Source organism: Scomber scombrus, chromosome 4 (assembly GCF_963691925.1).
Source record: "Scomber scombrus chromosome 4, fScoSco1.1, whole genome shotgun sequence".
In the NCBI taxonomy this organism is placed as follows: domain Eukaryota; kingdom Metazoa; phylum Chordata; class Actinopteri; order Scombriformes; family Scombridae; genus Scomber; species Scomber scombrus.
Window position 1 is genome coordinate 19541368 of NC_084973.1, and position 144179 is coordinate 19685546.

The 144179-nt window shown below is 40.0% G+C and overlaps 2 protein-coding genes across 3 annotated transcripts in view; one reads left to right on the forward strand and one right to left on the reverse strand.

Annotated features, from left to right (window-relative positions):
* rab3c (RAB3C, member RAS oncogene family) overlaps positions 1–2391 on the forward strand; it is a 15115-nt gene extending 12724 nt beyond the window's left edge. The window contains exons 4-5 of the mRNA XM_062417066.1: positions 1787–1911; positions 2201–2391. Coding sequence (XP_062273050.1) covers positions 1787–1911; positions 2201–2391 — 316 coding nt within the window. The remainder of the gene's footprint in view (positions 1–1786; positions 1912–2200) is intronic.
* Positions 2392–12775: 10384 nt separating this feature from the next.
* On the reverse strand, positions 12776–111275 carry pde4d (phosphodiesterase 4D, cAMP-specific). 2 transcript variants are annotated; one of them, XM_062417838.1, is made up of 15 exons: positions 111004–111275; positions 36500–36691; positions 34591–34627; positions 34411–34487; positions 33911–33960; positions 29468–29580; positions 21698–21791; positions 20412–20587; positions 20118–20216; positions 19851–20015; positions 19420–19519; positions 17268–17422; positions 16843–16965; positions 16352–16534; positions 12776–16261 (listed from the first exon to the last, which is right to left on the reverse strand). In XM_062417838.1, the coding sequence occupies exons 1-15, from the start codon at positions 111264–111266 to the stop codon at positions 15761–15763; spliced, it is 2328 nt and encodes a 775-aa protein (XP_062273822.1). In that variant the 5' UTR covers positions 111267–111275; the 3' UTR covers positions 12776–15760. The 2 variants fall into 2 exon arrangements, with proteins under 2 accessions (XP_062273822.1, XP_062273824.1); XM_062417840.1 differs by lacking the exon at positions 111004–111275 and adding an exon at positions 45145–45758.
* Positions 111276–144179: the final 32904 nt, after the last annotated feature.

The following is a 144179-nucleotide window of genomic DNA, read 5'->3' on the forward strand; positions in this document are numbered from 1 at the left end:
CTATGAAAAATTGTACTGGAAATGAATAAATAAATAAAAAGGTCTGGTAGGGGGGGTGTCGGTTTAATAAGCAGCAACACAAAGCTGTCAGGACGCTTTGCTCTCACATGCGCTGCATTGATAGTCACATAAACACACACACATGCAGTCACTCTCTACAGCGCAGTCTTGCTCCCTCACTCCAGATTCCGGGAGATTGTGTCTCATTTGCATTAAGTAAACAGTATGACCTAAATAATGATATCATTGTAGACCAAAAGTGTCTCATTTGCTCTACAGAAATTGAACATACCTCTGGCACCATCACATCAATGATGAAGTCAACATTCCTCAAGACTGTGTAGTCCAAAAACAAGGCTGACTTAATCAAATTGATTAGGTCATTCAGCTAATTTGTAATACTCATTAACTGATCCAGACAACAGACAGACCACAAGGAACACAGGACAGACCACTGAGGAGCTGCTCCGGACCACGGACCACTGGACATGACCAGTATCTTTAGCGCCCCTAGTGGTAGGGACCACTGGTCCGTGCCAGACCACTGATTTGGCTACAACCCCATCTCCATTTGCGCCCTACTCTGTCTTTGGTTTTGCCTCTAATTGCAGCCACTCTTTGGCAGGGAGACAGAGAGAGAGAGAAGCGCCTGTTCGGGTGAAAACCGCTTCAGTGAGATCTGAAGAAGTAACGCCGCATTTTTTTTGGCAGTAACGGTAACAGCGTTGTAACGGGGGGAACAGTAATTAATTTGATTACTCGTTACTGAAAAAAAGTAACGCCGTTTATTTATAACGCCCTTATTCCCATCACTGATTATATCTAGACTGCCGTAGGTAGTTAGTAACAGTCAGAAGTTGGCAGAAGTAGCTAAAAACAAATATAAAGAAAGGGATTAAAAGTAGTCTGTACTGTATGTTTGCAGGACAAAGTCCTTGTACATATGAAAAACATAATATAGCAGCAAAATATCAAATAATACTCTACATCTAAGTGACATACAGACAGGTGACAAATTGAAGTAAAAACCAACATGAATTGTCCGTCTTAGTAAGGTGTTGGGCCACCATGTTCTGCCAGTACAGCTTCAGTACACCTTGTTATTGATTGTACCATCTCTGAACTCTACTGTAAGGATGAACACCATTTTTCTAGAAGGCCAGAGCATTTGATTCACATCATTTTCATACTCATCAAACCATTCAGTGACCCCTCGTGCCCTATGGATGGGGGCATTGTCATCCTGGAAGAGACCTCTCCCATCAGGATAGAAATGTTTCATCATAGCATAAAGGTGATCACTCAGAACAACTTTGTATTGCTTGGCAGTGACATTTCCCTCTATGGGCACAAATTGACTCAAACTATACCAGCAAAATGCCCCCCACAGTATAACAGAGCCACCAGATCCCCTCTCTGTAGGGGTCAAGCATTCAGACCTATGCCGGTTTTTCCTTTAATTTATCCCCATCTGTAGATCACATGTTTTCGGTACACTGCAGCAGTTGACCCACTTTTCAAATGCTACCATCAGTGACTCAAATATTACATGAATATCAAGCAAATGTATGATTATGTAATCACTGTTGATAACTGGTCCAGTTGGCAAACAAACTTTACAACATGTCCATGTCTCTGCCATCTTTCATGTCAATGTGTAAAGGATCCTATCCAACAAAAAGTGGCACAAAATTAATCTGTTTTTTTAAAATAAAATGCAGCAATAGTATTTATTTGAGCATGATGATTTTTATGTGTGTGTGTATTTGTTTCTGTTTACATGCAGGTCGACTCAAATAAAAACGTACTCATGGGATAACGCACAGGTGGTGCTGGCTGGGAATAAGTGTGACATGGAAGAGGAGAGAGTGGTCTCAGTGGATAGTGGCAGACTGCTGGCAGAACAGTTGGGTAAGAAACATTCACCACATAATGTATGTATTTTAAATTGGGTGGCACTATTACTATATTAACGTCATTACATACAAACATGACAGGTACATTTCCCTGTTCTTACAGTATTTTTTCTTTTTTAATTTTAGCAGATATTCTGCTACATAGAAGTCGCTTTGTTTTCTAAATCTGTTCAGTAACAGCAATAAATGTCAATGTTTTTGAAAAAGAAAGACAAAACATATTTATCTTGTGACCTTTACCTTTCTTCTTGTGTTTTCATGTGCTTTTTTTCCTCTTGCCAAAGGATTTGAATTCTTTGAGACCAGCGCCAAAGACAACATCAATGTGAAGCAGACCTTTGAACGTCTCGTTGACCTAATTTGCGATAAGATGTCCGAGAGCTTGGACACTGATCCAGCTGTCACCACAGGAGCTCCCACTGCCAAACTCACAGACAGTGCACCACCCCTCCAGCAGCCCGGGTGTAACTGTTAGTGACCAGGGTCAGGGAAGGGCAGCGCAGCGCAGATCTTGTAAGGTGATAGTGTGCAGAGTTTTGTTCTCCCTCAGCATAATCACTCCTGCTAGTGCTGCTTTCTCTGGACTACAAAATCAAACCTTGTTTAGTAGTAGAATTACAAAATGCTGTTGTATTATCTCTCAACCTCCACCTTATATCAAGAGCAAATAACCAGACAAACAGACAGAAAATGTGATCACTTACAGGATATCAAGGATATACTCTTAGAGACACCATAATCTCATTCTTTGACTAGTTAATAAGGTTATGAACCAAGTATGTTTGATAATGCTGAAAGTAGTCCATAGTCAGGCTGTACAATTAATCCTAAAGACCTTTAAAATCTTTTAAGACCTAGAATAATTATACAATGGGAGATAGAGTCAGTGAGTGCTTTAATGATAATTTTGTTTTAATTTTTTGTACAGTATGTATTTTCCTTTTATAGATTTATTTTATCTCGTAAAGCTGCCAAATCTTTGAATTAGGGCACTCTAGGATGTAGCAGCTTTTTTTTTGTTGTTGTTTGTTTTTATTGTTGTTTTTGTGCAGTGTGTCTGTCTATGAATGTGTGGCTGTTGTGTGAATGTATAGTGTAGTAAGCGTGGGTTTGCATGAGTGTGAGTATTATGTTTGAGTCACAAATGACTGCAACTTTGTCATCTAAAAATCATCTACCTTGGATAAAAAAGTGGCCTTTTAGCATCTCCAACATGGCCTCTGTAAGTTCCTCTGTCATGCCTATTTTTGGATTGAATCCAGTATGTGTATTGTTGATGTGAGTACTATTCCACATTCATTTTGTTGTCTGTAGATGTGACTCCTCTGATAAGTATCTTAAAAAAATCTTAAAACCTAATATTTCTATGTGCTTAGCCTCTAAGAAGACCCTTTATAGTTTAATGTGATGAGCATGCTGCCAAAAAGTCAATCATATGTGCTGTTTTATCTGAAGATAGGCCTTACCCAAATCTAACAATCCCCACCTCCATATGATAGCAAGGATCCAGCATTTCCATTAAATAAAATCTCCCATTTAAAAGGCACAGTACAGTGTATGATATACAACTGTTGGTCAACTGGTCGGCATGGAATAAACAGCCATATATATACACACAAAAAAGTAAGGTTTAATTTTTCAGTCAGCATGCTTAAAGTTCATGTTTGTGCTATAAAATGTAGTCGCTCTTTGAAAAAAAAAAAAATCTCAGCAAGCTGCTTAAGAAGCAACCCCTAGCAGTCATATACAGTGCTGTTGTGGTCTTATTGATAACATAAGTCCATATAGTAAAAGTTGTATCTTATGTTAAAATCCAGAAAGCCTTTTGGTTCTGTAGAACACATGCAACCCATAAAATAAGTGTGCCAAACATTACTATTCCTTAAGCATTGTCAGTTGTTTGTTGCATAGTTGAATAAAAGCTCCAAAAAATTGCATGAAGTCAGTCCTGACTTATCTATGTAGATTTATATTCTAAGATAGTGTATATATCACTCTATGTTACAGATTTAGGAGCATTGTCATAGCACTTGCTGTGAGATGCAATGGGCCAATAAGTGCAATATTTTATTAATTAAACCCTGTACATAGTTTATCCTGTCCTTGAGTACAGTGACTCTATCTGCAGTATGTGAGTGACAGTTTGGTTAGGATGGCTCTGAAACTGATGTACAATCTCTAAAAAAAAGAGTGTGTGCTTCAATCAATAACTGCAGCCACTGAATGTGTGACTCGAGGTGTATGTATGTGTGTGTGTGTGTGTGTGCGTGTGTGTGTGTGTGTGTGTGTGTGTGTGCGTGCGTGTGTGTGTGCGTGCGTGTGTGTGTGTCTGTGTGTGTGTATGTGTGTGTGTGCGTGCGTGTGTACATGCCATATTGAAGAGACAAATTACATAATATAGTGTATTGTTTGTGTATACCTTTTGTACAAATGTATTCACGTACTATATGCTGTTCCTGCTATCGGTTGTATTATCATGTCAAAATGCAGTGTTGTTGTGAAAAATAGTCAGGGAGTTAACTTAGTCCATGCCATTATGCCATACTGTTGTAATTCCAAGTAAAGGGATACACTTAAACTATTTCAAAGACCTTTGTGTATATGTGTACACGTGCTCTGCACGTGTGTATCTGTGTATGTGTGTGATACTATAATTTTATGCTAATAGCCATGAAATAAATTATTGTAATGATCTCAAGTCAAGATCCATTTAATAGAGGAATAGGTACTGTGGCTGTTCTAATGCCCACACTCTGGTCAAATCTCATTTTAGAACTCTATGAATTTACATATAACTGAATATAATTGTTTCTTGGAGTGCAAGAAAAGTAAGAAGTATGTTTTTGCGATCATAGGAAATAAAATAAATTCTATCTATGGGTTTCTGTGGTCTCATTCGGTCTCTGCTGACTATAGGGAAGAACTACATGGAATTTACTGGTTGCTGGTCTCCAACACAGACCTGCAGCTACAAGCCTTCTTCCATTTCTAGGGGATGTACACCACCTACTGTTGAAGTGCTGTGACTGCACATAGTATGTGATTTAGGTATGTAAAACATTTGGCATTATACTGTATTTATTTACATTTCTGGTGAGTCAAATCCAGGAGTGGAAAATAGAGTCACTCAAGTATGGTATTTAAGTAACAAAAAGGCTAGAATTATAATCGCAGAGACAAAAAATAAATTTTGCTCCTGTAGTCATGGGATTTTATGTACATAACTTTTGATCATTCCAAAAAGACTATGATGCATTGATGCATGTTACGATCTCATAACAAGTTCATTCAAACCCTTTGCAAAAATGACAACGGGCAAAGGATACTGAAACACTTAGACACTAACTAGATAATAAAGGCTCACTATGTCTACAGAATCAAACACAAATCAATACTAAATTCCCTGGCTAAACACAAAACAGGAGAAAAAGGAGAGCTAAAAATGGCATACATACCCCTAAAAGGCTTTCTCAACATTATATCAAAGTTACTCTAAAGCTAAACAGCTGAATGAAGGTGCTATCAAAGACAAAGAATATGGTCAATAACAGAGAGCTATGGCAAATGGCAAGGAGAGGTAGTACTGGGTGTTGCTACACAGCTCCACTAATGATCAAATTAAGTTCAAGTGTGGTTGATCCAGACAATCAGAGAGGGCCAGCAGACCTGATTTTTCAAACAAAACATTTGATCTGCTCATAAAATATAATGCCATTATACAGTAAATTAAACGGCAGTCGTGACAGTAATGAAGTATGAAAAAACTATGTACACAATACTGCACTTGTATTAATAATCCAACAATACAAGGGACAACTTTGCAATATATTTAAAAGTTCTGTACACAGGAAGGCTAAACATACATATAACTGCAGATATTCACCCACTACACTCAGAGTTTTAGCTGCTCCTATCTCGCAATCGATTCAGGGTCCCAAGGTCGAGCTGGAATATATACAATAATTCTTGTATACCCCATGTCATACGGGCATTTCACTAACAAAGACCACGCCAACTGAGATATGAGTTTAAGTATTTATTGTGTGAATTAGAAAAAGGGTTGAGGGATAGGGAAGGAAGGATGGGGGGTGAGGGTTGAGGGGTAGGGATGAGGGGTGAGGGTCGAAGGGTAGGGATGGGGGGTGAGGGTAGGTGGGTAGGGATGAGGGGGTAAGGGTCGAAAGGGATGAAGGTCGAAAGGTTGAAGAGGTGGGATGAGGGGTGAGGGTCGGTTGGATGTATTGGGGTTAGGGTCGTGGGGATGTAGGGGTTAGGGTCGAGGGGTCGTAGGGTATGGAGGGAGAAGTGAGGGTCGTGGGGATGGGGGAAGGGATGGGATGTAGGGGAGGGGGAGAAGAAAAGAATAGAGGTTTAGGATGTAGTGTGGGTGCGAGTTGGAGCCGGTTGCCAGGTTGGTGAGGAGGCGCAGGATGCTGTACCCGTCTCCTAGGTGCGTGTAGTAAGGGAACCGGGGAATGATGAGACTCTGGGTGGGGGAGCTGTCTCTGCTTCTGGTCTGGAGTGCAGATCCCCAGTTCCTGTAATAAACAAAAAGAGAGAACATTAGAAAGAGGGTGGGGGGGAGGGGTATTCGGATTTGAGACGAAGGGGGATAGCTGATAGGGTGTGACTTAAGTACTGCTTGAGAGGAAATTGAGAGGGTATGGGGCGTGGTCTCTGTTCCTGAACTTTGTTATAAAACTCCATTTCACTAACAAAGACCACGCCAACTGAGATATGAGTTTAAGTATTTATTGTGTGAATTAGAAAAAGGGTTGAGGGATAGGGAAGGAAGGATGGGGGGTGAGGTTTGAGGGGTAGGGATGAGGGGTGAGGGTCGAAGGGTAGGGATGGGGGGTGAGGGTAGGTGGGTAGGGATGAGGGGGTAAGGGTCGAAAGGGATGAAGGTCGAAAGGTTGAAGAGGTGGGATGAGGGGTGAGGGTCGGTTGGATGTATTGGGGTTAGGGTCGTGGGGATGTAGGGGTTAGGGTCGAGGGGTCGTAGGGTATGGAGGGAGAAGTGAGGGTCGTGGGGATGGGGGAAGGGATGGGATGTAGGGGAGGGGGAGAAGAAAAGAATAGAGGTTTAGGATGTAGTGTGGGTGCGAGTTGGAGCCGGTTGCCAGGTTGGTGAGGAAGCGCAGGATGCTGTACCCGTCTCCTAGGTGCGTGTAGTAAGGGAACCGGGGAATGATGAGACTCTGGGTGGGGGAGCTGTCTCTGCTTCTGGTCTGGAGTGCAGATCCCCAAAGAGACTCCCAGAGGACAAGAGCAGATGAGCATTTCTGATGTCAGTTGTGCTGTGGCGGATGTATGTTCGGTACGCAGGTGATGACCAACGTCCGAGGATTTTAATTATATGGTCCGGGATACCTTGACGTGCAGCGGAGGAGGCTGCGCCGATGCGAAATGAATGACCAGAGTATGATTCTGGGGGTATGGCGGATTTTATTAAGATGTGTCGCAGGTGGAAGTGGAACCAAAACCGTGTGGTTACTGTACCTGTTTCAGTAATAAATAGTGGATCGAGTGGGGAGGAGCGGCTGGTCTGTCTTAATTGAATGTAGGCATGGATGGGTTCGTATGGGCTCAGGAATGAATGAGAACGAAAAAGAAACACGGGTTGAGGCTGGCCGGATTGATTGTTTTTGCTTTTTCTGAGGTGGAATATGAGTGTGTCGGAAGAGTGGATTGATATATCGGATATGGTGGCGTGTTGTGATGGGTCGTAGTGGGAAGAGGAAGTGGTGAATTCTGAACAGCGGAGAAAACCGAAGAATGCTAATAGGAACATGGACTCTAAAACCTTATCTATATACGGGGATATGTAGCCGGTACGGAGGGTTCTGATACAGCTGGTGAGTAGATCTGAGGTGAGAGGTGAACGTTTTGCTGTGGGATGAGTTTCGGCTTTACGGAGTCCTTTAATTAACATACGGATGTGAGAGTGGGAAAAGCTGGGACATGGAGCTCCGGATGACAGTTTAATAATAAAGTTGATTCCGCTGAGGTATGTTTGGATAGTGGTTGTTTTTATCTTGAGAATGGAGTGGGCGTACGAAATGAAACTAGAAATGGTAAGGACGTCGAGTGATGGAAACGGGAGACGGTGTGTAGTATGAAAGGTTTTAAAACAGTTCCACCCTGTCAGGTAGGATGACAGGGTTCGGGGTGCAAGGCTGTCGAGGATGGCGTCCTGTGATGTCCGTATGAGGTGTTCCAGTCGAGGATTTATGGGAAGATTGTGGCTGAAAACCGTGGGACCTGCGTCGGGAGTTGATCGGCTGCTGGTGATAAGAGTCTGAATTTCTGGAACGAAAAACGAGAGAGTGAATCAGCGATAGTGTTTTTGTAGCCGGGTATGTGGTGTGCTTGCATGGTGAACTGGTGTTGAGCTGACACAAGGGTGAGTTTACGCATGAAGGGCATGATGTCTATGGTACGTGAACGTCCTTTATTAATGATGTCTACGACTGCAGTGTTATCAGTATGTATGGCTATATTCAGTGTTGACCACTCGTGCCCCCAAAGGATAGCAGCGACGATGATCGGGTACATTTCGTATAGAGCGGATGAAGGTGTCAGGGATGAAAACTCGGGAGGCCATGCGGCGGAAAACCATCTGCCTCCAAAGTAGCCGCCAAAGCCGATGGACGGGGCTGCATCCGTGTACAAGTCTATGTCTCCGGGCCTGGAGACATAGTCCTTATAAAAGAAAGAAACGCCGTTCCAATCAAACAGGAAATGATGCCACAGTTGTAACTCCATCCGACAACCGTCATCCAAGGTGATATGGTCGTGGAGGGATGGGATGGTGGCGGATACTGATAGGAGATGCGACAGGAAGGCCCGGCCTTGGGGAATGATACGGATGGCGTAGTTAAGGTGGCCCAGCAGGGAAAGCAGCTGCTGTTTCGTACACTGGGGGGCCAGGAGGAAGTTGGAGATGAGGAGACAAATCCTGTGGAGTTTGTCTGTAGGTAGGGATGCTTGGAGTAAAACTGTATCTAAATTTATGCCGAGGAATTCGAGGGAAGTGCTTGGACCCTGCGTTTTCTCTGGAGAGAGAGGGACCCCGAGGTCGCAGAATGCTGCGGTCAGGGTAGTGAGGCCGTGGGCGGGGGGAGAGAACGGAGGTGTGACGGTGAGGAAGTCGTCGAGTAGGTGAACGACGTACGGGAGTTTACAATTATTAATCAGGATCCAGCACAGAGCCTCGGACAAGGAGTCGAAAATTTTTGGGCTGCTTTTACACCCGAAAGTCAGGCGGACTGCGAAATAATAAGCACCCTTCCAGGACACACCAAATAGATGCCAGTAGTCGGGGTGGATGGGGAGGACTTTGAATGCGCTTGTAATGTCTGCTTTGGACAGCCACGCGCCTTGACCTGCGAGCCGGATCAGGGAAATTGCGTGGTCGATTGTGGCGTACTGCATAGAAAAGTCCGGACTGGGGATGAGGCTATTAATGCTTGGGACGGTGGAGCCGTGAGGGGAAGAGAGGTCGATGACGAGTCTCTTTTTACCGGAGTATTTTCTTGTAGCTATACCTATTGGGTTGATCCTAACTAAGGGGAAAGGTGGGCTGGAGAAGGGGCCGATCATAAACCTATTATGTACTTCGTCGGTCAGAAGCGCTTCGACCGAGTCCGGTTCTGACGTGGCTGACTGGAGATTTTTACAGTGGTAAGAAGAGACGGGCATGACCTGTAAACCGGGATGAAAACCATATGTAAAACCGTGGATGAGGTAATCCACAAACCTGCGGTCTGGGTGGTTATATAAACTACTAGCCAGGGCGGGGATGTTAATGGGAGTGTCCAAGTACTCACAAGATGGCTGCTTCGTGGGGTTATGGGGACATGTTATTCTGGCGTGAGCCCCGCCGCAGAAGGAGCAGGTGTGGAGGAAACGACAGGCCGATGCGTTGCAGCCAAGGTCATTAAAATTATTGCACACCATCCGACCGCCCTGGAACAGCGTAGGTCTTCCCCTTCTGTCCAGGCCTTTGGAAAATGGGCCGGGGGCGGTCGAACGGCTATCGGCTGGTTTAGGAGGGATGGAAAGCGGAGGGGCTACGGAAGGCAAGCTGAAGGTGGCGGGTTTTGGTCTCTGAACTGTCAGAGGTTTAGGCAAAGGGGCGGCGAGTGTGCATGCCGTGGCCGGGTGGGATGGGGCGCCGCATATTTCACAATTAAGGGAAGAGCGGGCCGCGAAGACACGGCAGTACAACTCGCTATCCAGTGTACCCCAGTATGTCCCCTGATTAAACTGGCTAAGTCTGCCTGCTGCTTGGGATGCAAAGAGGAGATGGTAGGTGTAAAACCCGTTACCTCCGAACCGCAGTGAAAGTTCAAGGATGGACGACAAATATTCGTCCAGCTCTGACCTGCGGTCAGGGAAAGATGTGCATAGAACGTCACGATATAGTGAAAACGTGAACGCAAATTCTATAGGAGTGAGCTCCTTAGAGCGGGAAGGAGGTTGCTTTATTTCTACGGGGCCTATGGAAGTTTGCAGCTCCCTGGGGAGGTGGGAGGTGCTCGTGGAGGGGAGAAGGAGAAGTGCAAGGTCAACATAATTACCAGCCAGGATCTGTTGCCTAAGTGCGGTGGGAACGGGGGAAGGTTGGGCGGGTGTGGCTGCGCGGGCTGGAGGCAAGGCAGTGGCAAGGGTATAGCTATGAGGTGGAAGAATGTAACCAGGAACTGTACCGTAACCTGCTGTAGAGGGAAGAAGTGGGTTAGTGGCAACCTGAGAAAAATAAGGCACTTGTGGGATATGGGGAAGGGGGGGGTAAGGGTAGGGGTAGGGGTAGGGAAAGGAAGAAAGAGCAGGAAATACGGGTGGTTGACCAGAAACACCCCCGGGGCCGTGAGCCGCCAGTGTGGGAGCCGTCGGGGCTGAGGTGGAAGCCGGGGGTGGAGCCGTGGAGGCCGCTGGAGGAGGGACAGAATATGTAGGAACCTGAGGAGAAAAGAGAGGGGGATGAAGGGATGCGTGTGCACGGGGTGGCAGTGAATATTGCTGGTGAGTGGAGGAATGAAACGGCTCTGGTTCGGTGAGAGCAGGCGTGGGTTGCGAAGTGCACAGGCTCATAAGGGGAGCAGCTGTGGCAGGCTGCCGTGCGATGACGTCGTTGACGTCACCGCGTGCATGACGCCGGGATCCCGGAAGTGGCTGGGGATTGTGGTGAGTGAGGCCGGTGTGCTGCTGCGAGTCGGTGAAGAGTTTGAAAAGTGCCGACTTGCGGTCCGAGTTGCTAAAACGGATGTTCATGCGTTTGAGCTCCTGCTTCAGGCGGACGACTGTCCAGGCAGAAGCAGTGGGAGCCGGGAGACGGTCGGGAAGCTGGCAGCGGAGTGGTGGCTGGTCGCGGTGACTTCTCCGACGGCCCGGGCTCCGGGACCTCGAGCGGGGTGGAGAGGTGCGGCGGTGGGGAACGGCGTCCCTAGAACACCGTCGGCGGGATCGTCCCCTGGAGTCGCTGCTAGGTGTATCCCATATGACTGAAGCGGTGGTCGTGGAAGAGGGACTTGAGCCCCTGGGACGGTTTGAGCCCCGTGGACCTGGGACAGCTGCGCGCTGCCGAGGTCGCCGAAATGACTGGACTCCAGGTGATGGGATCCGGACCGGGAGAGCCGACTGGGCGGTGAGTAAGTCGTCGTCGTCGGAGGCATGCAAGCTGATCTCTGAATCCATGGTACGCTAAGGTAAGACGGTATTCGGATTTGAGACGAAGGGGGATAGCTGATAGGGTGTGACTTAAGTACTGCTTGAGAGGAAATTGAGAGGGTATGGGGCGTGGTCTCTGTTCCTGAACTTTGTTATAAAACTCCATTAAACACAAAATGACTGCATCAAGGATCACTTATTTCATAAGATTTTCTCTTTAATGTTATTTATATAACACATCTGCTGCTACCTGCCCTTTTCCCACTACTGAATGTTGTATATTTTGTGTGCTTTTAATGGTGTTGTGCCATGTGTAGTGTACATACTTTGCTATACTTTGGGAGAGGCCAAAGACAAATTTCCACTGAGGTGAACAATTCAAGTCAGTCAGTCACTTTGGTGATAGAAAGAGAATCCAAAATAGGTCAGGCATACTGCTTAATTATATGTTTTATAATACATTCATATTCATATATGAATTAATTATAACGAAATGCTGATATACACTATATAAAGACACTTGTGGTACATATAGCTTTGTTAAACTGAACAACATTAGGAACAAAACAAAAAGATACACCCACCTGGTATAAGTGGTAAACCAATCTCTGGCGGTCACTAAAATGCCAAATATAGATGTGAATTCAGAAAGGACTGCCATCTTTTTCATTATCAAGAAAGTAAATGTTCTGTCCATACATCCCACACTTGACCGCATATTGCCCTCTGCAACAATGAAAGAACAAGAAACCAGGGTAGGCAGAATCAACCCATGCTTTTATTTAATCCATTGCATATAAAAACTTTTTTTTTCATTCTTTTTATTTGTTTTTTACATAAAGTTGTATGATCTACAGTGCTATCCAATAGACTGCAATTGACAAGGAATCCATTAAAATAACATTTTAATTGTCCTGTGAAACTTCCAGACAAGTTGGCATTCTAAAGACATAACCCAAAAAATAATTGTCCTGAAGACCTTTCTTTTAAGTTACAGTTTGTGTTTTTCCTTTCATACCATAAAAAAATAGAACACATAATGAGAAAAGAACGCACTGTTTCCATTGGTCCAGGGCTGTTTAAAATCTACAGTATGTGTCAAAACAAGAGTCCCTGTTTTGGGACAATGATGCACTCCCCCCAACCCCTCATCCTACCCTCCCAAATCCCCCACCCCCTTCACTACAGAAATGTACTGAACACTCCTCCCTCCACCTGTCCACGCACAAAGATGTCTGGTTTTGGATATTGCAAGTAATGTGAGTGGAAGTGTGGGCCGAGCATAGATAAGCAACACACTGTCAGTGTTTCAGCCGTAATTAATGCAGCAGTGGCTGAACATGCAGATGTGTCTCGAAGCCTGTGTGCTTCGTAGGCCGTGGTCGAGCAGCAACTACACACTCCTGTTGCACCCCATTCAGTGTTTGTAGCTGTAATACAACCAGACGAATATAGAGGACGCTGCAGTAACACAGAGCTACTCCAGTAGCTTTTACATCCAACAGGTTGAATCACATCTTTGAGTGTAGTGGCTGGGCCTGAGGAAGGTGCGAGTGGTTCAGACCAGGTCTACAGCAAATATGACTCTTGGACATCCGGCTATAGGCCACACACCACTCAAATAGTAAATCTATGACTTGTGGTTGACCTGAATCTCAACATGCTTTTGCACTGACAACATATTTTTTATGCAGTGCCACATTTTTGATAGAGCAATTTGTGTTTGGCTGTAAAAGTAAAAAGGCAACTCTTTCAAATTCTCAACAGGAGATCAGGACAACCCAAGCCAAAAGATTCACTAATGCAGCAAAGGAAAACTAGAACATAAAAGAGGGAAAAAAAGGCTAAAGTAAATGACGTGTGTTGAATTTAAGGCACAGCCCATGGGCCAAGGAACAGTTTCTTTTTAAAAAACAATTTGGCTTTCCCCCTCTCTTCACTGAGCTAGTTCTCAGATAAGCAACATGTCGATGGATCATTTTTTACACTGAAGCTCATGTGTAATAAACATTCTCTCAACAAGAGGTACGTAATACAGCCACACCATCACCAAAAGGGATGATCAGAATCAACCATTTACAACAAACGGCATTATGATAGTAATAACATTAATAATTATATATTATATACAGCACAATAAATATATGTTTGTAAACAGCAATAAAACCAGAACATTTATTACAGGTAAGGGCATCGGGTGAGGATGAAAAAACAGAAGAAGAGGAAAAAATAAAATCTTGGCACAAACTGAAAGATTAAATTAAAAGTTCTGAAATGACACACAATTAAAGCAAGCACTCTTTAAAAAAAGCTGTGTGCAGTATTCAAGTGTTTTTTTTTTTCCTTTTTTGTACATTTGTTGATTTTTTTATATTTTATGTACACAGAGAAGAGAAAAAAAGTATATTTGGGCATTTTAACTGGCAAGCCTGTGGTCTATGCTACAGTGAAATATTTACTGTACCACCTTTATATTGCAAAATGACTCCAACAAATAAAAACAGATACCAATAAATAATAGCATTAGGTATAGAATAAAAAAAATGATAGAAACTTGGAAAAAGAAAGAGACTCTTGGCCATGGTGCAAGACAGCATTGTTCAAGCCAAAGCCTGCATCAGTGAGTGTTTTGGCGAATTAAACATGAAAAATAAAGTGGTGATCTATGGATATATCAGTGCATTAGATTATCTCTGTAGAGGATAGTCTCATCTGATGACTACGCAATGGAGCTGATTGTCTTGTCAAAAAAAAGACAGCGACAGGGTTTTATGATGCAATGGCAAAATGATTTAGTATTCTGATAAAACAATTAATTGATGTAGCATAACCCAAAATGAACTGGCATGACTGACGACTGTTGGTGATGTTCACCAAACAAAAATGGGAATTGTTTTGAATTTAAAAAAAAGGACAATAAAAGCTTTCATCACATTGGTATAAAATCACCCCAGTCATTTTTAACACCAGTTCTATTTCTGTATACTCGGAGCACTAATCAAGCTTCTAAAAAAAGGTGCTTTTTGTATCAACTACAAAGCATTGCATTGTCTTCAGGATGTGTTCAAAAGAACTGCAGGCAACAATAATAAAATGTAAAGGCTTCATCCACGTCACAAACAAATTCAATGAGAGCAAAGATGTAAGGTGTCTGCATTCTCTAAAGTGAACACTTGCAAATTATCAAAACAATATTATTATGAATAAATTCTGATTTCAACTCACAGGACTAAGTATGAGCATAGTGGCATGGGAATAGTAGTATAAATGCTATTGGAGCAAGTGCAAACACCTCAGGACACTCTCCATGTAATCCAGCTGTGAAGATACCCTTTTCAAACACTGGAAATCTGCGACACATTTTTACCCATTGGTTTCCACAAGTTCTCGTCGCCTTTGCTAACAAAAGAAAACCTAGGATTGCAAAAGTAAAATCTAGAAAACATCTGAATCTTACATACAGTACGATACAAAAATTAAAGAGGTCTAGGACAGCATCTTTGCTGTTTAGATTTGAGCTTTGTGTCAGTCAGGTTTTGAAGGAAGACTTCCACGTCAGAAATGCGTCTCAAAAGACTCCCCAGTGTTGATGCAGCTTTCATCTCTGCGGCGTGCTGTCAGGTTTTCAGTGGAAAGGCAGCATACTGTAGTATGCCTCTTAATTCGTAATGGGGAAGAAATTACCTAACCAAGAGGGAGATTCTCCTTGAACACACTGATAACCGTCTCTGTGGAATATGGGCACTTGATAAAACACAGAAACACTGCTAAACTTTCAGGCAAGGCTGAGACGAAGCGGAGGGAAGGAAAATGTGATATTACCTGTTGTTATGAACAGCACTGAGCAGACTGTGAGCTGCTCGTCCATGTCCTAAAATTAAGCTTGTAAAGGAGAGCTTGTAAAAGAAAGAAATAAAGACACACCGCGTCAGTACAAACGGGAATGGAAAGGAGTTTTCCTGAGTGCAAAAAAACTTGAAGAAGTACCGGTGGGCGTGTCTGAACAAAGCTGACAGGAGGAGTGGCCAAGGTGGAGAGCAGCGCACGCTTTGGAACCATAAACATAGATGTATAAAAAACACAGAGACACTCCACAAAACCCAAAAAATATTCTATAAATAATCATCTGTCATTACTAAGAAGAACAGTTAGATGCTGTCCATGAACTGCTATGTTTCAGGGGATTTCTCTTTCTCCTCTTCCTCCTCCGCTACATCTTCCTCCACAACACAAGGTTGTGAGCAGGGAGTCTCCCCTTCTTCTGCTACCTCGTCATCATCATCAACATCATCCTCCCCCACCTGTTCGTCCAAGGGAATCTCTGTCGATTCAGAGTCCTGCGTACAGAGTGTTTTTGAGTCAGTACAGCTGTTTTCTTCCTCTTCCTCCTCTTCCTCATCTTCCTCCTCCTCTGGTTGGCTGCCACTGTCCTTCTCTGTGTCTGACTCCCCGTCCTCCTCCAGGGTGAGCTCAAACTGGAACTTGTCCCCTCCTGGGGGCCGACTGCCGTCCTCAGGCTCATCCAAGGCAGGGGACGGGCTTTGAGGAATGGTGCTTTGGTACCACTCCCTGTTATCTTCCAACGTATCCAGGATGTCCTGGGCATCTGGGTGGACCAGGTCAGCCCACGTCTCCCACAAAGGGTGAACGATGTAGTCTATGAAGCCGACCTACAGGATACATGGGGAGAAAGAAATGGTGATTTAGTGTCTATGTATGGTATGCATGTGTTTGTATATTTGTGTGAGTGAGTGCGTTACCTGGCTCTTTTCTACTGAGGCGTTGTGTTTGTCACACATGGGGCTGATCTCCATGCCCCTCTCCCTCTCTCGGTCACCCTGGCTGAAAAACTCCTCCATGATGCGGTCTGTCCACTGCCGGTACAGCTGCAGAGGCTTGGTGGGGTTGCTCAGGTCTGCACAGTGCACCATATTCTGGAGAACCTGAATATGACAAAAAACAAGCAATATGTGAAATGAAAGAATCGGAGGGTCCTAAACAAAGCAAGCTATCATATCAGCTGTGTTGCTCGATCCATAAGAAATCAGTATGTCACCAAGCTTTCAGTACAACTGTGACAGATGCTGGATTAGCCTGGCATAAATGTAACCATTTTCTGCTGTTTTCCAATGTAAGTGTAAAAAAAGTAGAAGTGTTGCAGAATAACCAAGCGTATTGTATTCTTTATTTAATGCATAAGAATCAACAAAATACAGTAAAATTGGATCTTTGTGTGCAGCTTGAGTCTGACCTGTATCCTGTCTGAGTAGTTGTCCAGCAGCAAGACACCAGAGCTGGTCACCTTTTTGGTTTCCACCATGGTTTTCAAATCGGCCAGTAGATTCATGTGTTTGGACATGTCTGTCGCTAGCACCTTGAAACACCCAGAATAAACAGTATATATATATATATATATATATATATATTATGTACAATACATATTATATATCATTATTATAGTGGAATACTCAGCCGAAAAACAGTGTACAGGTAGCAGTGACTACTAATATTATTATTGCTATATTAAATGGAAATATTATAAAACTGCTTTTAAATGTACAGTATATAATGTATGATATAGAGAATATTCCATACATTTTTTATTATTACTTCTCCACTCAATAAGTTATGACGTATTGACATCATCTAAGAGAGATAAATAATCTATTAACTCACAATGTCAATGACCATCTTTCGCAGTGATTGTCGTTGTTTTTTGGTCAAGTTTTGGAAGATGTCACAGTTCTCCTCTTGGAGGAGTTTGAAACCCACTGCCAGATGGTGGTTCTCCAACACTGATGAGTCATTGTACATCAGTGCAAGCTCTGAATCTGCATGGAAGAAAAAATTTACAATTTCAGTTTGAGATTTCAGGCTTGTCAGGCTGTGAAAAAAAAGGGATCCTAAAGTATTTAATGACAAAATATGATGAAAACCAAACTTGAAAAGGATGATCATTAGTAAACATTTAAAAAAAATAGACATTAACAGCATTTATTTAAGAAATATTTATTTATATATAATTATAATTAACTAACTAGAGCAACTTGTCCATCCAAACTGTTACATATACAAATATATTATATGGGTCTTTTTCACTGAGCAGCAGAAGAAAGCACCAACATGTTTTCCACAGAGAGGTTTCCATACTCTGGGTCATTTGAAGGTCCTCTTGCTGTATTTAGATTTTCCATTAAGATGCATTAGTCTTGGCCACAGTGGAACAGAGCAGCAAAAAGGAGAAAGGGGATCCTGCTCTGCTGCACTGTGGCTGACAGAGGATCAGTCTGGTGGCTCGTAACTAGGATGACTCACACTGCCTTTACTGCAGGGATTCCCCATTTGGGCTTATGGGAAGCACAACACATTTTGTGTGTAAAGTGTTTGAGACTGCAGAGTGTGTTTTGTCTGATAAGGTATTTATGCAACAGCCACATTTGTAATGGTCTCTAAAAAGGGTTGTTTGAGGCAATACCCAGAGGATATAAACCCTGATTGTGTTTTCCTCTAAATTGCCAAATGAGGGCGATGTTTGTGGCACCAGCTATGAGCAATTGAGTCCGTTAAAGCAGAGAGACAGGGGTTCAGTGACTTACTTATAAACCAAACATAACCAAACACAAAACCCTGTTAATCTGGTTAAAGGGTGACTTCACCCAAATTATAAATACTAATTACATATATCCATCTCATATTTCTATCTCAATTATGATACAAAAGAGGTGAATGCTTACAACAATAAAAAACAAAAACAAAAAAATCAACAGTAACATCTCTTTCCAGAGTCCCCATTAGTCTGGACGGTTCACGGGGCACACTTTCAGAAGTTTTGATAAGGACTATTTCGTCTGTAGAAAATGGGATACCGATGTAGAGATGTTGCAGACTAAAAGTTTTTCTTTTTTCAATGCAGTGAAAACCTCAGACGAAATTTGCCTCCAATGCATTGTACCTTGATCCCAGTGATTTTTTCCAGCAATTCAAATAGCTCTGATGTCGTGCTCACTAGTGGAACATGAAGTGTGGATGAGATTGATGCAGCTATACAAGCTTTTGTTAAGTTAATTGCAGAAATAAAAAAATGTTTTATATGGACATATTTCTTTGATTGGCATGACATTCTAGCAACCGTTGCTGTGTTTGTGTCAACTGAAAATTATTCCTCAGTCACCACTAATTGGTTAGGGCAGAGTAACTTCTTTTAAAATGGCTAAAATTTACAAGCTAACTTCAAGTGGCTGAGAAACCCATGTGAACTCTCTGACCCATGGAGGGAGTGTGGCTACTACATCTGCAGGTATGTTTTTTTAGGTGGATGGTTGTTTTTTTCCCCTCAGAAAACATGTTAGCCTGAGAAGTGAATTATGTGTTCCAGGGAAAAGGCACTATTGATCTCCTCTTTGAACTCCTCTGCCTTGAAATCACGTGTCAAAACCATTGCACAAAACACAAATGCTGGTGAAGATGTGCACATACGCTTGAACATCATGTTAATATGTGTGCGCATGTGTTCTGTTATGAACATTTTTGCCTTCTAAACATGCATCCTAGTTTGGTTTACACTTTAAATTTCACTGATGAGATAAAGGTTAATTGCTAGTGTGTGCATACTAGTGAGGCAGAAGCTACAGTATGCATGTTTCCACCTGGGTATCAGACTGTGAGTGTGTGTGTGTGTGTGTGTGTGTGTGTGTGTGTGTGTGTGTGTGTGTGTGTGTGTGTGTGTGTGTGTGTGTGTGTAAACACACACATTCATGTGTGTTTGCACATTAATGAAACTGCTGAGCCACTGACATAACTGCTAAGACAGCGCTGTATTTAGACTCACTGGTGTTGATGAGGAACTGGTTGGAGACTCCAGGATGGTCTACGTCGTGAATAGCACTGGCAAAGATGGCAGCTAGGACCTCAAGGTCTGTGAACACAGCCTGGAAGAAAGAACCAAGCACAGAGGGGAGGAGAGCATTGATGAGAGACTCAAATCGTTGGACAAAAATGTCCTTGCAAGTAAAAGCCATTGATTGGACTTTGAACTAGAGTTTGATTGAAGCTGATTGTGGTAGTGTGCACTGTGTGGTTGAGCATATGTGTATATGTCTGTGCATGTGTGTGAGCATGTTCATTTGGTTAGTGTGTGTGTGCGTGTGTTTGTGTTTGTGTTTGTGTGTGTGTGTGTGTGTGTGTGTGTGTGTGTGTGTGTGTGTGTGTGTGTGTGTGTGTGTGTGTGTGTGTGTGTGTGTGTGTGTGCATATGCTTCACCTCGAGGGCGGGGGTGGATAGTAGCACGTGAGTTGACTGGGTGACGTCAGCAGCATGGATGTTGTTATGGTAGGCCACATCACCATGATAATGGTCTTCTAAGGTCATCAGGTATGTTATAAAGGTGTCAAGTGGAATTTTAAAAGTTTTTAACATGTCTCTCTCCTACAAACCAGAAATCACAGAAAGTGGTTTACCATCAAAACGAACACTTCTTCAGCAGTGAAAAACCAATTCAACACAAAAAGAAAAAGTGACGGTTGTTACCTGGAATATTGTATACATCATGACTGTCAGTGGCCGATTCCCAGAGAACTCTGAGATTTTAAAAACGTTAAGGCCCCATTTATTCACATGCTCCAGCTCCTGATGAAGAAATGAAAGAAACATTCAGAAAAAAACAAAACATATGTAATCTTTTCTTTCTTGTGTTCCTTATTCTAACACCATCTCCTTCTCCATCGATCTTTTCCTTCATCGTTATGCTAAATATATTTCTGCAAGAGTGTATTTATGTGAATGTGAGAAACAGCACAGTGTAAGACAGAAACACAAAGGCACCTTAGCGAGTTCATCCTCGGTCTCAGTCTTGACCCCGAAGCGTGGGATATTTGAATTTGTGAGGCTGGAGGAGTGTTGCAGCTTTTTCACCCCGCTGATCTGAGACATGGGCTTGTTCTTCTTCTCCTTCTCTTTCTGCGTCTGAGGGGTTGGCATCTCCACTTCATGCTGCTTGTCTGAAACATACATAGATATGTTACATGAAGATGTACAAAGTCTTAATTGAAATATCCTTTTGGGTTCATGTTGGAGGGATTCAATCAGATAAAATTAGAAATACCACCTCACAGTTGTACACCTCTACCAAGCAGTCAAGTTGCAGTTTACATCCATGTCTGTCCAGATTCATATAATATTTGTAGTGAAGACTTTGAAGGATTTTGATAAAAGGTATTAAGTGTATTTTCCTTGTATGTGTCCACATGCTTTGTCAATAAAGCAGATTCTGATAGAGCACAAAATTGTAGCCGTGACAGTAAATGATGCTTCAGATATGGATGTTGCTGCAAAGAAACTATAAATTTTACAAATGTTTCATGCACATCTTCAACACGGGAGCGAAGAATATCTGTATGATCACCAGTTTCAAGGTGGGCGCCCACGAGTAGTGTCACCAATTCAGTATTTGACCAAATATGATATATGGTCACAATTTCCCCTTCTGTTCCTGACTCATGGTGTTGAATAATGGCCCGAAAAGTGTCTTTGCAGAACATTATGATGTAATGGAGAAGTTGACCTTTTGGATATAAAATTTCATCACCTTATTATTTTTTCCTATCAGACATTTGTGTAAAACTTCAGAAAATGTTATGATTAGTTATGATAATTAAGTGAATTATGGCCAAAAATGTTTTTTGTGAGGTCACAGTGACCTTGACCTTAGACCACCAAAATCTAATCACTTCTTCCTCGAGTCCATGTGGACCATGTGTTTGTGCCAAATTTCAAGAAATTTCTGTGTTCCTGAGATATTGGGTTAACGAGAATGGGATGGACAGACGAACAATCCGAAAATTTACTTGCTGGCACAGAGGCATAAAAATATTTTTTTTAAGAAAGAGTGTGCAGATTTCATATGATGATACTTCTATATTTTGGTGTAGGTAGAAACTGGTTTATCTCGTTTACGTGAGTATAAACACCATGAACACTGCTTGACTGTAGCTATGTACAACAAGGGACACAACAGACTAATTTCGAAGCTTTAACCATATTAATTCTCACTGTTCAGGATGGATTTTTATTCCAGACCAGTGAGTTTATCTTCCTGTGTCATCACTCACCTAGGAAGGTGCTGGAGATGAACTCAGACACCTGGTTCCCAGAGCGGCTCATCTCTGATAGGTGAGTCAGCTCCCTGTTTAACATCCTTTTGAACTGAAACACACACACACACACACATAAAGGGATAAGGAGTTTGACAATGAGTAATGGGTAGAAAGAAAATAGTCATAGTACATTTTTAGCAGAGACCAATAAACTGTTAATTCGACTTCACAAATTATTAAAATATGATAAGGCAAAACGTTCTCTGTAATGAAAATACATTTTCATGATATCAGTGAAAAAAAATCTAATTTTGTCAGCTGAATTTGACTAGAAAAAGAATTGAAATTTCCATTCACATCACAGAATCACAGAAGCTGTACCCAGGATTGTCACCATTTCTTGTGTAACATACGAACACTTACACACATGTATTAGACCACGATGACTTCTGGGGCCATTACATAGACTAACATTCATTTCCTGGAGACTTACCCAAACCCTAACCATTGGCCCAAAAATCAACTTTTTGCCAATTGGGGAACAATTGGACGAGCTGTCCCCAATTAACGGGTCTTTAGTCTGAAATGTGTCCCTAAAGGTAGCCTGACACACACACACACACACACACACACACACACACACACACACAGAGCAGGTCAGCGAGCTACTGATAGGGATGTACATAATGAGTAACCCATTTTCACAGTTTTTCCTCTTTCAATTTCAGTTTTTTCCTCTGTCACACTGCCTGCCTCTCCCTCTCTCCCTCACATCATTCTCTCTTCCTCTCCTGTGCCTAATTGGAGTGGCAGACCTAAATTTAGCCTTGGATTTTGATTTGAAGACCAAACTGATTGATGTGGAGGAGAATGCTTGAAATCAGGGACTTTCCAAAGTAGATGCAAAACAACGGAGTTACACAACAACTCGCAAAACAAAACCTCTCGAATGAAGCCTCTGCATTGTGTGAATTATTCTTGATTTGGTCTAAATGCATACTGTACAGTACATATACTGATTAATTATATAAATCAATACTGACCACTTAAAATAGACCAAAACAACACTGCAGAGTGCTTACTGCGCAATTGTGTATTGACATCCTATTGACATGTCATATAAAGCTCTATTCAGATCAAACAAATAAATTGAATGCTAGAGATTACTTTTTAAACCAGAGTTGTTGCTAACCTAAAAAAAATCCCTCCTAACTACCCAGAGGATTGCTGACCTACAATAGTCTTCACAAAGCTCTTAGAGTTAATGTTTTAATCCACATCAGTTTGCACTTATGCCATGAAAAAAGCATTAAATAACTGAATGATGATTATAAGGTGTATAAATACATCAAAAAGCCTGTTATTTTAATGCTCACTTCAAAATGTAATTACGTATGTTTTCCTGTGCACCATCAACTATCCATCAAAATGGATAATGAGCAAGAAATGTCACACCTATGAAGCATCGTTCCATGGGCGACATGTTGGCAAGCTATATACAGTATGTACTTTCTAATTACAGCATCCAAATCTGTGTCAAGGATAAATCTCAGTTATACAATTACCTCCATTCTCTAGAAATTAATTTCAACAATCACATTAAAATAGGTGTAGGGAAAAATAAAAGCACACCGAATTGTTTAAAATAAACTAATTTGAGACCACATCTTACCTTTATATATCCCCAGGACACAGAGAGCAAATAATTTGCTTCAGGCATTTTGACAAATCAACAAAAAAAGATCAAGAAACAGAAAGGTATGGGTTTATAGCCCAAAATACAGTTCTGGTGATGAAAGCAGCTAGCAAAATGAAAACAGTGCGCAGCCTCGGTCAATAAAAAATTCTCAACCTAAAGAGCCTTCAGAGCTCCGTTCGGTGTAAATCAGCTGTACAAAATCCATAAGTAAAGCATCAAGTTCATATCCTGCAAATATCCACAGAAAGGATCCCATGTTCCAGGATGCAGAGAGGAAAAGCAGATTTTGAGAAAGGAGTGGATGGAAGGTGGCTCCCCAAAGATCCGATGAGAGCATGACGTGACCACACACACTGAGATACACACTGACATGTGCACGCGCTCACACACACATACGCTTGGTTACAGGGACGCACTGCTGAAGTCGTGAATAATTGATGATGGTGCGGATGCTTGGTAGATGCCAAAGCACCAGGACAGCAAAAATGTTCAGTCAACAGCTCCCAAACAGGGCTGGCTGCCTGACTGCCTGCTTTAGTGAGTATGACACAAGCTCCCATGTGAAGAGCGCAGGCTGCTTCTCTCACGGTGTCACACAGCGGCAGCAAATCAGGGCCCAGATATGAAAGAAGTGTGAGCTCATCATCACCTTTGATTGGCTTGGATTGGAATAGACTTGAGGTCACCTGCTGTGTGATTGGCTGGGACTGAAGTCAGAGTGGAAAATTTACCCCTTCCCTTTTCCTTCAACTCTTGCAGTGCAGGGGGATGTGGTTTTGTGCATGTTTCACATGTGAGTATGTGCTTGTTTGTGTGTATGCAAGGCATATTCATATAATATTCAACAGTACATGCGTATGTGTTTGTGTGGTGACCTAACCCTCTGTACAATATGATGTTCAAGTACAGATTACCTCACGCAATATGATACAATATTGAAAGACTGAGGTCAGCTTTCAATCTAGTACTGTCTTCATGGGAGGTGAGTCACAGTAACATCACTGATGAGGTGATGTCAAAACATGAAAACCCATTAATTTTGAAAAAAGAATGATCGTCACAGTTATCTGAAGTGGGTTGAGACTGAAAGCAACATGTCCAAACAGGCAGTTGTGGGTGTCACAGAGGTCAAAAGGTTGCAGCTTTAATTGAAAATGGGTCAAATCTTATTGAAGCCCATCATTAGTACAAACTGTCCCTTACAAAATAAACTGTAATTAAAACTCAGCTATATAAATGTGAATACTTCATGAACATAATTAATGTCTCTGGAGGCCATCTATTGCTATTGTTCAATAGCATAGAAGGCAATAATCAATAATCAGTTGTTATTTTGATTTAATCATGTAGTCTCATAGAAACCAAGATCTACTTTTCAAGAGAGACTTGAGAACAAAAAACATGTTAGTGTCTGATCTAACATTCAAATACACAATTAGCACTCAAAACCATGGCCATGGTTAAGAAACAGGGAATTAAATAATCTAGTTTTAGAGCTCTTTGCAGTCAATTAAATTTAAAGGGCACAGTACCTGAATTCTTCCGTACATATGCAATGTTTAATTATTGTCCTGTAGTTTTCAGTGGGGACAGGTATCAAACCTCTAAACTTTTCTGGTACCAATCAAATGCGTCTTAATCGATGAGTATCAAATGCTGTTGGGTTCTGATAGATGGCATCAAAGGCCTAGTTTCATAATCTTGTTTACTCATTCTATGATCAGATAATTCCTCATGTACAGTATATCAACATTTTGCCAGTTTTAGACTACTTTTGTTAGGCACAGTTCTTGTGTTGCTGCTCAACATTTTATGACTTTGGATTATTTTGTCAAATAAAAAAGGGATTTCCAAAGTGTTGAAAGTCAGGAATTGTAGCAGCACTGGTAGCAAAATATTTCAAATAATTAAATGAGAGAACACTGAGGGGAGTTTGGATTTTTTCTTTCTAAATATCACATGGATTTTAACATTCATATCATGAGATGATTATCCTTTCTAGTCAGTACAGCAGCCGAGGCTGATGGGGCAGCATGACAATACACAACATAGAATAGGTACAGGTATAAAAATTGACTGAAAAACAGACATCCTTTAAGTCTACAAAGAAAATATGGTTTCATCTTGAATCTTGTTGATGACAAGCAACCTCTATAGTTTATTTTTTGACAAGAGGATGTCTGTTCTGTCTTTGTGTGTGTGTGTGTGTGTGTGTGTGTGTGTGTGTGTGTGTGTGTGTGTGTGTGTGTGTGTGTGTGTGTGTGTGTGTGTGTGTGTGTGTGTGTGTGTGTGTGTGTGTGTGTGCACATGTATGTCTGTGATGGTCCAGTGGTTACATGGATTGAAAAGGGACCAAACCTGTCTCTGCCTACTTTACACCCCACTGCTACAGCCAACCTGGCACTGTGAGTAATTTACAGCTACGCTGGAGCAGATGAGACCACTGGCTAACTGAGATCCAGCAGCTTTGATTGACTCTGTTCCAAGCAGGCCAGCACAGGCCCCCTCCCACCCCCCCACCCCTTCACACAAACTTACACACACCCAAACCAACACACTAACAGTTAACTCCCTATTAAAGCATATACACAAATACACACCGACATACACACATCCCATCCACACAGACTCCCTTTCTCTGTCACACAAATGCACGCACGTATTGATAGCTTAGCCATGAGGTGTGAACACAAACTATTGGGTAAAAATTGGAAAGTGTCACACCAAGCTCAGCTGTGACTTGTGTGTAATTTGTTCTTCGACAGAGTGACCAAAATATCCACTCCCTGCTGTATACAGCCCATGACACCTGCAGATCTCTGTTGCATTTGTTTCTTTTCTCACATACCATATTTATTCTGGGGGCAGACGCTTCCTCTCTCCAGAACACAGAGATAGAAGAAACACTATAATTGCCGCCACTGTTTTCAATGAAGGTACCACTGACTGTGAGAAGTAAATCTACTGTCCATTTTTGAACTAAACAAAATGTACTGATGGAAACAATTATGTAAGCAGTTATCATTCTAAACCCCTAATGAACACTATGATAAAATGAATAACAGACAGAGACCAAAGAGGTCGAGAGACACGACATATACGGATACACGGATACGATCAGTCTGAGAATAGCCAAAGAGTTATTCTCGTGCGTGTGGTAAAGCACTGGAATACAGCCCAACGAGACACCTCCTTAGCCCAAAAATGAAGAGACTTACTGGGAGAGCGTGAAAGCCATTCTCCAACAAATGAAACACACAAATTTGGATTCTTAGCCATCCTGTTGTGTGCCCAACAAATGAGCTGCTATGACACAATGTTTGCTGGAAATGTGGAAACATCAAGGACAGACATTTCAGAAATAAAAGCACTGCTCCAGTCAGCTAAGGTGATCTCATCTTACTCTGCCATGTGATGCCTCATTGTACTGCATCGGAACATTGCTGTCAAATTAAATAGAGAATGGTTTGCTTAACTTCAATAGCAGCTTAAGAAAGATTGGAATGGCTGATAATAGTATTTGTATTTGTATGGATGTCTGTGCATATTTCTTACTCATGTCTTTTTTAATACAACGGAGGATTCCTCAGGTGAAAAGGCAGATGCATTGAGCAAGCTGCTTGTACCTGACAAGTTATAGAAAAGGAAATGAACAAGTTTTGACAATGGATGTCCTGAATGACTCACGAGTGGATCTAATGCAAATTAGACATTGAACAGCAAAATATTTACTGTTATGTCCTTAAGGGACCTAATCAAACTCAAATTCAGTCCATACAATTGTAAGAGATGTCTGTGTGTTGTGTGGATACAGAGTTTTTGTATCAAAAAATTAAAAAAGTGTGACACAGTCAATATCAAGCAGATATGTCACATTTTCAAAAATATGAAAAGGTAACACATCTCAATTTTCCTAGTCAACAAGAACAAAATACTAACATTTCGCTTGTTTATTTGGCTCACAATCACAATAGAAGAACGTGTTTAGGTACAGAGGCTTCTTCAGAGTGTTTGAAGTATACAGGTTCAATTTGGCCATATATACAAAGGCAGAGTTAATACACAGCTGGGAGTTGAACCCAATTATTTTCGAAATCCTAGCTGCGTATTAACTCTGCCCTTGTATATATGACCAAATTGAACCTGTATACTTCAAACACTCTGAAGAAGGCTCTGTACCGAAACATGTAAGTGTTTTTTTTTTTTTTAAATTATGATGCAATCCAAATAATACAGTTAAATCTTGGGTTTAACACTCTGAGAAACCCATCTCTGAGACGCACAATCTCCTTCTCCAATTCAGGTATGTCACCTTGTTTGACCTACAGTTGCAGCAGGCCCTGGGCTTAGTAGAGTAACACTGAGAATGCTGAAATTCAGAGGTGGCTTGTGTTATTTTCCTAGGTTATGTCAAAATCTGATTGGGGCCATTAATGTGGGGTGGGGGAAGCAACAGTAGTGACTGCACAAATACAACACAATTATTTAACAGCTACTATACAAGATGACTGCTTAATGACATTACTAAAGCACTAAAGTGAATGATTTTCACAGGAATGTCACAGGACACAGGGAATGGATGTGAATGCTTTGCTGTAATTTTAATTCACTTTACTTGAAGGGAATTCCATTGTATTGTTTCCTTTTAAGCTTAGGCTTCCCTTCATTGATGAATTAGACTTATGTAGAGTAATGATAAATGAAAATCTGCAGGATGTAGACACACAGTAATGGCTATGTGTGGGAGATGTAGTGACTGTATTACCTATGATGTGTGTGTGTTGCTGGAGTAAGATAACAGGCTGGTGAGGCCCATGGCTGTTGCCATGACAACCGTAGATGGCTGTTCTGGTGAGCATTGGTGAGGCGATACACGTTACAGGTTTGAAAAAAAATCTTTTTACTTTTAAATGAGCTAGATGTCCCGGTCATGTGTGTGATCATGGTAACATCAGCACTGAGTATTTGTGTAATTCCTTTGTCTGTCCGTCCTCCCTGCCTCTCCTCTTGGTCCATCCCATCTCGTGTGACATCACAGTGTGTGACATCACCAGGGCCCAAAGCTGATCAGCATTCAGAGCGGGGCAGCAGCCTTCCTCCACACACACACACACACACACACACACACACACACACACACACACACACACACACACACACACACACACACACAGGAGGCGAATGAGCATGCTCAAAGCACAACTCCCTGTCTGCATGACAATGCAATCACTAACACTCATAGACAATACAATACAAACAGTTCAATGTGCACTTTGATGGCTGTATGTTGGAAAAGCATTAAAGCAAGCAATATATATATATATATATATATATATATATATATATAAGGTTGCCATATAACCCTTTAACAACCAAGCAAGGATTGTACAAGTCCTCAAGTCAGCATGATAACTACTATGTGTTGATAAACGTGACAAACGAAAAAAGGAAAAGCTTGGTGGCAAAGGAACAAACCAGACACAGAAGAAGTAATGTTTAGTTAAGATTACACCAAAAATGATTAAAATAAAACAACAACCTGTAATGTGCTGGATCAAGCAGCACCTGGTAAGATCAACTACAGTCGTGTTGCATATCTGCCTGGCCTGTCATTGTACAATAAATAGCGCCTCACTGCTGCTGAATGACTATCCTCTGTATAGTACATCAGACTTCCTCTTATGTAGAATGTAGAATTATGTTGATTAAAAAGTCTGTTGAAATTGTTCATTCATTATAAAAGCCTTCCATTATCAGAAATGAACCTTCATTAATATCAGATGTATGACCTTACACCACAAAAAAGTCTGTTACCTGTGGTAAACACTGTGGTATATATGATATAAGTAGTATTATAATTTCGGATTAGACTTATATAGCAACAAATATACCTATTTCACACTCAAATCCAAGTTTAATAGCACATCACGTCCACACCAAAGTGCATCCTGGGTAGCAGCTTCTACACATGTTGCATTTACATATGTAAAAGTTTAAGTCTGTTTCAGTACTTCCATCAGAGAGAAACTGATATCAGATGAAAGCACTGTTTCGACAAGTTGGTGTAAACATATTTATATTCTTACCTTGTTGGAGGCCATCTCGCTGACTGAGTGTCTTGTCTGCAGCGTTTCCAGCTGGTCCAGGCACCAGTCCAGCTCCTCCAGGGTCTCAGTGGCCAGTTTCTGGTAGGCCTCCTCTGCAGGGGCAAGACAGGAGGGCAAGGGGTCAGTAAGCACCCGCTTCAGAGGGCTAGGGGACGGTCCAGGCCCGGGGTCTCCCACCCCACATACAGCTAAGCTGGGATACCCCGAGTAGACACTTGGGTGACTCTTCATACTGGACAGGTGAGCCAGCAGTGGGGCCTGGGAGTAGGTCCTGTATCCTAACCCACAGATGAGCAGTCACAGGTCAGCTGTAGAAAAGCACACTGATTCCCCTTGGAGAAAAGAAACCTCCAGCACAGTCCTAAACTTCAAATCCCGTTTTATTCCTCGTATGAGCAAGTCAGATATAATTCCAAGGAGTACAGTGGCAGTTGATGAATGGCAAAAAGTCACCCGAGTCAGTTATGGGTGTCCAAATGAATGTTAACAGCAAGAAAATCACAGCCAAGAATCAATTTGACCCACAAAGCAAATGTAGCAACAGCAGAAAACAGAAATCACACAAACACGCACATACATACACACACACACACATACACAGACAGACTCACTCACTATCTCCCATACACAGCACACATATCACACTCCATGATCTAGGTGTATAAGGTAAGGTATTCTATCATTCATAAGAGAGGTGTAATTCCAGTCATGTAGCAGGATGAAGAGCAGTCTGCTTAGCAGGCCCATGTCTGCCATAGGAGGGATGGAGGGATGACAGGGACGATGGAAAAGAAGATCCAGAGAGAGGCTCAGAACCAGGTTAGATCCATGTCAATGCTGTCCAGCATGGAACAAACACAGGATTGTTCATAGCATCCTGACATGGTTAACAAATACAAAGATATCTCACACACACAAACACACACAGATGCAAACAGACACATACACATGCATACACATACACACACACACACACTCACACCAGACGAAATGCTAACCATAACACATCATGATTTTGTCTCCTTAGCCTGTCTGCCAATAAAAACATCCATGATATCCCGGAAAGCAAAGGGTATAATCCGGTGCTGTGTATGTGCTGGATAGTGTTCCCTATAGATGCTGTGTGTATAGGGGGTGTGCTGCTGTTGCTTCAGCGTCCCTGGTAGCCAAACGTGCTGCTCTCCCCAAGCTGTACCTAAAGCCTGAGAGGACTGCACTGTGGATGGGGAAGGGTGAGTTACAGAACATGGACTGGAGTGATAGAGGAGTGGAGCCAGAGCTGGGAGCTCCCTGTGATGTGTTCAGCATAAAAATACACCAAAACAGAGAGGTAAACAAATAGATGGATGACATGATGGCAAAGGTAGTAAGATGTTGGAGCTATAATCCCTACATTTAAGTATCCTTCACTATCTTTTAATTTAAAATTGAAGACATGTCTCTCTCAAAGTCAGCCTATGTTAACAGAAAATGTCACCTTGTTGGAAGCCAATTAATATTGATGCCATGACTAATTTGGGAAAGCAGAGGCTTTTATTGCTATGTGATCAGGGAGGGGGAGGGGGGGGGGTCACTTTAGCTGTAATTCATTTACACAGACAGAGAAAACAGTGGCAGATTAAACACAGGAGAAACAAATTGAATCACAGGATGCCATTCATTTCAGTTAGTTTTAGTTTTAAGCCTTATATTGTGTTGTCTTCATTTGGGCTACAATGATAAAAAATACTGCATTTTCAATTTATTTTAAAGGTGCAATTTACAGCTCTGGATTGCATGCTTAGATGTTTAGCCCCTGAATATGTCTATGGGCTATTATGGATTTTAATAATGAATTATAATGTAATATTACACCCTGTTTTTGTGAATGCAGGTCTTTAGTGAACAATACAAGCATTACCACTGACCATCTCTAAACCTCTTTTGTCACCTCCTGTTCTCTACAACATCCCCCCTTTCCTGCTTCACTGTCTTTGACAAATCTCTCTCTCCCTCCTTCCATTAGTCTCCTTCCTCTCCCACACTCTTCGTTTCCTCCGCTGATCTCTGAACATCCTTCCTCCTCCCTCCTTTGTCTTCTCTCTGTGTCTCTCTCCTCTTCCTTTCTCTCGGTATCCCTTTCTCTCTCTGTCTCTCTCCCTGGTGTGGTGTCAGTGGCTGGGGTGCTACTCTTTCTGACAGCAACTGCACTGACGTCAATGACATTCTTCTCATGCTTAGTGCGACATCAGACACCGGCGCTCGGAGAGGCCACTCTGCTGCACAGACGCAGGGCTGCAGCCAAACTATGTACCGGAACAGCTCGACAGTGAAGTCGGACTGTGAGAAGGAGAGGGTGAGAGAGGAGGAGGAGATGGAAGGGGAAAAGGGGAAAAATCCTGAGACAAGGAGAGAGGAGAGCCTGGCAAAATATTAATCTTTAGTAACTCCACTTTACTCCATATCCCCAAAGGAAGAACTGTTCATATTCTTATACCCTTCTTTGTACATTTTAGGATGGCTGAGGCACTTAAATCCAACATCCCATGTAATAGGGACTTTATATAGAACCTTATGTTTCCATATTATAAGATGCAATATCGAAGAGAGGAACAAGGGTCAAGTTATTTAGAGGAGTGGCTTCTTCTGGAAAAAGAAGTACCTTATAGCCAAAAAAATAAGCAAAAGTTTCAATCATTCTCAAAACATGATGGATTGAGGATATGGGACATTAAATATGAAGGAAATAATGTAAATTAATTTAGGGTGTAACATGAGTTGATACCCCATTCACTCTGTTAGGGCTCATACTGAATGTTAATGGATTAGTATCTCTCTCTTTAGCTTACAGACATCTATTCTCATCTAAAATGGATAAAAGGTCACTGTACTTGTATATCTTAAATTATTCTAAAAAAACATTTTTCTTATCTCCACAGTAAGGCAATGACAGATGACAGAAAAATGTGTCACAAGCAGGGAAGAGGCATAGGGCACTAAGGATGATGGATAGAGAAACTAAGGACAAGCAAAGAAACCCAAATGTAATCATTCTTTAATTCACCAGTATCCTCACTCTGATTGATTTACTAAGTTAACTTTAATTACGCCTCCTTTATTACCTTTCTCTCTGCAAGATGACTTAGCCGCCGCCTCAGCGAGCCTTTGCATTACAAATAGTCAATACTCTCAAACAATCATGACCATGACTCACAATCTGTCACCAGTTTATGGCAAGGCCCATAATGGCTGAGCACCAGTATGATTGTGTTCTAAATATAGCACAATGTCACCAGTTCCTCATATACTGTATAAGCAGGTTATATATCAGGCATGTGATTTCTGGCAGGAATGTCTGGATGGAATGGATACCACTCAAGGTCAAAGAGAGAAAATTTGGCTCCCCATAACATTAGGTATTTTCACCATTTTTATACTTGTAAAAAAGCATACATTCAGCGTCTTCTGCGAGGACCCCTCTTTATCGTGTGCATGAATGTGTGTGTTTGTGTCATTTTATGGGTGTCTGTGCATAAGCCTTGGCATCATTTTGCTGAACAAAACACAGAAATTATTTATTAATGGTGGAAGTTATAGGGTATCTCCTGCAAACACTAGCCAGGTTACAGGCAGTGATACAGCTAAAAAATCAAATTGACTGTCAAGGACAAGTCTATTCTAGCTGTCCCAGACTGTCTGCACAATATCTTCACAACAAAAACTCTTAAAGTAGGTCAGACAGGCCATGCAGTAGATGTCGACAGTCTAGCTGTTAAAGATATCATCAGGTATGACTACATATAGAGTTTATCACATAATTAAATAAGTATTGATAAGTGCTGGTTGTGGATGAAGTGCTGAGATATGACAGTCTCAGCTTCATCAGACACCAGGCATGACTGAAATGGACCCTGATATTTCATACTAGGTGACAGTTCAGTTTTACCCGGTTTTAACCACTAAAACTTAACAACTGAACATCTTGAAAGATTTTTTAGCCTGTCTCTGTACAGAGATCATATACAACAGAATATGGAGGTGGGTAACATCCACTACAAAAGGACTTTGTGCAATATAGACAGGGCTCACTAACTGTCACTTTTAGTCACAACACATCATTGATGTTTTAAAAGTATCAAATGAAAGCAAACAATTAGAAAAATCACTATAACAACATCCCTTCTGTAGGTTAAAATTAATTTTGTCTCCTTCCAGTTCTAAGTAAAACAGCACATACTACTTACTACATATTGATACTACCAATACTTAAAATACTATAAATAATAGTAGTTAAGGGTACTTTTTTCTATGAGACAATCCATTCCTACAGACACACACACACACACACACACACACACACAGAGACACACACACACACACACACACACACACACACACACGCTGAGGACACATATCATCATGCTATTCAGGCTGTCCACATACCTGTAAAGGTGGTCTTGGTGATGGGTGGTGGGTTACACATGGGTGATCTCCTGTTGTGGTGAAACAAAATCACAAACTGACACATTTCCATCCCAGAAATTGAGATTCAGCAGTAAACTACAATTAATTTTACTCAGAACTCTGTATATGACTGTTAGCAGTTAGCATTCCCCTTCTGTTATTGCATTGGTTACCATGTAATGAAACATGATGGGAGAGGGCACCTTTACAAATTATTGTTGCTGTTGTTGTAGTACCAATAATGACCAGAAGATGGCGAACTAAGCCAGAATGTGAATGAACACTTCATGGAGCACAAGCAGGTGCAGCAAAAAGAATGCTAACCTTAAATCACGTCACATCTTAGACATTATATCACTGTAATCAAATATTGTGATATTATGACCACAGTCGATCATTGTTCCTTCTTATGTAATCACTCCTCCCACAAAAACAGATTTCATTCTGTTTCATAAAAACAGAACAGCTTGGCAACTTACTTATTGGATGCTCTGTCTTGCTGTAGATTGGTTAATGCACCAAAGTTGTTCCGTACAGTTCTCAAGCTGGCAAGAACCTGAAGGTAAGAGAGTAGATTAGGACTGACTCATATGGTGTTCATCAATTTGTGGTAATATAAAACATGAAGACAACCGAACAGCATTGGCAAAAGCTCTCACCTGTGCAAATGGCGTTACAATCATATCGTCACCATGGCTGGAAGACACAAAGAGAGCGGCTTTAATGTTAAATGTACGACTGCAATATGTATTGACATTCAACAATAGAGAAGTATGTTCATGTTCTGTTCTGAAAAGGTCAAGGGGGGGGGGTCATCACATCAGATTAGTTTCAGCGTCTGTGATGCACTCAATCAAAGTGACATGTTAACTCTACACATCAGCTACGAGCTGAGGCCCTACATCACAACATGTAATAGTCTCAGGATAGTTTCAGTGAGATGACTGAGGGGCTTCAATGTCCCTGTGCTGAACACATACAAGTAAAAAAAACATCCTCACATGAAGAACACTGCAAAATTGCAAGCCGACTTTGCACTTGCTGTACAGAAAATGTCACTATTTCTTCATATCTTCTCCCTCTCTTTCAATACTCTCCCTTTAAATATACAATCCTTATTTCATCCCATTCATTTTTATTAATTCAGGGAAATGCCAGGTAAGCATATTTGGAATTTTGTGAATATGTGGACTACTGAAGTAGATCAAGAGTTGAAAGCCTTGTTCAAGGTTATATCAGCAGGTATTGTTGAGGGAGCACTCACTCAATTCCTGCAAAAGGAATTTTAACCAGTAATCTTTGAGTCAGAATGCTGCTGACCTCCAAGCCCTGCTATGACTGTGAACACTTTCAACATTTGTTCAGAAGACAGAAGTGGTGTTGGTGTCACAGAGCGCTCAGCTGACTGCTCAGTTCTATGATATCACAGTCATGTCACGCACACACCCACTGCCACGTGAGCTGACATGCTTGGCATGAAAGTCAAAGGAGTTGCATGCTTGACATCTACTCCTATTGCAGGACAAATAGAAGGTATTCAGAGTAAAGATGACCAGCTACATATTCTCTAAAGAAGAGATGGACAGATAAGGGGATAAGAGAGATAATGAGATGGGCAAGCTAAGGGGTTGGGTAATGGCTGGGCATCTACATTGGAGGCGCTCAGGTACAGTGTGGAGCATAGGTCACCCCTGTTTTGGAAGCGCTCAGAGCCTAATAAACAATGACTGTAGTTCAGCACAAAAGAAAGCTGTGAAAGAATGAACCAAAAATGGATTAATAAAAACTTTTAATAAAGGTTTTTAACTTGGTAACTGGATAGTGTGTGGAGGTCGAAGCAGGGTCACTGGTTTAATACTACGGAGTAAAAAGCAGCAGTAGGGAGGAAGTGTAAGGTTACTGCAGGACATTATTTTTCATCCTTTTGTCTATTTGTCTTTTCTTCAGGCTGGATCGAAATGCTAAGTTTTCAGTCAATATTAATATTTCCTGTACGGTAGCACTGAGTGTACAGTACATGTAACTGGATAGCTACCATTGTGTGGGAAATGAGGAAAATGCTATCAACATATACACTGAGCAACAAGATACCAGCTTGTTTGTGTGTGTTATCATCATGTATGGAATGTGTTCTTTTATAGCTGTAAAGCAACGGGGAGCTAGTAATATAAAAGACAAATGACCAAGGCATTTGGGATGTAAACTGGCTAAATACAGTGAAAAAATCCCTTCCATTATCCCCATTATAAGTTCTACAGACATAATGAACAACTTGGCAAAATAGTCACATTAACTACGGTTGTGGATACTTAGTTACTGACCACCTTGTTTATGTTACGAGATATGTCTAAGAATAGATGTGACACCACACAATCAGCTGTTGGGCATGCACACTTCCTACCGGTGTGGCAGCTTTAAGACCTGATCTCATACACATCTAGCCATGACACAGATTTACAGAGGCAGCAGAAATAAAGGCAGAGATAAACACATTCACACGCACAATAGGGAACACTGAGATACATTTTAGGAGGGTTTGAGTGTAATCAAAAGACAGGATGCACTCACATGTCACTGGCAATGGAGGAGTTTCGGGACATAGACTTAGGTGAGAGGTCGTAGTCACTGTCAGAGCGGTAGAGAAACGACTCTCTCCGTTGGCTGTGGACAAAATTGGCCTGCAGGATGAGGCCTGAGCCCGGACTGGCCATCGGGTCCAGTGGGCTGCGACCTGATGACGTGCCATTGTCCACATCGAAACTGTACATGGAGAGAGAGAGAGAGAGAAAAGGGATATTTATTAAAACGTGAAAAAGATAGTAATTGGCATTGGAAAGAGAAATAAATGTGGTGCAGAATCTAAACAATATTTGATGAAAGTTGACAGTATTTGTGATTGTGTTAAAGTTTCCAGGAACATTTCAAGATAACAAATAGGAATATAATAAAAATGCAGAACCATGGGACAGCATGTCCAATGGCCAAAGTCAGCCTGAAACAATGCAACTTACCAAGACTTTTCACAACCATTTCATGCACAATTCTAAAAAAGCACCATGTGCAACAGATTGTACTTCATGATGTAATTGAGCTATCCATGTCTAAATAAATCACATGATTTATGCAAACATTACTCAGATATTGACTAACCCACATGAATAATTTTTTACCATTGCGATAGGTTTTGCCTACTCCTGCATATGCTGTAAATTGTGGACTATTTACAGTGCATGTGGGCTCAATGCAAGGCTCTGCACTTGATGTTCAACCAATTAAAAATTATAATCAGCCAGTAACTCATCATCAGGCTGATTATTGGATGATTATGAACAGCGTCAGACTTAACACAGCCATGAGGGATATGCTTTGTTAAAACTAAGAGAAAGGGCTACAGGTAATACCTCTCCTCTAACAATGCCACTGACTCACAGTTTAAAGGCGTCTCTAAACCAGTGACACCGTTTCCCACTGCAGTATCACAATGAGCTCCTTAGTCTCCTAGGTGATTGTTTACCCAGGGGATGACTTACGCCTGTCACCAGGGATATCTGTTTCTTCGCTAGGGTTACCAAGCAATCCCATAATCCTGTCTACAATAGATGCTAAGGGCAGGTGGGACTCCCCTCGGCACGATGCGTAATATGCATAGGGCTGACGTCCCATTTGTCATCATCATTATCCTTCACTATGGAAACGGCCTTGCCATTAATCCAAAATGATCAGCATTTTTCCAGTATGATCTGCACTCTAGCCAGTATGGGGCACCCTGCTCAGGTTGGTGCTCCTCGTTATTTATGCATGCATGTGAATGATGAGAGGATGGATAGAGTGAATAGTGCAAGTGTGCATACTTGCAGGTTTTTGTTGTTTGTATCAGGTGTAGGGACCAGACCAGAAAACTCTCCCATGACATCCAGCAAACAACTAAAGCATTGCTTGTCATTACATGATGTGAAATAACTAACATTGTTATCAGTACACTTTTCCTTCGACCACAAGCTTGTACAATTTTTTTTCAGGGTATTTCATGTCCTCAACAATAGACGATTCACTGACCTAACGTGGTCAAGTTGATCTCACACTGAACTGTGTTTTGCAAGCTTGATTGCAGGTTGTAAAAAGAGAGCAGATGACTTGTAGCCATGGTTTATGAATGTTTTGTAAAAGAGATTTTGAGAGGAAGAAGTCATTACGCTGACTGTTCCTCCCCAGGGCCATATCGCTGACACAGCCCAAGGATCAGTCTTACACACCCAAAGCTACAGATATATATAATGGATGGGTGCTATAGTAGCTCCCATCCATGTGTTACAGTCAATATGTCAATGATATGCAAAGTTCAGCTAGCATTATGCAAGAAACAGGAAAAAACTTATGTCAATGACTTTACAGCAAGTACTTTCTTACGCAAGTGCCTGAAAGAAAGAGTCATTTTTTATTTTTTATTTTACTTGTTCCTGGAAAACTTTCTAGTGTGTAGCTACCTTCAGCTCTGAAACAAAAGCTTATCTCTGCGTATCTCAAAAGCTCAACACAGCCACAATGATAGGCAGGACATACCAGGCATATTTTCCACAACAACTAAATGGCTAAACACTGAGCTATCTCTCCGTGATCTCGCTGAGTAGCAGGAGTTAAGTGAGAGTGAGCTTTGGTTGCGGAAGAAGATAGTTTGGCCGTCTGCCTGATCACTGAGGAAAGGGCAAACGTATTGTCCTCGTCCCCCATCTCTAACTATCTCTAAGACAGACAGAGAGAGATAATATGTGAGGTGCATTGACTCCAGCAACGTTTCCCCATAGTTATGTTTGTCTAATCCTACACGCATCACCTCAGTCTCTGTCCCCGAGTCCTCTTACCCTCTCTACTAGTATTAGTATTAGTATTACAACCATGTCAGTCTAAACCTGTACTAGCTTAGATGTGATCCTCCCACATACACAAATAACCTAACATCTTAACACACTTAACTGTTTTCTTTAATGCAGGTCTGAAACCACAGACTAATAAATGGCTTCTAGGTTGTTGTAGGTACAGGTCAGTCCGTTCTCCAGCTGTTCTGGATACACTGTATTCTGAGATAAGTGTGTATGGGTGAGTGTATCAAGTGTGCAGACAAGACAAATATGAGAGATGGAGAGATAGTGCAAGTGCCGAAACATAACACCCAGCATATGTTTAACAAGTGATTCATTATAACACTTTGACGTCACAAGCCACAAAGGTTCACATCCAAACCTCTGACACGCAACTGTGTGTGTGTATATAGTGTGACTCTACTGGCACACCCTCTTTGGGAATGACTGAACGTATTACACCAGCATTGACATCATAGTGGGAATGTCTCATATTTTTCCCCCTACTCTGACACAAAGCAGTTGCCTATGACAAGTACAAGTCAAAAAAGAAAAAAGAAAAGAAAAAAAGAAAGAAAAAGAATAATGTCAACACCCTTATGACTGTGTTGTGAAGATAAACAAAAAGCACAAGTACAACTCACAGGAGGATTACTGTGGAGAAAGGAAGCAAATCCAGCAATACACAGAGGATGGGACAATAGGAAACTACAGTTTACCCAAAAAGGGAGTGATCCAGAAAACAGACCTAATTGGTTAGGAAGGAAATGTTTGATGCACGAAGGCTGGACAGATGACAGAGAGCCATTTCAAGCTGTTCCAGATATCCCATCTGCTCAACATCACTGCTAACATTTGCCCTCATTGTCTTGACTGTCATCAAAAAGCTTATATTTACGCTGCTTCATTTCTCTATCTTCTGTCTTTCATCCAGTGCCTCACTTTTCCACATAGTAAACTATACAGCACTGCACACATTTTTCATTGTTTAATGTCTCTTATTACAACCAGTGCTCAAAACTAACTTTTTAGATCCCAACAAGTTACAAGCCGCTTCCACTACATTTTGACTGACATGTTTTAAATGGCATTTGATTATTGCCTGCATTTATTTATTTTATTATATTTATCAGTAACAACAAAACAACAACAACAATATAACAAATCTATAACATTTCATTTTAGGTTTATGTACATAAACTGCAAAGCAAACTGCATCAAGAGACTGGACCAATGAAATTACTGACCTTATACAGTAAGATTTTGATTATAATAATGCTTTGGCAATAATTTAACATCTAAACAAGAATAAATCTAATCTGATACCATTGTAGCCTATCACGATTGATTTTCTCCTGTGATTGCCATGATAGGGATATTTAATTTCAAGTGTAATTTCAAGGGTTCAAGAATAAAAGGTGTTGATTTCTTATGATATCTGATGACTGTGTGTGTTGATGACTTTCATATGACTATCGAAATTCCTGAACATGACGGGGCATCCATGCATTTATCATTTATGCAACAAACCTGGCAGACAATAACATTCTGGAAGTGGTATGCCTGATTGCTTATCTTTGTTGAAATTTGGCTACAATAGCCCATAGCTACACAAGTAGAAATCAAGGCAGCCTATAGGAACAACATTTTCCACATGGGTAAAGTTAAATGCTTGAATTTGGGTTACAGGAAATAAAATGTTGCTGTTTGTTGCCAGAAAAACTTTAACAATGTAAAGGAATGTTGGTAGGTTAAAGCACAAGACACATAGTAAAAGCGCTGAGGTATTTGAGTTGTTAATTTTGTACTGTATGACACTGCTGGGTCACATGTATGCTTTAGGACACTGCACAGGAGCACCTTCTTTGGCGCACCATCACTTCTGTCTCAGTCTACTCTCCTTATCTGTGTCTCTCCCTCTCTTGCAAACACAAAATGCCATAGATCAATGACTCATTCATTTTCAGCCCTGGGTTACTTGAGCAATTATAAACACCACAGGAGACGATGTGACAGAGCTGTGAAGAGACACATTGGAGAAACAGGTCAGGGCATAAGTGTCTTTGATAAATATTCAGCTGAGGGGAGGATAGTGAGTCTCTGTTCTCCAACAATCATTCAGTGTTGGTCAGCCAACAATGATATACATAATACATACATTATGTTGTTGTCTCTTCCCAAAGTGCAAATAAGTGCACAAAGTGACATAGAGAATTCATTTTTCTATGCAATATCTAAAAGAACACTATGACTATGACTATGACTAAAACTGAAACAGAATATCCAAAAAATGGGGAAACCTGCAGCTAGATGTGTTAGGAAAGTGTGAAGTGGTGTTGGTCAGAACAGATCTGTGTGTTGAAGTAGACAGAGGGAAGATGACACTGGATTTATTTTAGAAATCTGTGAGGACACAAAGGCAGTGGAGGAAGGACAAGGAGAGACATGTCAGTGCTCTCTCTGTGTGTGTGTGTGTGTGTGTGTGCGTGTGTGTGTGTGTGTGTGTGTGTGTGTGTTTGTGTGTGTGTGTGTGTGTTTGTGTAAGCATTTGTGAGGAGTGTGTTCCCATGGACACATACAGGAGTGTCAGTATGTGATCCTGAACATGCGTGTCGTAACCTTGACTGTGTTCTAAATGCAATACAGAAACTCATGACACAGGAAAAGAATCAGCAGCAAAAGGTGACACGGACAGACGGGCGAACAGGTACAGATGACACATTTGATGGCACGTAACGGATATGCTATTTTGGTTTGTCAATGTTGTAGTGCCAACACCTCTGTTTGCTTTACAAGTTTACATCCCTGATAACTTCATACGTATACTGTAACAATACCACGTACATGATTCTTACTCATGTGATATTATTAAACAACAGATATTATTATGTTATGAAGAGAGTGAGCAGTGTTGGAATACTGAATCCAATATTTTTGACACGTGACATTATTTTGAGGCTACTAGTACAGATATTTACACATATAATGTTTTGATTAATTATTTATAATAGTAAGAAAATAGTCAAATCTATGATGACCATGCAGGCATCTTTCAAGTATTGCAACTAGGTGTTTCGTCAGATTATTTGTCTTATTTTATGATTGGATATTCCCTGATCTAAATCATACCTTCTACTGAGGCTGAAGTTATTGTACAGCTACTTGTGTTAAGACAGAATTTAACACTGATGCATTGCAAAGTTTGGGATGTTTTGGTTATAAAGACAATTATTATTATTATTATTTTAGTTCAAAAACATGATTACATTAGTTGAAGCTTATTTAGCAAAATTCCTGTTTCTTCCTCTCCTTTGCAAGCTCCTGAAGGGGTCCATTGTTGTCCAGGTGATACAGCGGTTTCCCTATAAGCTTCCTCACAACGCAGTCAGCAAGCGGAAGAACTAAAAGACTGAAAGACTGGTTTTACATCAGCACTAATATCATAACATCTCAAATTATATCAAGCATATACTTACATTTTGTATATATATATATACAAATATATATATATACAAATATATATATATATATATACATATATATATATATATACATTAGTTGAAGCTTATTTAGCTTATATATATATATTCATATATACTTACATTCTGGCCCAAAAAAAACCCAACCTATTTGCACCCAAAAAAACTCAGCACTGCCTTCATCACCTTAAAAGAGGCCAGAACTGACAGCACGGTAAGGTTAAGCAGATAAGTGACTGCCCACTCACTGATAACCCGTCCTCATACGCACCCCTTCTTCAGTCGCACATGAGCGGAAGCAAACTGAAATTAACACTGACTAGTCGCTAACAGATAAATGACAATATACTAAGTAGGCCATTTTGGCTGGGTAAGTGCAGCTTCTAATTAACGTACTTGACTTTGTATAGAAAGCAGCACTGAAAAAATGTTTTGCATGAAAGTTAAAGTACATTATCTTGTTTTTCTGCTAAAAATGTCCACTGAAGATTGTCTGGAGAGTCTCTTTTTTTTTCTTTCTTTCTTTCCTCCTGGTTGTTATTGCCCCGTCAGGTTGAAGCAAAGTACAGCAAGTCTTTTACTTAAGTCGTGACACTGCTTCAGTGCTTGCTGTCACTGCGTCATTCAGAAAAATTAGTCAATCATGAGAGACATACAAAGAAGTCACCATAGCAATGCAGCGTCGTCTTAGTTCACATGGTTTAAAGCAAAGCAAAGCAGTTCTGCTCTAACATACATAGAGGTCGCATTAACTATGAACCTATTTTCAGACCTATTCATCATCTCTGATCTGGATTACTAAAGGTCAAATCTGGAAAATATGTTAGATAACTTGCACGTTGTAGGGCCCTATGAGAGGCCAGATAACACGTAACCTTCAACATTTATAGCTTGTCTCAGATGCCCAACTGGGGACTGACAAAGGCCAGATGCAAACACTTAAGTTCAAAGTCACACGTTCCACACACCTGTATGCTTTATCACAGGACACCATAATATCACTCCTGCCTTAAATACTCATCCTCCACCTCTCTCAAACTCAAGCCACGTTTGCTGAGCTAACACACTGATGGATACTCAGTCTGCACAGAAAGGCCTGCATTTACATGCCTGGGTGGAGCGAGGTCTGTTGGAGTTTGGACAGGCCAGGGGGCACGCCAAACACCTGAAGCGCGTCAGTGTCTTAGATACACACACACACACACACACGCAAGGAGTTAAATACACTTGAGTACACAAACACTCCTATGCAAGCATGCAGAGACACAAACATACAGCTAAGAAACACATCTAAATACTCTACTCATTTCGGGAGATAACACTGGACTTTCTGCATCACACATGCGTAACACTGCACGTATACATCTGCCCTTTCTATTACAGAAAGCCGATTTTTCACTTACACAAACACAAGTGCACAAATCTACTGTAAATAATATTAAGCAAAGTTATAACAAATGTAAAAGACACATCAATTATGACAGACAGTAAAAGAAACCTTGATAAAACAGTGAATAACAGAAGAAAGGGGGGTAGGACAGATGGAGGGGATGGTATGATTTGTCCAGCTGAGTACTGCTTTTGGTAGCCATTCAAAAAGATGGTTCATAGGAACCTAATGCTGCCAGATTCTCAGCTTTTAACATGACAAAAAGCCACATTCCACAGTAATCTCTCACATTAATATAACTTTAATGAGACAACGACTTTAACATCTTCTTGTATGGAGCTCCGCATGAAACCGCACCTCGTGCTGTCTGTCATATGCACTGCTTTGGGAACCACTACTTTCAAAGACCTTATTATTATGTCCTCATGTCACACAAGCATCATTTCCTGCTGGGGAGGTTGTAGAGCAGATTAATAAACTGACAATGTGAGAACACTGTAAATGCTGCAGGGATGTCCAACAGACTTCAAAAACACGCAGCTGCTGGACAACCTTCCCACCCCACATACACACACAAACCAGACACTGTATTTTGTCCAGGGTTGCTCTGATCCATTTACAGCTCTGCCTGAGACTACCACAATGGAAAAGAATGAATATTAACTTCCAATGTTAAAGCTACAGGGCAGTTTCTTTGTAGGAAATAAGTGCTGACAGGCGAGGACAAGTTGAGACAAGAGGAGGGGAGGAGACATGAGGGGGAGGGGAGGTAATGTTGTGCCCCTGGCATTGCGCTCTGCATCCTGCATTTATTTGGAGCCATGTGCAGTTAGGAGAACCTATAGACTGCTGGAGCACCAACACAAATTCCTTCATGAATGATGTGCTGTTTTTTTTAACCTTGTGTGTGTGTGTGTGTGTGTGTGTGTGTGTGTGTGTGTGTGTGTGTGTGTGTGTGTGTGTGTGTGTGTGTGTGTGTGTGTGTGTGTGTGTGTGTGTGTGTGTTTAAATAGCTTAATTGGCTGAATAGACAGTGAGTTCTACCAAAAGTACACTGAGGGTAAGATACACCAGGGTCATGACAACTGCAGCAGGTGCTGTACTGTTATTAGGTCAGTCTGATAAAAGCGAAACATACAGTACAGCAGAGTTAAGGACAGAACTTATCTAATCAGACCAGAAAACTGTCCCCAAAATAAACCCTGCACTGACTGACATACACAGGGTACAGATAGTTTTTGCGGTAAACTGAGAAAGAAGCGGAGAAGTTTTGATTGACAAGAAGCCTGACACTGGAATATCCCCACAGAGAACAGCAAACACAAACAGACAAAAACTGAAAAGGAAGGAATTGCGTCTAAGCTGGTGAGGCAGAGCCAAAGTATTTCGGAAAGCAATGAACAAGCGGATGGAGAACAATAGAGCAAGACACACAAACACAACAGGATTAACTTGTGCTAGTATGACAAAAAATTCCAGTCTATTTACCATATTCCCTCTGTGTTCTTCAGAGAGCTGGTAGAGCGCGACCGTGGCTTAAGAATGATACTCATGGTCTGACTTTTCCTTCCACATCTGAACACACACACACACACACACACACACACACACACATAAAGCTACATACACACACACCCTCTGGGCCACCAGGAGCTCTCTGATCAGACCTCCGCTGTGGTTTGACCACAGTCCTCACTGGTCTGAAGAGATCAAGTCCTTCCAGAGTCCAGTGGAGCTGGTTGAAGCCAAAGCCGAGTTCAGTCAGATCAAACCTTGCGTCCAACAGTATTCCACACTGCTGCTGCTGCTCCGTCTCGAGCTCTGATCGTTTGACAGTAGGTGATTCTTTACCCTGTTCTCTCTCTCATTTATCGCACTTATCTTTCTTGCCAGATCAGCGTGTGATCTTCCTCTTTCCTAATCCAGGCATGCACTCACTCTGTCTTTTTCTCACTTTGCTTCTCCCTTTCCTGCCACTGGGTTTTTTCCCCCTGAATAGTGGAAATAAGATCCCCTCTCACTTGCTCCCCCCTTACTTTTGTCTCTCTCGCGCTCGCTTTTTACGACTCTGTCCCTATCTTTGAGTTACATGACTCTCCTATTCTCTCTTTGCCTCTCTCTCCCTCTCTGTCTCCCTGAGCTGCAGCTCGGGTATGTCTGGAGTGGGAGGGGTTGTTTTGGTAGTAGTAATTCCTTCAAGGGCGGGACTTGTATCCCCCAGCAATCTAACAAGCGTCTTATGTGTCAATCACTCAGCTGCCTGAGTAACCTAAGACTAACAGCTAATACACGCCATTGATGAAGGTAGGCTTGGCTGAGTGATCATTCATGTGATTGCAATATATGAGGCAACAAACTGAGAAAACAATGAATTTACTCAGTAGCTCATGCTCTTGTTGGCTAGAGTCAGAACTAAGGCTAACAGGTTATGAAAGCACTGGCAGATGTTAACATTTTTAAAATTGAGAAATAAATGAGTGGGAGTGAAATAGAAAGAAGTGTGAAGCACAACAATAATTTTACTATTAATCAGAGCAAGTTATTTTTTAATAATGATACAATATGACTTTTGATATAATTATGACTTCTGTATAGTCAAATGCAAAATATTTTAACTGATTATTTTACTCAAGTGAATGGTAAACATAAGAAGAGCAATTACCAAAGCTACATGAATTGTTTTAACATTTCATTTGTCAGTTAAAATTATTGGTTTTATTTTTCACTTTAAAAATGCTGCACACCAACTATACCAATACAGGGTAAGTTATTAAAGTATGTATGTGCTTATTTTCACACAATGTCAGCAGCACCTTGCTGTCTATAAACTGGAATCAGCAGTGTATTGCAGTGTAAAATAAGTTTGACTACAGCGCTCAGAAGACATCGTCTGCCGTGAGACTTGTGGGCCATGAAGCTAACATTAGCATTCCACCAGTCAGGCAGGTCGGTGTGTCAACTCACTGGCATGTCAATCACACATGAATGAAGCATATCAAGATAGTATGGTTTTGTATGCACTGTCATATGTGTAGCTTGTATCTAGAATATGTGCTTGTATAACTATGTAAATAAATCATAAATCAATCAAGTAATCAGGCAGCAGGAAACACAAAAAGAAGAGCAATAAGAAGTAGGGTAAGATACTAAAGTGAACATATATGTGGCATGTTTGCACTATTTTAGTCTAATTATAAATGGTCATATGAATGCACAGGTGACAAGTTTTCACAGTTGCATTATTGCATAAGCTGGCTTTCAAAGCACTGTTCTGCATCTAGTTGGCACTAGTATTGCAGACAAATACTTCTGAATTGTATGTACAGTACATATCTCTCTGCTGCAGTCATCTATTGGAGATGAAGTAAACACACAGCACTAGATAGGCAAACACAATTAAAAAGTAGTGCACAGCAATTCCTACATCCCCAGAAGCTCCAACAAGTAAAAACAAACCTTCAACAACAATAGCAGAAAAAAATACAACAAATGTAACCAGACACACAGGAGAATCTGCATACACATTATTCCTGCCCTCTCATTTTGAAAGCAGTGAGAATATTTCCATGTTACCATCATGGTAGCTGGCCAGAAACGCAAGTAACAAGAGAGTGACATCAATCAGAGGAAGCTTCTCTTTTGTTCAGGAGAGGTATGGGGTAAAGAGACAGGAAGCGTCAGAAAAGGAAATGCACCCATCACCAGCTTTCATGAAGGAACAATAAATTGCTCATTGACTGATAATACTATGGTCATCCACTTCATAGCTACTGATGCTTCAGAGCAAATTACGTAAACATGCTTTTATGTCACGGAAGAAAACAGGCGGACCTGAGGAGAGAGCAAGACGGATGTCATGTGCTAATTTTCTTGTATATACGCACATGCAGATTAGTTTACATGCAGAAATGTTCACACATGACATATCAGCAAACTAATTTGCACTAGCAAGTTAACCTGGGAATTTGTTGTTACTGTAGCTCAATACCCACATACAGTACAACCTCACAATAACATTAAGAATTAAGTAAGTTTGACCATTTAATGGATGGGTTCCTTCCATATTACCATGTGTCCATCTGTTTCAAATTTCATGTCAGCTAAGTAGTGAATTCTAATCAATGAAAGACATGTTTGAAGCCTTCCAGTAGTGAGTGTGAAGCAGATTTGATGCTGCATGCATGGATGGTTGACATCTCTTACGTTACACAGCTAAAATTGTGGCCATTTATGGAGTGCTTTAAGTGAGTTACGGTGAGTTGAAGAGGCACATCTAATGCTTTCAGTGTAGCATGGCAGAATTATGTAGTTTATAGCTTGGTCAATGTGGTGAAACTAATCCTATTACCACAGTCTGCACATTCCATGTGGTCAAGGAAAGAACAACTAAAGAGTCTAGTTTCTTAGAAAACTGGGACAGTCTTACTGCTACCATGAAACCACACAAATCTTAAATGAAAACAGAACAGACAACACAATGACAACAGTTATACTAACATACTCTACCACTGTTACAATGCCACCCCTCTGAGTTTAATATTTAACAAAGTTGAACACATTTAGACTTGATTAATTTACTTTTAATTCACAGAGGTAGATGTGTTCACTTACAAAACCAATCTGCACCTCACATCATTTCATTAGCAAACAAAGATTAGAAGTTGGATTATGGGTTCTGTTGAGCAGGAAAATTATTTTTACACAAATCCATTCTCTCTCACTCTCCACTATTGTCCTGTTCTCTCTGTTTTGTATAACATAAACAGCTACACATAATGAGCGTTTACTTTTAGCTTCACTACTGCCACCCCCTGGATACAGAGGTATAAGACACCAACAAAAATAATCACCTAGTCCAGCTCAGCAGTTAGTTACACTTGCATAAAGCAGGCATGTTGCTGCTGCCTCGACTCCTGCTCCTGCTAAATCTGATGCAACTCCTTGAATACCATAAAGGATCTGTACCTTTTCTCGTCAACATTAATATTATGTTGGTGTGAATGTATCATAAAAAAACCTTACCAAAAACTTAAAGCAAATGTAGTAACAATTATGTTTACATTATACATTTTTATTAATTTCAGAAACATACTTAATGTTATCCTATATATTTCCTCAATAATGTATTTGCCTTTTCAACACACACATTTGTATATAGCAGTTTTTTTCAATCCTGGTCCTGGGCCAGCCCTACGCTGTTTTAGATGTTTTCCTTATTCAAATAAACTGATTTCTACCAGGCTTCTGCACAGCTTGATGATGGGCCAGTCATTTGAATCAGGTGTGTTAGAAGAGGGAAACATCTACAACATCCAAGGCAGGGCTGACCTAGGACCAGGACTGAAAAAACACTGATATATAGTATAAAAAGAGCATGTGTAATGCAAAACTGTCTTGACTGGCAAGCAAATCAGCAATTTAATGATTTCTAATGATTTTGTGACTATTTTATCAGTTCAGTTTCAAGTTTTAGAAATCTAGAAAAATAACACCAAATGGATAAATAATTAAATACACGAGTAAAGAACTGAATATATTATCTTTTTTACACTGACATGAAAACAAAACCTAAATCCATGTAATAGAATGTAACTTATTATGTTAATCGTAACTTATTTTGTCAGTTGTGGCAAACATCTAATTAACACCACATCTAATTAACACCAGTACTGAGAGTGTGAAACCTGTTCTGTGCAACCCTATGAAACTGAGACACAACTGCCATCTAGTGGTTAAATGACATTATAACTTGTGTCATTAAAAAAAACATCTGCATAGATTAAGTGACCACAATAATTGACAAAATGATTGATTTTGTGTCAAAAAAAGACACTTCCATGAACCAAGTACAGTATATGGTGCAGAAAAACACACTCAGTAAATGCTGATATAAATGGCACTTAACTAAGGAGCAGGCAGTGAGCACAGATGGTTGGTCCACAATATTGACAAGGCTCTATCCATATCTATATGTCTACAAACACCAGCCATTAACTTAGGTTTATATTTAAATGTTATACCAAAGGCTCAAACACACACAAATACACAAGTGAACTTCATGTTCATGATCACACAAATACACACAACCAGAAAACAAGGCACAGGAATACATACATCAGATGATAGCACATCTTTGTTTTTTTCTGGGGTCGCTGAGTGCATGTTAGTCAGAGAAATGCAGTATGAAAATGGGCCTAACAAGGTCTTAATTTCTATGCGAGCTGTAATGGACAGAGAGTGCTCTGATTATTAGCTTACTCACTGCTCTGGTTAGTGAACAGGCCTGTGCTCCTGAACACCTTGATGCTTTCAATGATGACTGGATGGAACCTGCTTATTTTTCATTTACCTTGCTCTTAACTGTGTTTTATAAAAGCAAAATAGCAGCTTGCTAGTGTGGCACAGAGGCACCAACACACAAAGACACACACTCTCTGACACTGTAGGTTCAGAAGAGTAAACAGCACGACTAAGTAACGCTTCGACAAAGCTCTAACAACACAAGCAGCCACCAAGCAACAAGCATTTACACAATGCTTGGTTGTGAGCACAGCTCCAGTTAGCTATGTTGTCCAGGTGGAGCTATTCATCAGCTAATGTTCTGATAAGAGAGAACACACACACACTTTGTGTACACTCATGTAACTCATATAAATACATAAAAGCACACACATGCACATTGCATAGACACTGTTCACACATACAAAGGAATAAAAAAACAAAGATTTTAGCTCCTAGACTCTTCCTCCTGAGCTGTCATAGAACTTCTCACTAATTTACTCCATCTCAACTTATTATATACAAGAAAATGTTTGATCTTTCCTATATTGAACATAACCTTAGGTTTACCTTATTCAAGAAGCTGTCAACATTCAATAATGCCGGTATAAAATAGTTTCACATGAAAACAAATCCCGCAATGCTCAGTACAATGCTTCAGATTTAGGTTGATGTATACGCCCTCCCCCTGCCCTTTCACACAAGGTTTCAGTTCCAGAGAGCAGGCATACCCTCTCCTGCCACGAGGTTTGATGTCGATGGGCTTGTTCGTGGCGTAGGGTGAGCCATTGTAGCAGGCGTGGCGGTAGCGGGCTATCCTCTCCAGAGACAGATAATCTGAGTTCACAGGCAAACTCATTTTGGCGAGGTCCCTTCACACTACCAGGCACACTACTTGTGTCAAGTCAGATGAAGAAAGAGAAAGAGGGAGGATAGATGGAGTGATAAGTCTGATAAAGGGGTGTGTGAGATGAGGTGGTAAGGAGAGGAGAGGGCTCAGGGTGGGTGTGACTTGATGGGGGAAAAGATGGAAAGTGAGAGAGAGAGAGATGCAGGAGAAGGAGGAGCAAAGTGCAGGCACAGAGCAAACTAATTGATCTCTTTTCTCAAATAACTATCAAGAGTCAGTATTGACAAGAAAAACAGAAGACATATAATGACAAGAATAGAATGCTTTCAGTGAGTTGCTGCATAGTAACATAATCATGCTATATGTGCAGTAACACTTCAGGTAAAGCTTTGTTGTACTGCCTTACTTACATGTCAAACGTGAAGTTGTGCCAGAACACCAGCTCAATTACTGTACACTAGCCAGCATAAACTGATTTATATTTGGACTGAATATATCTGGGAATGCGTGTTCTTTACCTGACAGGGCTGAGGAATGTTACGGTACAGTGGAGAAGAGTAATTTCTCTTTAGGTAACAGCAAATCTTCATATTCTCTGAAAGGTCTTCGTTATCCCTTAGATCCTTGGTGTCAAAACAGGCTACCATAAAACAGTCCTATGCACTTGAAAAAAAGTCAGCTAGGTCCTGTGTCTATGTTTCAAAACTATATGCAGCCTCTGTGAATGATAGGCTGTCACCTGAATGTAGTTTAAGCTACAGGAGTAAGTTTAAAGTCTAATTTAACATGACTTGGCCACACAAAAACATACTGACTTTTAAAAAATAGTATTAGCAATCTTAGTTTAAAAAACAAACAAAACAAAAGACAAAAACTGCTCTATGTAGCTGGACTAACTGTGGAATACAATGGAATAATTACATAGTCAAGCAAGCATATTGTATATGGTGTGCATTATGAAATAAATAAATAAATAACAACAGGGAGCACTGATGACCACAAGAGCAAGAGGATTAAGTAACCTCATGTCAGGGCATTCATTTTGACAGAAAATCTAATTTTATGTAAGGAAATCAAATGAGACCAGTCAGACACAAAATCACCAGCCCAATCCTGGTGATTCCTAATTTCCACCACTAGAGGGAAATAGAGCATCACAATAAGCAATTTTGAACTAACAGCGTGACACTTTGAGTCATGGATACATGTCAAACGATCAACACTAAATGAGCATTTGAACCAATACATTTGCAGTGATTACTAGGGCACATATATCATTTATAAAATCAAACATACATCTGTGTTGTTTCACAGGGTGTTGTTATAGTTTAAACTAAGAGAAAAGAGCAGGATCAATTGGGCATGAAGATTTATAGTGGCTGAATCAAGATTAATGTCATTTGATATTATGTTCTCTTCCTTTTCGGACACCTTCACAATATCAAGATTAAATCTCTATTACTCCAACTGCTCTATCTCTTAACTGTTCTCATCTGCCAGCAGGGGTCAGTCTTCTCTACAGGGAAATTGCAGGTACAAGAGCACGACTATCAGCAGCACAGAGCACACAGAGCTGTGAATCTCTGCAGAGTTACGGCTTCTACTCAGCACTGACAGAAGCAACCAGCATGTGACAACAGCTCCTGGGTGGACAGGGAGGCTGTCACAGTCACAGACAGAAAAGGCTTCTCAACGCATACTGAACATCTGAACACCATCATATGAACACGAACACACACATGTACTGGCAGGGTGCAACACTACAGTACGAACACACAAACCACAACATGTAAAGACAGATGAAACACACACAGATCAATACAGACGCACAAGACCTCCGTTTTCTCTTGCTCCCTCATTTGAATACACAACCTGTAACTCGAGCATATGTTTGTCTAGGTGCAGAGTCGCCACACACTGTCAGTGCCAGCGATGAGCTGTGACAGAGCGCCAGGTGACCGTGCGACTGTCGTCACTCAGTGTCCCTGAGGCTTGCTGCCATGAAACCAGAACCACTGTATCTGAATGTTGAAACATGCACATACAAATTACATCACCTTTTTTAATACAAAGTGCAAAGTGGGTGAACACAGTTGAAGTGGGTCCTTGTTGTATGGAATTTTTTTTATATTCAGCATTTTAAATATCAAAAAGGTTTAAAGACAGCAAAACAAAGTGTTTTTCTTGTTGCATAGAAATATATACAGCTTTTTACAAACTTGACAGAGAAACCAGTAATCATAGCTCATAGCTACAAAGATGAACTAGTGATAGAAATGAGCAGATAGAGATGCAGGCTCTCCAGGTTAAGTACAAAATTGCATAAACAGCTAATTGACCAGCGGGGTGCCACAGAGATGGGTAGGCTTTGTGAAATGCTTGACACTCATGACTGGCAGGGTCAGTTACCTCATCAGGGGCTTAGGGACGATGTAGCCTGACAGACTGAGACTAGGACAGAGGAGAGAGGGATGGTGGAAAGATGAGCTCTAGCTAATTTAAAGACATAGACATATGAGAAGCAGGCTGACGTTTCATTACTAGTGCGTCTAATACGATACCTGAGTGTTTAATCCTACTACCAATGCACTGCATGTTTCGATATCTTATTAACATACCTTTATGTTTTAAAATGTTATATGCACTCTGAACTAGGGATTTATGCAGTATCAGTGATGATGTGACCCATTCACATGAATGATGTGTGATGTGATTAATTTCTCTACATTCTCTACATTAATTCAGTCATAGCCAACTCAGTTTTAGGGTCACAGTATGTCTAGTCTCATATTACCTTACATAAAAATGATTCAAAAGAGTTCCACACTGTGAGATTTATAGATTTTAATTTTTTAAATAGAAGAGAGCACTGGCATAATATTAGTATCTGGTGTGCAGAAGGCTGGTATCAAGCTGAGATATTGGAATTGAAAGAAAAGGTTGGATTGGTGCATTATCAAGTTTTAACACAACCAGCTGTGCAAGACAGTTTTGATGCCAGCTTTTAGTGCTTGACAGTTTTCGATACTTGGTGTTACAGACGCATTTTGGTCAGAACAAAAAAGCATTTTGACAGCCCACTGAATTAGTCAGTTGAGATTCACCCCTATTGCATGTTAGAAACTAGTACTTCGGGACATATCAGAATTACTCCTGAGCTTCTACATGTAGGGTTTCTCTAACATTTTAATAACAGTTTCACAACTAGCATGAATACAGTCAGACTTAAATAGATGGCATCCATAAAGTAATATCTGTTTTTATACTGCTTCCCTCTGAAGAAATGGACTTAAGGAATTAAGAGATGACACAAATGACAATAGTATCTTATGCAGTTGGCCCTCTGTTTCAAAGCTCTGTCCAGAGACAAACACATTCAATATACAGAGCGGACAGATAAGGGAGGGATCTGCTACCCGTCTGTCTGGTTCAACAGCTGATTGATCCATCAAAAAATCAGCTGATTGAGAGCAAATCGAACTATATAAGGAAGCAACAGACAATGGTGTGTTATAACATGGTGAAAAATAAGCTATAACATTCTCTGTGGCTCAAAGCTCCTGTTACTGCCATGGCAACTGCACCTCCACTACCGCTGTAAGAAAATTTAATCTGATTACAATTATTGGATATTTGTTTTCAAGTACGAAAATTAGCCAATGTAACAAATTAAGAAACAACAATAGAATGGCAACTGAGATTCTTGTGGCACTGTGTTTGCGTAAATGGAACGGCTTTCAGCCAGTCACGTTGCTTGAAAACAGCTGTTGTTATGTGTGTCAAGGAGCAATTCCTTCGACTCACTTCCTGCCTGCCTTTACAGTCCCCTTCTAGATTCATGTTTATAATGTGGTTGCCATGGTGACCAGGCAGAATTCAAAATGGACAGGTAGGGCCTGACAACCAATCAGCCATCAGTTGCTAGGGACACAAAGGCAGATTGTGTAATGAGAAAATTATAGTGACAGCGGGCTTATCAGAGGGTCAAAGATGGAAAGCGGCACAATGATCAACACTGATTTAGAGTTTTTGTGATTTACATGTTAAAAAACTGTCAAGAATATTCAACCTAAACATTTGATCATAGGATGTGACTATGGTTCATGTCAGGAAATTATCTGTTCACAGTAGCCACTCAATATTTCACTGCATACATGCATGACTTACCTGTATTCTATTTATACATGCAGCTGACTCATACACCAGAAACAGAATTGCCAAACTATTTTTTGTCTCGCACACTCACTAGAGCACAACAGATAACAGGGAGAACCTCCACCACCAGAAAGAAAGAGAAAAAAAGAAGAAGAAAAGAAATCTGGGGATGTGTGACCTCTCAAGATAAGACCAACAAAAAAGTTACTGTGTCCATCTTGCTGCTTCCACAGAAATCCTGAATATGTTGTGATGTGCAAAGGCCAAAGTGATGCTGGACTGTATGAATGTGACAACCGCATACTGAGACCAGCATGTAGAAATGTGTTTCAGCGGCAAAGAAAACATTTGTGTCAGCAGAGCTCTGCAGCCTGTCCGTCAGCAATAACTGGAACAAATAGTGTACAACACATCAACGAGAGAAACCTGGCAAAGCAGCACACCACTATTATCTAGTGCAGCAACATAGAATTATTTTCATCACTGACTTATCCATCAATTATTTGTTTTATTTTATTCATCAATTAATTGTATAGTCGAAGAGACTATGATGATGTCTTCAAATGGGTTATAAATACATCTTCTATTTAGTAACTTTAAATAAAAACCTGTTTGAAAGCTGTTGTGGTGGCTCACAGTGACGTCATGATGCATCTCAGAACTGCTGAAACTAGATGACCTGTGGTGATGGGCACAGAAACAGAGAGTCTGTGGGGGATTTTGTTGTCTCAAAAATGTGTCTGGGACAGGCATATTATGGCAGATGTTGTGTCGTCTACACTAGGCTTTACTAATCTTTCTGACTGCTACTGAAATGTTCCCGAAAATTGAAAAATTGTAAAGAAAAAAGAAATAAGGGCGACAATTTCCTAGAGTGGAAGATAATGTCTTCAAGTTGATTGCTTTTGTCCGAACTTCGGTCCAAACCCCAATATAATCAGATTTTAAGTCACTTACAATGTTGTAAAATTAAAGTAAAGCAAAAGTAAAAGTACATCTGTTCACTCTCATCATGTGCTTTTAATACACCAAAGTATGTCTTAACAAACTAATCATTCTTACACCATGTAAATAATAATGCAGGTGAAAAGAAAAACAACATTGTTTAACTGATGCTTCCAGTAATGCGGCTGCCCTGAGTGTTAGCAGTCTGACAAATTGTCACAATCAGTCAACTGCAGCACACAAACAAAATCACCAAACCATGGGCTCAAACACCAAGAGAAGGTCTGTTTACAATCCAGGCTGATGGTTTCTGGTCTGGAAAAAAAAAGCAGTATAAGAAGCGTGATCTTGTATGAGCCAAACATGATCACAGTGTAAGCCATTAACTGCAAATGAGATTTAATAAATTGAAGATGTGGTGCCAAGTAGGGCACAGAACAGCATAACAAAAGCTTCACATGAAATGTCTTTTTGCTGTCCTTTTATGTGCCTGTGTGTGCTTGTGAATCTCTAGGCTACATCCAAGTGTGTCATACTACAAGTAGAGTAATAATATCATGATGTGAGTGTTAAACTGCTTTTCATTATCAGGGCTGCTGTCTAGTCCTGCTAAGCTCTTTGAAGATCTGTTTTTAACTCAACACCACATTGAGTTATGGACTTCATAGCAGACAGTGTCTTGGCCAGCAAACTGAGACAAAGTTTTTGTTTTTGATGGACGCATTGTTGTAGAAATGAATGGATGCATGATAGCTGGATGCAGACACCCGAGGACAGCACAATTTTTCAATAGGCTCTTAAATATCACACATGGACACACACAGTTCAAGCTGTAGTGCACCGCAAGCACATGGTGAAGCTAATAGGTTTAACTTGGCAGCATTCCCAGTGATGTCAGACTAATCCCTTATTAAAACCCTGATGACATCACCACTCTGGTGAGAGTATGTGAGAGCTGAGGCCGTATGCTTGTGGACAAGTTCGAAGAGTGTGTGTGCGTATGTGTGAGGGATACCCTGCCAGTGTATGCCCAGGGTGGCCTTGCCACAGTTCAGGTAATCCAGGTTAAGCTGTTCTTCAAAACACACACACAGGGAGCACTGACGTCACAGTGACCATCTTAATAATATCATGTCCTCATAAGCAGTTTATTAAATACACTTCACCGCGCGCTCACACAAACAACTTTAACCTGTAGACAGCAGAGTATGCAGATTGTAGAAAGGGTTGACAGGAACCTGTTGAACCTGTGTGCAGACATTTGGTGCGTTGTTTTGAAATGACAAAAAATGACAGCTACAAGTGTCTGCATTAACAGTTAGTATTCGACAAAAGTAAATGTTTAAATAACTAAAATGTGTACAGTTGGCCGATTTTGTCCACAATGTTTGAGCCAAATGTGCTGATTCCATCATTAGAGAAACACTCCTGGGACTCTGCCGGCACTGCAGTGTCTAATTATTGCCACAAGGAGTGAAATATGCAAATCCACAAAAAATTAAAACAAACAAGAACTTTTTTGCTCAGAGGTTTGAGGAGAAATGGGTCATTCAAGCAAACAGGCGATCCACAAATATGCAAATAACTAAGTGCAAAGAGTGATGTGCAGATGGGCATTCAGAGCAGCGTTTGCTAGTTCAGTGGAAAGGAAGTTGATTAAGTGGACATATTAAGGACTCAATCAAAATAGCATAATATTCAGAATTCAGTGTGGACAACATGAATCCCTCCTGTCACGTTTCAACATTACAGACTGGTGGTAGCACTGATGTAAGTGCATAGGGGCCCTTTAAACTGCACATGTTAATATTGTTAAGATGCCCACGTCCACGTATCTCAATCCAATGAAAGTACATTTTAGAGGACGTGACACAGAATATTTGCAGCATGAATGTGCTGCTGGACAAAACAAAAGCCAAGTGAAACAATTAGCAAAAAGGGGGTCAGTACTTGGTAAGTACACATAATATGCACATAATAAAGGGCATAGTAATAGGTGATCACAAATACACTGTCATCGTCGATGTTCATTCCTGTCAGGCTGAGAGAGTGTCATTCTACACCCAGCAATGCGAGAATCTTACCGGATGGATGAGAAGTGTAACAGTTAGGATTGTGCAAGTGGGAGCATATTTCCTCTAAGGAAGTGGTGTACAATTGCCATCATAATATGCCAGTGCATGCAAAAATACAGAGGAAGGAGAAATATGTAGACTAAACATTGGTTAAAAAAAGAACTTGGATATGCAGACTTTGGATAGAAATTCTGAGATAACGGACCAATGATACTGGACAGAAGAGGCATGCAGAAAAAATGTATAGTGTGTGTGTGTGTGTGTGTGTGACAGAGAGAGAGAGGGAGAAAGAGAGAGAGAGAGAGAGAGAGAGAGAGAGAGAGAGAGAGAGAGAGAGAGAGAGAGAGAGAGAGAGAGAGAGAGGGCACGTGAGGGGACTCCCTCTCCAAATCCCAGTTCTAATCTGTTTACATGCCTACTCATAAACGCTGTCGTCATCATGGCAATCCTAATCACCATCATCGTCATGAGCAATCCCCTCATGGGATGAACATCGCCGTCATGACGCTTTCATGATAATTCCCATAACGTTTGGGATGTTCTGTGTCTTATGTCTGTAATGCAAACCACAAGTGAGATGGTTGAACTAACACAGCTGACTGAGTCTGAGATGTGCGGAGAATGATTGTAATTTTCTTGGATAATTCAACACACGTTTGGAAATCACATTCTATAAAGAGGCTACATGTTGAATTGTGGCCTCTCACAAAAACTGCTGCCAAGGAATTAATGCCAGATGACCCCCTGTTTCTAAACACACACACACCCAGACAGAGAGAAAAAAACTGTGATGCATAAACCCCTCAGTCTCAGTGTATTTTGAAGAAAACCCCAGGGCTAGGCCTCCACATTGTTTACCTTGAAACACTATTCCCCACATCTTTTTGTTTCATTATGACTGTTTGTTTTTTAGCTGTGGTGGGAGTTATAACAAGCCGCTCTCAGAGAGCTCCTTTGTTCCTGCAGGAAAGGGCTTGGGCATGATAACATCTGTTGGCTAACCGCAGGTTTTGTTTGGGTCAAATAGTGACGTACATGCCTGCACAGCGGCACTCCGACTCACCATAGACTGAGTAATGAAATTTCCTAATTTCTTTGTATTTTGCCATTGAATCAGCAGTGACATTTGGCTGTTAGGAAAATTACAAAGGGTATTTGATCTCAGTTTGTATTAACAATTGTATAGATTACATAGTTGAAAGGAACTTGAGAGACTACCTCTACTCTGTCTTCATGATTTCTATTATGGAGACACAAAAGCATGACTAAAAGTCTGTAGATAGCGTCTCTGTGAACATGTGCAGGACTTAGGCAAAGTGGTGCTAACAGCAAATGTTAACGTCAACTTATTCTCATAATGACAATGCTAACATGCTGATAATAAGTTGGTTTAATGTTTAATGATGATGATCATGATGGATCTTGCTAGCTTTCTAACATTTGCTAATTTGAGGTAAACACAAAGTACAGCTGCTAAAGCAATTACATTTTCACCTGCAGGTAGCAGGAGATGCAAAATCAGGGAATCTCAAAAGTCTAAAGGATACACTATTAGAAATGAAATGTTGTGTCAATTAATCAAATTTTTAGTTATTTCAGTCGGAACCAAAGTAGACTGACCAAGACACTGTTGTGATAATGCTGTTTTATCAAAAAGTATGTTTGTTTGTTTTTTAATCACAGATATTCACAACACACACACACACACACACACACACACACACACACACACACACACACACACACACACACACACACACACACACACAGTTGACTACAGGCGCCCGAGATAAAATGAAGTTATGGTTTTCCTCATTTCCATTTTGCATCTACCTAACAAAGACATCAGGCATGACTGTTTGCTATTGCTCCCAGCCCAGCAGTGGTCCAGCTCCCATAACCGCAGCCTTTGCTTGTAACATTTCTATTTTTGATTTATGCTGAGCACACAAAAGCACCTGCAGCTATCCCCCGCCTCCAATATGTCTAGCTGCCGCGCTGTTTTCTTATTGATCTGTCCATCTTCTTCCCTCTGTTCCGGAGATGAACGCAAGATTGAATGGCCTATCTAGCAGCTGCTGTGTGGACAGCAGCGAGAGACAGCACAGGCAGAGATGAATAAAATTGAAATGAAATGGATATTTAAAATGAATGTGATGTCAAAGCTGCCTCGAGGCTTTGTGAGGCGTTATGGCTCTTGTGTTTTATATGTACTCCGATCAACTTGGTGTCATATAGCTACACCTGTTGAAACCAGTGGCATGGATGTAAAACATCATTCCTTTCTTTCCTATTGCTTTCTTTATTAATCATTACAATTAATAAAGACTTAGGGCTAAAATAAATATGCAATCATTATCTGTTGATAAAGCCACTCCTGTTATAGTTGACAACCAAAAAGCGAAACCCCCTGAATGTAGACAGTCAGTGATTTTGTTTACTACACAACATTAAATACATTAATGCATAGGCACAACTGAGATGTATTATCATATGGTATACATTGCAGTAAGTTATTATATTATTTTATATTACTTGAAAATCAGATGGATAAACAAGCTAATATACACCAAGACTATGCCAATCTAGACTGTGTTGGCCTATTGTTGTCTGCCAGTGTGAGTGTGTTGTTGGCTTTGATTTGCTCTAATGAGTAATGACAACTGTCTGTAGATATTGCTCAGTCTGGACTGCGTCTCATCTGACATAAGGGATATGTGTGGAGTTCTGGAAGGTTTGTATATGAGCGTGGGTGTGCTCAAAAACTCATTAGGGTTTTCCTATGCAGCCCAAGCAAGAGGAAAAGAGTATCAACTGTAAATAAGTGGCAGAATAACACAATAATGAATGCAAGAGCAGCAATGTGTGGAAGAGATATTGGATGATGAAGAGAGTGGAAGGCTGGGACAAACAAAAAAGAACAGCCCATCTTGGACACAAAGAGTCTTAAGACTGCCATTACTGTCTGACTCAGTGTGTGTCAGTGTGTGTCAGTGTGTGCGCTCAGACAAACACACAACAGCAAGATGTCCTGCAAAATAAGTGTGAAATAATGAACTGATCATTGTGCAATTCAAAAGAGGGGCTAACTGAAATTCCTCCAACAGAGAGAAAGTGAAACAGTCTTTGTGAGCAACAACGGTCCATGTAACCATCCACGCACATTAAACTGAGGGCCTCAAATATATCACCAAAAACATGTCTGTCATGCTTCAAGTAACTTCATAATCAATTTATCACTGCGCTGTCTCGTGGGACAGCTGGAGTAACAACAGTTCATTCTCACTATCACAGCACTTTCTCAGACTTTGGAACTGACTTCAATATAAACTGAAGTGGTAGTAAGAAGTTATCCCTTTTTGAGAAGGTGTGTGTCACAGGATCTGCTAATCCCTTGCACAAGATTCAGTCATTAGTCATGGATCTTGTGGTCAGACTGAGCTGTCACACCATTCACAGCTGTGATCTCATTAACAACTGTATGACTGAAAGCGGTACACATTGCCTTCACAGTCTACTAAGTTATGCACCCAATGTTCACGTTCAGACTGATCATTCATTTTGCCTTATACATTAATCAAAATTGTTTTTTTAAGTAAATAAAATCAATATATGTCTATCAACAAGGGGTCAACTACACGTAAGTTAAAAGGGGTCACTGATAGTGATGAACCCACAGAGAATTATCACTCAGCTCTGCTGTTCCTCACAGAGCTGTTTTAGCATCTTTCAGCTCCCTGTTTTGATTTCACGGCCCTCAACTGAACAGTTTCGGTTCACTCTCACTGCTTACATAAACCTTGTTTCCTTGTTTCTGGGAACTGTGAAAAAGCTCTTATAAACCCACTGCACCCAAAGCCACCACAGCATACGCAGCACTAGGACATCAAAGGTCAGCAACTGGGGGAGGGGGAGGCAGGGGCAGCTAAAAGGAGAAAGACCATTGGACTTTAAAATGATTCTAATTAAAGAAAAGCAAGCACGTGTTTTCCAATTCATATTTATAAAATATGAATATTATGTAAATAAACACTGTTTTAATTAAGTAAGGTTAATAACTAAAACGGTAGACAAACATGCACAACTCATTAGATTGAATTCAAATTGTATGTTGCGTTATTTTCTTCTTGCTATAGGTAACTTAGTGAGGCTATGCATGGAAGCTGCTGTATTATAAGGTTTTTTGGCCACGATTTATGCTTGTTTTCAGTTTTCTCTTTGGGGTGCTCTGTTTTGCACTGTGACTTTTGAGAAGTGCAGAGTTTACTGTATAAGGTGTGAAAACCCAGAGAGATTGCGTAGCCTACACAATAACACTGAAAATGAATGAGGTAATGTTGTCACCGTGGGAGGCGAATCAGAGCATATTGTATACTCATAACGTGTTTCTCCTCACTCACAAGTGTTCTTGCACTGCACATGCTCACAGGGTGTTTGTGAGAGAATGCAGTTGAGGAAAAAGTGTGAAGAAATAAGGAGTGTTAGTCTGTGTGGCCCTATCAGGGGGAAAGAGTAGAGAACACCCTTGATAAGGCTGAGTACATCAGCATCACCCTGCACAGCGGGCTGGCAAAGATTGATGCTGTAGATGAGCAATGGCTCTATACTCCACACACACCCACATACAAATACACACTTGGTGCTGGTGGTCCCTTGGGACAACAGTGAGTGATGACTTTGTCTCCACAAAACTGACAGCAGGTCTCTATTGTCTCTAAAAAGCCCATTTTAAAAGCTCTACCTCAGTCCCAACAAAGTAACTTGGAATGATAAAAAGTAATCTAAAGTTTGGCTGAGATTGACCCAGCAGCACTAGAATCAATGACAATGTGCAGTGGGAGCAAGCCTAAAAGAAATGAGATAACAATGTCATGTGCCTTGTTATCTTACTAACAAAATGTGGCATGTCTAAGGAAGCCACCTTAGGGGCCACCAAGAGAAAGGAAGAAAGACAGGAAACGGGATGTTGGTGTATGATACTTGATGTCACTTTGTTAAAAACCTGATGAAAATACACTAAAACTGTCTATTTAAACCATTTATTATCCCCCGACTATTCACACCCACCAACATTTAGGAGAGAGGGAGAGGGAAGTGATGCAGCAATGCATTTCCAGACCCTATTTTCTAAAAATAGCCTCGTCTATCCTCTCCCCCTGGTCTCCGAGGCACTGGATTCACTTAATTGGATTACTACACACACTTTTCATTTCCTTTCTGGTTAGTGTTTAATGAAGTTTAGAGAATCATACATCTCAGTTTATTCATTGTGTCGCTGTAGGCAGCACTCCGCACAAAAACATCATTTAAAAATGTAAGATGAAAACAGCATGCTAGTTATTACATGTCTCCCTGGTCTCTATACATTAACCATTGTGTATGTAGAATATATAAGCCTGGCGATCAATACAGATGCTGACTCTATCAACTGTATGTGCAACACTATCTCTATAACAATGCATTTTGGCCTGCTGAGAAAGGCTGAGCAGTTACCAATAATAATAATAATATTCTTCCATGGCCTCAATACACCCAGAAGTGACATGTATGTACTGAAGACTGTGTGTATGCTTCTTTGATGTGCTTTTAGCAATTAAAGGTTCTACATATATATTTCAGTGTCTCTATTTGGGTGAGTGCACAATATGCATATATTTTTAGACAGGAATGTAATTTGTTTTTGGTGATTCAGTTTTCCATATAAGCTTTATTCTCTCAGTGCTTCTCTGCTTGTACACCACAGGTCTGACACAGAAAGAAGGGGCACTAGTCCATTATCAAGATGCAATGAATAATACAGATCCTTGTGAAAGCTCTTCTGGGCCCCCTCACACATATGTGCACAGACTCATATACAGTGCGATGGTACATAGCTTTACTGTGTAGAGAAAGAGGGGGAAAAAATCCCTGCTCGAGGTTTAAATGGAGTCTGACAGGCTCATCTCCCATTTTCAGAGACTAATGCCTGACTCTGACAACCATGACAGCCCTGAATTGTTGTTTCAACACTGTCACTAGATTTGCTACATCCATCCAATTCAGCAACACAATACATTCCAGCAGACTGTGAATTACATCTTAGTCAGACTTCTTTCAAATTAATAAAGGAATTACACCAACAAGAGAAAACTGTATCCAAGTTGATGCATGTTAAATGTAACATTATTTATCTCTGTTACTGTTTGCTGTCTTGATGTAATATCTGTGATAGCATTCACTCTTACCTTTAATTATTCATTATTACCTTATGAATTTCAATTATAGTAACAAGAGAGTCAGTCCAGTAAATGTAGGATACATATAAAAGCTGCTGGAACAAACTAAGACATTTTTTGTAGCTTTTAAGTACTGAAGGGTGCGAAGGAGGAGAGTGCCTTGTCCACTAACATCTGTCATGAATATCTTTTGATTAAAACCAGTGACTTAACAAGCAAAAGCTCACCTTTCTAAACTTTACACTATGGTCACCCACGCCTGTATCTGAGCTTATGTTTATACAATCTATTGTGCCAGATGTGTGTATGACGAGGAAAGAAAAGAACGAGGATGTTTAGCTGTGTTTCTTTTTACGGTATGTTCACTGATTACCAAGGAATATTTGAGATTGCTTCCTGATTGTGTGTTTGAGTGCACGAGTATTGTCGACATGCTTATATGTGTCTTTTATGTCTACGTAGAATTGAGATCTATTTTTTTCTTCTTTCTTCAAATAAAAGATAGAAGTCAAAAAGTCAAAGTCAAAAGCTAAGTCTCGGATAATGGCCAGGCGCATGGTTGACCCGAACAAATAAAGGCAGGCACTAAAAACAGTGAAGTTAGGCATACATAGGAGTTACCTGGATGTAACTGTCCATTTAAAGTGAGTTTGTGCATAGCCCTTTAGCCAACTGTTACAGAGTGGGGAGGGGGGCGAAGGCGATGCGATACACTTTAAATAAGCAGACAACTGAGAATATTTTAATAATAGACTTTATGAGCATGGGTAACCTGGGTAACTTGGCTAAGCCAGTAAGCATACATCCATCAGCATACTACCTGTATGCTACAGCTAAGTGGTGCGCTGCCCAAATGCTCCAGGTGGAATTCAAGCTCTAGAATTATTGTTCCACACGTCAGAGTAAGTGGATTACTGGTAACGCAGTAACAACCATTTAACAGAGCAAACGGAATCCTAATAATGGTCTGGTACCCTCTGTAGTTGAGGTAAATATGGTATGTGATGGTAAATTCAACAATAAAACCTATTTAATGATTTTATAAGGCGTACCCTTGGCAATATGAGCAGATATATCAGTTGAGTCAACGGTCTATTGATGAGTACAATTTGTGCCACATGCTGTAGATTGCACTGATATCTGATCTACAGCTCATCTTTCCAAATCCTTCTGTCTTTACATGCCCGGTCAACAGTGTCAAGATACAGAAAATGGAAAGAAAGAAATGAGGTGTGCCTGTGCTTAGCTTTAAAACATAATTAAAATAGCAGCACACATATACCCATAAGCCCAGGGCTGTTTGTGACTCAGAGTACAGAAGTTCAGAAAGTGTAGCATGTGTGTGCATGTGTGCTGTCACACCACCGAGAGGGATAAGACTGAAGAAAAGCAGTTGACAAACTGGTCTGACAGATGGGAATATAACTACCCCCATCACCTGTTGAATGGGTTTAATATCTATTGCTTGATTAGCATTAAAGTCAGTACATTGGAAAAACAGCCCACTATGATGACATCACTTACTCCTCTGTGTCCCTCCCAGTTTAGAACGCAGCTGTGAGACAACTATTCCCATAAGATACCCAGCCTAAGTATGACTAATCAAAACAAAACAACAGAGAAACCCATCAACAAAACACTTTTATCAAGATATTTTCCATGGTTTTGCTCCTGAAAAGCAATCTCCAGCTTACTGTTACAATACCTCTGTGTGCTTGCTATTTCTGACCAGCCCTCTCAGTTTATGGATCAACTTGAGCATTCAGTGTGGGAGAAAATGACAGGAAATGTCTGGCCCATTTAACAATAAATTTCCCTGAATACATCTGAGCTGAGCTGGGAAAAACTACACTGGTTAAGGCTAGGCTAGCCTTAGGGGAGCCCTTACCATACCACAAAAACAACATACACACACCCACAACTGGATCTGCATGCCAAATGACATTTGATGGATTTTAAATAAAGTCGTGCAAATCCTCTTACATATATAAATGTTGAGCAACATCAGTAAACCCACAAAAAGACAAAAAAGCACAAAAAGTAAATATTCACATTCACCTCTACGCTAACAGAAACCATCACTATTACCAATACTCACCATATCCAGGAGTGCCTCCTAAAAGGATAGTGGCTGAGGTGCATCATGGACTTGTCATTGGGTACACCTGGACATTGTCCAGGCTTCATATTGGGGCTGAGTCAGGACTGATCCCCCCGCCTTTCACCCTTTGTGCCCTTCGGTCTAGCTATCTATCTACAGACACTGCCCCACAGTATCCGCAGGCCCCAGCACAATATGTAGTGTTCCATACTGAATCCACTGCTGTGATGCTCCCATTCAGACCTGTCTTCCAGTAAAGAACCCCCTCTGAACTTTTAACTTCACTGGTTTGGTGTTAGGGCATTACAGCAAAAAGCGCTGGCTTAAATGGAACAAGGCAATCTTAAAAATCAAACTATATAGCACCATAAAATCCATTGAGTTCCAACAGAGAAATAAAAATCCCAATAAATGTGATGATAAAAAAACAAAAAAACTGAACTAGTGTAGACTTTAGCCCGGTGTGGAATTTCAGCAGTAGAGTCTCAGCAGTGCAAGCACACAGGCGGCCACCCAGCAGGACCAGCTAAGCTCTCCGGCCGCTGCTCTTTTTTCCGTGGGATTCTTCCGGCAAAGGTTTGGAAATTACTGTCCCACATCCACATGGTGAACCGGTTCAAGGACTCATTCCTCCGGAAAACATTCCTTTTCCTGACAGCCAGCGACGCCGGTTGGAGAGGCAGCAGTAGTCACACCAGCATGACAGAGCATGTTACACACAGAGTCACTCACACACTCACACTCGCTTTCATCCTACCGGCTGTGCCCCCTTTGTCTCTCTTACTTTGCGTCTCCTTCTCTGTTCTGCCCTTTCACAACCTCCCAGGGAGGGAAATAGGGAAACGGGAAGAGGGGAAAAAAATGGTGTAAGTGTCTCTTTCAGTATCTCCTGTTCTCTCTGTGTCTCGCTCGTCTCGCTCACCCTCCCTCCTCCCCTCCCTCCTTCAGTGCTCTAGTCAGTGGGATGTCCTGACCCTGTGTAAGAGGTGTGCCTGCTTCTTCAGTATCCAGTCAGCTAAACCTATTGATCCTCTTACCACATGCTCCTTCACTTCATTCAGAAGGGAACACGTCTACACATGTACAATTTGCATATACATACAAGTGCACTTATTCACGCAGGAAGCCTGTACTGTATAAAGCAATGAGGGCAAGGTGTTGACATAAGTAATTCCCCTCATTTCCTCCTCTTACACTATCTGCAGATCAACTTTTCTTTTCCTAAGTAATGTGTGTTTGTCTCTATTATATCCTCCTTTCGTCATAACAACGCAAGCACTGTTGCTGCCCTGTCAGTTTGTTTTTTGTTTTTGCCACTCTAAGCACACCTCCGTCTGTCTCTAGTGTCTGCATGCACGTCAGTGAACCATGAAATTTGTAACCGCACAACAAATGCCATCTTATTTTTCTCTGCACATGTGTGCTTATGTGTGACATATAGTTGGTGCGTGTGTGACTGGGAAAGCATGCAGGGGGCCTCTCAAGGCATGTTTGTTTCAAGAAACTTGTTATACAGGATGTCATTGCCCTTACTGCGGTATAATGCATTCCTCTGTTCTTACACCAGCGGCTTCAGGCTCCAGATGGAGTCTGTAATCCTGCCTATAAACCACACATCAAAAAGAGTAAATGTCATACCGTCTTTTAAATCTCCCAAAGATAACAAGGAAAATCTCTTCAACAGTACAAATCATCAAACTGAATGTTTTTCAGAAGGCATGACTGTCTATGCTTGCATGCATGTATATGAGTGACTTTGCATGTGCATATCAATTTGCACATTTGTGTGCAAGTGGTGTTGGCAAGGATTTATGTGTTGAGGTTAGGGTTAAGGTTGTGTGTTTGTGTGTGTGTGTGTGTGTGTGTGTGTGTGTGTGTGTGTGTGTGTGTGTGTGTGTGTGTGTGTGTGTGTGTGTGTGTGTGTGTGTGTGTGTATGTGTGTGTGTGTATGTGTGTGTGTGGATATGTGTGTTTTGCATTAAAAGTCATAGCTGTGGCTAGGCTCCAGTTGCTGCGGTCTGAAAAACAGGATCCAGCACTGCTTCTTACACACATCCTGCCCAACACACACGTCAGCAGCCTCTCAACTCCTGCCAAAAGTCAAACCACCTCACAGCCTCTGTAAGCCTGCACCTTCAGCTACAACAGGCACTCATGAATAGGGTGGAGAAGCACTGAATGTTAAGGAATCTGCTTGCGGGGGAAAATGAAGACAGAAACGCAGCTCCCTAGGGGGATGTGGGTAGTTTGTGTCTGTTGAGGGGCAGGGTTGGCAGTTTAGGCAGCAGCAGGGAGAACATTTCAATTTGAGGTGCTTCAAAGGTTAGACATGACAGCAGCAGGAAAGCACTGGAGCACCTGTTATTCGTTATGTACACAGAAAAAAAAAAAAAACAACAACTCTCCATCTGTCTCACAGATTTACCCTTAAAACAATCGTATCGTTTCAGACATCTCGTGTACAAATGGTAACTGGACCCAGCACTCTAATAATAGAATATACACTGTGTGTGTGTGTGTGTGTGTCTGTGTGTGTGTGTGTGTGCGCGTGGTATTGCATAATCTAAGTCCCTGCTTTGGGGGCTGTTGGCCCCTGCTCAACTCAACACTGGTGAGCTGTCACGACTCATCCTGCAACCCAACAGAAAGCGAGAGACTGGATGAGAGAGTGAAAAAAGAAAGATATAGAAAGCGGGGGAGGGGGGGTGGCAAAGAACAAGGAAAACCTAAATGGAAAGAGGTGGTAGGGGTAGAATTGGATGTACATGACAGTATTTTTACAAAAAGGAGGTAAAGGTAATGGGGGGGGGGGGGGATTCTCATCATTTTTCTTTCTATAAAAGCAGGAGAAGATATGGAGGGCTGAATGTGAAGCTGTGACCCAACACAGTAAGATTGATGAAAATTAAACTAAAGATGAAATGCAGCCCTGCTGGAGGGACACAGAGACCTTGTAACAACGCTATGCGCCCCACAGAAAGCCAACACAATAACATATTACTGCCATAAAATACTGGCACAATATTAACCCATCATCTGTGACACCTGCTCGTAAGGAGATATATTTCCATCTACAAAATATGAAATCATATTTGACTCACAAGGCCCTTTTCCATTATATTAGTGTTTTGTCATGGCACTCTGTGACTGGGCATCAAATGGAAAGGGACGGATTACACAGCGGAACAAGTACATATCGATTTCACAATTTCATGTTAGCGGAGTACTTTTCTTCATTTATCTCCAGATCCAAAGTCCAGAGAATTGGCCGCACACACAGGCTGAGTAACCTCTACAGTCAAATTACAGAGCTGGTTCCACAGCATGACCTGCCAGTGGCATGACTGCTTTAGCTCCAGGTGTTTTGCGAAACAAACCAGACATTATGTAACTCTTTAGGTCGTAAAATATGAAAAAAGGAGTGTAAGGTAAGCTTTGGTATTATTAGAAAATAAGAACTGTGTGGTACTGTGTATTAATGCTCAATCACATAATGGCACTGCTGTTTGTCCAAATACCCTAACCCACATTTCTTTACCACATTTGAAGTTAAGTGTTACACAAATTAAATAAAACCTTCACACCAGCAGCTGTTCAATATTTAAATTAATTTACAATTCTACATTATTTACACTAAAGTGGGAAAGCAAATCTCTTTAGAGACTGAGAGAAAGCTGGGCCCTCGTGCACCTTTTGTTCCTTTGAGGTAGACCAGCTGTCCATCACTCTGTGTGTCGCTGTGGAAATGCCTTAGGCCCGGTCCTCCTACTTGCCATTCACAGATGGTTATGCTGTGGCATTTCAGCAAAGGTTAACTCATTCCCCCTTCAAATCAGATATTTGTAATTAGATTCCCACATCTAATGGGGACATAGAGGCTTCAAGGGCCATTTGTAGAATGTGAAGAATGTTAAAGTGCCCAAAAAATTGCTAACTTGAGTCGAGAGGGTTTTTGTTTTTTTCTTGACTTTTGATTTTTAAAGTAGACCAAAAGGAAGAGAGGGACTGCATCTTTTTCTAATAGACATTAGCAGAATTACAACAAAGCAGCAACTGTCAGCAGTTAAAGATACACTTACTTACAGTAAACTGTGTTCAAACATTGAGAGGGTTTTTCAAAAAGGGTTCTTGGCTCATCAGCTTAGAGAATGATTAGTAGTCTCATACTTCCAACATCTTATATTTATTTTAGTTATTTCACTTTTGAGATGATAAAAAGCAGCATACACAGTTGTTTGTTCCAAAAGTATAATTACTCCAAAGAAAATGCCTAATTAAATATGAGTATCAAAAGTGAGTTTTGCCATGTTCCTCAGAGCAATAAGATAAATCTTACACTGATTTGATTAGATGTATATTGTTGTTTCTTAGAGCAAATAGTTGTTGTCAATAACACAGAAATACTACAGAATATTGATAATAACATAAGGTTCAGTGCTAAACACTGTATTCATTAATCTACCAAAGATGCATAGATGATTATGGTGTTCATGTCCTCATCACTTACATTAGACCTTTCTCATCACCCCATAAAAATGTGTATTCCTTCAACAAAATTAATAAATAACACGTTGATGAATATATCCAAACAGGAGTAAATATGCCTGAAATATAAAAAAAGGCAAATCTACATCATAATATTGTAGTACTTCAACTGAAAGCAGACTAAATCTGCCCCTCATTCACAAATCTTCTCTTATTAGACTGTAGGCATGTAAAAGCATCGTAAATGTCTGATTAAATGCCACCACTTTAAATGGTGATATCTGTTTTAAGTGATTCATAAGACTTGTTTTCTGAGAGCAGGTACAGATGGGAGCGAACTGAAATATCAGTGGTCTATAACCCGAGGCAATCTCCACTAACGCCATCTGTGAGGATGGGACTCACTAACAGTTGGTGCAATAAACTCTGCTCTTCCCTCTGATACCTTCATTATCCAATTACATTGACAGAGAAAACATCACTTTTACTATTTTGAAATGCCTATACTGAAATCAACAGTAACGCAATGCAAATACCACATTGTATACACTGTAATATACTTGTACTGTCATTTCTTACTGGCAACCTGTCAATACACACAAGTACTAATGAGGGTGTGACTACAAAGTGTACGAACACTTTATACTGTTGTTCAAATACTGCATGACTAACCCAATCAGTTGCTTTACCGAGAGAAATAATATAATACCTGTCAGAGAATAATAACCATGACATAAAATGACACACGTGCATTTATGTGTTTATTTGAACACAGTATGTTTTCAGTGAAAAGGTGAACTGCTGATGAGATAAAATATCAACCTACTATGAGCAGGATATGTAGAAATGTATTGCCGGCTTTGGTATTTTCCGTTTGACAGGCATTTCCACACAATGTGATAAACACAGTAGGGACGCCACACATTCTGACAGTACCAAGATAAGAAAACGTCTTACTTATTAGTACTATTCATCCTAACACAATAAACTGTATTTACAAAAAACATAAACATCTACACAGTCTATATCCACTGTACCCTGCAGGCAACATTTATGTGACAGTACAAACTATACACTACGTTGGATGACCTTTCCAATGCACTTGCTTTCAATGAAGCACTAATTAAGAGTTGCAAAGCTGCAGGATTTATGGCAGGCATTGGTATTTCCCACTTGACGTCAGAAATCGTGTGTGTCCCAACAAGTGATAAATATGGAGCCATATTTTGCCATCCTTTTCTCACCATTTTCCTGAAAAGATTAACTTAATGTGCCATCAACCCCAAATACTATTGTGTTTTGGAGAGCAATGCTCCCTGAACTCATACAGACACATGTATATATGGTGATTATGCAGTGAAGCCATTATAAAATTGTCTTCACCATCAAAGGATGTCATGGAAACAATATGAACCACAGCCTACCTCCTCATCTTCAAACTTTCAAAGATTTACTGGTACGAACGTACAGTGCAAAGGGTAAGCTCACAATAATTATCAGCTGTTCTGTCAATTGCCAGCATTGTACTTTTTATCTGCTGCCATCAAAGCGTAAATAGGACCAATTAGATGCTGCATTGCACATCTCAATGACAGCTTTGTATCCAGGGCTCACCCGTAACTGGATTTGGAAAGAGGGTGACTCTGGGAGTATGTTAGTTAAGGTGTCAAAGAAGTTCAGTGCTAGCAAGTGAATTGGGTGTATTGTATCAAATCTGTAAAATCTAGGCTTTGTAGCTAAAACAGTTTTAGACAGGTTTTTGTTCTATTTTTGGTGTTTGACAGTTTGTGGAGAAACAGAGATGCATTATAAGGTGAGAGTGAGGTGGAAGTATTTCCCAGTGATCAATGTTGCAATTATTGATTGTATTGGGGGAAGAAATTGATTAATACTGTGGATCTGTGTTTTACTAAAGGAATTAGCATGGTTTACATGTACATATGGTGCTGATTGACCTTTCCAATGCACTTGCTTTTAATAAATCACTAATTCAGAGTCCCTGCAGGATCTAAAGGTTTGGAAAAAAGATCCTTTTTCCCCAGAAGTAATAAAAGGAAAACCACAGGTGCAATTCATAATATTATTATGGACTGTAATCCATTTAACTTGATTTGTTTCAGAGCACTTCTACAGCATTCTGGCTCATGACATGGCCTACTAATACACTTAAAGGAGACAGGGCCATCGTTAATGGTATTAATTACACCTTTTCCTCCTTTGACAAGTCAAAATGTCTGCTTTAAAAAAGACCCCATTATTCAGGATATCAGTTTTTGGTGAACACTCACATTTGAGAAAATATTAATTCTCTGGTAAATGAATAGATGTTTTACTGACAAATTGGCTGAAATATCTAAGCACTATGGGTTAAATCATGAAAAATATCTGAAACTGGGAAAATAAATTGATACATAATTGTCTACTTGCCAATAACCACAGATATTTTTAATATTCGACAGATGGTCCAGATAATTAAACAGCATTTGAGAGGTAGTGTGACTAATTTAGATTGTATAAAAATATAATTGTATTTGTTAAAACTGACTTGCGATAGATATACCATGCTAAAACTTAAAAATAACATGACCTTACATTTACTGGGTTAGTAATCCTCCCTCAAATGTAACAGGCCAATAATTGTTCCTAAAGGATGACCACCAGTGCAATTAATTTCACGTGATTAATTGTTTGGCTGTAATTGCCTGATGTTATATTTGTTGTGGTCTGAACCTGTGAGCTGTGGAAAACATTTCTCTCAACTAAGCTTGTTAAAGATGCTGAAAAGTAACACGATGCATAGTGTTCACAGATGTGCTGAAAACCATACTGGATTCCTAACACGCGTACACAATCTATACACTATAACAGCAACCTGTTTCGCAATCGTCATTATCTTGTTGTGTAGATCTACGCATTGCTCCCACTCTTTCTCCCTAAATATCTGTACACATCCCACCCAAAAACTCTCACTACCTCCATACCCAGCCATGGTGTCAGCTCTGTTGCTCAACCCCTCCAAAAATAGACTTTTCCTGCATTGCACCAACGTTGTGTCACTGTTGCAGCCAAGGCGCTCAGCTGGCTCCCTCTACGCTGGCTGACTAGTCTGAGCTTTAATCACAGCACTGGATGGACTGAGTGTCTATCTGGATGTGATTAGTGATTCCGCTGAGGGATGATATGGCCTAATGATGACCTCTGGTGATACGCTAATTACTGGAGGCTCAGGGGGAAATGTATGTCTAATGCAGGACTGAATGAATGAAAAAGAATTTAAGTTAGATCCTACTCAGTTTATTTTTAGGCAGTTTTCTCATATTTGTAATCAACAGTTGAGAAGAATCCATAAATGAATCTTTACAGTAAACAGATAACCAATATTTCAGGCTTTGTCCAGCTATTGATGGTAGGTTTTAGATTTTTTTATGCAGAACTGAAGGTTCCCGGAATTTCCTATTTTCCCTATGTGTTCTTCACTTTACATGTTACCATACATTTCTTTTTGCATCATAGTAAATCTAAATATTTTATCTACAATGTGTTTGAGATGAGCAGTGCTCATTTGACACCAACATGTTTGTCAGTCTGTCACAAGGCACACAAATCATAATTTATGAAGACATATATGAATGGGTTTTAAAAAAGCAAACAGTACAATGCAAGTCAAACTGTGAGACATTTTAAATTGGTAACGGAATTTGGGAGAAAAAAAACCCCTGATAAAACGTGGGACTTTCCCCACACAGTTTTTCCCACAGTAAAATGGTATTTTGAATAGAAAACATCTTTAATCAATCAGATAATACGCTCCTCATAATATGCTACATAGATCATTGCTGCAGTGGGACTAATGTAAGTCATGCAGTCAATGCACAGTCTGCAGAATAACTAAAACTTTACATAACTGTTGGGGAACAGACACAATACAGACATGTAGGAAGACTGACATACTGTGGACCTTTACGTCTGACAATGTACACATAGAAAAATATTCATGGGTAGGAGAAACAAGAGAGTGAATGAGAAAGAGATCTGAATGGCTTATATTGAAGGAAATGTGTGTAATGGAAATTCATTGCAAGGTTTTTTTTCTCTCATGTTTTTCTCAATGTCCCAAATTCCATTAAAGGGCATGAATTATGAAGAAGGCTCTGCATGTAGGAAAGAGCATTGTGGGGGACTTGTGTGACTTTAAACTGTTAAAGTAATTACAGGTTCGGAGGAGGCTTTCAGGATGTAAAATTATCTTACTCTGAAAATGGCTCAGTCTATAACTTTCTGTCTGCAAACTGTGGGGGAAACCACGGCACTGTGTCACACAGAACAGCACACGCCCTTCCAAATACTTGCATAATGGCCTCATATTTTAGTTTACATGCACAGTGACAGTGAAAATAGCACAAAATAAAACTGATAGAAACACAAGAAAAAATATGATGTATCATCTGCTTGGGTACAAGGCCTCATATAGTATTAAAAGGCTTTAAAGGAGTGAAACAAAACGACTAGAGCACACTGTCATCAAACTATGAAACTATAAAACTTCCCAATGAGACAATAAATTAAGATTTATGATTCAAGTGTGTCGCAGCTCCATTACATATGTGAAAAGCTTTTAAAATACAGAAATTATGTAAACAAAATATAAATGTCCATAATGTGCCATATTGGGTTATTTATGCTTTTTCCTCATATACAGGGTTACACATATGTATATAGATTCATAAATAGAATAAGTGGGTAGCCCATCTGAGCCAAATGGATATGTGTGTTTCTTGCATCAATTTAAACATCTGCAGGTGAATGTGCCAATTGATTTAAAACCCTGCCAAAATGATGAATTATTGTTGTTATGTTCTGGGCCATGTTTTTTTTGTTTTGCCTGTGTGGTGACAGCTCTCTCTCCCAGCTCTGTGACTTCCAATCAGAGTGTCATTGAATACAGGTGTTCCGGCTGGCTCCGGAGTGCTGATGGCTGATTGGTTGGACTTGGTTTTTAAACTGGCTGCTGCTGGACCTCTGCCCCTCTCTCCTTCCCATTTCCAACAATGGAGGCCATGCTGCTGGTTGTGCTGTCGGTGATGTGAAGTATTTAACATGTGACTATTTGTTGTCCGGATAGCCAACAGTAGGGAGGAGAAGCCCTTTCTTTTTGTTTGAACCGTTTTCTCTTGTTTATAAATTGAGGAGTTAGGTTTAAGTTTTGTCTTTTGTTTTCTATTGTTTTTCTGTGCAGATTAAGATCAGGGCCAGCTTGAGCAGTTTTGTTTGTTGTTTTGGGCATTTGTTTCTCCTGTCCGTATTGAATGAAATAAACGGCGGATTTCTGGACCTCAACCATGGTTTGGCGGCACATTCTTGGGGATGGGAAGAGCGGGGACTCTTAATCATGTTGGGCCCAGGTTCCCTAGGCCAGGGTCGTAACATTGTGCAATTGAACTGGAAACCTGACTTCCCTAATCAGAACTTCGCTTATGATTACAAAGCTGCAAATCTGACATATAATATAATAATTATAAATTATAATTAAATCTGATGATAAGTGTTCTCAAGCTGTAGGAGAGCTTGACTTTATTTTATAGTGTATGAGACAGCTACGAAAGATAAATATACATTTTTTTCTTCTTTTTTTAAATGATCAGAATCTATGATTTTTTTGATGATCAAAGACAAGAATAGAAGTAAGTCATGGTATCCATTAAAAATCATGAAAAGCTTAAATAGGCCAATACTCATTGTTCCACACAACAATGAATTCTGATCAGGATGTTCAGGATGTTAAAAAAAAATCCACTTGATTTGAACAACATAACAATATTGAAGCATCATATTAGTTTTTTGTTGGTATTAGCACCAGTTATGTGTTTCTCCCTGACTATCATGCCGATTATAGCATTCTGTGTTAGCTTCTTGACTGGATGTGACAGGAACAACTGAGGAGTAGACAGAGATGTCCTTGCCACCCTTGTCTGCTGTCATGACTCCCATGACATTTAAAAGTCAAACTTTCACCCCCTCTTCATCCACACCTCATCATCACCAAATGAAACCTGTCAGCCCACCAGAACCCCAGGCAGAAGGTTCATGTTAAAGCCAACTTAGGAGGGAAATGGACAAACACCAGAAGAACCAAAGAAACTGTAAATATGTTTGAAGAGAAGAGAAGAATTGAGAAACACAAAGTGGAAACAGTTCCAGTAAATGTTTTATAAGATGCACTGTTGTACAACTGCAGATGGGATGGGAGGGGATATGGAGTTTTACGACTTGTTAAGTTTCTGTGGAAGTCGGCGTGGGGGTTGACTTGAGAAGCGATCTGTGTAAGGCTTGTTACATTCGTGTGAAATCCGTGTTAAGGTTCAGGTTTGCAGGATGAGATCCTCCAATGACCTGGAAGCAACTCAGTCAGTCTTACGCTCTCTGACTAAGAAGTGAGGACAGTTTTTGATCGTTGTGAACAGAGTCTGCAGATGAAATAAAGAATCAACCCAGGAAAGTCTTTCTAATAAGTGAGATTGTGGACAAAAAACTTTCAAATATAAATGACTGTTTATGAACTGTATTCTTGCATATGTGAACAAGCAAATGCATTTCTATGTATCTGTGCGTGCTTGGTTTTGTTGCTGACTTTAATAGGCAGGCGAGGGGAGAAACATTAACCGCAACTCTAAATTTTTACAACATGAGATCAAAGGAAGAACCTACTACTTTACTGGAAACCATAAACCATCTGGTGGATCCCCCCCCCCCCCCCACACACACACACACACACAGAGGCAGGTATTCACCCCAGTGAGCAGTCTGTCGAGGAAAATTCTACCCTCGGATATAATACTGTTATATAAACACCTTATTTTATGATGAAGTAGTATACCCTCTCTCTCACAGCATGCATCATCTACTTCAGTAACTGGTTTCCTCCAATTCCAGGAAGGATTTTTAACAACCTCCAGAGGACATTGCTGAACATTCTGCAATTCACTTGTGTTATAATGTGTGGGTGGAGGGAGCAATGTGGCAATGACAGCATAACACGTTTTCCCAGCTGATAAAAGCTTAAGTCATTCGGCTTCCTCAAAATGCAACTTAAGGCACCACTGAAAGTACTGGTGGGGAAATGATCTCTGTTTTATGCATTGTCCCTTGATCCCTGTCCCTGATTGTTAATGAGATGTGTGAGTGTTAGACAGTAAAAACTGTTACTGCTGATGTTTCAAAAATCGCTTCACGCTGATCTAAGACACATAATAATGTATCCCAATTTCTGGTGACTCTTACATTTAAGGATCTGAACTGGCAAGCTTTTTAGTGACTTATGGAAACAAACATCATTCAGTAAGAAAAAAGATTATTTCCATTTAAGGAGCTAACATCCTATGACACATGTAAGAAGAGTTGCCAAACATCACATGAAGTCACTGTAGTAGCATTTTATTTATTTTATCTCTTTTGAAAATGCTTATGATATGCATTATAAATTTTCAATTGTATTATGTATGTACTTTTACCATTTTTATTTAGATGTTTTCATTTTCATTTGTTGTCTGAGATTTGTATTTTAGTTTGTCATTTAAAATAAAATTCTATTGCCAGGTAATCAAAATTACCCCTACCTGGCCAGGTGAAGCAGATGAAGCTGTGTTTTTGTGAGTGAAACTCTTAATAAATAAATAACAAAGCTCATTAACAAATTTGAAATGTAATGTTTTTCAGGGCCCTCAAACTCAATACATATGATGTAAAGTCAAAAATGGCACAGGATAGTGCTTCCACTGAACTCCAATGTTTGGATAACATTGTGATTTTTGTGTTACTTTGCACTCGCCTGATGCTGTTCCCCACTAAGTCACACATTTTATGAACAGCTCAGTGACTGAAATGTCAGAGGTGTGAGAATGCTATCCAGGTCCATGACCGGTACTATGACAGTCTTGGATCATTGAGAGGGAACAATGTGATGTGACTTCATTATCATTTTGCCAGATATTAATACATTTATTCTATCAGCAAACTGCAAACTGCAATATAGTAGAAAAAAATGCACAATACAGTACATTTACACCAGCCATACTAAGATGTTTGTTTGGATTTTTCCTTTTCGAAACTCACTGTCAGCTCCAGATGTGCTGCTCTGTATGCGACCCTACACTCTGACCTACTGTAAAGGATGCAAACAAATAGGGACCTTTCACACAGAGATCAACACAGTATTATGTTACTGCTATCATTAAAACTGTCCGCAAAGGTAATGGGTATGCCCTGCTGAAAAACACCTGCTCCTGCTTACTGTAGAACAGCTGCTTCTCATGACAAAGGTATGGACAGTAGATCAGCTATTGTCCAAGCCTGGCCAGATACAGATAACAGGTAATTGTGTAAAAAGAAAGAATTCAACTGGTCAAGTAAATCTAAATCCATTCATGTCAGAAACAATAAAGTGTCTAATGTACAGATTAAACCGTAATTTAAAAATCTAGAAAAATAATCAGCATGATAATTTTTTACAATGTACTTTCATTTGTAAATGTTATGGATTTACATTTGTTCTCTCACTCCTACATCTCAAAAACTCTCTCTTTCAGTCTATTTTTCTGTGTAATAGATAATAATGCCCTTGAATATAACTGAATGACTTTATAAGTGACTGGGTACAAAGGTAAAACTAAAACTAAACTAAAATCAGTTTTTTTCCTCCAACTGTGACTCCAGCTGTATCACAGGAAGGTTTGCTGCAGAGAATGAGTGGGTGGGGATGCATGCATGGATACACAGACACATCGAATACTACAAGGAGGCTACAGACAGAAAGAGACAGAGAGAACAAAGCAGAGACAAAAAAGAAAATGAGAGAACAAACAGAATACTGATTGCACACCTCTACAAGTTGCTGTCTGCTGCATTGTGGCACACACTTTTCGAGCCCCCGCATCAGCCCAAAAAAATCCCATAAATCCCACCCAAACACAACTCAAAAAAAAAGAGAGAGAGAGAGAGAGAGAGGAGAGAGAGAGAGAGAGAGAGAGAGAGAGAGAGAGAGAGAGAGAGAGAGAGAGAGAGAGAGAGAGAGAGAGAGAGAGAGAGAGAGAGAGAGAGAGAGAGAGAGAGCAATAGTGTGAGAACAGCATAGTTACATAACCATGAGAAGCAGCATGGGAGCTACCAAACGGGAGCTCCCAGGCTTCAGCAAGTCACAGAATGACGCAGTGCCCTCACACACACACAGAGACTCTCACACTCTCACACACGTTCACACACGCACATACACCACCCTCAATGCAGCAAAGGACACACATCCACATTGATGTGCTTCATGCAAGATAAGCCACTTCTACACATCTATCATAATCTGGCTCAAGGCAATCGAAGTGACGATGCATTTATTAAAACAGTCTACCAGCAGAAGAGTGGAAATTGCACAATCAATTTTATCCATAAACTGTTTAATGGCCACAAGCCACGGAAGTTGAGAACCACTTTCGCAAGTCCAAAAAATTTAAATGTTGATAAATGGTAAGTAGTATTAGTGCTTCCTCCATGGGTAAGTGGTAAGTGCTTTCTCTATTGGCATAGATGCCTAAACTGGTATTTTAGCTTTTCCCTATTTAAAAAAATAAGAAAAGAAAACCCTCCTGAAAGCTTTCTTTAAATATTCCTCTGTATGAAATAGAAGAGAGTTTAGAGTCTCCACTTTGAAAACGTATACTAAGATTGTTTCTCATCAATCAGAAAAGCATCAGAGCCCTCATAATGATGTGTTTTCATAGCCTATCAAGAGGAAGTGTGCTAAAACAACACTAATAGCCACATCTTTTTCAACACCATCCATTTCTCGTTTTTTCTCCTTTGCTTGTCTCTAAACATAAAACGTGTCTCTCTAGTAATCATTCTGCTTTGGTAGCTATTTTTACACCAAGGCATTACTGCAGGCAAACCGACAAACACAGCGCAGCAACCCTGAGTTAAGGCAGGATCGATTGATGAGCTACGAGCAAAGCAACCTGCATTCCTTCCATCTGGGAATGTAGAAGCGAGCTGATGCGGAGCTCTTTGCTCTAAACACAGTAAAATCAATATCCTGCAAGTTAATGAGATAGACCCCCTAGCCTCTACATCTGATTAGATAAACAGATTAGCAGCAAAACACAACACCACCATTAGGTGAAAGCAGTGTGCGCACATACTGCTCAAGCCAGTCCAATTATGCAGACTGGCCACCTTACAGTTAAGTGTTATAATGTGATTTTATTATGTGGTTGATTTTTTATTAATGTCACTATCATGTCTAAAGAACTGCTTTCTTATGGTTATGATAGATTTATCTGAAGAAATAGTGATGTGATAGTATAGTTGGAGGTGAGTTTCCGGATTTATGACTACCACAAAAATATACTACTCAAGCCCACATCATGACACAAAATACAGAAAAACACCATTGATTACATTACCTTTTCAGGCATCTTATGTTCAAATATGATCTCAGCTGTTTGTTACTTACCTAGAAAAAGAGAAGAGATGGAGGGAGGGAGGGGGGAGGGAGAGAGGGAGGGAGGGAGATAAGTTATCAGGACAATCTATTGACTGCAGTTAGATGTAATTTGGGCTTAAACAAGCACCGGGGAACTTTGTGTATATCTCTAGAGACCCTTTTCTCCCCCTAACCCAACCCCCTGCTGCTTAGTGGACACTCCACACACACACACACACACACACACACACACACACACACACACACACACACACACACACACACACACACACAAACACACATACAAGCACCAAAGTAATGAGAATGGGGGTGTATATCAATATACCACACTGGTGAGAAAACTTCTCTCCCTCATCCCAATGCATGCCTATTGATCTGAGTCAAGCCTCCCATATTCAGCTCTCATCTCATCTATCTCCACACTCCCCTTTGAATATCTGAGTGCTGATCCCTCAAGCCCTCTCCCTTGACTAAAATATCTGCAAATGATGAGGAGTGTCATGACATGAGGGAAAAAATAGTTAAATATGACACTCAGATCAATTTAGATATGCAAAAAGCATGCATCACTAGGGAGTTGAAATGGCTGAGATACCTGGCTCAGGTCAACTCCCTTAGGAGCTGAGAGCATATCATCAGGGCAGAACAAGGACATGCTGGTGGAACAACATCTCCAAGCAGGCAAAGCAGCACCTGAGAATTGCCCAGATGGAAGGTGCACTAGACACAGGATATCTGGGCTGTCCTCCTTCACATCAAATGGCAACTCTTCCATTGGACAAAATTCTGATAAAACGTTCATATAATTGCAATATACTGAAGTCAACATTTAATTTTATAAAACTGCTGATAAGATGAATTCCTGGAGCCTCATATGAGAAAGTAGCCTTTTTCAGTAACAGAGCTGACAAGAAAAACTGTATATTAAAGAGCCTGTACAAAACAGTTCCAATGATTCATGGTAACCTAAGTGTGGTATGCATATACCACACACTGGATACAACAGTTGTCACAATATGTTACTGGCATGACAGAAGAAGTACTCAAGGTAGCATTAAAGTGCCAGTCTGGAGAGTGCATGTGATAAAATCACTGCTTTTCTGAAGCATTGATGTACACTGGGGCTGGGAAATACCCACCATAACGCCTATTAAGATGCAGCTTGTGTGTTTGCTTACAGAGGAAGCAATGGGTGCTTTGATGCAGTAGTACATGTAATGATATAATAAAGATAGGTTTTGATTCAATTGATTTAGGAGGTGTTGATTCTAAATGAAAAACCCACACATTCGTATCTCATTATTCTCATTTGAATTTAAATAAAATGTATTATATTACATGTATCAGGGTACAACAAATAATAATTTTTAGGGGTGCTCTACATTGACTTTTCTGCCGATATCCGATATTCCGTTATTCCCCAACTCTTAATTTCCGATACCGATAGGCTTTTTACATCAAAACTATTAGGTAACAACATAACATATCTCCTACTGTTAATTAACACATTATGCCTAATTTGATTGTTATGCCCCACTGGATGCATACATAAATGCAACATGGCTTTCCAAATGTAAACACTGTCTGTGCAAAATAAGAGAACAACTTCAATTTAAGTTATGGAAAAAAGTGCCAATATGGCACTGCCATATTTATTATGCTGCTTTGCAGTAATTGCAAATTACAAATTTACTATCCATAGGGAACACTTGGAAATAGTTCCAAACCACAGACATAAGCCCTGTTTCTGGAGGCGGGACCTTTTATAGGAACGTCCTCTCACTCGGTCCTCTCAGCTGTTGTGTCTCCAGCAGAGTAGGACCCATATAGGACCCACCGGACTCTGACGGTGACGTCACAGAGGCGACTCGCCGAAATCATAACAGAGAAAATGACAACGAGGAGGTAAACCTTGTTTCTGTTTGTGTGTTCGTGTACATGGCGGTGGACGCTATGAACTTGTTAGCCCCGGTTAGAGACCCACGAGTCTAGCGTGTTGTTGTTGTTTAACGTCATCAAGTGCGCGCCGGTAAACGTCCCATGCTGGTATTTATGATGCTGGTTTTATCTTGTCAATTATTTATTTGAAGATTGACTTATCATTTCAGGTCTAATCAATATATGATATATAAATTATATTGAGCTTATATTGATGGACAGTGTTATTTGTATTACTTACCCCGATAGTTACATATAAAACTCAATACTGGTATCAAATTCTGTTGTAGTGGCAACAATGTAGCTCACTTTTCACCCCCATCCCTCCATCTATGTATCAACTCCTGACCCCCATCTCCCACCTGTCTATATTTCTTATGTCTTGTTTTTCCTTCTGTTCATTGGTCAGACAGGTTGACAACACATTCAGACCCAAATGTCAAACGTGCAGAGCGACCAAGGTGAACGTATGGAGTGACAATCAAAAACAGCAGACTTAAAAGAAAATGCAGTTTAAATGCAGCTTGCAGAGTTAAACCCAAACAGAGAAGAGAGAAGTCAAGCACGCAGATATGATGATTAGCAGCTCCTTAATTAAAGAGGCAGATGCCCAGGTAGAGGCATTTGGAAGATGACTCCCTTGCTCAATTATAACTGTCTTGCAGATGGAATAACCAATTTTGGATATAAAATGTATGCTCCATACTTCTCCTAAACACTAATTGTGTCAATGTGACTCATTCAAGACAGTCAGGAAGAGCCTCAAATAAAAATTTATCAGAACTTTGCTTTTAAAAACATACCAGTAATCGCTTTGGCTGTTGATATGATTAACACAGATTCAATGATTTCGCTGCGCTTTCAGGGCAGAGCCAAATCAGATAAGATAATACTTTATTGATTCCCAAAAAAACAGTAAGAAAACAGATAAAAAACAGTTTGAATGAAATAAATAACAAAAAAAGTGACATTAGAAAAACTATACACAATATTACACTCAATAATATGACAATAATAATACAAAACTTGCATTATACTGTACTACTATTACATTGCACTATATTTAATGACAGTCTAGGTTATTGTATTTAAGTCTGAATGATAGTTTACTCAAAAGACAGACATACATGGAATGAAAACGACTCTTTCATAAAACTTTCTGTCCACTCAGTCAGTCATTATTCGTGAATATCTTTTGAGTTGTCTTGTTTGAGGGGCAAACAGCCTTTTAATGGAAGAAACAGCTGGATTATGTCACAACCTCCATCCAGAAATTGTCAATGGTGACATTTATAGAGAAGCAGCAGTTTTATGAGCAACAAAGACACCAGCTTTAAAGATGTTAGGGATACACATGCTCCCAGATCCTTTCTCCAATGGGGCAATGTGGCTGTACATATTACTTCAACTGGATAATAAAGTAGAAGCAAACAACACCTACATGTAAAGAGTCCAAAGCACATAAAGCAGAGGACACTCATCTCTGTGTGTTATGAATACACGTGTATTCTGCATCATGGGAATAGGGGGAATGTGGTGGTCTATCAAGACAGCCATGCCTAAGCCCTTGTGCAACTTCTGCAAAAGCTCCATGACTCATGAGGCCGGGCATCACTGTGGCCTTTGATTGCACACATGAGCTCATGCTATACTTCTGCTTGCATTTGGTGCCAAAGGCTAGGCTGAAAAAGACTGACTAAAGCCGATTCTGTTGAGGGACTTTGAGCGAAAGGGGGTAAAGGACAACTCACTTCAGTTAGCTGATTCAAATTAGACCTGTTTCCGTGGTGACTAGATTCTCGGCTGGTGATTTATGGCATCAAATAGTCATCACCTCCAGTGCGTCTGGTCCTACAGTGAAGGATGACAGCTTGTGATCGGGAACAGCTGTGGAAAACAGGTGTGTGTTTCTCATTACGGCCATAGCACGATAATGATGGCTTTTAATCACTAGCCCTAGATAGGAGTGTGTGTGTATGTTTGTTTGAGAGTGTGAAGATTCTTGAGAGCTGTCTATGTGCATATTTTACATGTGCACGTACATGTGCGTGGTTGCATATTATCTGCATTTTTGCACCTTTCACAGTGGATTTCTATGAGGGGGATTTGCATGTTTTTGAATGAGCATTTTTGTGTGTGTGTGTGTGCTTATGTGAGAGTGGATGCATAATGAGTAGAGAGAAATCAACAGGGAAATAGGGTGTGCAAATGGGGTGTGCAAGCTTCCTCTCCCAAGTAAACACACTCGTTTTATAGGCGATTCCGCAATGAATGCACCAAACAAGAAAGCATTGTTGTAAACAGTTCCAGTGCTGCATCCCAGTTTTTACCACAAACTAAGAAAACATTCCCTTTGTTGTCTGGTGTGGATTAGATCCCTCTTATCATGTCTTCTACTTTCCTTTCAATGAGGCATTGGTGGAAAGGGGGGGTTAAATGACAGGAAGAGCAAAAAATTCAAATCTGAGGCCTCACCTCTAAGCAGTACTCGCTTAAGAACTTAAGCTCCACAACAAACAAAGATACCAGATCCGAGCTCTACCTAATCATAGCAGCTTATTCCCTTTGACTGTGTATACAATTGGGAACCCACCAATAGCTGCTTTCCCACCATTGGCAGGCGTTGCTATGGCCTCCACCCTTTCCTACCGCATAACATACCGCAGGCTTGTACGCATACAAGCAAACACACCGAAAGAATCGCATGCTTTATGCTTACAAACACATGCAGGTATTGGCAACCATACATTTCCACTTGTGCATACTGTGTATACTAAAAAAACATGTATGTACATGTTCATATGCAGGCCCAGATTACATTTTTGTCTACCTGCATGAACTTGTCAGCACACCAAAGTCTGTTATACTGCTACCATATATGAACATATACCGAATGTACAAGCACTGCATGTAACAACAACATACACACATTTGACTCAATTCAAAAAGGGAATGCCACATATTCTAAGATACTGATACTGTGTGTGTCATTTAGTGATCAACATGCAGGCTTACAGTTGATGTGGAGCTCTAACTAATAATAATGACATACCTTCAATTAAATGGAAATCACTGCTCTGTCTCTCTCTAAATGAAATGAATGCAGAAATGATGTGCAATTATACAGCTTGAGATGTATAGAATGTATACATTAACGTTACTCAACTGATCTTATAATACTAATCTCTCATCACCACTCAATGCCCAAACAAACCTGCAGGTAGCTATTATTAATAGTATCAGCTAAATATAGAAAAACAATTAATATCTTGAAAATGTAAAGGCTATTGGAATCAGCAATTATCCATACAATGCATAAGGCTGTCTGTGGAAGTTTAAATGTGATCAAAAATTGAGCTTTCTAGCATATACAGAATATGTTTGTATTCCACAACAAGGCCATGTTACACTAAACAAAGCCTAAAGGCATACAGATGCATACAAAGCAGGATTTGTTGGTTTGATCAAAATCGGGAGGACTTCAAAGGATGATTGTAGTTGCTTGAGGAAAGACGTGTAAAAAATATTTAACTTTCATTACATTCTATTTAAATATAATTAATTTTCTTGATAAGAGTTGGATGAAAAGATGCCATGATTATATTGTAAGGATTGGAAAATGGCAGATCTAGGTACATTTGAATGGACTTGTATCAGCTAAAATAAGTCTGATTCCTTTTTTTTCTTTTACCATACTTACTTTGCTGTGTCTACCATGGCCCAAGAGTGTTCCTCTCTTTTATGACAGCCAATGCTGCAAACATGTCCCTGCATATTAGAGTGAAAATTAGAGTGTGAATGTGAAAAATGATTTGGGCATACTGGTGTAAGGGAGCAATTTGTAACTCTAATATTGTCTATTAAATATGAAGTAAAACTGGTAGACTCAGTGGAGTCTTGTCACCAAGTTGCCTTCATCTATGTTATAATGTTTGGAGAGGGTACTCCTCATCTGTAAAGCAAGTTGTAGTCTTCTATAAGCTGTGTTGAATATTATATCCCACGCTATCTTCAAAAACATAACATAACATATCATGGAAAAATTATATCACACTGGGCTGTCCACTGTGATAAAATAGTGGTTTGATTTCTTCTTTGCAGGGAGGGCCCAATATGTTTGTATGAATATATCTGCGGTGTCCCCCTCCCTAAACAAAATAACCACAACCTCCACCCCTCAGGAAAGCACTTTCCAACTCCCCAGTTGTATTAATTTTGAACGAAATGTGGGAGTGACTCTCACACTAACACCAATGAAATGTTCTGATGACATAGGAATCGTGATTCAGGAGAACACAAATAAATATAGAGGGAGGGTTGCAATTTAGAATTGAGGGAGAACAAAATATTGCACATTTGTATACCATCCTGTCTGGTTGCATGCTTGCACTCCCTTAACAGTAAGCAACAAAAATAAGATTGGGATTATAGCCAGCAGAATTCCTGGGGCGTGTGCAGTGGCATACATATGTGAGGCTTGTGCAATTAAGACAGGATTCATTACTGTTAATACTGTAACCTGGCACATCTTTTAAACAGCAAATATAAGCGACGTGCCTCAGCCTCATAGACATCTTGCTTGGAGATATTTTGTGCTCATCCATGTTAAGTAGCAAAATAAGTGCAGTGTAAAGTATGTGTTGTTATGGAATTGTTTGTTTGTCTTATGATGTAATATGTTAACTGACAATCTGTGACACACAGTTAATTTCTCCAAAGGGACGATATAGGTATCAGCAGCAGCAGCATCAAATTGCCCTCACAGCTTGTTACAGGATTTTCCATCTACATCAATTATGTAGGCTTCCTCTCTTCATGTGGCATCAGCCTGTGAATGCCAACATTATAAATTAGGTCCCTAGTAAATGCGAATTTAAGTAATCTGTAATGATATTCAAATATTAAATTTTAAATAACCTCTGCATCTCTTTCATATTTTGTGGATTACATTTCATAGATTATATTTCAAGAAACATTGCTGATTTAGATTATAATGTTTGTGTACTATTGTTTTTTTTCTTTAACACTCAATTTTTAACTGAAACATCAGTGAGGTTTGAGAAAATCAGTGATATGGTAGCACCTATGCACCTCTTAGTGCTTTTTGCTGCATGATAGCTGAACACACTGGTCAGCAACTAAGAAAATGGTCTATGCAGCTCAACTTGCTGACACATGCTAAAATCAACCACCTGATTTATGGGGAATCTTCCTTCATTTACTGCTTCAGCCCTTATGAGAGATAAATGGGCACGGTTATCTTATTTATGCTCTTATTTATGATGGAGTAGTTAACAGGACTTTGCATAATATCCGTATTTGTGAAATTATGTCTCCTGGGAGATACATGCACAGACCAGATCATTGCTCCATTCTGCTAAAAGAGCCCTCTAATAAACTTATATCACCAGTTGCATCATGTGGCAACAGATGAAAAGGCCTTCATAAACAGATCAGAAGTTGGGAGATAGAGATTTGAGTTAAAATTAAATGCTGCTGTATTCTACGATAGAGGGAGGAGAAACAGACATTTCAGCTTCAGTTTGGTAACGTGTCAGCAAATGTTCAAAGAACAAGAGGACGAAAGACTGTTGAACAAGTTTAATTTGTCTGGATGAGGATTGGTAAAAGAGTGGTTTGCCAATGTATCATTTTGAGGTCAGTATAGTCCAACAGTTAATCTATCCATTCATGCATTTTTGGCTGTTTATCTGTGTCTGGGTTGCAGTGGCAGCAAGCCAGTCAAGGTAGCCCAGGTGATCTGCTCAGCCCCATTCATCAGCTCATCCTAGGGGATCCAAAGACGTCCCCACACCAGGCGGAATATGCAATTCCTCCAGTGTGTGTTCTGAGTCTGCCCTGCTGTCTCCCTTCTTTTGGACAAACCCAGAAAACCTCTGAATAAAGACGTTGAGGAGATTAGAACATATGCTCAGAACACCTGAACTGGTTATTTCTGACACGAAGGTGAGAGAGTTCTACGCTGATTGCCTTTCGGACATCTGGCCTTCTCACATTATCTCTGAGGGTGAGCCTAACCACACTGCAAGGAAAACTCCTGATGCTTGTTTTTTCAGATTTTTTCAGTCGCTGCTCAGTGCTTATGACTATAGATGAGGGTTGTAATATAGATCCACTGATAAATTGAGAGCTTCGCCTTTAGGCTCAGCTCCTTCTTCACCATGACAATCCGGTGCAATGCTGGCAAATCTGCTGATGCCGCACAGTCCATGAGAAGAAACTAGATCTCAACTCAAAGTCAGCAATCAATTGCTTTTCAGTAGAGCAATAGAATAGAGAGCAATAGAGACATTTTCCAGTACAGTATCACAGATGTATACTTTGATTTACAGCCACGTTAAAATTATATTTTATTACCAATAAGAGTCAAATGTAACCTTAAGTTTCATCTTGATCTTGAAGATCAAAGCAAGCAATGGCACTACAGTGGGTGGGTCTTGGGATCCACTCAAAGGGTTTAGCAGGGTTCAGCTCCAGTGTTCAGTGTCCATTTCACATAAACAATCACCCTTCAAACAAACCCAACAACAAAATTGTGAGTTTCAACATCGCTGAAGGAACAGCACAAATCAAAACGTTAGAGATCTTTTATGTTCTTATGAGAAGTACACAATATATAAAGTAAAAATATTTTCGGTTCATTATGAAACTGTGGTGGGCAGCTACAGGTAATTAAAGGGAAACACCACACTGCAGTTTGGTTTTGCTCAACCAGTTAAAATATATTTAACCAGCTCTTTTTGGGCATATATTCTGCATATAGTTTCTATTCAGTAGATCCTACTTCAATATACAGTACACCCTTGTCTAAAACAGTGGAAGAAAAAGAGCATCAGCTATCTTATACTGTGGAGGAAGGCTGCTTGGTTGGCTCTTCTCCAAAAAACACAGATTACCATTCTCTGGATGCTAGTCCCATGCTTCATCTAGCAGAAACAAGTTAAGTCTAAACAAAGAAGTCAATGTAGAATCAGGCCACTGACGCTCAAGACACCAATCCCACTTTCATTTCTTTTTTCCTCCTCTCCTTTTTTCTTTCTGCTCCACCTCCTCCTCTCTGGCTTTTGAGATAAGCTTTCTGTCGAATACCAATTTTAAAAGAAGATTAGGCAGTTCTGGCTCTCAAATCAATTTTACCCCCCACTGCAACATGAAGACAAGCACGCACACACACACCAACACCCAAGTGACCCGTATGCACAGAGCCACATTCATCAGCACACATCTCATACCATAGAAAAGACATGGCATGGCAGCTTCTTAATCAAACACAGACTAGAAGTAATTAAGAGAAGCTGTGGCATGATAGCCATTATTTCCTTAGTCAAATATCAAGGTACATTGGATTCTAAACTAAGCTCCTTATTTCAAGCTTATTATCAATATTACAGTACAGCAAGTTTGCCTCTGGCTGTCTGCTGTGTGTTACAAGTTGAGCAACACTGGAAATGCAGCCCTTGACTTGGGACTTTGGGATAAATTGGAAATGTATGCACAGGTGAGGACAATTATCAGGATATCCTGCCAACAAGTCTGAAAACAAACTAAGCAATGCCTAAAATAATTTACACCTGTATAAAACATACACTTTAAGTCTGCAGAATCATAATGAGCACTGAAAGTGAGGCGTAAGCATCCTGGATTATATGTTCACAAGACACGCAATCACACCTCATGCCAAGAAGACGGAAGACACACAGCGATTCAGAAAAGGTCATCTCTCCACAAGTGCAAAGAAAGCAGAGGGGGTTTGAACACAAAGCCTTCCAACAGGCTTGGACATGTAACAGTGTCTTAATGCTGTTGGCACAAAGAGTTCATATCCAGGTTAGCAACCTGTTGTCAGGGAAACCAGTGAGTATGTTTTTAGAGGCCTGTCGATGGAAGCACCTTTTCTTGGAAATCAATGAGCAATCCAGATGTGACAAGGTCTTCTGACAGCTTCCAGAAATGAACAGCTCTGCTTTCTAAGAGGCTGTGTGTGTGCATGTGTTTTCTGTTATACCATGAACCCTAAGGGAGAGCACTCAACCAGTACCATACAATCTACCTACAGTGGATATAAAACATCATAAACACTTTAAAATGCAGGCTTTCTGGTGTAAATTCACTAGAAAGAGTCCTCAAATTACAAGAACAACATCCTTTTTAAGAACAACATCATTTTTTAAGTCTTAATGATAATGTATTTTGTATTTTTCCCCCAATGATGTTAGGGTTACCATCAAATACATAGACAAAGACAGAACATAAAAACAAACAGCCATTATCAAAAACAAAAGCTCTAATTAAACAAATACACCATTAGAGGTGACTGATCATTTTTCAAGAGCTGTTATTCAAGTGGGGTTTTACTAACAGCTTTTTAAATCACTGTATTGCAAATCATTTTGGGGTAAATGCAGGCATGATCATTATACATGACATGATCATTATACATGACATGATCATTATACATGACATGATCTTGCAATTTTTAAATTACAAGATTATTATATTTTCTCATAGAATAATTTGAATCGGAAATTGATTCCAGACACAGTTATTTGGGGATATCCCTACCTTGAGTAATTAAAGGAGTACAGAACCAAAGCTTTGCATAATGAAAGCTGATGGCAAAACTCTGATGCTAAATGGTGATGACATCTTTTGTTCAATTAACATTTGATTGAATTTGCATTGTAACTTGTCATCACTTATTGCTAGCTGTCTGAAGCTAACAATGCCACAAAGCTTAAAAGTATAGCTGTAAATGCAGGTTGGAATAAATTGTGCTTTGCTGCATGGATGATATCAATGCAGCTGAATAAGAATGATAAAACCATTTTTAGTATGTGGAGGAAGATTGGCAACTACTATGGCAGAAGCTGATGAGGATCCAATAAAATGAACTAATAAACAAACCATCAGTGATGCATATGGGATTTCAAAAAAGACTTAAGGACCAAACCAGCCAATGCTCATGCCATGATGGAAGTTTTGAAAAGTTTCCTCTTCTACTGATGCAGCTGCAGTTTGTAGTACAGAGGGAGATTAATCTATACAGATATAGCTGACAACACCTTTTTGTTCAAAATTTGTAAAATCCGTTTCTGCCTCAGAGCTGAAAATGAAGCCTGTGTTACTAATACTCCACTGATATTTAGAGACTCCGAGTGAGAGTTTATGTATAGATGCACCCATCAATTGGCCACCAATCTGAATCATGTAGTTAGAAAACCAAGTACTGTGTTCATGTTTTATGTTTATATTAACAATGTGTTATTATGAACTTAAAATAGAATTTTCCATTAAAGAAAACATACAAAAATATGTGCGTGTGCTGTCAATCATAGTTCAGAATCAGAATTGGTGCATCTCTACTTTTACCCACATCATGGGACAGAAACAACTCTGTCCACTGGCCATTGTAATTACACGGGCCATTTTAACAACTGTAAACTGTACTTCTATTGTCATTCATCTATCCAAAGTGGTTGTTGCTCCAATATTTTCAACCTACTAACACCACTGCAATAACAAAATGCCACTGGACAAACTGCCATAGAGCCAGAAGCAAGACTATATAGTATTTCTTAGATTCTGTCAATAATATCAGCCCACATCAGAAAACTGATATAATAACTCATAAACTCATATAATATTTCATATATATTCCATCCGAATTACCAATACCATTGCAAAAACTTGTAAACACATTGTTAAGCACTTGTGTGGATGATACAAGCAGCAAAAAAAAACTATTTTTAGCTATACTGCACAGTGTAGAGTGTGTTTGTACGTTCTGTGGGTGATGTGTGATATAACTGTTTTCCTGTGTTTCCTGTTTCCTTGTTTACACTATGTGTGGGCATTACTGCAGTGCATGTTGCCAAGCTACTGAGCCGTTGGGATTGAAGAGCAGACATTGTTCAGTTTGCTGTAAAAACTCAGCAGGTAATAAGATGTGTTTCGAAAAGAAACAATTCAATGCAAGTTTATTAAGCAAAGAGGGGTTAAACTCTGTGGATTTGTTCATTTTCTATGTGTAAAGAAATCCCAGCTGAGACATTACTCCATTATGTGACAGAACCTGAAAGCTGTGAAACCTATTTTGATGAAAGCTTTCAGCAGGGATAGGTGATATCTGAGGTGAAGTCAGTGTATGCCACTTTAAAGAAATATAAAAAACATTGGGTAAATATGGAGGATAAATGTCTCTGATTGGTGCTGTGACAACCATCTAGTGGATCATGGCTTACACACACATCTCCTGAACCCATAACCTATCTTTACACTCTCTTGTGGTTTGACAGTCGCTGTGGCCAAGAGCATCCATTTATCTGAGGTCTGTGATCTGTTTTAAGTACCTGCACTAATCCTTCCACTCCAGGTCAATATCCAGACACTCCCCGAAAGCTGGAAGTTGTTAATGCGAGCAGATACGGCGCACATAGCTGGTACTGTAACACACTCATGCATCTTTATCTATAAATAGATATCTTCAAAGGTGCAGGAGGAGCCATTGAAAATATATCAATATAGAATACAACAGATAATGTATTATGTAGGACATCAGTTCATTAAGACACATTTTTCTTCACTAAGATAATTACAACATTATTAGTACAAATATCATCATTTATATTAATATTTTTTCTAATAGCGTTGTGTTACTGCATATGAAAATGGAAACATCTATCCCTTCCTTTGGGGTATGACGTATAAGAAAACTCTTTCAGTGTTACAAAATCGAGAGTTGCCCAGTTTCAGCTATGGAGAATTTGAGAATTTGTAAACTTTTACTAAAAAAAAGATTAATCATTGACTGAAGAAATAATTGGCAGATTAGTATATTGTTAGTTGGATCCCTATTTTATGCATCCTATAGAATGTACAGTAGTGATGAATTGGGACCAAACTAAGGTGTGATTGCTACACTGGCTAGAGGCTTTCCTCTGTCAGTTTGTAGGGATTCCTCTGACAACGAAAACACTCCACCACTCCTAATTTTCCTGGTGCTGGGCAGCCTGACAGGAAATTACGGCATTTTTCCCAGCCCTCTTTATCCACTCAACTTTTCCTCCTCAATGACACCTTAGACTTAACATTCATTCCTCCAAACCATCTGCTCGCTCAGAGATAAACCTGCCACTCAAGCATTTGGCTCACATAGCAATGTGGCTAAATTTTTGCTTCTTTAAGACATGCATGTGGTAAAGTCACAAAATACTATGAATTTACCCAAACAGATATGTAAATGTTGTTCCAAATTTCATATTAAGCTATATATACAGCCTCGGCCCATTCCATTATTCTTATTTGCACCAAATTCAATTACTTAAAACATCAGATTTTATGTTGATGATCAATCTATTGTCCTATAAAGGGTTTTGGAAAATACTGCATCATAAAAGGGCTTAAATGCATAGTGAACTACAGCTTGCTGAAGATAGGGAATCAATAGCATTGCATGAGCGTCACTGTGACCCAAAACATGAGCAATCAGAACTGACTTGTATAATTGGGTGGGATAATTTTGCAACTAACTTCACGCATAAGTATGAACATCACACCAAAGCTCTGAATGCTGAGCAGTCTATCATCCCAACACAGCAGAGTGACTCTCACATAAGTCACATACACACACACACTTGTAAACACATACAGCAGTGCATTAGTTCCACGGTCCCCACCCCACCATTTCCCTCCCTCCGTCTCACCCTATGCCTCCTGTGAACCATGATAAAACTAGGTGCAGACCAATTACCTCATACTCAAGAGCACGCTGTTCATTTTTCGTCTTTCATTACTGCATGCAGCGGCACTAAATCAATGCAATCAAAGGAGACCACCCCAGTGGTCAGACAGAGAGCAGAAGACTGGTAATCAGGATTGGTACTGACACAAACACGAACACACACAGACACAAACTGGTAAAGAAGCACACACATACAAATTGACGTGTATACATAATGCACAACACACACAAAGGCACCGCTGAATCCGCCAGATGTATTTGCAGAGTCTATATTTGCACATGCATACGCACACAAATGCGAGCACATAAAAGATGAAAACACACCCTCATAAAGAACAGGATATTGGAAGCAGCTGTGAAAAATGATCAAGGGATGACATCAATAACAGGATGGCTCTCACAACACAGGAGCCAGCTGCATCTTAATTGGACATGCAACTCATTAGAACTGCTAGGTGGACTCGCTGTCTCTCTGTGCTAAGGCCACATTCAGACAGACAACAGTTGTGTTGTCTGAGTTGCGACCGACCGCACTGAAAAAGTAGAGGGACTGCAGACTAATTTTCGCTTGTCACTCAGTGGTTGCCTGTTACAGTTTCAAATGTGGTTTCTTTTACACTGCAACAATGAAAAAAAGAGCCCCCATCCAACTGCTAGGAGTCACAGGAGTATACAAGATATACGTCCTTCCTCTTCCTGTCCTTTATGATCTTTGCAATTGTTGCATGGATGACAAAATTAAGCCTCTTACGTATCTAGCTAAGACCACCAAAAAGTTAAGTGAATTAGACTGAATTCAAAAGGATGAAACAGGGCCAGGACCTTGTTGTTAAGACATTTCAAACTCATAGCTCAGATGAGCCATACACTGTACAATGCCCTTGTATGTGGCTCTTCAATATCAGACCAAACCTTGAAAAGCTGATATAAGATGAGGACAGAATAGTTATTGTGAGAGCAGTAGCCAGAGGAACATAAAGAGTGAGAGAGCAGTGTAGAGAAGGATGTAGAGAAGAATGTAGAGAAAAGGCCAAATATTTTCACGACTTTCTCAGCAAGGACAGACTTTTTTTTTTTTTTTTTTAAAGATAACATTTCTTTAGGGCAACATTTCCTATCCAGAGATCCACTGTACATTCTTTAACTGGCATATCACAACATTTTTCTCATCTTTGTGATAAAGATTAAATTCTTTATGGCACTGCATCCATCATTGGAACATAAATGATGAATGGTTGTCTGTCTCTATACTATACATTAGCCCTGTGATTGACTGGAAACCTGTCGAGTTCATACCCTGCCTCTCGCCCAGTATCAGCTAAGATTGGCTTCAGCTCCCCCGCGACCCTCTAGAGGATAATGCCACTAGCATAATATATAAATATTATAAGTCTACTGTACATACACATCTTACATTTCCTTTTGCAATATGCCAATGCATATTGCAACAGCCATGTTAATCTGCCTGCCCTACCAATCCCCTGTACTTTATCTCTGCACACTATATCCATGGCTTCTTTTTTTCACTGAGGCCAATTATAGTGAATAAGTGCAGGTTTCATGTTTTTGCATGTGTGAATTAAGACTGACCTAAAAAGGCCTTAAACTAATGGTGTCTTAGTACAGAAAAATATGCATAATGACTTGAGAGGGTAATACTTTCAATTATTCTTTAATGAGCTGAGCCTGCCAACTACCATCAGACATGACCAATGGATTTACCGTAGCCATGTATCATTAATGGATCTCACCTCAGGCTAATAAGTCTCTCTCAGGGAAAATAATAAGGCTTCAGGCCACGCCCAACCATCATTTTGAGTTGTGAACATTTTTTTTCTTTCTCTCTGTGATTACGACAATCTTCACTGTGGTGAGAATGGATCTGTGAAAAGAGACTGAAATTTAGCCAGTGCCTCTCAAACTCTTCGGTGGCCACATCAGATATGTGCAAAAGAGTGCATGCCCATCTGCAGTCCATTACAAACACACTCATAGCTATTAAAAACTTCCCCTCACATTGGCACTCATTTTCTAAACTCTCCATCCTCAGGCTATTCTGTTGAGGCTCTGGTGCAGCTGCATTTATCAGAGCGTCCCCCTAATCAGTAACTGAATTCTCCCTAAGCAATCAAGTCAAAGTTCTGCTGGCGAAATCAGCAGAAATAAAACACAGCTGAACATAATGAAGGTGCAAGCAAGATAACAAAAGAAAGAGTGTGAGAAGGTGGTGTGGGGGACATGAGAAAGAAGGAACGCAGAGTAGAGACAGTTCACAAATTAGACCTCAGACACCTTATTTACTGTATGTGGTGAAATTACTTTCTCATGTTCCTCGCTGATTAAGTGAGTCATAAAACAACTCAAATGTGCTGTAAAAAGTTCTAAAATATCCTACAACCTCCTCTCATTATATCCATTCTGCATCTGTCAGCCCTATTCCACTAACATTCATAACCTATTAATCTTGTGTATTGCAGGGAAACTAAAACCTGTAAATGAATGTAGCCAATGAAATAAATACAAATTAAATATTCAAATTAAATAATAAAAAAATCATGAATGGCTGACATTTTGGAGCAAGCACTGGCAGAATCTTCCAGTCATTTTGTTGAATCAAAAAGATATCAACATATCAAAAGGCCTTTGATGAAGCCCTGCAGCTGTGGCCTCTTCAACCCAGATTCATTCCAATCATCATTTAATTAAATCTGGTAGCACAGTAACCACTGGTAAAACACCTTTATGTGTCTGGACCTGTTGGAAGCAAATGATTATCAATATGCCTGTAACCCTTTATTTGAGTTCACTGAGCACCTGCTGAACTGAACTCAGATTACATGGATCTACATCAAATGACAATCCTATTTAAATTGTGTGGTATCATCACTTAACAGGTAAGAAAAAGATAAAGATCTGCCAGCAGAAGTGGAGGCAGTGTTAGTCTCCCTACTGATTTTCAAAAGGGTTACAGAATTTGACAAGTAATGGATTTGAGCCCGAATACAGGCTCAAATGCATTGCACCAGGCTTGTTAATCACGATGTGAAGAAAATTATGCTGAAGAAATGGGACTGAGCTGAAAGGCCAAGGATGCACAAATTTGGAAATATTCACTTGAAAAATGTTTCACAAGTGCTTATAACTCTTCCTTTTTCTGTCAGCACATCCAATATTCATTGTGTGTACATGTACAGAATGTGTTCATACATTGTACGTTTTACGTGCAGACTAACATGTCTGACTTGTTTAACAGCTTTGGGGGGAGGTTCATTCAAACTAAGCCAGTTGCATTTTGATTGCAATTTGACCATGTCTGTTTCTCGTGTGACATCAATCTGCTGCTGCTTTGGTGATTTTATCAACAATAACACTAAATACTTACTGCAAACATGCTGCAATAACAGATTAATGCTTGAAATACAAATAAATTATTTCAATGAAACACTCTCCAACCAAAATCAGCACAGAAAATAACATTTAATGTGATTAAAGCAGGAAGGTCAGTAAATCAGTCTGCATTGATCTATAAATGAATACTCTTACAATATCTGTTGTGCACAGCTGCTTTATGCTGTATGAAAAGTTTCTCCTTCAGTTCTTCAAAACTCTGCAGTATCTGAAGGCAGCAGGACTGATATGTTAATACATCTGCAGCCTCAGATTAGGAAAGTGCTGCACCATAGCACAGTGCCATTATGCATGGTTGCTTACCATGTTTACCTTCATTAAATCACCTAAAAATAGTACCAGGCGGCTAAAGTATAAACACATACACCTCTACACACATCAGTCTGATTGGTTATAACTCGATAATCTGGCTCTATATGATGGGGACGTCAGGTTACCTTTTTTCCAAATTTCTAGTAAGTAATGTTTCAAGTTTTCCTTTTTAAAATAAATTGCATTGCAAATACTGCAATGTAACATTGATGACTAAACTATGTGACCAATCACATGGAGAGATACATTATATATATATATAGATACATTTTTTATATATATATACACACATATATATATATATACATATATACATATATATACATATATATATATATATATATAAATATAGATACATACATTTTATATATATAGATATAGATATATATATAGATACATACATTTTATATATATATAGATATATACATATATATACATATATACATACATATATATATATATATATATATATATATATATATATATATATATATATATATATATATACACATACATTTTATATATATATATACATACATTTTATATATATAGATATATATATATATATATATATATATATATATATATATATATATATATATATATTTATATATATACAGATAAATATAGATTGCAGTATTTGCAATGCAATTTATTTTAAAAAGGAAAACTTGAAGCATTACTTACTAGAAATTTGGAAAAAAGGTAACCTGACGTCCCCATCATATAGAGCCAGATTATCGAGTTATAACCAATCAGACTGATGTGTGTAGAGGTGTATGTGTTTATACTTTAGCCGCCTGGTACTATTTTTAGGTGATTTAATGAAGGTAAACATGGTAAGCAACCATGCATAATGGCACTGTGCTATGGCGAAGCACTTTCCTAATCTGAGGCTGCAGATGTATTAACATATCAGTCCTGCTGATAATATTGGTTCGATGATTTTTTTTAAATAATGAAACTAATTATTATAGTAACTAACTGATGAAAAAACCTGCATTAGTTGTATTTGCTGCAAATTTGTGGTGATGTGTGTTCATGCCGTGATGCTCTGAACCGTCCAGACATTTCCTTAAGAAAAACTCTGTTATTATAAAGTGTCACTGTGATTGCACAGTGAAGCTGTTTCAGGTCTGTGAGACCAGTGCCTGACACCTTCACCCTGGGGTGCATGATGTTTTGTAAAGACTAATTTCCAAAAGATTCAGACAAATCTACTCAAAACCTGGTTAGCTGCAAACATCCTTCAAAGTTTCTTACAGTGTCATTAGAATAGGGCTGTTAATTGAATATGACAGTTGACATAAAAGCAAAGTTAGCAGATTAAAGATGAAACAATAATCAAATGTATTTGTAGCTAAATGAATGTTTTTATGTTGGTTTCACAATTGCATTCTGGATGTTTAATGACCAGTACAAAGCATTATACATTTACATAAAGGACTACATTTTGTGAGCAAATGCAGTCCGTTTGCATTTGATTTATTTTGACCTTTCAAATGTTTGAGAGAGTGATTTCTTTTCAATAATTTTTGTTTTTGACATAATTCAATTTTTGTAGAAACTCAGCATAAAATAATTAGGGGTGGGTGAAAAAAAAAAGAGAAGATTCACATAAGATTTTAGTGTCTTATCTCCTAAGATACTGAATCGATTCACTGTCCAAATCGATTTTCTAAATGTTAGATCATTAATAATAATAATGATAATAATGATGATAATACTATTACTACTACTACTACTAATAATAATAATAATTAAAGCCGCAAGCGGCGATGGCGGGCCCTCGCTCACCCATGCCACCGCGGGGCCTGAGGCATGGTGGGGCTGTGGCGTGAAGCAGAAAGTGAGAAAAAACCTGGAAGGAGGCCAAAAATGCAATGTTTCGTTCATCCAGTAGGGGGCAGTCACAGGTAGTTACACATATGGTCTGGTGTGGTCTGGTATGTTCAGGGCGGCCACTCATCAGTCATGTGAAGTTTGGAGTGAATTGGACAAAGCATGAAGGAGTTATGAGAGGTTGATGGTTCATCCACCAGGGGGCAGTAGAGCGTAACAAAACACAAGCGGTTGCGTTCAGGGTGGGACAGTGATTACACATGTGAAGTTTTGTGGAAATCGCACAATGATGATGTAAAATATGGCACTTCCTGTTTCCACTAGGGGGCGACACGAGTGAGATCGCCTATGAGCGAATGGAGACGTTGAGGTCGGCACCCTGGACCTGTATACCAATTTTCATGATGATACGAGTTCAATAAAGCCATCAAAAAGCCAAACGTATTTTCATGGCGAGGAATGGATGGTCGCCGCGTTGCCACACGGACGCCATTACTCGTAGCTTCACAGTCTTCATAATGTAGCTTCACCAACTGGTTCTGAATGAAGTTGATGGGGCAAAGTATGTAATTTTAATGAATCTTAGTTAACTTCCTGTTACCACCGGGGGGCGCTATGAGTTACGTGGGAAGTTAATATATCGGGACGTTCAGGGCGGAGCCATCATCATGTCCAGCAAGTTTGAAGCTGATTGGATGAAGTATGTGGGCGTGAGAGCCACTCGTATGTACATGGCGAGCACGCCAAAGTTAGTTGAGCCCTGGCAGACACGCCCTTTGACCTATGGATGCGCAGAGCACAACTTAAGCTCAGCTAGGTCTGGAGATGTTGCGTACCTAATTTGAACTTGATCGGGCAAACGCTGTGGGAGGAGTTAATTTTAGGCGGGAAAAATCAAAACCAAAATGGCCGACTTCCTGTTGGGTTGAGGTCATGAGGTCAAGAGGCTTTTTTGCATATGTGGGTATAATACATATGTGTACCGAATTTTGTGAGCATAGGACAAAGTTAGCAAAATTCCCTATGGGCATTTTTGGACTTTGTAGGGGACGCTATTCCGCCATTCTGCGTCGACCATGTGCGACCACCCAAAAATATCGAATTTCGGATGAGGCCGGACGTCCGTGCAAAAGTATAAGCATTTTCGCATTTGGGAAAGGGGCGAAATTGGGGCACGAAATGTCGGAAGAATAATAATAATAATAATAAACATTACAATTTCAATAGGGCTTTCGCCAGGCGACTTGCAGTCGCCGCTCGGGCCCTAATAACAATAATAATAATGAGTGGGACTCATATATTCTACGCTGTCATTCAAATACAAACATCAATAGAGCAGAGCAGTGAACTCAGCTGACAAACACACACTGCAGCATTAAACAAGAAATTACGAATCTGAGTTGAAGAAAGTAACTCAGTGTTCAGTCTGTTTTACCTCAAATACCTGGTGCCCGCTCAGCGTGATTTCAAAAAATTCAAGAATCTATGAATATGCAAATAAGTTTTATCTCATATTTATCTGCTGGACACAAGATGTTTCCTACTTCACAGTTGAGTAATGGACCAGGATTGCCTCCTAAATTATTGGTGATGTCACAAATCATGCTCATCCGCCCCTTTAAATTGGATTTTTAATAAGCTCAGAGAAATATTCCAATTTCATCAGATGAATGGGAAATTTGCCTTTTAGTATCATAGTCTGCACATTCATCACTCTGCACATTAAAACCCAAACATAAAACTGCAAGAACAAGAAGAAATACACATTTTTGAGTGGAAGAGGACTTTAATAACAGCACAGCAGAGCACTCTGCCTCCCCTCATTTTGTTATTGTCATACAAGCAGGAGACTGTAAGATGCTTTCAAATTAATTAATGAATTAATGAATTAATGCAGTTAACTTTTTGAAATAAAAAGTCTGAGGATCATTTATCATAATTGCAAATGTTTCATATTGTATTTCAGTGGAATAAGGACACCAGTGAATGATTTGGCACACAACATACTGGAGCAAGAGACAATACAGTTGGTGGAATCCAAAATACCTTTCCTGAATATAAAACTTGAAAATTCATCCACCATCCCCTCTCTCCTCACTCCCCATTCTTCTCTCTTTCACAGTCTCTCTCAGTCACACAGTTATATAATCTCAGATTTCTTATTCATGTCAGCCAACACTGACTTGGCCACTAATACGGAATGCAAAGTTAAAGCTGAGTCATATAACCAAGGTCCTGTGTAAATCTCTAATGGGGTGGGTGAAAAAAAAATCTATTCACATAAGAATCTTGATTTTTATCTCATATGATTCTGAATCAATTCAAAAATGTAAAAAAAATAATTAACATTAAAAAAAACTAGATTTTGTGAATCTAAAAAAAAAGAAAAGGTGGAACTCAACTGGGAGGACAGTGCAGCACCTGGTCAGTCGACAGCATGAAAGAGTTATCTTGTAGTTCATCTTCAAAAAAGACATGGTTACAAGCATTTTTTATTTAATGACTAGATTATTGTTACGAGATTAACATAAAGTATATTGTGAATACTTTCTACTCCATTAATCAGAGACTGTGGTTGGTGGAGCAGAGCAGCAAACTCCAGCAGAAACAAAAGAGGCTGGCTGACCAACACACACTGCAGCACTTACACAACTTAAACCAACCCTGCTGCACTGTTGGTGCAGCCAAAGACGATGCAGCAGAGTTGCATCAAATCAAATCGTGAGATTCCCAACGATTAACACCCCTAATCCCTACTAAAGAGAGCGCCAGACAGCACTATTATGAATGTGTCTATTAGTGTACGTTTGTGTGCATGTACACAAAGTCATTTAGGCCAAATCTGCCTGCATTTCATCTGAAACATCTGTACTGTGCTGATGTGTCATGTCGCCAGCACTGGTGGCACAGTAGCAGCAGCACTGCTGAAACGCTCATATGTATGCAAATCACAGGCACTCTATTCTCCTGGGTGGAGAGCAGTGTTTGGGCTGATAAAACCCAGAATCCTCCTTACTGCACAGCAGGATGACAGCTACAATCCAGTCACCTCAAAGGAATGGAAGGTAATTACCTAAACAAAACAATACATCGTAAAAATAAAAACATTAGGAAGTCATGGAGCATGGACTGGGAGACTAGGGAGAAAAAAAACAACAGGCAACATGGCGCTGAACAGAATATTAATAGAAATGCCATCTATAGCAACAATCAGAGGTAGCTGAAGAGTCCTGTTGCATCTGGAAAAAAGCCACTTGGAAATGGCTGAAAACTCACTGCAGACACTCACTGAGGAGGCAGTAAGAGGGCTTCACTTTTAAGGGGTAAACACATGGATGAGTAAATCGCTGCTGTATCAGGGTTCTGAGAGCCAGGAACAGGTTTGTGAGAGTCAGTGTTGCCAGTGCTGAATCCAACCACATGATTCACATCTTATTTAATTTGTATGAGCTAGGCAAGTTGACAGAGAAGCACATCATATATTTGTGCCACTTGGGCATTTTGTTACAGAAATGTGTTACTTGTTAAATCATCTTAAACACATTTGTACTTCTTGAAAGCTATATATTTTTAACTGTGAAGAAATTCTTCTATTTTCATCTTCACAGTATTGATTAGGACTTACAATTATTTTTCATTATCTATGAATCTGCTGTTTCACAGCCCAAGGTGACATATTCAAATTGCTAGTTTTGTCATCCGACAATCCACAAATCAAAGATATTCAGCTATTATCGTTTCTAAATAAGAAACTCCTCACATTGAGAAGGAGAAAAAAAACAGATGTTTGACATTTCTGGTTTTATAAATGACTGAAATTATTAATCTTTTCTCAAACCTATGGTGCATTCATTTTCTGAATATCAACTTATTGATTATTGTATCATCTCTTCTACTGATGACAAATCTCAAATCAAATACAGTATATTGTAACCATAAAGCCTTTCTGACACACTGTACAACTTTGACAAACATGTTTTTCTTTATCATAATTATATGTACATATACAGAAGAGGTAGAACTGAAAGTACTTGGAAACAACTGTGAAACCTTGAAAATTACTAGAGGAAGTCCATCATCTGTCTTAAGGAGAAAGTGGGAAAGAAATGCAGGGAGAGATGACGATAAAACCAAGTGAGAAGTAGAGAGTCTACTGCCTAGATTAGCACCACTGCGTTTAGCTTGACATCCTCCACTCCTACACTCACTCTCTTTTCTGCCCTGCTGCCACCCTTTCTGCATGTACCCAACCATCAAAATCATCATTAATTTATCCAGCTATCCATCATTCATCATGTCTACAACCCTCCAGCGATCCCTACCAAAATTCTGGCCAGAGAAGAAGCACCAGCATCATCAGAACCACCAGTCGGAGCCACCTGTTCTCCCTTCGATGAGATCCCCCTCTCCTGTTACATAAAGTACACACTTGCTCTGTTGCAATGCAGTATCAGACAGTGTTGTGCAACAGTATTAAAAATACCTTAGGGTCAGTGAGGAGGAAAGTTCAAAACAGGATATAAACATAGTTATTCTGGTGGACAGAATACATAAACTGAGTGTCAGTCTGTCCGTCATGTCAAGGTGAGAGTACACCGTTCCACCCTTGTTGTGTTAAGTGAAGTGCTTTTGTTCAGCTGAGAGCAATCAATGATTAACTTTGTGTGAGGTTATTTTTCAATAATGTCTTCTCACATGTGCACATGCAGAGGCCTTCATTCAATAAAAGCTATCTTAGGGGTGTGCGATATGACATTATTAGATTGTGAACGATTGAAAGGTCTCCACGGTCAGCCTTTACAGAGAGATTGTTTGTATCATGCGACAGTGAACATTGCATCAGTTTGCAGCATCGTCATTGCAAGTGCCTTATAACACATCTCTAATCTTCTGGTGAAATCTACAGTAGTTTTTATGCTCTGCTAGGAAGCCAATTTGCTGCACATCATGTTAAACTGACAGCTGGGTTGCTGGTAAACACCACTGTTTAGTGGTTAGCTCCCCTACTAAGCACTAACTTCTGTCTACTGTTTTGTGCCCTTTTTTAAAGGTGCACATACTCCTAGTTGTCCGAAACAATACACCAACGCTTCCACACAACATCAACTTTGCTTTTGAGCTGTGAAATTAGTTTGGTTAAACTGTTAGTTTGGATTTCCCCTGCAATATCCATTTTAAACAAGGCCAAATAGACTGTCAATATTTTTTAATCCAGCTCTGCACACATGTTCTTATTTATTTATGGAACTGTTTGTGTTTTCATGTAATTTTATGATATTTTGCCTCATCACCCACCTTTATGCTATGTCAGGCACTGTCAACACACTCATTATGGAGCTGAAAAAGACTCTTGAAAGTACCCTTTGCCATAATGTGTCGCATGTCAGAAGGTGTGGTAAACTGGTATGAATTAAATGAATGTTTCAGTATGAAAGAAAGTTGTGTAAACTATACATACAAAAAAAGAGTTAATTTAATATATAAGTATTAGCAACTGCTGTGTCTCTAGCAATTATTGGAAGCTGAAAATCAATTTGAACATATCACTACCATCAACTTCAGTCCCACTCAAATGATGACTGCATCTTTCCAACTATGGCAGTGCTAATATGCCTTAGCTATTGTTAAAAAACAAAAAACAACTCAAACCCTAAAATATCTCTTTAATGCAAGGCACTATATAATGCTGAGTCCTAAGTCTGTTGTCAACACACCCAAGTCTGCAGATACTGATTTTAATTCCATACAGAAGCCTTACTAATGCTCCTGTTGCTACTGGAGGTGGTTGTGCAGCTTAGGGTGTAATAACACTGGCAACAATTGAATAAGAACTACCACACTCTACTTAAAATCCTCTCAGCCAAATTAAGCCCCCACTCAAATACAGATTTAAAAAATCCATTATAGCATCATCACATTTTGCCAACAACTGGAACTGTTTGTTGTGTGTATGAGACGAAACCTTTTTGCTTTGAACTCTACAAATCATTAAATTCCATTAAATCCCCAAAAACCTTCTTTGCAGTATGTCTTTGCCAATAATTACATCCAGACAGAGTCCTTTGGAGTAGAGAAGCCCATCAACACTTGGGATGTGTTTTCTAAAGCATTCTCAGAGTGATTGTAAAACAATTTGTGTATGGTTTTCATGGTGTCACGTCTGTAAAAACAGCAAAGCACTACATCAGGCCAATCGGTCCATAGAGAAGGATTGTCTTGTTAATGAAGTGTAGAGTGGAGCCACTGAGGGCTGTGTATGTCACAAGATTTACAGCGCAGCAGCCCTGCGATTCCCTGCAGCTGTAAAACAATGAGGAGGTGATTGGAGTAAATTACACTGCAGTTGTCAACCTCCCGACTGCTTACAGCCATTTGATGGTCTGTCTCTCTTACAAATAGTTTCTCTGCCGTTCCCTTGCTCACACATGTATACGCAAACACAGCAGTTTTTTCTCCTAACCTCCCACACAGTTTATCTCTGTCTGATATTCTGTCTGCCACTTGTTTTTTTCAAATGTCAAGGAACAAAAAAAGGTACATGGCCAACAAGTCACAGTGATTAAGTGGTCATTGTTCTTTCTTATCAGTCTTTTCCTCCTACTGCTCTCCTGCCACCCCAACAGTCAAAGTCAGGATATATTGACTTGTTTCTAATACAATGTGCATTTATATTCAGATTTCATAGACATGGGGAGTCAAACATCTCATCTACAGAGATGTTTTCTCCAGTATACTCGGGTGAAAGCCAAAAAGCATGAAACACTGACTGTGAAGAATGTGTGAGTGGAAACCAGGAAACTGGAGCCAAGGATAAACACCACAATGAGTGTTAACTATTGGCATTTTTGAAACTTTGAGAAATGTAAAACCAACGTTTTAAAGGATAGTGGTAGCTTTATTTTACTCTTTGATTTCATCAAAAAATTCCCCGAAAACAGCTTTATCAACAATGAACCAGACCTGCTACCTACAGAAGCTCTCAGATGAGCAGTTGTTGGATGCATCAGTGGAGAGGATGTGTCAGAGTATCAGAGAGTTTTGTTGACTAGTGTGAGCTGAACTACCAGCAGCTAAACATCAACAAAGCAAAATAGCTAATGCTGGACTTCAGTAGATTCAGGACTACTATTCCCATTAGGGGAGAGATGTTATAGGACTACAAATACCTGGGTGTCTACTTGGACGGCAAACTGGACTGAGCCAGCTCTCTACAAGAAGGGCCAGAGTCAGCTCTTTTTCCTGCTGAGCCTCTGGTCCTTCAAGGTTTGTGGCACCATGCTGCAAATGTTTTATGAGTCTACGGTGGCCAGCACCATCTTCTACACTACGTTTTGCTAGGGCAGAAGCCTGAGGGTTTCCTACACCAACAGACTCAACAAATATCCAGAAGGCAGACTCAGTCCTGGGGGTTGAACTGGACCCTCTGTGTGTAGTCCCGGTCCTTTTCCAACATGGAAAATGGCTACAACCCTCTACACAGTGTTCTCTTAGCCAGAGGAGCACATTGAGCCAGGGTGCTCCACTGAATGCCACAGGAGATCCTTTCCTTCCTATGAACATCCAATTTCTGCTGAAGTTGAACATTTTTTACAACTTCCTACTGCCACTACGGCTAACTTACAATTAAATTACTATAAATTATGCTACTTTCTTCTGTGTATCTACATCAGTAATCTCCTGTTAAACTAATGTTAATGTTACTGTTGACCCACATTACACTTTTCACTCGGTTTGCCTTGACACATTAAAGTTAATTTATAGTTAAATTATTGTAAATCTACTTTTCATGTTTCCATTTTAGCACTTTTGTACATAAAGTGATTCTACCTCTCACATTTTGTGCAAACAGGCATGTGTAAATTTTGTCTATGTTCTTATTCTTTATTCATTGATATTACTGCTATTTCATTTCATAGTAGTTTTTATCCTCTCACTTATTTACTTCCTCTTTCCAATCTGTGTGATGAGCAATGGAGCAATTGTAGCAAAGCAATTTCCCTGCAAGGATCAATAAGGTTTTTCTGATTTGGATTCTGAAATAATCCTACTTGCAGTCTTTGGAGCCACAATGTAATCAATCTAATCTAATTGGCTCTGCACTACAAACTCATTTTTTGTCCCAATATCTGTTCCAAAAATAATTTTTTTTAAAGTTTTTTTAAAAAACACCAGTCTGGCTGATGTAGTTTATACTGAAACAATGCTGTCACTGCATTGTCAGTCTCTGGTGAGTAGCTCTGGTTTAGGACATCTCTAAACATACCTCAGGATACAGTTGCAGTGTGGCTATTTAATGTGTTTTTAATTTTTATTGGATTGCAGTAGTGTTCTATGGCCCTGGGACAACATCTCTGATTGGATTTGGCTATACAGACATTAATGCAAGCAGAAAAAATTCTCTGTAGGTTTGGTATTTTCAAACAATTCTTCATAACCATAAAAAAGATTAAATAATGCCTACATTGTTCTTTTTTTTAAACAGTATTTAATCACATGCATACTATATACAGCACAGGTCTGCAGGGGTACATGAATGGTCAAGGAGAGAAACTCAAGTCATGCTAAAGAGCACATCAACAGTAGATCTCCCAGAGGGAGCAGGTGTGAATCTTTAGCAGTAATCCAAGCTTTTACTGGGATTCACCCCATACAAGAATGACCTGAAGATCCCCCATATGTGCAATCTGTCATGTGAATATCATGACAGAATTTGATAAGAAGTCTTTTTTTCTTCTTTAAATCATGGCTTTTATTGATTTCTAACTAATGTACTGTCATGTCACCAGTGCCACTTGTTCTCTTCACCCTTGCTATTTCCATTAGTTGCAGTAATTTAACAAGTGTGACTTCTTGAAAACCAGGCTCACTTGGCCCACTGTTGTGCTGATGACAAGGTTCAGTGTCATACCAACAGGGAAAATCCATCTCAAGAATGAAAGTGTTTCTGCTTCTTAATATGGAACTGTGAGAAATTGCTTTCTACTTAAAGCAGCACAACAATGGAGATAGTGTGTCAAATTACATAATCTGAATTAACAAACACATAAAACCCATCACATTTGCACGTACACACACAGGCACACTATAATTCTGCATGCAGATGATTAATTCATAAAATGTAAATTATAGACACACAGGAAACAGTGTGCCTTTAAATAACATGAAGCTATAGGAGCCAAAAGATGTACTATAAATCCCTGAGCTATTAGTCCTATCAGTTATACAAAGCAAAGGGAAAAGAAAAGTGCAGAGGAAAGATGGATGACACAAAATGGTACACTGGGGAATTAAAAGAAAATGTGAAGTGAGACTGAGAGAAGAATATTAAATGAAACCCAAAAGCAGCTGTATTAAATCAAAAATTGAGCAATAACACACCATAAGGTGTACGAAGAGAAGAGAACTGGGAAGTAGCAGTTAAAGAATTTCTGATACATGAATGTGTGTGTGGATATGTGCATTTTTTCAATTACATCATCAGTAGGATCCAGATGCCAGAAGGGAGGTGTGTAATGGAAGAGATTGGGAGCAGCGGAAGTGGGACACAAGAAATTGGGAGAGCGAAGAGAAAGAGAGATGACCCGTAAAAAATGGTGAAGGAGACTAGAATGCAGGGTGTCGGGGAGGGGGGCTGGAGGTAGTAGGAAAAAAAATAATTGGTTAAAGGGGAGGGAAAAAATGAGAGTGGGAAGGAGGCAAGAGTTGCGGGGGGGGGGGCGAATGGGGAATATATATGAGATAAAGGGAGGGGAAGAGGCGTGGGCGAGTGCAACAGAGGCTGATAGACAGCAAGGAATAGAAGACTAATTAATAGTCAAAAACTGCAGGCAGGCAGGTGTGGAGAGAAAACCACAGAAGGAGGGTAGAAATATAGTGATGGATGGCTACCTACTCTGCCTACCAAACAAGACACACAGCTTTGGGGTATATCTCAAGGTATCTTCAGATATGCTCTATTGTATATCACACAGAGGTAAAAGAAATGACAGAACAGGGGGAGGGAGAGCAGAGGAAGATAGGGGGATTGAGAGGAGTAAGAATGGGTAACAGACACACAGGGGGAAGAGAGACAGAAATGGAGATTAAGCTGGACAGAGAGGAAGAGCGCGCAAGAGAGAAACTCATTATCTAAAAGGTACGAAAAAGGTTTCCTAGGAGATTTTATGAATAACCTATAAGGGAAATTTGCACACGCACACTTCCATTTCTCTGTAACAGCAAAGCATTCAGGTTAAACCGCAAACAAAGTTTAATTACTCAAATGGCTTATCACTCCGCCACCTCCCTTGCACACAGAATTAAACAAACACAGTCCCGACCTTGAAAGTTTGCCACAGGTGTGGTTTAGACCACAGGTTGTCTGACAAAAGACAAACAAGCATATGCACTTAATATGCCTTTTCAGTTCTGTATTCATCTATGCACCCGCCTACACACACACACAACAATGACAATAGCCAGCCTTCATGCCGCTACCTGCCCATCAAAGTCTCACCATGTGTGTGCAACAGTGAAGCGCCTCTGTTTGTGGATGTTGTTGTTGAGCAGCATGCGGCGAAGCAGTCGCGGCGAGTTGCGCGGGGAAAGACGTGGGGAGATGGAGGAGGGCGATCGCCGATGTCCTCGTGGCCTCTCTGGCTGCAGCAGGTTCTCCCGCAGGATCTTCACCAGGTCTTCATTCAAGCCGGAGTGTTTGGGCATGGGGGGCACTGCCAGGGTGTCCTGGTGGGTCACCCCCATGCCTGCCTGCTGGGCCATGCCTGCCCCGGCTTCACCACCACCACCACCAGCACAAGTTAAGTAAATTAACAGTAAAGGCAGCCAAGATATGTCAGAATTAATGCAAAACACACACTTAATGTATGCTTCTTCTCTTTGCAAGTCCACGGATTTCCTCAAAATTTAGCAATTTTTGAAAAAAAGCACACATCAAAAAATCCTCTGGATGATAAACTGCACAAAAAAGCACATGTGTGGTAATTCCTCACACCAGCAGCTCCCTCTGTACAAAAGCAGGGAATATAAAAGAAAAATCCCCGTTCTTTCTCTCCCTTTCCGTCTTTTAAGGAGCCAGCAGATGAACAGACGCACTGAGGGTTGCTGCCTTTGTCTGCTCTGCAACACTGGATGTCTGCTGTGAAAGAGCAAAGGAGAAGATGAGGGGAGGATGGAAGAAGGAGAGAGGGCGGGATGCAAAGAAGAAAAAAAAACAGGGAATTCCGTCTATCACAGCCCTTTTTCCCCTAGGCCTGCAGGCAAACTAAACAGTCCACTGAAATCGAGCCCAGCAAGAGTTTAGCTGAACTGAATCAATCCATTCGAGCCCCGAACAGTCCAGCTCTGTCTGATAAAAGCCAACAGGGAACATGTGTTGGTTCACCAGTAAAATGTCCCAGCCCAGAATGACTCAGTCCAGTAAGGCTTGTTTGAGTTCAGTTATATCCAGTCGAAGCAATATATCCTTCCCTCCTCTCCCTACACAGAGAGACTGACTGCTGACTGCAGCCAGTTTATAAGCTACTGATCCTTTGGAGCTGAGCAGAGCCTGAGCATGTGTGAGAGAGTGTTTGTGTGTACGTGTATGTGTATGTGTACGTGTATGTGGGTGTGTGTGCGTGTGTGTGTACACAATAGAGAGGAGAATAACAGGGAGGTATGCAGAGAAATATGGTACGGTTGAATAACACTGTGAAAAAACGTATGCATACATGCATTTGAGAGTTCATTCATATGCATCTTGGTGTATTTCCTGATGCAGTACACTCCTCTTAAAGCACACATTAGTTATTGAGTAACCCTCAATAAAGGCACCGCTTGAGAGGACATCCCTAGGAACAGTAAAGGAGTGTGTATACCTACATGTGTGAGTGTTTGCATCTATATTTTCATAGCATTTGGCATTTGTAAATATGCAAAACTAGGGGAAACAATGGGACTTCATTTATCCAATGTAATTTTACCTTCAGCTTTAGCCACTCTAATTCACTGTATTTTTTTTTTTTTTTTTAAATTAGGTAAGGTATAGGCTGGTAAAAATGTAACATTCTGCTGAATCTAATATGCCGTTCCTTAGCATTTGTCCTCCTCTCCCTAGCAACCAAAAATATATATCTACACAGCATTTACATTCAACCACTATTCTTGTTTGTACATAATAGTTGATGATGAACATGGCATGTCTCATTATGTTGGGTTTTGTTGGGTATACAGATGGCTGAGCAGACCATTCTGAGCCTGAGGCACACTTGACAGTACAAGGAGAATGTAGAACTCGGAGGTGCATCCACAGGTCCTTCCTCGGCAGATTTGAACTGCTGCCTCTTAAATATAGCACAGGAGCTTCTCCTGCTCTTACAGGGGGACTGCACTTTCCTGGACTTTTCTTCTCCTTTTTGATAGGGTTGGACGATGTCCAGGATTTGGACGATCGACGATCTTCAAAGCAAAACATCGTGATGGCCGATGGCATCGGCGGGGGCGGCGATCGATCTAATAAGCGGCAACACAGAGCTTTGCTCTCGCACGCGCTGCATTTATAGTCACTGTACGGTTTTTATTAACCTAACTGTGTTAAACTAACAAATCCCACCGCACGGGGTGTGTTTGACCAGCGAAACAGTGTCACACTCAGCTCCGACACTCAATCTGTCTTTTTCACGTGTTTATCTCTCTTCATTAGCAACTCCACACATGCTTTTCTTTTAGTACTTAAACAGTGATCGTGCCGTCAGCAGGTAATCAACTGAAAAACATAACATATAAACATAACTACGTTAATGGCACGGACATATTTATGATATTTAACACAAGTTACAATCACATTGTATATCAACTCACCAGCTCAACTTCACCGGTCAAAAACCGAGTCACAATAAGCATAACCACCGAAGAAGAAATACAAAGTGTACTGCTGCTGCTAAAGCGCGCTATGAACACCCAATGATATAAACAGTAGGAAACAATAACATGTTTGAAAAATAGGAAAACTTCACACAGTCACACAAACACACACGCACTGTCACTCTAGTGCGCTCTCTTGCTCGTTCACTCCAGATTCCGGGAGAATACGTCTAATTTGCGGGCATATCAATATGCGGGACACTGCTGCGCACGCGGGGGGGGGGGGGGGGGGGGGGGGGGGGGGCATCGCCGATGGCTCTCAGGCAATATTATGTAGAAATATGTCTTAACTTTTCTTATTGGCATCTTCTATAATTATTGCATTATTATATATTACCTAAACTAAAGTAATTTTAAAAATAAAATGCAAATGTGATAGTATACCATTCATTATAAAGAACTTACAAATTTCAAAATGCTCAGTATGGAGTGTCAAAGCACACAAACTTTTACACCCAAGCAGTCACCTAACAACACAGTAGCAACCACCTTCAGTACCTTAGCAACCTACAAGCAACACCAGAGTAACCATATTGTATATGCCAGCAATCACCTGTAACACACTAGCAGCCTAAAATGTCCTGAACATACTAGTTAAAGCATAACAACCACCTAGACATATACATCATTTCCAACTTTGCAACATCCTAATAACCACATAGCAACACACTACCTACCACTCATGCTACCCATGCAACACCCTGACAATCACATTGCAACACTGTGGCAACCACCCAGCAACACCCAAGAAAACACCCTAGTAAAAACTATAGACTGTATATAAGAAATGGACGTAACATCCGAGACGTCACCCATTGGTTTGTGGACTGCTGCTCGGAAGCCAATAGTATCGGATCTGAGCAGTGCCATCTTGAAAATTTCAGGTGCATGCCGCGAAAAATAAAAACACGGATTCTACTTATATGGGCATCAGGAGGAGCATGAGGCGCCCTCCTGAACCTGTGAACCAATCAACCTGTCAATTGCGATGTAGCCACGTCCTAATGCATAACCTGCTTAATCTTCAAAGATAAAATCAAGGAGGCCAAAATTTCACAAATGAACATCATACTGCATTGAAGAAGGCTTTAAACTAGCGATTGAGACCATAAACACATTTTGAAAATGTTTACTGAGGTTAGAAATCAAGTGAGAAGTTGGTGAATTCTCCATTGACATTGACTCCATTGGCCTTTTGATAGAATGCAGTTTTAAGTTACTTCCGCATTGGCATCATTTCAGAGGACCGGAACTCCCCACCTGGTAAAAACACTGGCAACTACTTAGCAGCCACCTAGCATCACCTTTGCATTTACCCTGTATGACAATGACAATGTAACAATTTCTAAATGCTTCGCAACCACTTAAGAACCCATAATAACAGCATTTACAATCTACTAATGAAAGAATACATTGAAATAAACACATCATTAAATGTTTACAATTTTGCATGAAAGCATGTAACTATCACATGCACCACTGGGGAAAGTGTGAGTTAAGTCTGTTAATGTACGGTAGAAATTTCAGTCGAATTGACATTTCCTTACTATATTTATTGTGTCTGATCTATGAACCTTGAATAAGTTTAGGTACAGCAGGTAAAGAAACTGTTCAAGTCACTGTTCAACAGACTTAAGACTCATGTCTTCCAAGTCGACAAGACTCCCTATTAAGAAAAAAGGCTAGGTTACTGTAATAATTACTGTAGATGATGTTTGACCACTCTTATGACAAGGGCCTATTACGATGTACCGATAATATTTATGCTAAACTAACATAATATCCAAAAAAAATCCTGTGGTGGAGTGTCATGTACACTAGTACACAATTGGTTGTGTTTGTGTTTGTCGCAACAGCATATCTTACTGGTTGGTTGGGGCTCCTTCACAAAGAATGGTAGATTTGGAAGTGAGGAAGCATTTGAACCTCCATCCACATTACCCCCACCCAGTGAAGCTTCTCTCTGGCAGGTGATTACAGAGGAGCTACATGCCCACTCCCTACTACCTCTCTACAGTCATGGTAATTGACAATTACACGCTGCTTGATGATCTGGACAATTATATAAAATTTAGGTTTATGAAATCCTTTTTACAATGAATTTTAAAAACTTTTAATTATTCAAATGTGGCATTTTATGAAGCTGCAATGATTGGTGCATTTGTCATGTCAACATCAAAATGCAACCCTTCATTAAAGGCAAGCTGTTGCAGTCAGTCAGGCACATTCAGCTATGACAGTGATGGAAAGCAGGTGGTCTTCATTTGACAGCTTGCATTTCATCTTCACCTTAAAAAAATTAAAAGCGGTGTATTTCGCTTCTTGCTTTATTTGTTTTTCTCCCACATGATAAACACATCATTCTTTCCCCCTGCTGGTCTGCCCCTCTACTTCTTTCTTTGCACTCCTCTGTTCTGCTATCTTTTTTCCTACTCTTTTCTCCTTTTTCTTTGTAAAACATTTTTCTGAATCTCTCCCCATTGCTGCGCATGACGTCTATGTGCCCCCTGGTTACCAGGGGCAACATGGATGGAGAGAGACATGTGGATTTATCAAGAACTAAGGGCTGGAGGAACAAAAGCTAGAAAAAAGAGGCTAATCTGCTGGACAAGACTCGTATTTGCAGACACTCAAACAAACCTGTTCCACACAAAGGAACCCACAAACACATACACAGGCACACAACTCATACAGACTCTAAGGACTCAAATTAAAGCAAGGTGTGCATAATGGTTTGACAATTTCCACACAGAAAGTATACAGTAGTTGGAATGACTTTCCCTTTAGTTTTCAACAACATTCTGATACTTCATCATAGGAGTCAAAAACAGTGAGAATGAGCCATCAATTTTGCCCGCTTTCATTTACAGACAAGGAGTGGAAACAATAGCAAAGACATTAAATGCCCAATAGCGTCCAAAAATATTACATCCATTATAATGCCGTAAAATCTGACAAAAACTTCTGCCAAGACTGACAGTCTCAACAAAAAGAACATTATAAGCTTCGCAAATGCAGCTTTTGTGTAGGTGTTGATGATATTGTATCAAACCTCCTGAACATTATGTACTAGCCTACAGGATATATAACAGATGTATGATTCATTCTAAGACAGACAAGAATAGAGCAGTTACTGCATATCACAACTTCACCATGCACATAAAGAAACTGAATATTAGCGTACTTAGTTTTTTCTGTATTCACCTTCATACATAATTCAGCTCTGAATCAGTTTTGACAAATGTTTGACCCAAATGTTTCTATTTCCCAACTAAAACAAAACCCAGATTGAAAAGTGAGAGAGGCACACTCTCCACTCAAATAAAACATCAAATCGATGTGTATATTGGAACTTATTGCCCACAAGGTTCTTGCAAAACAAACAAACAAGGTTTAATTTTGACAGATTGGATGGGCTTTCTTTTGGCAACACACAGTATGCCGTCACCTCACAGAGCCCAGTCTGCAGTCCGGGTTGTTATTGGCAAAATATTCTCTCCATGACACTTGACTCTCAAATGTTTACTTAGTTTCATGTTTAAAATGTCAAAGATGACTAAGATTTATTACATGTACCAGTTGCTATAGGTACAGACCATGAATGGGGAGAGGACATTGCTGAGATAGTATTGTACACTGTTTAATTCATCAAGGATTTTGGTGGTTATCAGTTAAAGAGCCCACAAGACAACCTAAAATGGTGATTTAAAAGGGAATTTCTCTGCAGTTCAATGTTAATCTAAGTCTATACAAATTACACTATTACTAAAAGACTACATGCAGCTAAAACCTTAATGCAACTCTGGCTCCCTCAAGTGGACATATTATATCACTGTGAGAATCAGTGACTGGTCCAGGAAGGTGACCGACTGATTATTTTGCAGTTTCTCTTTTTTCTTGCCTCACTCTTTTACATTTATGACATTTGGCAGATGCTCAAATTAACACAAACATCCCAATTATTAACTAATCATACATTTAAAAAGGCAGGGAGAGAAACATTACCACCAAGCTTCAACTCACTGTGTTGTACAGATTGCTATTATTCTTTTAAAGGTTCATGAGAGCTAACTATGTATTCCATGGAGACATGTTCATAGCATCTCTGAAAGTGTTCATGCACACCATTACATTTTAAATCACCAGTAGAAAATGTTTTTTGTAGGCACAATGTGTCACAATCACCTTCTCAACTGATGCTGCTGCAGAGAATTTGGGTCAAAACATATTCACACACTTTAATGAAAAGTCAAAGAAACATCTAGAAATGGTCCAGATGTAATAGCAATACACAGAAATGTACCAAACATCATAAAAGCGGATTGCGGAGGAGAACCCAATGTCAAACACACAACGTCATTTCATACAGCTGACCAATAGATGGCAGCATTTGTTAAGAAATATTTTCTAGTAAACACAGTTTAGAAAGATGCAGAATATGACTAAATACTAGTTGATTAGTTGACAGTCAGTGCTCTACTAATCGTCTGAGGCCAACAGTGATTTCAACTCTTTATGCAATGGTACCTAATTCGCTTTGATTTTTACATCTTTGCTCAGGGCTTTTCTCCATCCTGGGTTATGTGTGGTCATATCAGCTATAATTTCTTAAAAACTGTAGTTTCTCTATATGAACATTCATTTTTAACATGACATGGTGCTTTTAAGAAGCACTGTAATTTCTTCTGCATTAGCAGTGACATTTTTCTTTATATTTTTAACATTTGAGGAGCTCTTGCTTTGGATGACTCACAGCCCATGGTGAAAGCAGTTAGCCTTGTTAATGCAAAATGGAGCCATTCTATCTTTTAAAAAAACAAACAGTGGGAAACAAACTGTAGATTGCATGTGAATTATCAGCGCTTGTCACAGGTTTTTTTCAAAAAGGGGGTGTGGTGCAGCAAGAGGAGCGATACAAACCCTTTGAAACACACTCGAAGAGAACTGGATTTGGAGATACAGTACGCCCTTTTATCCTGACCTGTTGTTTTTTTTCTTTTTTATTATTTTCATTCAAGCACGTGAGGGATTTTAAGTCTCAATTTCTCCGTTATTCTCCCTGTACAGCTGTTCTCTCAGCCACTATAAGGTTATCTCATGGACAGTCACAGCTGTCATAGTGACCCTGGCAGAGACTGTAGTCTAATTTCCTCCCTCCCACTGCTGGTTAAAGGTCCCTCCCTCTCCCCCTCTGGCTTAAAAGCACACACACATGCACAAGTTCACTGGCACATACACAGAGATGATTTATAATTGACAGGATGGCTGTGGTAGAACAGGGTTATTCTGTAATAATAAGCAGCCAATGTTATAGTGAAAATGTGTAGCACTGAGCATTAGATCTCCGATAAGGTTCCCTCTGCCTGCAGGCACTATATAAGGTATGTGTTGTGTTTTCAAATTCATTATTCCAAAATCAAGAGTGTTGATGCTCTGTAACGCAAGCAATAATGTTTTAAATATCTATGAATAGGAACTGTTATTGTTACAGTTCATTTGACACTGTTCTGATCAGCGCTGCAATTCTATGCATCAAGACTGAATAGTGACCCAGTAAGCTAAAACTTCAGGGAGTCTTCACTTATTACTAGGTTCACTGCCAAGAAAAGAAGTAATACATACCCCGGCCAGGATACATTACAGTACTCCACTGAAACATTTCATTAAATGTGTGCACGCGAGCGTTTGCGTGTGCAGTTACAAGACAGCCTGTGTACATGTCTTATGTTCAGCTGCATATATTTTGGAGCATGGAAATTGTTATTTATTGACAGCACTCTGGCATGCACGTAGTCTTCTGTGATGATAGGAAATGTGCAGAGGGAGGCAGTGCAGAGGTGACAGAGAGGAGTGAGGGAGGAAAACGAGCGGAGAAGCTTGCCAAGCGAGAGAGGAGCTCAGAGTAGGCTGTAACGGACGCTGGGTGACAGTAAATGTGGATGAATACAAATGACCACAGGGATAAGGAAGAGGGGGATGAGGGGAGAGAGGAGGACAGGAAGATCAGGGTAGCTCCAGAAATAGCCCATGGTCCTAAACATGGTGGACGCTGGAAGGCTGAACGTGGTCTATATATATATACATATATGAATTCCCTTCGGTGGTTTTAGGATGGTGGTAAACAACAATGCAAGTAGCCCAGTTTCCTCCTTATCTAGAGCTCCTATACGAGTGCTTCAAGTTGATTAAGGGAAATCAATAAGGGATAGAAATATTGGTGCTACTTCAAAAAAAGAGTAAGCTCTGCAGATGCCACAACTCACATATCCAATCCAGACACATTAGACAGACAAGAGAAAGCACTTCAGGTCAGCACAAACAAATAAATGACTGTGCCCAATTCAAACAATATGTTAAATGAGATAAGATTGTATTTTATGGATAATTTAGGAGGGGAATAATAGGACGGTGATGCAGGGATTTACAGGTATGTGTGCTGTGTAACCACAGATGCATGATGAGAGGGGAATTACTTCTCAAAATTGACAGTAAATAATATATGAGAAATTAATATGCATCTTCACTCAAAAAAAAAAAGACACTTGAAGTCAGTTGCTGTTGAATGTTATTAAGAAGTATAGAAAGTAGACTTTTTAGCTGATCTCGGTAAGGGTGATCATTTTAAACAATGGAATCAACAAGAAACCTAATAACAGTGCCCAATCAAGGTGGCAATTACATCATTAACAACTGAAAGGTGCACGGATACAATGACAAGCCATGAGTGTATAAACTGGAGCACAGGTGGGCCAAAAAGAAGTGCTGGCCAGTGTGATCAAAATTACTATTATCCAAAAAACATATGTTGATATGCCACAGTAGGAAAAGCACAGGTGTACATTGTAACATTGATAATGGTTTAATTCCATTTTGCTGCTTTGTTTTTAGGCTCCTGGTTCTGTCGCACTGTCAGACAGAGGCATCACTAATGGTCTCAGTAACACCTGTGATTCTCTTATTAAGACAAATCAAAATGTCTGTTGTGAAAAACACCTGTTGTATTTAGAGTTTTGAATAATTGGCTTGTGTATGACAGGGTGGATACCCTTCATGTCTTGATTTACACATATTTTTTACCCTTTAATTTATTCTACATTACTGATAGAATGCATGTGTACAAGTGTTGTAACAAAGCTAACTTATTTCACACTTAATTATGAAAACTTGTTCATCCACACAGAAATATGATCAGACTTACCATTTTCAAACTCCAATAAGCCACTCAGCATTACGTTTATTCTTATTATCCCCATTAATAAAAACAAGAATTTCCATACAATTCTACAGTTTGAGCTGGTGCAGTAACTTATGAGAGCACAACACTAAAACTTGCAGGCACTTATGCATGCATTTTAATATTATTCTACAGTAACAGTAACAGTGTGGAAAAGGCACAGTATCATAGTCATCCACTGGTTGTCACTGATCTGATTGGAAAAAGGGATGTTGAGAGGCTATTGCTACATTTTGACCATTTTGTCTCATGCTGAGTAGAAATGCGGTAATTGTGATGAAAGAGAAGGAGGAAAAAATGAGGGGAAAAGTTATTTAAAAATTAGATTAAAACATAATTAAACTCAGTAAGAGCAACAGTGTATTCAGTGTAATAACAGTCATAATAGCAAAAATTATACAAGATAAGTTACTATCCTGACCACCCTCCCCCTGCACAGACGTGTCTAACCTCAACAGGAATTGCTCATTAAATAAAGGTTTAATAGTCAGTTCAAAATTTAAAAAATGTTTAAACTATGCTGACAAACATATTGTACTCACATAATGTCAGGTTTACTCCAGTTTAGTCAAACAAAATGTATACTTATTATAACAACAACACAACCCTAACGTTTATTTTACTGTTACTGTAACTTAGTCATGACTTAATTTCAATGTCTAGTTGTTGATGATCATGGAAATAAAGTAAACTGGTTCTCAACAGATGGGCTATTACTTTTGTATTATTCATGTTTGAACTTGGCGGAAGTTATGACAAATCAGACTGTTTGGCACAGAAACAAACCTCAAACACTTTAACTAGCCAATTCCGACACAAGCCTTTTAGTACTACTTATGTCTCCAGCACTGATACAGACAGACACAGAGAGAAAACCTTGAAATCTCAAGCAAACATATAAATCTTTTACACACCCGCACAATGGTGTGGCACATATTTTCACACCCAGCCAAAAGCAAAGCACTTCCATTAACAGTTTCCAAGCCATGCTGACATAACAAAGAGCACACTGGTAGACCATGGGAACTGCAAAGTGATGAGAATAAAAAATGAGGCAAGTGGGAAAATAAAAGTTCAGAGTTATTTTATTTCTACTGATCTCATCACAGCAGGGAAAAAAGAGGGCAGTCAAAGAGACCCACTTTGCACTTTGCTGTAATTCCCCAAGTCATCCTTATTAATCATTTTTATTACAGGAATTCATTACTTACAGAATCTCTTCACTGCTTCATTTTTCACATTAAGTTTTCTCCCTTAAAGTCTAAAAATACCAAATTAACTATCTATTTCTGTCATTTCAGTCAGCCAACTCACACAGAAGGGATTATATGTGAATGTTAAATATATGCAGCATTAATGTTTGCCATACAGGCTCTGACCTCGCTGCTTTTCGCAAGTAAACATCAAGCTCAGCGCCACAGGGAGTGGGGAGCGATGATACTAACTGCCTCCCCGGGGTGAAGGCAGACTCAGAGCCTACAGGCGGATGCTGGGGTAGGGGTGGGGCCTTTTGAAATGGTATATGAACAGCAACAGCGCAGTGACAGCATAGCTTCATGAGAGTAGTGTGGCAGCAAGCATGCAGTAATAATGATCAGACAAATGACAGCTCAAGTACATTATTAAAGGGGTGTGTTGGATGTAGTGTATGTTGCAGTGAGAGTGTAGCAGCAGGCTCAAGCTGGGCTGCCTGATCTAGCGTCCAAGCATTCCTAGATTCGTTGTATGTCTATAAAAAGAAAAACAATGATCTAATTATTGAAATTCCAGATCCAGATTAGCATGAAAATGTAATAACTTCTTTCTAAGTTTACTCTGTAAAATTTGTTTATATAACCAACAATATAATATGGCTAAGGTCATTACTGGCTCCACAGTTCCTTTTCCATTCATGTTTCTATTTTTATTGAAAATAATCTGTCATTAATGTTATTAATTTCCTGCAATAGATGACTTGCTTGGAAGATGGAACCTCTCTGATGAGTGGGTTTGCAAAACATAGAGGAGGAAAAAATGTTACAATCCCAGTAAGATCTTTGGCCACTAAAACAAAAACAAATTCAAAGATTAAAGCAAAGTTTTGGATTAAACGTTGTATGCAGGTGTGACTCTAAAGATATATTCTAAGGGTTAAAAGTATGGATAGATGATAGTAATGGTCCACAATAAACCATAAGGGGGCACTAAATCTATACTCATAACCGGGTTTAGCATCAACTGTATATAAATATGCATGACATGTTTCCATTTCCTACCACTATGCAAAAGTGAAGCCAAAATATCTCCTTTCCAGCAGCTGCCATCTTGCTTGAATAACATCATTTGGAGCCAGAGACAACGCGATTTTCTTAAATTTATTAGTCTTTTAAACTCTTCTACTAGTTCTCCTTGTGTCTACTTTCCTCCTATTTTCAACCCCTTCTGTTCGACACCTTTCTGGACCTTGGATCTGACTACAATCTCCCCCTCTACCCGTGGAGTAGGCATCCTACCTGTTTGGATCTCCTGCTGTCAACATTGCCCTCCGGGAAACAAAAACTCTGCGGGCCTAACCACCTCCGTCCCCGTCGGGTTGCCGACCCCAGCGAGCTCGCGGCTAGCTGCCGACTAGTGCTGGCATCGCACGGCTAGCTGCTAACGCTACTAGCAGTGTCAGCAGGACCAACGACAGCATGGTGCTAAAATACCGGCATCCCATCTCCGAACTTCTCCAACTACACTCTTCACCAACCACTCCTCCCGGGCACGTTGCATCCAACAGCATCAATGAACTTGGACTTCCTTGTCGGCCACGATATGTCCATAGAGGCAGCCGGAGAAAGTTTGTTTACTCCGGCTCAGGGAATTCAATTCCTTCTCTGTGGGCCAATCGGCACCCTCCAAAGACACGACGTCATCACCATAACAATCACAACGTGCGCACTGTTTACCTCACTCCTCTACCCAGAGCTCCTCAACCCATCACCAATAGAAACCCATCTCATCTGAAATTTGCTCTTCTCAACACCCGTTCACTTAATAAAAAAGGACTTCTCCTCAGTGAATTTATTTCTGACTCAGCACTGGATTTTCTCTGTCTCACCGAAACCTGGCAAAAACCCATGGACTATTTTTCACTCAATCAAGCCACACCCCCTGGATACTCCTACATTGACAAACCTCGTCTGGATGGTCGAACTGGAGGTGGAATTGCCATCATTCATCGCCATGACATCAAAACCAGTGCAACATCCATCCCAACCCCTTCATCATTCAAATCCCTTTCTTTTAAACTATCTGGTCCCAAGCCCCTGGTCATCACAGTCATTTACCGTCCCCCCAAGCCCGACCCTGCCTTTCCCTCTGATTTATCTGCATTCCTTACCCAGCTCTGTGCTATATCTCCATCTGTTCTCCTCCTGGGCGACTTCAACACTCATGTTGACTCCTCTGACTGCAAACCAGCAACCGAACTTCTGGAAATCCTCTCATTCTTCAACATCACCCAGCACGTTGATTTTCCAACCCATCACAAAGGCCACACCCTGGATCTGGTCTGTTCCACTGGAGTCACCATCAGTCACCTGGCCAGTAACAACCTTCACATCTCCGATTATCTGGCCATCACTTTCCAAACTCACACTCCCTCCCCCCACGAGAAGCAAAAACGCACCATCACCTTCCGCAACCTTAAGTCCATAAACCCATCCTCTCTCTCCACATGTCTTTCTGAGTCCATCTCAAAACTCACCATCACCCACAACAACTCCCCCGACAACCTGGTCAACTGCTACAACTCATCACTTTCATCCTGCCTTGACCAGCTTGCACCCGTTCAGTCTAAACTGGTCTCATTCACCCACTCTGCCCCATGGTACACTGATGAACTCCACCATCTCAAATCAAAATGACGCCAACTGGAACGGCTTGCCTCAAAAACGGGTCTTACTGTTCACCAGGAAATGTATAAACAACATCTACAGCTCTACAAAGACACCCTGAACTCTACCCGCTCCTCCTACTACTCTGAAATCATCCAGTCTGGCAGCAGCAATCCAAGGACCCTCTTCACCACCATTAACACACTCCTCAAACCAATGGACACCATCTCACACTCCTTCTCAGTTGAGAAATGCAATAACTTCCTATCCTTTTTCAGTGACAAAATCAGCACAATCCACAGCCAGTTGACCACCTACCCCGCTCCATGTCCCAAACCTGGGCCCCCCCTAACCACTGGTAAATCCTTCTCCACCTTTGCTTCCATCACCTCCTCTGATCTCTCCTCCACAGTCTCAACCATGAAACCATCAACCTGCAACCTTGACCCGCTTCCCACCGCACTTCTAAAGGCCTGTGTCCCTGCTCTCACCACCCTCATCACAACCACTGTAAACTCCTCTCTTTCCTCTGGCCATGTCCCCTCCTCCCTAAAGCTTGCATCAGTCACCCCCGTACTAAAGAAACCCGGCCTTGATCCTGATTCCCCTAACAACTACCGCCCCATTTCCAATCTGCCTTTTCTATCAAAAATCCTGGAACGTGTTGTTGCCAAACAACTCATCACCTACCTAGACTCAAACGACCTCTTCGAACTCTTCCAATCTGGTTTCCGCTCTAAACACAGTACAGAAACTGCCCTCCTCAAAGTGACAAATGACCTTCTGCTATCCTCTGACACCGGCTCCCTCAACATCCTCATCCTCCTTGACCTCAGTGCTGCCTTTGACACGTTCCACCACTCCATTCTCATCTCCCGTCTTCAATCCACCCTCGGCATCACTGGCACCGTCCTCTCCTGGCTCAGATCCTATCTCTCCGACAGACACCAATTCATTGCCATCAACAACTGCCAATCAGCCACTGTTCCTCTCATCCACGGTGTCCCCCAGGGCTCTGTGCTTGGTCCACTCCTCTTCATTCTATACATGCTTCCACTTGGTCAGATCCTCCGTCTCCATGGTCTCCAGTTCCACTGCTACGCCGATGACACACAGCTTTACCTCCCCTCCAAAACCATCACTGCCTCCACCCTCTCAACCCTCTCCAACTGTTTGACTGCCATTAAGACCTGGATGCAAAATAACTTCCTCAAACTCAACTCCAACAAATCCGAAGTCCTCATCATTGGTACTGACTCCCTCACCCACTCCACTCAGAACTTCTCCCTCAACATTGACGGCTCCACCATCACCCCCTCCACCAAAATCCGTAACCTTGGAGTTATCCTGGATCCCACTCTCTCCTTCCTCCCCCATGTCAACCATATCACCAAAACCGCCTTTTTCCACCTCCGAAACATCGCCCGCCTCCAACCTGTCTACGTCCGCTGCTGAGACACTCATTCATGCTTTCATTACATCAAGGCTCGATTACTGCAACAGTCTTCTCTACGGCACCACCACCAAAGTCCTCAATAAACTCCAATACGTCCAGAACTCAGCTGCACGCCTCCTCACCGGTACCCGCTCCAGAGAACACATCACACCTGTCCTCCGTGAACTTCACTGGCCTCCAATCAAACACAGAATCAACTTTAAAATCCTCCTCACCACCTACAAGGCCCTCAACAACTTAGCACCCCCCTACCTTGCTGACCTCCTTCATCACCACGCCCCCTCCCAATCCCTCAGGTCCGTCTCTGCCAACCTGCTACAAGTCCCCCGGACTAAGTGCCGGACCTGGGGTGATCGGGCCTTCTCTGTTGCTGCCCCCACCCTATGGAATTCACTCCCCCCTCACATCAAAATCTCCCCAACCCTCTCCTCTTTCAAATCTGCACTAAAAACACACCTTTTCATACTAGCCTTCAACTCCTAGCTCCCACTGGACTCGTCATGTTTTAACCTTTGTTTTTGTCTTCTTTTGTTTGTTTGTTTTTTAACCTTTTATAACTTATAAACATTTGTTTCATAGTTTTAAATAGGGAAATAGGGAAATTGTAAAGCGTCTTTGAGCACCGCATAAAGCGCTATATAAGTTTGATTTATTATTATTATTATTATTATTATTAAAGCCTATGGGATACGCCCCTCAGCCATCTGCTGAGGGGGCTGCCTGACAAACAGTTCAGAGAAGCTGTCAAAGTAGTCAATCATGATGTCATACTCCTTTTTATATTGTCAAATAACTTATCAAACACAAACTTATTAGAAAAATTAGCATTTGGAAAAACATCAGCGACTACCTTAAATGATAGAAACCATCTTCGGGAAAAATGTATTTGAGTACTTGCTGATTTTTTAGTTTGGCTCCTGTCCCATCAGCTAACATGGATGGGACTTATGACTGTATACTGCAGCCAGCCACCAGGAGGTGGTCAAGATGTTTTGGCTTCACTTTTGGGGTTCTGTCATGACATTGACTTGAATTTTTTGAAAAAGGTTGAAAGGAGACCATGCCAATATTTTAATTCAACAAAAACTACACTGAGATCAAGTTTTGCATGGGGTTGCCCCATCTCACCTTGATAAGAGAAGTCTCTGTCTCAGTGTTGTGAAAAAGTCAAAACATTGAAATTTCTAACAGAAACAAAAGGTAGCTATTGTCCACACTCCACAGTGATACCTGGGCTGTTCTGGACACACTTAAGAGGATGCACATTTCAGAACTTGGCTTTATATTTAACCCCAAGGACACATATGACCCTGTGCATAAGGCCCAGTCCAACAATAAAAGTTAAAAAAAATAATTAAATATTAATACTTCTGCCTGCTGTCTGAGATGTATGATGTCAAAAATATTCCTTTAGAGACAGCTACACTTGAAAAATGATATGTATTTATTGAATTAGCACACGGAGTGCAATATAAGTTTTTGCCACTGGAGCTAAAATTCAATTTAGCAGGGACGATTCATTGCTTATAATAAGTGTTTAAATATTAATAAATGGGTTGCCCAGTGGAGACAGGAGTTGATTTACTATTAACAGCAATGAAAGAACTAATGCAGGTGGCACGTGCTGATACAGGTAGCAAATTAAGCATTACAATATTCTTCAGCTAATTAATGTTTCACATATTAAATGGGTGCATACAAATTGGTATGTTAATTTAAAGAGAGAGAGTTGTAGTGGTGAGGCAATGGTTTATCATAGACAGCCATGCAGAGGTGTTTTAATTGTAAATTGCTATAATTACTTTTTAGTTTTCAACAGGTTTTTGTGTGTCAACAGGTTGTTGAACTGTCTGAAAGTTCACAGCTATCATCACTGCTCCAACTGATTGCCTGTTACACTTCTGAATGTTATTTTATACTTTCATATGAAATAGTGTTGATTTAGAGTAAACAAAGACTACCTGTTATCATCAGTGTTACTGAATCAGCTCCACTCACTTCCGTGCTCTGGTAGGTATTTGCGCATGGGAGGAAGATGAAAAATACCCACAGCATGAAGAGTGTGTGTCGGGGGGGTCAAATTGTAGTTAATAGTGTGTGTTATGCCTGCTATCATGAGGAGATCATCCAGAAAAATGAATGGGTCACCTGGGATGCCTAGAGGAAAACAGATTTTCTTCCACACAACTTTAGATCATCATATTTCTTCTGAGGCAGAAATATGAGAAAGTATATAATATTTACCTTCTGCACGATGGAGAATTATCAACTCTCCCAAGATACTCTATACTGGATTTCACATATTATAATATCTTTTAGCCAGCAAAGAGATTTTAATCACATTTTAACAACACACATGCTCACTGCGGTGCTAGCTTTGTATCAGTTATCCTCATATTATCATGTTACTTTTCTAGGTGCAGCTGTCCTATTCTTGGCTTTTCCACGGGGGACTACAACATTGGCTGTAGACTCCTGACTCCTTGGAGCCTCAAAGTCCAGCATCATCCACTCTACCTCCAACTGTTCCTCTCCTCTTTACTCCATCCATTCCCTCACAACATGCCCTCTGTCATTGCTGTGGCCCTAGCGGACATGCTTTGTGTGACCCTGTTGAAGCTTGATGGTGGTAGTGGTGGTGGAGGAGGGTGCAGGGGGTGGGGCTCTTTGTCCTTTCCACTTTTCACCTTTCACTCCTTTGTGCCCCCTTTAGGCAGAAACATGCTCAATGCTTTCATGCAGGTGCCATCTCTTCTTGCAGATGTGCACGAGCCCTTGGCGAACATCCAATACTTTCTGCTATGCTATTGTTCGTTCTTTTACTTTTGAGCCAGACTAGTGTTAGCAATACTAGGATTTTTACAGCTTCAATGAATGTTAAAATCCACTTTTCACCTTTGTAAAATACTAATTTTATTTTAAATGCTACTGAAAGAAAAAAAAAGTTGACTTATATGCTTTTAAAGAGGCTAATAAAGTATCAAAAATATTAACAGAAACAATGCACAAAATTAGCACCAGCCCCAAGGTAAATGCTGGTAAAATATGCACGTGGCTGATAGATTTGCTTCACTCACCAACCAAACAAACAATGGTAATCTATTGAGTGGCTGGTAAAATTTTAATATTCAAAAGCCATTTGGTCGATTGACTAAAAATGTAATTTTTCATCCTGCAGGAGGATATAACTAAACACAACTAGTTTGTTGCGTGTAGTTGGCATGTCTGTGAACTGCAATGTCTTAGGTTGCAAGCACCAGCCTTATAAATCGGCAATGTAGTTAGATTGATCAATATTAGTTTATGGCAGTTAGTGTAGATCAGTATAATTTATACGTGACAAGGAATGTCAGTACAGAAATGCCAAAGATATGTATGAGATGTTTGGAAAGAGGGAGACAGGCAAGTCTATTTTGTAACTGTACAGCTCAGCAGATATCTTGGTCTTAATTCTTTAAAACAATTCAGGTATCTTAATAATACGGTGGTCGGATACCTAAAAATAATAAAAGGACTATTGGGTTGATATATTGTCAACAATATCAACTTCAAAAGTCCAGTGTCAGTCAAGCTTTAGGGTACACAGTCTTTCTTTGGAGTAAAGCTAGAGCATGCAACAGCCTTCACCATACATATGTCTCCTGTTGCTCTGAGGCTCCCTTGTCAAACCAAGGGCCCTCTCAAGGTTTTCTGCCAAAAAGACACAAGAGAGCTGACTCACTTGACCCCTAAAAGGCCATATTGTACTACTTGCTATGAAAACCTCTCTATTTCTTCGGTAGAGAAGTTTGAGTAGTCACCCAGAGATACAAGAAGAGAAAAAGAAAACAGTTAAGAGCACACACTGAACGACTGAACATTTCATCTGAGCTTCAAAATCCCAAATTGAAACCAATTTTCCAACTTTTCTGACAGTTACAAACAAACTTAAACTAAAAAGCAGTGACGGTGAGATGGCTCAGAAAATAGGAAATAAAATAAAAGTTTAACAAAAGAGTTAGGGAGAAAGTCAGTGATTGTAACTTTACAGACAGAAAATGTTGAGTGCTCATAGTCATGTTGTATAGAGAAACACTACAGATCCTCTCTGCTTGCTCAAATTCACCCTGCTCTTTTTCTTTGCTTGTTACTGAAGAGTCACTTAAGGCTCTGAGCTCTGCTCCACTCATCTCTTCTGGTATAAAGCTATCAGGCATCTGAAGCTGTCTCTCACCACTTCAAGTAACAACTGCTTCTCTCAATGGGCCTCTCCATGCAACTCTGATGTACAGCCTATTAGTGAATCCATGTACAGTAGGCATGTTTTGGCAGGGTCATAACTTATTCATATAATTTGCTATTAGGCCCTTTTGTGAGTATTATGTGGCAGCGGACATCTCCCACACATACACCGATTTTTGCTTCTGTCTGATTCTTTCATAATTTCATTTCTTATAGCATTGGGTGATTACATTAAACATGGAAAATCAGATTTACATGGATCAAGTGAAAGTAAAAAATGCTGCTTGAGTTTCAGAGACAGAAAAACCCCAGTGTGCAATTTCCATATTTCAACAAGTGCATCTGCAATAATCATTTGTCTAATTTGCTTCATTCAGAAAATAAAGACTTGAACAGCCTAAGTCTCCACTGTTGTCCACTGAGAAGCACCCCTTAAAATACCTGGCTAGTCCATAGCTTGCATAAAGGTTCATCAATGATATTTATTAAGAAAAGACAAGACATTCACTGTTCGTTATTCTCCATTCAGGTTGTGTAAACGTGTCTGGGATTCAACCTAGTCACAAATATATTTGTTCAATCTTTCTGCTAGACACTGGGCCGTGCCCCTGGTCATGCTCACATCAAAAACGAAATAAAACAAGAACAGCAACAGAAGCATAAAAGCTCAAGCCTCTATGTGGATGGCACTGGGAGAATAGGAAAGAAGGCTTTAGCATGCATGGACATGAACAGGGGCCGGTGAGCCAAGGAAAGTGCACAACAGTGTCTCCTCATTTGAGTTGAGCATTTAATGTATCTAACTTCATATGAACAAAAAGAAGCATGTATTTCATTTTCCACTGAAACAGTAAGGAAGGACACTGCTTGGCTGGCTGGCTGGCTGGCTGGCTGAATGTCTAGGTACCTGGCCAGATGGTGAATTACCTGACTGGCAGCTTGCTTGCTGAATGCACGTTTGGGTGGGTGGCTGGTGGGATGTTGTTTTATTCTCTCTTTGTAGCAGGGGAATTGGTTATATGGCTGCCTGTTTTATTGGCTGACTGGTTGGCTGGACCACCTTCTGTTTGCTAGTGGTCAGACCCACAGAACACACAAAGATACTGTCACGTGCACATTTAACCTTCTTTGTCCTTTACTATGCTCTTGTATATACAGCAACTCCCCAGGGTGCTGTTATTAATGAGCACCCCAGAGAGCTGTTGCAGTAGATATATGACTCTCTGTACCATATGCACTTTTACACCAATGTCAGTGCCCTTCATATTACAGTTTGCTGCGATAAAATTCCATGTCTGCGCAATATGTTTGATCACATTTTGTCATTGTCCTCATGTTGCTGTCTTTTCAGCAATGAACCATCCATCTATTAAGCTGGAATCAACACAAAAGTCTAAGTGCTCAAGCAGGCGTCACACACAATCAATGACTACAATTGATCTGTGTTGGTCAAAAAAACACTAACCTATTACATCTCATACAGCTTTGATGTACATCACCCATAGGCAAAGAGCTGCATGACCTCTTTGAAATGACCTTACCTGACCTCCATATCACATGCTATCTCTGCACAATATCCTCTTTGTACAGAGAAGACATGCACATTCTCACCTCAGAGCCAATCCTCATGAGATAACCTCTACACAGCTATTCTCTCCCCACTTGAATCCACATCCTTCTATTCATCTTTTACCATTTAACATTTGAGAATGTCACCTTCTCCCCAAGACATAAGCTAATACAAAGCAAAGATGCACCGGTATGTGGCAATACGGTGACTAAGTGACTATCGCTTCTTCTAACAAGGTTATGTGAAATAAGCTGTGAGATAAGGGACAGCTGATCACAGCAAGGTAGCGATCCAGACCTGCGATTCCTGACATTATAGAAGACTATCCATTTAGCATTATACGGCATACGAAACAATGATAGACTGAGACTTGGACAAGTAGGGTGATGATTTACATTCTTTAAATGCCTTATCATTCAAATAAATGATCCACTTTTCAGAAGGAAGTTTGATGAAGTTGCGTAATGTCTTTCACTGGGATGCATAAAATCTAGTTACTGATTTCAATGCATTTCTTTCCTCAATAATGGCTGAAGGAAACAGTGAAGACTAATTACACTGATATGTTTGTTAGTAAAGCACTGGCTTTCAGACAACACAACAAGCTTTCAGCTCCACAGCTGCTTCTGATAACAAAATTCAACAATTTTATCCCTGAGGGCCTTTAATCTATAACTGCATCCCCCAAGGTATCCATCAGACTTCAAGCTAAATCAACAATAACAATCTTTAACAAAACATTGACAGACAGCTGAGGTCACCAGCAGAGGGAAAGCTGACATGTGATTGGCTGCCCATTTTCTGTATGTGATCTACTAAGAATAATTGCGTAAATGAAAACAGGTGCAACAGGGTGGAGACAGCAGTATTTAAATGAGGTTCTAGTGGAAGAGGTTAACAAATATATTGACTTATAACAAAAACAAATATTACCAAAAAAAACGACATATGGGAGAGTATTTGTGACGAAGTCAATGCTGTTAGTAAAACCAACATATTCCACTCCAAAATGATTAACACAGGTGGAAAAAATCTGTCCTGTGCATATTCTGTCATTGTGCCTCCGTCTCCTCCTCTCCACAGTGACAAAAGTCATCTGTGCGCAGTGCGCAGCCGGTTAATACCTGCCCTTCAAAGGTTTTATTTATAGACGTAGTTAGGTTCAGAAATAATACCTTCAGGTTTGGTAAATCACAATGCGCGTGCTAAATAACATATTTGCATTTTCTCCTCCCTGTATTTTGCGCACTGGGGTTGAAACGCCCCATATTACATATTCATTATGGCAAACGTACTAAATGGACAGCGCGTACTATCTTGCACAGTTGAAAGACGCAAACCTCAGTGCGCTGCGTTAGTAGATCAGCTTGCACATTTTTTGTGGGTGATGTCAAGTTTGCACGCGTTTTTACACACACAAACCTTTAGTAAATCAGGCCCTAAATGTTTTACCAGTGCAGTTTCCAAAAAGTGAGAGCAATGTATTTAGTAAAACTCCTGCCATACAAGTTGAGGGCTAGGTTTCCTGGGATGTTAAAAAAAAAAAAAAAAAAAAAAGCATTTAACTGGAGAATATCAAATGCATTTATTATTCAAATACATTAGCATCAAATTTAATCAAATGAAAACATAATAATCCCATCCTGCTCTACAGTCTATTTCAAAGGCACTAGAAACTTTCTGAATAATATGCCAGGAGGTTTTTGTGACATTTTAAATGGCAGGAGGCTGTCAGTCTCACCTAAAAATGACAACATGTATTTTTAAACCTTAATCAGCCTTTTATTCTCAAACTTGAATCTAAAGTTAACCTTTTATGGGGAAAATCCCAACAGTCAGTAGCGTTCTGTTTTAACATCCCTTGCTGTACACAAGTCTCTCTCTCTCTCTCTCTCTCTCTCTCTCTCTCTCTCTGACCTGTGTATAAAAACATCATGGAGACACTGCTCCAGTGACAGTGACAGTGATGGCATGTTTTAATATCCCTGCTAATAACATTCACATCACTCCAAATTAACTTCTTATGATTACATACCTTGTCATGAGAAACATCCATTGTGCCATCCATTGTGCCAGAAGTCACACTCGAATTGTCAAGTTTCAAAGTCCAACTCACTATCAGCAGCTTTATCAATTGCCAGGTCTAATTCCCTCTGTGGACCAACACCACTGACAGGCAGTTTCCAATTATAGAAGCCAGACACTCATCAAGGAGAGTAAGTTTCACTGCTCCCTCAAGCCAGTCAGTGACACCTACACTTTGCCAGCATGAAGTAACCCATTTATTGGTGTCAACTTTGATATCCGACCACATCTCCTTGATTTCCAGAATGGTTCAGCCCTCTGCGGTTGAGAACATTGATAACTGCTTAGGCATGCTGCCACTTTTCTCTTACTGAATCAATAATCACAATAATCGCCTCTGTACTTTTCCATTTTCATTCTTTATATTGGACGTGAAATTTGGTGCACATATCCATGGTACCAAAAGAACAAATCTTATATATATATATAAATATATCAACTTCGGCTTCATAGATTGGCACACGTTCATGGTTCCCAGAGGATGTATCCTAATGTCTTTGGAGAGGCCTTGACCTTTCTTCTAGTGCCACCTGCAGGTTGAAGTATTTTAGTTGAAAAATGAAATATGATCTGAGGGTTCAGAAAAAATACCATATAATGGTTGGCAATACAGAAAGGCTTTTACAACAGCTATTATATCTTTTGTGAGGTTAACAGTCCGAATATGCATCTCTCAGCCTGCAGCCTGAAATGTAGCAAAACTGTAGAAAGCAAAAAAAGGTCATATTTTACACAATACTCGTGATGTTTCACAGGGATTTATTAAGATACCCACACTGTTAGACTTATAGAATAATTACTCACAGCACATTCCTCAAATTAAACATTGCAGTTGACACACACATCAACAGGGATTTTAACCAAGAGGGAAAGACCTCATGCTGTTACTCCTGCAAGCAGTTGTGGGTGACATCCCTATTCTTCAGCTATTAGTCAAAACAACTTCAGACTCTTAAGTGCAGAAAAGAAGAAAAGGTGTATTTTGATGTGCATTTCATGTCATGCTACATGAAAGAATACAATCGAAGTTTGTTTTTTTTTAAGTAAAACTCAACATGCATGCATTTAGAAGGTTTTGGATAGGTCTTGGTGTTGGCTTTCACTAACTTGCCCTGCAAAATTGTTCATTGAAGTTCATTTTGCAGTGAGAGGCATTCTGAGATGGTGGAAAAACTATTTCAAGCCAAAGTGGGCATCCAAACTCCTGATTAGCATATACATAACCTCAGCTGTGCCACTCACATTCCTCCCACCTCAGTGCAAGTTCATTTGAAGACAGGAATTACCAAATAAACACTCAAAATAGCTCCATAAATGTATAATGAGTCTGTTATTGTAATATTTCATAAGTGTATCCAAGCCGGGTAAACTCCTCACATTCAGTCAGGTCCATGTTCCAATTCAATACAGCATCATAAGAAAAACTGCTAACCTTCAGTTTGGCTTCAATGGATCTTATTAATATGGCAGCATAGGGACAGTGGTTTATAGCCACTGTGTATTTGGTACAGTTTAAATCTTGACTTCTTTCAGATCTGTGGAGCTCAATTTATCACCAGAGAGCAGTAAGAGTCACCAGGGAGCAGAGGCACAAGGATACTGGGGAAAAGTGAGCAAGTGAGAGATAGAGAAAGAGACAGCGGAGTCAGTCGCTTGGAGAGAAAGCAAGAGCGTCAGCAAGTCAGTAAATATAAGTAAGTGAAACAGAGAGTGTGATTTACACCAACAGAGGTGGTATGCAGACAGACTAAGTCACTTCAGTTCAGAGAGAGTTGTTTTTTAATTAGATTACGAAGGTTTGCCACTCTCCACTTCAAGAAAGCAGTGCACTCAGCACAGTGCACTTTCTGAAATAATGAAACAAACAGAAAGGAATGACTATCAAGAGAAATATAAAAATCATAAAATGAGTCAAGGCTAAAACTCAAGGGCCCACAACTGTCAGCAATCACCCTTACTCCCACCTTACTGTATGGTTTTGGTCACACCACACAAACAATTTCCTTGTAATTAAAATTGGTCATAGAAAAATGTAATGCACACTGCATGTGCCTACAGGAACACTTAACAGTATGATTAGAAGCTACACAAAGCATACATAACTACTAATTTGAATAAAGATGCCATCTAAAAAGACAAGATTTCTCTGCAAATACATCCTTTTCAACACCTCAAATCAATCAGCCTTTTGTCATACGTCTAGATGCACAACCTGAACTCCTTTTCTTACTGCTTTTATCTACTGAGTAAAGGGCATGAAATAATAGGGAATCCCCTCATGGCCATAGCTACACATTCCAATAAAAAACTATTGTGCAGAACTATACTATTACTATAAATCACAATTTTCACATACACACACACCTATAGAAAGCTGAAGTCCAGGCAGGCGTCTCTTCTACTGGCTTTAATAATTCTGTGCGATCTCTTATTGAGCATTGCTTTCATTAGTCAGGGTGAAATGAAGTGAACAAATTATGTGTGTTCCTGGTGTTTACTTTCCATATTCTAGGACTAATTGGAATCCACAAAAGGATTTGCTTTTAGAAGTTGAAACCTTTGCTAAACAATGATGATTTTTTTAAGCATACAAAAGAAAAACCTACAGCTCCTATGAATTTTTTTTCCAACTCTTTAACTTGTCCTTGTCTGCCCTGTCCTCTCAGTCCTGCTGTTATAACAGGCATGCCTGAATTAACCACACCCTCTCACGTACCTCTTTTAGCAAGCCATGCTGTTTAATGCACTGGGCAATGCACTCTGGCCCTTTTAGGGATTTTATATTTTAGATCAACTATATTTATTCAAATATATTCTAATTGTTCATTTCCCTATTCTTGTGTTTTTACCATTTTACTCCTTACTCAGGTCTGAAATATTTGTCTATGTTGCGTAATATGTTACGTCATACATTTGGGAACAAAATAAAGTGATTCTGATTCTGATTTAAGGCCATTTCATGGTTTCCATGTCTGCATGACCACGAGGGTCTGCACTGGCCCATATGATGTAAATTTCATCGTCAGCCCATGTCCACAAGTGTCCGTGTGCAGCCCAAAATTTGCGACCATGCAGACACCATTGCACATGTGCTAGAAGAGGAATGTCCTGTCTTGTCTACTGTTATGTATATACTGTATTCCTATTCTCATTTATCTGTTACTTTTCTTTTTTGACCTTTCCTTGCTGTTCAGCAACATGCAGGAATTCCTCAGCTGCATCCAGACTCAAAACAGCCTTGTGTAAAACATTACAAGAGGCTGTGTTGGTGTGGGCACGTTGTATGAGGTGCTGATGAGACAATGAAATACAATCGAGCAAGTCCAGTTGGAGTAACAGATTATTGCATGTAAAGTACACTGCACAGGACTTTGTAATACTAAATAAAAATAATAAATAAATCAACAATATCAGATGGTTGTTTCTTTTAATTACCATGCTTATCTTAATATGGCGTTAACAACATGGCATACTGTTGAGAAAGGTTATGTTACGAGGTTGCATATGCATTATTAGAAAGATCAGTGTGATTTTAAATTAAACTAAAACTCCAGAAAAAAAACATTTAATGGGAGAAAAGTGTGTTATGCTTCTATGTTCTTCATACACACCATATGAAAAATGTCACATCCTAGATGAGTTTCAGAATACAGTTCGTAAAAAGTTCAGTAGATACTCAAAGAAAGTCCTGGAGTATGACTCGGTGTACAAAGCATTATAGAGGGAACTGGCTTAGGACCAGATGACAAACAGTGATTCAATATGATAGACAGACCTGCAATCTCATTAAATGCTGACTCTGGGGAAATATGCTACAGGGCATACCTCACTCATAAAGCACACGCTTTATGTCATGTTTGTGAACCTAGCAACTCACAACTTTAGAGTCACTCTCTCAAAAGACAGTGGTCAGTGAATAAGTGGTTCTTCCACTGCGTTAGCTATCAAATATAGGAGCATCCTGATAGCTGAATGGTTAATGCAAATGGAACTGCAATCTTTAACAATGAGACGGAAATCTAAATAATTTCCTCACTCTCTCTCCATTACTTCCCTTGTCACTTCAACACTTCCCATTTGTAGCTAGTGCAGGTCCTCAACAGTGGGTGTATATGATAAATGGAGCAAGACAAAAGAAGACAAATGGGTTAAGATGCCAATGAGATTTCAGTCTGGTGCATCAACTGTACGGGGATGGTGTGGTTACAAATTGTCAGATAAGGTTGAAACCCCAGCTCGATGTAAGATGTGCCTGAGAGCCAATGAAGACAAAGAACAACTGCAGCAATGCTATTCAGGGTTTCCCACAGAAAATGTGTTAGTTAAGGTGGTGGGGAGCAGTGAAACGGGGGGGGGGGGGGGGGGGGGTTATACATTTTTACTTTTTGTTGACATTGTCAAAAATGTGATAATTCCACTTAGTTTATTACTGAGGTCGTACTAAGAGGTGGTGGTGTACTTGGGTGCATTATATTGAAAGGTGTTCCTAATAGTTTGCCCTCCTCATGTATGTTGATGGAATGGACAAAATATTAAGAACACCATTCAATATAATGCATCCTAATACACCACAATCACTCAATAATGAACATAAAGCAGAATTTTCACCTTCTTGTTAAAAAATGTAGTATAAGTTTCATAAATGTAGAATTTATAGCAGAGCTGCTGTATTGGATTAAATTAGATTGCACAGGTTAGGCCAGTGAGTCTATCTTATATAGTTAACTTATTCTCTGAACTATATTTTATAGTAATTACAAGTTATATAGTATTATACAGTTAAGTAGTGATATTCAGCTTCAGTAGCATCACATTTTGGTTGAATCTGCCTCACTCTCTCTCTTCAGGACTGCTGAATGAGAAAGCCTGAAACGTGTTGCTATAGTAACGTCACAGTTACCTGTCTGAGGATTAACGTTGTTAATGATGACATCACATGGCGCTGTTTTCATTAGTTTTTCTGAGCAGGTTCTGCCTCAGATGATGTAGATTTATGTTTTAACCAGCAGTCTGTGTTTGTTTCCTCAAACTTAATATCACTGTTAGCGTGTCTGTGTTATGCTAGTGGGAAGTACAGCGAGAGCTACAGGTGTGTTCAGGGTTGAAGTCAGACAGTCGGACATAGCGGTTCCGGCCAGTCGTCCTGCAGTAAACACCGCTGCAGACGTTGGTTGAACATTAATATACATCGCTGTAAATGTATGCGGGAATATAAGTGTTGGATTTGCAGGAATCAATTAAATTGTGCGCAATACCTGCAATCCCGCGCTGAAATACAGGCCCTGATCATATATATATATTTATTTTTGTTTTTTATTTTTTATTTTTTTAAGACGTTAGTTAAGGCGGCAGGCGTGTGTTGCTAAGGCGTCCGCCTTAACTGTAAAGTGCTGTGGGAAACCCTGCTATTAATTCCTTCCACTTCCTCAAACAGAGGTTATTTTGCTGAGTATGAGTTGACCAAACTTTATGGAGACGTGTTGTTTGGAACATCACCATATACTTTGAGAATGATGAGTAGAGGCATTGCAATTTGTCATTTGTATCTAAATATGAATATAAAAATATATAAACAATTTTATGTTTGACTTTAAAGCACAATAACTATGTGAGCAGTTGTGCCTCAAACATGATGATATAAAGTCTTTCCAACTTGTTTTTTTTGTTTATTTTGTTTTTTGCATCCCCAAACCCTGCAGCCTTTGAAATATGAATTTCTGATATGTTACAGTTACAGCCATCCTGTACTAAATGATGCAGATGCACGGAGGCAGGTAAGGCATTCCAGTCGGAAGGGATGGAAGTAGGACACAGTCATTTGTTGGTCCAAGATGCCCTGCAGACACTTCACCTTTTTCTTCTTCTTCTTTTCTTTCTTTTTTCTTTTTTTAAATCACTGCTGTATCTAAAAAAATGAAATCAAGTGTAACACACAATTTTCCCTGGCCCTGCCTCAATGTATGCATGCATAGCCAAATAAAAAAAACAGAAATAACAGGGCCTCTCCAACTCCTGTATTTAAATGAGATGTTTCCTTGACTCCCTTCTTGCACGCTCACTGCCAACAAAACTTTTTTTTTGTATTCTTCCTGCCTTTGGTACATTTACTCAGAAAATCAAAAGGTGTCCTGTGGATTTTCTTGTAAACAAACAAAGTTATTTTTACATTCATTGTTTGTCACAGAAATATAATGTGTTTATCCTTGAGGTCTAAAAAAAACATGCTGAATATATTTCCTTCCTCCTTGCAGAGCTGATTTTTAAAAATGTTTTAAGTTGTGCACTGTTTATATGCAGCTTGCTGTCTTCTTCCTTGCCTTAGTTTGTTTGCCTTTGCTCATACACATGCATGTGCATAATCATTCTTGTAAATAGATCAGGGGCTTGCTCATAAAAACATTGCCACATAGCTCTACTAGTTATATCAAAAATAACATCCATCCATTTGCAGACCAATCCCAAGTAGGACACATACTTTAAAAAAAGAAATTATGAAGACAGCTGCCACTCTAATAGACCTTAAAGTTTGAAAAAGTATGTCAAGTACTTTCAAAATGCCAGCATCTAGTTAAAGAGTTTAATGAAAAGTGCTTTAGAAAAGCACCGCCCCATGTTCTCCTCCTCTCCTCAAGAAATGTCCTTCTTTCCTGCACTCTGCTCACTGTCTTCAAAGCATCCTCATGAGATCTCATCACTAATGAAATCACTAATGTAGCCATGGTGACTATTTCCCAAATGAGCAAGGTGACCTTCTGAGAATGCATTCGGGGAAAATGCAAGCAGATTATGATTCACCTTAAACAGGACACATCTATTTCATACTTAATAAATCTAATTTAATGTACAACAGGCCATCAAGTGGTGCCATGCAAATTAACAGTACAGGTCAAAGCATGGATAGAATCAGGGAAGCAATTGTCAACATTATCTCTAATGTGGGCTACAGATTTTCCAATAAGCTTCTTATTACAATACTTCCTTTTTAGTAAGGTTGACTGATGGGGACTGGTCATCTGTAAAAGCTATTCAAGATGCGCAGTCAAATGTCAGACTGTAGAAAGTTGAAATGTACAGTCCTTATTTTGTGGTTTTAAGCCACTGCTCTCTGTGGGAGTGACATTTTCAGATGTTTACTGTATGACAAAATATCTATCTTCTTCAGAAAGCATGGATCAGGCTGATGTAATGGTTGTCATAGCCACAGCCAGATGTCAAGCCATAGCCAAGATGTACTTTAAATGGATATTCATACACCAACCAAAAAATAATAAGAATTGCAGGGAGACACAAACCTGCAGTCAGTCTGCTTACCACAACTGGGCCACGAGAAGCACTTCTCATTTTGAACCAACAGCACAGCCAGACTCAATAGTAAAGATGGATCTGTACAACTGCAAAACTGACAGAATGGGCAATAAAGAGCAATCAATAGAACTATGCTGCAGACTTCTGAATGCAGTTGACAACAGGGTAGAAAAGATAACCTGAAAAAAACAAACCACCAATGCCAAAACTAAGCAAGAAGAGCAGTTGACAACTGTTTGTTTAGAGAACAGTTATTTTCTCAGCTTTTAACTGCTTGAAGTGATTAATTTGCCACCAAAAATCTGTTTGTTTTGTATCAAATATTCACATGTAATTGTACACATCACACTGTCACATTTGAACCGATACTGGTACTCAGTGGTACTTCATTTTGGTACTTTTTCTCTAAATTTGTAGTGCCTAGAGTATCAACCCAAAAAGTCCCAAAATGTTGCCTATTTATTTTGAACATTTAAAAAACAATATAAAAGTATGAAAATATGAACATATAAAAATAGACTATAATTCTCAAACACATTTATACACAGTGCAATGTGTAGTGAAATGTTAGTGGTACCTGTCCAGCAAAGATAAAGATACATTTAACACACACACAAAAATTAAAACAAAAGAATAAAGAAATAAATATAAAGGGTGCAATTGTTAGAAAGAAAATGTGAGAAAAATGTATATAGTGTAAATAAGATATATATATATATATATATATATATATATATATATATATATATATATTATATATATATCTTATATATATATATATATATATATATCTTATTTACACTATATACATTTTTATATCTATATATATATATACAAAGTAAATATATAAAACAAATATATAAGTGCAAAATATATATAAAAATATATTCACATGGGTTATTTAGCCTATATTAATCATATTTCTTCTAAACATATTTATTCATGTGTTTCTGTTGTTAGCAGCGTTTTCCCACAATGCATCTGTGTAGCTATAGCGCTTCTATAGAGTTACACATGGTGACACCATGACTGAGTTTAGTTGGTGTAATGATCTTCATGAGATTTATTGACCAGCAGCACGACTGGTTATCATTGATGTTGCACCCATGTGCACAGAATAAAAAATTGTCAGCCAGGTACACAACATCCTGCTCTAACATGTGCCCAGCTCGTACGTTCCATTCCAGAATGAAGTGTCGGAATGTACTGAAATTTGGCACCATTTGATTTGACGTGAATCAATACTCGGCAGTAGAAATTATATCGATACCGTGATAAGAGACTAGATTTCGTCTTAGATTTTGGATATCGTAATATCGCAATATGTCATCACAGTTGTCGTTTCCTGGTTTTAAAGCTGCATTACAGTAAAATATATTATTTTCTGAACATAACAGATTGTTCTAGCTGTTCTGTTATTTACCTTTTACCCACTTTGTCATTATATCCACATTACTGATGATTATTTATCAAACATTTCATGGCGTAAATATTTTGTTAAAGCAAGAACAGCCATATCTATAATATTGCTGCAATATCAATAGAGGTATTTGGTCTAAAATATCGTGATATTTGATTTTGTCCATATCCCCCAGCCCTACTCGGAAGTACCAAAATAATTTGGTCTGTACCATTAAAAGTACAGACCTCATTACCCAACCCTAGTCACGATGCTCCAACACAAACATTAGCATTGTGATGTAACTCCAAAGACTGCTACACTATCTGAAGAGTTCTACTAATGGGTCTGTAATAGGACCCACAAGATCAGCCTCCCCATTCTTTCCCATGGATGTCCAATGAAATGTATCTCCTGTTAATAAGCAAATGGCCCTGTCAAATCCCAATGCGACGTGCAAATCAAATCATGAGTCACGGCCTTAAACTGCTACTTACTTAAAATCTTTTCAGTATCAAATCCTCACACCCTGTAGGCTTGTAAGTTAGCTGAAAAAGCTAGTTACATCCTCAATATCTAGCTTGCCATGATCGTCTTGACTGCATTAATTCCAGTCGATTGTAACATAAAAAAGTGTCACATTGTCAATAGGAACTTCTCAGATCACTCTTGCAACACAGTCCCCTTCTCCATTGCTTGCATATTTCTAGACCTAAGTGTCACCACAAATTCTCAAATCTGGCTAAATAGGCTGCTGCCATAAGTAGCCTGCAAAGTAAACTGTTTTGCAGTTGTTGCTCAAGAGCTTGAAGGTGAACAGAGTAATGGGGTTGAATAACTGGAGGTAAAATCATCACTTTTGGGTAGAATATCACTTTAAAATGTGACTGTTTTAACCAAACAAATTATGCAAATTTAAGAAATGTGTGTCTTTGATGACTAACCCCTGACGACAGCCGGTGCATAGCAAACAAATAAGGGATAGCACTATCTGAAAGGACCATTGAATTTGTTATGACTGATTTCAACAACAACAAAAACAGGAAATTTAAAGTTGATGTTTAGATTGCATGAAGCAAGTTGTGGCAACTCTGCAACAGCACTGATGAATTGTGAATTATGCATGCATGTCTTCATATGTGCTTTTTCTTTTTCATGGGTCCCAAGTGAAGAGAAATGCAAAATTACACATGATCTTGTCTGTTTGTGCAGGGACGTTGTACTGTACATTGCAGAAATCATGGCATAACTGTTGGCAAGTCTTGGTATTCAATTATTTATTAATGCTGTATCACCATAACCCCCTCTAAGTTCTAAATGTTTCCCTTTATTACAATTTTAATCCGATTAACTATAGACTTTAATATTAAAGCTGCATGCCATACATGTTGTCATCTCCCATATCTGCAATTTATGACAATGTGGACACTGCAACAATACAAAATTTACAAAACATGTCCATGTCCAAGGTAATATAAACAGAATTGTGTGTATGTCATCTTTCTCTTTTGAATTATTGAACAACTCTTTCTTTTTTAAACTGTGCCTTTCTGGATGACCCAAATAATAGCCTACATAAACATCTAGCAGGGAACACAGCAATGAGTATCCATGTCCAAATCCAATATTGGGGCTAAGGGC

Coding starts and splice junctions, on each gene's coding strand:
- pde4d (XM_062417838.1), bottom strand. CDS start 111,266: ATGGCCCAGCAGGCAGGCATGGGGGTGACCCACCAGGACACCCTGGCA. Junction 34,488..34,590: donor TTGTAACGCCATTTGCACAG/GTGAGAGCTTTT, acceptor TCTTACCTTCAG/GTTCTTGCCAGCTTGAGAAC. Junction 16,262..16,351: donor CCTCAGTAGAAAAGAGCCAG/GTAACGCACTCA, acceptor TGTATCCTGTAG/GTCGGCTTCATAGACTACAT.